Raw genomic sequence first — 144,179 nt, forward strand, 5'->3', positions numbered from 1 at the left:
ATCAGTTTATATAATCCTAATATTATAATATGTATCATCATTATCCTCCTAATATTTTGGGAGGATAATGAAGTATATACCTCCATTCAAACCCCATGTTGCCAGAAAGGTTACTCAAGAAACTCAAAGTATTCTATACATTTAGAGGTTGAGACCCTTGTATTACAAGGCAACATAACGCTTATACCTCCACTGTTCACCTCTTCATAATACATCCATGTTTGAACTTCACTTCAACTGAAATTAAACCTGATACCACTCTGAAAGTGATTGGCTGGTCTTTAAATATAAGCACTAACAAACCAAAGAAATCTGGCATCAGCAGCGTGTGCAGTATGTTGAATCATAATCAGTTGAAAAGCACACTATTTATTTATTTCGATGCAGATATCTGACTCAGGCTCTCCACTTATTTACATACTTTTAAATGTGCAAAAAATGCACTGACTGGGAATTTCAATTTAAATTCAAAACTTAAATAATAATCCTTTAAATCCTTTCCAGACCGGTTAGGGACTTGCAGACACCCTGCATATGGAAGAGATGAGGAGAGTAGGGGAACAAAAGTTGAGTATAAGACATTACTTTTACTCACAAACCACATGGCTTTGCAACAGGGTGATTATATCTCCAATGGATGCAGACTGAGGCTACCAAACTTGAGCGAAATCCATTAAAACATAAATAGGAAAGAAGAGTGGCAGTACACAGTGCACACAGTCTGCTTTTCTCATTACTGCCTTTTAGACCAACTTCTGTCAGCTTCAGTCTCTCTGCTGCATCTCCAGTTTCAGCTGCTGCAGACTAAAGCCAGTGGAACAGAGCCCATTGTCCCACATCATGCAGCAATGTGATATTATAGGCTGAGGCTCTGTCTGACTGTGTCAGCATTCTGACACACACACAAACATGCACACATGCACACACACTCACACATATGCACACATGCACACATGCACACACACACACACACACACACACACATACCCACACACAAGCACACACACACACACACACACACACACGCACGCACACATACCCACACACATGCACACACACACGCACACATACCCACACACACACACACACACATACCCACACAAACACACATACACATACACACACACACACACACACACACACACACACACACAAACACCTGCTCATGCTGAGTCAGATGCAAAAATGTAAGTTTTGTAAACATATTGTGGCCATGCAGACGCTCGCTTACTTTCTTGTTCCTTTTAAAAGACCATGCTACACTTTCCCTTTCCCCAGTGCAAACTCGACACAAACCCCGGAACCTTAACAACACAGATGACGGTAAATGGACAGTTCCCTCAAGATGACAACATTTATTCAATTATTTAGGCAACTGTAATTTGACATCTGGACAAAACAAAGACAATCTATTTATTAAGCTAATTTAATAAAAACCTACAATATAAAAATAATCTATCCACAATAAAAGAAGGAGGGGAATGGTGGGGAGATAAAAGCTATCCTGGGGCAGAGTACTCACCGAGCAACTTAAACACACACACACACACACTGCAAAGCAAATTAGAGGAAAGAAAAATTCTTGTGAAGGAAGTAAAAAAAAATACCACCAAACACATGTTGGGGGGGGGGCATGGGTGAGGGACTCTGCCACCAAAACCCTCCACCATCACAATGGCCATGCTCGTCATTTACAGCACTTGTGCAAAGACAGGAAATGTGTTAGAATATGTGCAACAAAGGACAACAATGATCCAGTTTTAAACTTCTTGGGGGAAGCAATGATTGCCACTACCAGCTAAAGAAACCACTAAGGAAACTAAAGAACTATATAATACAATAAGAAAGAAAACAACTATACCAATGAAATAGAACAAAAACAAACTAGCAGTGGCAATCAATGTCTATAAAGAAAAAAAAACAACAAATTAACATGTTGCCAAACAGATGTTTCATATAAATAAAAACATGTGCTGCACAATCAGCTCAACATATGTCCATAGAAGTCTGTAGCACCAGACCTGGGCATACACAACATAACTCTGATGAAGACGAGGAATAGCAGCGTGCCGGGGCTAATACGGTGTATATATGTCACACCATACAAACTGAAGTCAAGACTACGGCAGGTGAGGAGGGACACCTCACAGACATGAGCATGCTTGAAGTTGAGGAACAGGTGAAGAGCCACAGGTTGGTGAAACAGAGGTGACATATGCCTCTTAACAACCATTACAATACACCTTGCCTCAAGAAGCCTTGTCTGCACCAGTGCTTGATAATCTATGCAGGGCCATCTCTCAGCAAGCCGATGTCACAGAACACCTCGTAAAGAGTCGCAAAGCATCTTTACTGCCAGATCTCACCATTGAAACAAGGGTGACCATGTTGTAGATCCTTCACCAGAGCTATTGAACACAGAACTGAAGGCCGCACTGGTGACTGGTGAAATAATCCTTCGGCTTCTTTTACCAGATACTATTATTTATTTATTAGTTATTTTACATATGAGCTTAAACTAATTAGGCCAACATCAATAAACTGCATTTAGGCTCCTAAAGAGAGTTCTATCTCCCTCTCTGTAAATCTCTCGTTTGACCCACCTAGACAGAAACAAGATGAATGAAAACTATTTAATTCTTGAGAACACATGAGAAGCCTCGGCTGGACCTGACTCCAAATATTGGACAATTCATCCCTTTTTTTCATAGAGATAATCATGTAACGCTTTATTTAACTGATTTTTGAACAGGGTTCAGCAGGACACTCAGGGTGACTGGAACTGTCTTTACCCATCACAAACATCTTCACAGAGTGGACGGGATGATTTGACATAGTGAAATGATTTTACCCCAGAGAGCAGCTACTTCTAGAGACCGAAAAGTCTCCACAAATGCTTGCGATTGAATCAATGATATTTGAAGAATCTCAGTTGACTGAGGCGTCTCTGATGATGACTTGAATCTTCACTTTTCAGGGCTGAGCCCCAGAGAAAAATCTCCTCAACCACTTAAAATAATCTCATTCTGTAGTTTGTGGTTTAACTAATCAATCTTTTTCCTGTGAGTAAAAAAAACTGTTTGTTACATTTACATTTCCTCATATGTGCATGACTGCTCTACAATGGCCCTAACATGCTATGATAGAAAAGAGTGTTAACAAATGTTTTGGGGATGAAAAGCAAAGGGGCATAACACTGATTTCACCAACTGTATCTTTGACTAGTTTGTGTAAATGTTATACTCTTACTCTGACAAAGACTGGTAGAAGTCAGGTTAAATATTTTAAAACCAGAGCACAGGCATAAAACTAAGATAAAAGAACACACAGACACTCTCCACACACTCCACTCCTCTATAGCCTGCACAAATGGAGAGAGAATGAATTAATTCAGAGTCAGCTGGCACTTGAACAGAGAGCCAGCCAAAGATTTGCCTGTTAGACAATGTAGCATACAGCGCCAGTGTGACAAAGCATTCACTTAACCACATCACTGTCCTGGCATCAGTATAAACCAGTGTGTGTGTGTGTTTCAGTGCCCTGTGGTCCTGGTAGACAGACAGCAGAGTGTAAGAGATCTTGTGTTGTGTGTCTGTAGGGACTTGTCAGAGAGCTCCTTCAGGAAGAGAAAATCAACTCAGCTCTGCAGAACACATTAGCAAAGTAGTCTCAGCAGAGACAGAGGGAGAGAGGAATGGAAAAACCTCTAGCTGCCTGTTGAATGAATGGATACTGTGACACCCTCTGGTTTGTTCTCATATTCTATGTGTTTTGGTTCTATAATGCAGCAGGTACCTGGAGAGTGGAGTGCAGATCATCATAGATGGAAGCACCTGGGCCCAGTGATGTCAAACTATAACACCCTGCCCTCTGTTCTCCCCTACATGCACTCTCACCAATGGCTGACAATCACATCTCACTGCAGTCTTAGTTTATTTTGTGGTTACTAGAATACTGTTCATTCAAATATATATTCATGATTTGCCTCCAGTCTGTCTCCCTCCCTCTTATTTCAGAAACATATTGATCTTAGACCATTATATTGATTTGTCAGTATTGAAATCTTAAAACCTGGAACTGGATGAGTAGTGACTTTTTGGATGTTAAAATAGTAGACTGAGGTCCACAGAGAAGAGAAACTGGACTGGTCCGGTGACTGTCCCAGGGCAAGGTCTCCCTGGCTTGTGTGATTTGCATGAGGATGTCCTCCTTCTTGCCAAAATCAGCTCCCCACTGGTGAAGCACATGGAGGACATGAACTGGGCAACAATGTTGGCATAAACATACTGAACACCTCTCTGCAGGGCAAAGAGTGCCCTGTATTCTTGGCAACCAATCAAGTGTCTGGATTCGTGAAAAAGTTGGACCTGGGGTTTGCTTGTGTTGAACAGGGCTCGACGAAATGTTCCCAACCTTGGAAGATGTTGTGGGGAGGTCAGGGCTGCTAGTGGGCTCTGCGCAACCGCTGCTCAATGCGCATTTGAAGGGGTTGCGTGAGAAGTTTGGAGATGAGATCTTGGCAAATCAGCAGTTGAGAAATCCATTCTCTTTTCCATTGACATCTCGTGATAGACTAACCATGCAAGTGGAAGAAGCCTTAGTCCAGCTGAATTCGAATATGGACTGGAGACAAAAGATGAGTGGCTCCAAAAGTCCTCCTCCTCTCCTTTATATTTATTTATTTATTTTACGTTTCTCTTAGTAATTTCCAAATGCTTACACAGCCTATTTTTTGCATTCTTACAAGCAGACTGTTAATGTATATATTTGCATTAAAAGAAAATGAAAATATAGTTTTAAAAGTCACATAGAAACCTAGTTTTAAACAAAAGGTAGTAAGTGTGCAGTTTTAACAAGGGAAAAAAATGCTTGGACTGATCATCTATATTGATTAGTCATTTAACCAGTCAGTTGAATATTCAGCTTCTGACATCAACTGCTTCTCAGCATTGTTCCTCAGTTATATTTTCTGCATGTGCACAATTCTAATACTCTTCTATGTTATTTGTTGGCTACATATTCAAACCATTTGTTCCATTGTCTCAGATATTCAATTGTTGTTGTTTCCCTTTCTAAAATCATGTTTACAGTTAATATGCGTCACTTTAGGGTCCTTGACCTGAAAAAGTTTGAGAACCACTGGTGTAAACAGTCCAGGCGGCTCGCAGGGAATGAACTGTGGTGCCTCCCCTCCCTGAATATCAAAACATGCCTTGTTTCCCAATTTTCACCATATTTATATTTTCCAAATTAAAATGCTTCAGGGTCTGCGTAATGAAATTCATTTAAGCAGGAGGTGAAGGGTGGGGGGACACAAGCTGTGGATTTAATTCGAACCACTTGACTAAAACAAATCTGCCAGATTTTTCAGGGAAAAAAGATCTTGTCAATTATGTATGACTGTAACTGACTCTGTGATGCAAGACAAGCCCGTCCCGCCCGTTGCATTAACAGAAGTCTCATAGGAGGAGCTCTGCAGCCATTAGCAATCAGTGGACATGCTGGGTGTTATCAACTGGCAGCACAGCAGCAGGGGCATGACAAACAGGATACAGTTATTTGCAGGCTCTTTGAGGGCATGGCACATGACCAAAGATGCACACAGAGGCTATGAACCATTTGCCTCTTCTAACTTCTAAACACATATTTTGCTGCTACAATATCAGGCCAAAATACATTTATTTGTGTATTTGCATGGTTTGAAATCCACACCAACTTCTCATTTTCTATTACTGTCATTGCATTTTAATATCAGCGGACTATCAAGCATATTAAATTCACGTGAGACAGTAGCTCCACACTTTGAACTAAAAAACCTGAAAATAAGTGTTGTTTTTCTGAAGTCACAGCAAGTTAGATTAGATCTATGTATCTATCCTTTTTATACTAAATAAAGTGTAACAGAGTTTTAAGGCCACTGTTTGGAAAAAATTAAGATTGAGAATAAAATTGTAATATTTTGAGGTAGTAAAAACAAGACAGACAGACAGAGATTTCTCAATTTATTAGAAGGATATAGAGTATACCCAGCCAGGGGGCATAGCCACACCCACTGGAATTTACTATAAATGACGTATATTTCATTTAGATTTCTGTAAGAAATGGTTGTTTATTTGATTTGACTTGAGCTTTGAATGTGTGATCTTTGGTAGACCACACACACACTCTCTGCTGCTTCCACTAATATCAAGATTAACAATTAACAAAGGATTTCCCTTCTCTGGAGCCCAATGTTCTAACAGGAGGCAGCTTCTGCAATATATTGCATCCTGCCAGACAACAGTTATTCTTTAAAGCAATGAAATATAATGTCCATATCCAGATTGCAACACATTAGTTTATATAATTAATCACCATTGAATTGGGCCATTTGATTGGTCATGGTGCCAGCAGCGTCTCACAGCCTGACAGGAGGAGTTTCTGATCTTTCCTTCTCTATTTGTTCTTGCTGAGTGTTCTTTGCTTCTCTGCGTGCTCTACTATCTTCTCCTCCACATAGAGGCCTTTGCGCCGGCGGACAGCATTCATGTATTTCAGGACCTGGTTGGCGGAGTCTGCTTTCTCACCAAAGTGCAGGTATTCTTCTTCGGTGGTGGGAACCCAGTACGGATCACTGCTAATAACCTGGGACACAGAGAGGAGGAGAGGGACAGAAATGTGATGGTCAGTGATAGTGTAAGACCAACATAACATTCAACATCTGCGCATTGAATTCAGGTCCTTTTAGGTTAATTGTAGTCAAGTCAAGTCATAGCACTTGTGAGTATTCAGATCTAATTGATTGAGAGATTGAGCGTTTCTGAAAACTATATTTTTAATTTGTTCATAACCCTACTCCTTACTGATAAAAGCTTTGTCTGTACATCTTAAGGAAAGGAAACTCTTTGGATATGCTCTGATTGTACTGATTAATTGTTCAATGATTATTGTTCATTAAAAAATGTTTTAAATGTGAGAAAGTACTGAAAAATGCCCCTCACAGTTTCCCTGTGGTCAAGGTGACGTGAGATACACAGTTTCTAATGATGTAAAATAAAGAAAAGCAGCAGATCCTGAGCAGGTGAAAGCAGTTTTCAGTGACTTAATAAATAATCTAAATCTGTTGATCAACCAATAGATTGAACAACTGTTAGTTTAAGCAGCACTAGTAGATGCTACACACAATGACTCCTTTTGTTACTACAATGGATAAACTGAAGAAATGACTGTGGGGCTCTCTCTCTCTCAAACACACACACACACACACACACACACACACACACACACACACACACACGCACACGCACACACAATTCAGCTGTGTCACTTGGTACATGGCTGAATTCAAGACAAACACTCTCAGTGCTGCAAACTGGGTGACACCCGCACACACAAATAACAATTACAGTAGCAGCACACGCAGCAGGGTCCTGCACCTGTCTCTAGTTACACTGGGACAGATGGCAGAGAGCGAGCTACAACAATGGGCAGATTAGAGGAGACAACGTACACACACATACCACATGTGAGCAGCATATGCTGGAGGACAATGGGATCCAGTGGGGGTTGAGGAGGTACGTGGCATCCTGCAACAGTCAAGTGCTTGACTGACTTGGCAGACTGAATTAATGTTGGAGGAGTTCTGCTGCAGAGTTATTGGTGTATGTAACAGCCAGCGTCAAAAAGAGACGTGTGGACTGAGAAATGTGCTGCGGCTATACATCCAGGAAACCATATTTCATATAGAGCAGGTCTAGACCGTACTCTTTATCATAATCATTACAGAGACCCAACAATTCCCACCATGAACAGCACAACAGTAGCAAAGAAAAAAGAGGCAGAAACCTCGAGCTGAACCGAGCTGAGGGTGGGCGGCCGTCTGCCTCGACCGGTTGGGTCGAAGTCAGAAGAATCTCTAGGCTGAAAGATGGAGGCAGAGCGGATCAGATGCTGTTGGACTTTCTGACAAGCACTTCTGAAGAAGTATACCAGCTGCCTGTAGACAGCCTTAAACAATCTGAACGTAACTATGGAAAGCAGTTTTTAGAGCTGTAAATGGTATATCACAGTATGTATTACGAGCGGCGGGGAAAATGTAGCACAAAAGGAAAGTGCTTTTCTGACAGGAAGATAAAGATGAAAATATTCTACATCTGTACTGTTCAGCCTCATATCTCATTAGTTACTGAGCTTCCTTTGTTTTCTCCATCATCCAGCATTGTACCTGCTGCTTCATCATGCTACATCACATCTGATGTTTCTTCTTCTCATTTTTGCAACCATTTGTTAATCACTTACAAACATTTGTAGCTGGCAAAAAGGAGCCTTATTGTAAAGTGTAAAATACATCATCATTTATTAATGAGTTACAATAAGGCTCCTTTTACCATTTATAAATGGTAGTAACTCATTAGTAAGATTAATTATTATAAAGCATTAACTTTATCTTGCCAAATAGTGAGCCTGCATCAATATATGAAAACTGTGTTATAACCTGTTTATAATTGTTTATTTATAATTTATAAAGTGTTAACAACTGAATTAATAACCTAATTATAAACCATTTATAAATCCTTTATAAAAATTGTCTTATTGTAAAGTGGTAACCAACTTATATGTCGTAAATTTGCTTTTGAAAATAATCCATTAGATTTGTTCTTTAAAGAATTGTATTAAGGACATGCACTGTGCAGGGTTTTTATAAATGAATAAATAAATCAATATGTATTTTCTTTCATAAATAAATATTAAAACTGTTTCAAACTACCTCCAGGGTGTTGGCTATACTCATATATTGCTATGTCTCTACATATTAGCAACCCTACAACATCCAACAGAGTACACACAAGGATTTCTACCCACACACACGCACGCACACACGCACACACACACAGTAGTTGTACTGTTAGACAGATGCTTCACACAATAAAAGACTTTACACAGAATTCACACAATTCTCCAGTCTGCAGCTGAACAAAAGCTCCATTCTTGATGGAAATCTAATGTAAACGTCTCCTCGGGAGCCACTAACCCTCCAGTTACACAACAATGCAACGCTCAAAATCTGCTCTCTGTGCCTGTGCGCTCATTCAAATGTTAATCCAATATTCTGGCCATATCAAATCACTGTCAGGAGGACTGCTGACATCGGCACTAAGCAGCAGTCAAGTCCTGAAGCTGAGAGGGCTGGGGCACAGTGGGGGGTTCAGGACCAACTCTTTGTGAGGAAGCGTTTGCACATTAATGAAATGAGACAGATAACTTTTAATGAGCCAAAGACAATGGCTACAAGACAATGGGTAGGCCAGAGAAGATTATGGTGGTGCTGGTAGTGAGTTTTCAGATGCTGCAAGATGTTGAGGGTTAAAATGAGGGTGGGGAGTTGAGGGTGGGGAGTTGAGGGTCATGACAGGCACAAAAAAAGCCTATAGAGCTCTACAGCAGCTACATGTGGTTTTACTGTGTTTTTTTCTTTTTCTTCAGATTTTAGACAGACAACCTTACACATTCTAGATTAGGTGCACAATTTTGGCAGTGTAGAGTCTGTTACTGAATATGATTATGTTAATTTGTAAGAGACTGAGTTGTTCACACATGCATACTCAAAAGCAGGGAGAGCAGTAGGCTTCATTGTGATTGGGACCTGGCATTGCAGTCTAGTGCCGCCTGAGGAGCTACAGAGATTTAAGGTACCAAGTGACACTACAGGGGAAAGCTGAGAAAAGCTCAGCTTCATGCAAATGTCTTCTGGGAGCGTCAACAACACGAGAGCCAATCACTCACATTCTTTATGCCACTAGTAGAGTGGGGGTCAGTTCCAGTGCAGGACTACAATGCAGCTCAGACACTATATTAAAACAGTTTAAACAATGCATACTGAGTTAAAAAAGACCGCAAGCAAAGCTCTTCTGTACTTACTGTAAACAAACCACACAACAAGAAATTAACTCATTCCTCATGTGTAGCTCGGCGGCCACGTCAGAAAACAACTCTTCAGTATGTAAATTATGTGCTCTGTGCAAAACACACACAAAACTTCAGTTTTATGAGTGCAAAGAAGAAATGCAAAAAGGTTTGCTGGTACCTGGTCGTACAGTCCCTGACAAAAGTCTTGTCACTTATCCATTTTGTAGAAACAACAGCTTATAACCTGACTTTTAATGAATCCATTGGTTTTAGAAATGGCTCATATGAAAGCTAAAACCCTCCCAAATTATGTTTAATATATTAAAATAAATTTGCTTCACTGAAGAAAGATTGATCATTTAATGAACACAGAAAGGTCAGATTTTGGCAAGACAAAAGTTTTGTCGCCTACAGAGAGTAATGTGAAAATTGAACAAATAATTTACTTCAAATACAAAAATATTTGCATAACATCAGTGAATTAAGTAGTGGTTGCTGTGAGATCCATATTTAATATCTTGTATGACTTCCATGAGCTTGAAGGACTGCATCCATGCGGTTCGACAATGATTCATACAATTTATTGATGAAGTCATCAGGAATAGCAAAGAAAGCAGTCTTACATGCCTCCCAGAGTTCATCAAGATTCTTTGGTTTCGTCTTCCATGCTTCCTCTTTCATTCTACCCCAGACATGCTCAATGATGTTCATGTGACTGGGCTGGCCAGTCCTGGAGCACCATGATCTCCTTCGCCTTGAGGAACTTTGATGTAGAGATGGAAGTACACGATGGAGCACCATCCTGCTGCAAAAATGACCCCTTTTATGGTTGGGAATATAAGAGGTAGCTAATACTTCTTGATATTTTAGGCTATTGATATTGCCATCCACCCTGCAAATCTCTTGCACACCCCCATACTAGATGTAACCCCAGACCATGATTTTTCCGCCACCAAACTTAACTGTTTTCTGGGTGAATCTCGGATCCATGCGGGCTCCAGTAGGTCTCCTGCAATATTTGCGGCGGCTGTGATGTTATTCAACCAAGATTCATCTGAGAAATCCACCTTCTGCCACTTTTCCAGTGTCCATCCTTTTAGCAGGCTGTGGGCCTTGGCAAATGCCACACGTTTTTTTAATTGCCTTCCTGGTTGACACGGGGACTTGAGGTGACCAGGCCTGGTGGAGCTCTGCTGCAGTGGAAAAGGGGCTGGCCTTGGATTTTCGACCCAACAAACGGTCCTCCCGAGCAGTTGTCTTGCGGGGTATGCCGTACCTGGGCTTGTCAAAAACATCTCCAGTCTCTTCAAATCTTTTTCTTATTCTTTTTGCTTGATGCTGACACACATTGAAGGTGTCAGCCACCTCAGCAGTGGATCTGGTCTTCAGCCTCTTGATAATCAACGCTTTGGTCTCAGGGTGAATCTTAGGCATGTTGTCAGAGGTCAAGTTTCAGTTGATGTGAAGGTCTGGTGAGCTGGGGTTCTTTTTATACACACCCACTAATTGATTGATCAATTATTGATCACAGTTGAGGCTGTAATCTAGGATTGGGTGATCATATGACAAGGCGACAAGATTTTTGTCTTTGCAAAAACTGACTCAGTGGGCTTTACCAAGCTGTGAACGTTAGAATGCTTTTCAGCAGTTTCGTTTGGCACCAAAACATTATTTCAAAAGTTGTTGGGATTGAAATTAGCCATTTCTTGTAAAAAAAAAAATTGATTACAAATATATTTGAGGGGCACTTAAGACTTTTGTCAGGGACTGTAAACCAAAGCACTAGACAAATGGAAATTTTGACCTTATGATGAAGTGACTTTGATTCATCATGTGGGAAACATGAATGTGTGCACCAAATGTAATGGTAAACCATCCATTAGCGGTCGTGTGACACTCATGATGGCGCTAGAAGAAAAGTCCTGACCTTTCTGATGACCTTTCTGAACTGCAGGATGTTACAGGGACAGTGAGTTTGGTAATCTCTGGCAACATGGTTCCCAAGTGCTCTCCCTGATTGCCTTACAGAGAGTCCATTACATCTTGAAAAGTAGTGAGGCAAATTATTTGTTGTTTTGCTACATCCATATCACAATGCAGCATGAGTCTGGTTTCATGGAACTGCAGGATATTTTTGCAGTCGCCTATTCCGGTCACAAAATCTTGCATGTGTTCGATTGCAGAAGGACTAAATCAGCAATCCATGGATGCTGATGCTGTATCCATGATCAAAATACTGCTGTCGGTACATTGGCTCTGGTGTTTCAAAGCTGTGTGGTGGCACGCCTCAATATTCTTGACAGTGCGGCATTTTTCTTGGCCTTGGCACAGTTGGGCTCTCCAGGTTCAAGTCATGTGCTGCTGCAGTAGTATTTTCCCCAAATTCTTGGAATCCACCTTCACAAAAACACTTTATGTCTTCTCTGAGCGTGTCAACCATCTGTCTAGCTTTCTGTAGGTGCAACTGGCTCTTTTGGAGTGCTGCAGTGACTGTTTCAATGCAACAATATGAGCCAGTTGAGAATGTGAGCCAGTTAAAGTGATGACGAATTTACTGGCGATCTATAGCTGGGCATGATCAGCGTAGCAGTGGAAGTGGAAACCGTGACAATAGATAATGTTACCAAGGGGAAGCATGTACATGATGAACAGCAGAGGACCAAGCACTGAACCCTGAAGGATGCCTTGGGACAAAGTAGCAGTGGAGGAGGTGCTGTCGTTGATGCAGATGAACTTTTGTCTGTGGGATATTCCACCAGAATGTTGAGGGAAGATTTAAGGTGAGAGAGAATGGTGGTTGATGCTGTCGAAGAGTCAGAGTGTGTTTGCACTCGTTAGTGATCAGTTGGATAATTAGTCCAGTAGTTCAAAAAGAACACACATAAACACCCAAAATGCCAACCCATACACACACTGAGTGAGTGTGACAGTGAATATGGGAGTGTCTTATACAGAGGGTGAGGTAACAGGGGTCATGAGACAAGCAGAGAGCAGAGACGTGGAGGATGCCAAGGCTTAAAATATTCTATGATCACAGTTGGAGGTTTCAAACAAGCCCTCTTTCTCACATAGACAAAGGCTGCATTGACTCCATAACTGCTGAGTGTTGCTCTGTGCCCTGTTTAAAGAAGACTCTGTAGTTAAATTTTAACCTCGTGTCTGGATTATATTTCCTTCAACATTTCCCCAATGTATTTTGTAACTAATAACATTTTTTAAACATTTGCAAAATGTTTGCTGTTTAGGAGTCATGTGTTATTATAGCACACAGTGACTGTGGGCAAGAATACATTTGGTTTCGCATCACTGACAAAGATGCACTAATAGTGTCTGAACAAATGAGCTTACACAGTTCTTAGTACTGTAAACTACTCAAGCAGAGGTTAATGAAGGAAATGTACAGTATTTTTTATAGCACTGAACATATAGTAATTCTATTGATTATGACATTCCACTCACCACTCCACTTGCTGAGATCTGTGAGTGTGGCAAGAAACATGAGCAGTCAGACAATCAGACAGGTTATAAAAAAACCCCTGACTTAGTGAAACTTCCTTGTTAACTTTGACCTTCTGTACTTGGGACATTTCTCACAAAATCACTTTTAGTTTCCAAATAAAGTTGTAGTTATTCTGGTTAAATTGTTGGCTTGTTAATAACTTGTCTGATTGTCTGGCTGCTCATGTTTAGCTAGCTCTTAGCGCACCATTTAGTTTGACACAAGCACAGTTGTTTGTTGTTAATATTGGTATTTGTCGTTACCACTGGTTGTAACATGAAATGTCTGCACGAACCAGCTTTGTCTTCCACATGTACACTGTATGCATTGTATGCACTTGTGTATGGCAAAGTACATCCTGCATGAGAGGTTGGACTCTGGTAACAATAAAAACTATAAATTGAGACGGTTACAGAATGTACTTTAAATACATTGAATGAGTACTGCTGAAAATTGCTGATCATAAAAAGCATAAAAGAAAAATTGTAAAGCCTCTAACTTTAAGGAGTGAGGGTTAAATTTCAGTGTTTTCTTGTCATTAAACATAACTGAGATTTATAGATATCAGTACAGAGCAAGTTTATTCAGAAGGGGTTTCTGATTAGAGGCACTAAAGTTCATGTTTATGTCAGTACATTGTATGCACAGGGATATTACATTGTGGTTATTTTGGGCGTATGGGACAAGTAAAGGAAAAATATTAAAAAATACACCAAAACTCATCTGCATTATTGTTCTGAGATGACTGAAGCTTCGAAAGGTCTGAAATAATGACTATAGAGTTATGTAACACATGATTTTGAGTCTGACAGTGCACCCCTAGTTTTAGATCCTGCATCTTTCTTCCTTTTGATAAAAATGTAGGTGACAATTTATTATTTTATTCGTATTTTTTATATCTACATACTTCAATACTTATTGTACATATGCCTGGTCAACAATTGGTCCAATAAAATCAATATTTTATATATATACTGTATCTATATATAAGTTTCACAAAGGTAGGAACGGCTGTAGGGTAGTTGTACCGGACTGCATTTGATTGCACAGGGAATTCTTTTTCTGTGGTCAGTGAGTGTCAGGGTAGGTTAGTGGTGATTTTGGGACTCAGTGACCGACTTATTACGGTACATGTAGGTAAACATGCTAACTTATTTATACTGTATACTGATAGATATTTAACAATAAAACAGCCTGGTTTGTAGATTATATGGCAACCAATTATAAATCAAACTGACCATGGTGTTTATAAAACAGGTGGCACTCAGTTAGACAGTATCCTATCATGGTAGTCCATCCTTTATCAGCATGGCTAAATTCATCAAACAGTACAAGTGGGATCTGAAATGATCACTGTGAAACATTTAAGACATTCAATCACAGTAAGAAGATTCTGTCTGACACGTGGCTGGTTGGCAGTGAAGAGTCATTTCTCTCTCCTTAAGGAAAACTTGACCCATTACCCCAGCTGACAATGTCCATATGGCTCGCAGGACGTGTGTGTGTGTGTGTGCTGCAGCTCAAGCCAGCCAAGCGGCAGGTATAACGGTCTAACGCACATGTTGTCTGCTGCATCTCTGATCCCAACTCCCATGAGGAAACCAGACCATCTCATTAACCAGACGGCCTCATTGACCTACAGCCCTACAAAACAAGCTCAGTCACAGTCAAGCTGTGTGTGTATGTACAATGGCTTCAGAAACTGTTTGTTCTAGCACACTTTGTTTCCTTCATTTAAAATCGACATATTTATAATGAATATTTTTTTTCCCTGTAGATTGCATTATATTGAAAGGTGTTCATTCTTTTTATAATAAAATATAATTCAACAGCACCACAAACTACATCATTCAAAATGATCATTAAGTTACATCAACACTGTTCTGCAACAGTTTAGACAAAAACTGAACATTACAACCTTCAACCTACTAGACTGCTTCAGTTTTACATTAAGTGTACCTAATAAACTAGCAACTAACTGTCTTATGTCACATCTAGTCTTAAATTTACTGGCTTAATTTACATGCTAATTGTCTGTTAGAGCAGGTTTACAGTTGTATACTGTATATTTATAAAATATTTATATATTCATAAGTATGATCATATTTATAAATATGATAATATTTATGAAATCTCTACAATTTCTTATAAAAAAGTGGGCAAATATGTTGAGGAGGAGGAGGAGGAGAATATAACACAAAAAAGAGTTCAACAATATTAAACCCTTGAAGAGGAAAAAATACTGACACGTCAAGACGAGTATTGGAGCTTCTCTAAATAAAATCTCCCTAGGAAATTGATTGTTATGAGACGTGGATACTACTTCCATCTGGTATCGGCATACTGTCGCAATCTGGATATCTTAGTGGGATCAAGAAAAACATATATTAATACATAACCTATCACTGTGTGAACTATGCAAGGGATCCTAAGGAGATGTACAGTAGATTTGTTTTAAAGTTAAGTATTCAGATACTGATCACATGTTTAATACCAGTTATAAAAGGGCTCAGGTATATTAAAGCAGATGGATGCAGAATGTGCTGCTGTCATGTAGTGTAATTCAGGAATAATAATCACCTCCCAGTGGCTGAAGACCAACTGCGGACTGGCCAATCCGCTGGTCCTCTTGCGGATCTCGTCAGCAAATCCGAAGCTCTCAGCCACAGGCAGAACGGCCTTGATGCTGAACATGTCTGTCCCTTCCTTCATCTCTTCATGGAGAACACGACCCTCTCGCTTCCCCAGAACACCATACACTCGGCCTAATATAGGCAGAGACACAGGGTAAGGATAATGTGCACAGCAGAACACTGGTCATATTAGACTGTGTTTAAGAAATTATTTTCCAGCTGATGACATTTTAACAAACTGGTACCGCTCAAACTATATCCTAAGCCATACTAGATTTTTGAGACCAATAGAGATAACGATATTTGGGAGTTCAATAGATCTGATATGACAAAATATCAGCCAATAGTCTTTTTTAAAAACATAGACATATAACATAAATAAACAATCTTGATCCCTTAGATTTTTTGTTACCTATTGAACAAAAATATACATGATACAGATATATCAGTAATAAGCTATTATCAGCTGATATATCAGCCTTGCCGATTTATTACTGTAGCTTTAGTTTGGACTATACTTTCACACTGCAGCTCCACCCAAAGTTCCATTTCCACAGTAATCGACTTGCACTGTATTGGCCCAAATGTAAGACAACCCTAATGATGACTTTTTAAAGTATTCTGAATAAAACAGCTTAAATAAAATAGCTTATCCGATGAGTCTCATCCCTAGACATGTTAGGCTGTAGTTGATGAGTGCTAAAAAAAAATAATCATAACTTTATTTTCCGTAAAGTGCTCAGTTTTTATTGTCCAATGCAGCAGTAGACAGTAAGTTCCAAGTTGACATTTGTGCCAAATTTGAAGAGGTTCCGTCAAGCGTTACTGAGATATCATGTTCACGAGAATGGGATGGACGGACAACCTTAAAACAATATGCCTCCAGCTCTGGCTGTTGCTGGTGGATGCATAAAAAGACATCGACAGCAATGATATTCACTTCACCTGTCAGTGGTCATAATGTTATGGCTGATCGGTGTATATATATACACAGTATATATTAAGACTGTCAGACTTTAATCTTTTCTTATTATGGTGGAAGGTCATCAACAACGCTCTCTTACCTAGCACCTCAGCGGTGGCCATGATCTCACAGGTATACATAGCGGCCATGAGTCTCTGGGGTTGAGCCTGGAAAGCATGACGGCAGGCCTCCTTCATGGCAGCGATCAGCTGGCCGGAGACTGGCCCGTAGCAGTCTGCAGACGTAGCTTCTGGCCTGAATGTGGCCCAGGTTGTGACTGCTGCTGTGCCCTCAGCCTGTGTTGATGTCTCACTGCCACTTTCCAGTTTGCTTTCTGCTAAAGCTTGGTGTGATATTAAGTCCTGCAAGGAGTCCCGATTCTGAGGAGGGACTGAAGATTGGATGTCCCACCTCTCAATCGAGAAGCACACTCCCATTAGGGGCTCCTCACACATGGGCCCTGACAGAGTTGCTAGCTGGAAGCCGCTGATGATGCTGTTGTCAAAGTCTCGTCGAACTGTGGCCTGAGCTCGAGCCTCACCAACGCTGTCACTCCTGCCCAGACATTGCCACACTGAGGGCCGCTCGTAGCCCTCCACACTGTTCAGCAGAATGTTGGGACCATACCTGAAAACATAGACAGCAACATGGTGAACACTTTACAAGGTACCACAAACTCGTCTTTCAACAAACCCCAGCAATGTAGTGCACCAACCTGGCTGAGCACCAACCAGTGCAAGGACCCTGTTGAAAAATGAATTGCATTTTGAGGTACTAAAGGTGCCTGAAAACTCACAAAATGTTTTATGGGTCTTGCTCATGGGCAAAATGGCTCGATAGCACCCCTTATAAAATTTCAACAAAGTAGCCCTTGCAGTAAATTTCATCTAGTACCAAACGTGACGGTAACATATAACATCCCAAGACTTACACAAAAGACCCTTGGAGTCATACACTAAACCTAACGGAAAGTCAACCATTTTGAATTTACTGTGTAATTTTGGCACAGTTGTTGTCATTTACAGACATTTTACTTTAACAAACTCCTACAGAATTGATCAGATAGACTTCAGGTCTTGAAAGATGTTTGCACTGGTAAATTAAACTTCATTGAACACTGTGTCTGTGGTTCGTTAGCATCTTCTACAAAATTCCAATGAAGTTCCCCTTGCAGTACATTTCACCCACACTTAAGATTTTTGAGAGACATCTCAAGACTTAATAAAAAAAAGCCTCTTGGAGCCATAGCACAGTAGAACAGAAAACAGAAAGACTTCTAACTGACATACAATTTGATAAGTTAAGTAATCAAGCAAATTTAGAAGTTTAGAAGGTCCTTTCTACAATTGAGGTAAATAAAGGCCAGACCTTTAAAGGGGTCAGTCTACTATGTTCTATGTTCTTCTTATGTATTACTGTATGTTGCATGTTAACTATGCCCATGTCATGAAGGTCATGGACAGACCTGCGGGGACCAAAAGCCCAGATACGCTCCACAGTGGTCCTCCACTTCCTCCCCTGCAGTAGGCTTTCCAGCTGGGCCTTGAATTTGATGAGGGCCTCCAGAGTCCCAAGGCTGATGTCCAGGTTCTTCCCTTCCCTCAGGGACATGTTTACCTGCTCTAGAGTCCGAATCAACTCTGAGCTACTCTCCAACAGACAGGTCACCTCTGAAAGGATAAACAACACCATTGTAGGGAAAATTAGCTCAATTTGGGGAAATATAATGTCTATAATGCACAAATAAACTTTAAGAAAGAATTAACTTGAATTTAGGTCGAACAAGCAACAAAGGAATCGACTTCATTAAACAAAGATAATGACTTTATATTTAAAATATTTATGACTACATACTGCTACAAAGGATGACACAACAACAACAACACAACAAATGCTAACAACACAGATAACAATGCTACAGTAATGGAATAAATGAAAATATCACTGGAGCTTTACAGGTAAAATATGCAACTGGTGAATAAACCAAAATATGACCATCACTGGAAGGAGCTTCTAAAACGCTGATAAATTTAGGATCATGATTGGATAGAGTAACCAATCATAATTTCTCAATTTACCCGGTTAGTTCTTTTTGTTGAAGTTAGTTGGGGCAGGATGGAGACAGAATAGGACACGTAGCACTGGTAATAAAGGAAATCTGCAGTTGCATTCCTGTGATGGTTTTTCATAGAAAAAGTTTGGGACAGTGACCAATCTGTGGGCATGTTTGCCCTCCTAGGGGTGGTGTCATCACCTCCCTCTGGGCACATTGTCCATTAAAGACCAGATGTCACATGGTTAATCATCTTACTTTTACGACCAGTTCATAAAAAAAAACAATAAAATAACTCAAACAAAGATCTGGTGTCCAGACACCCAGGTGATCAATGCTCAATGTTCAGGAGGAAATTTTGGTCCAAACAAGCTGCTCCAGCTCAGACAGATTCTCAGGATGTCTGGTGTGAGCGGCTCTCTGAGGTCAGTCCACAGCATCTCTACTGGATTCAGGTCTGGTCTCTGACTGGACCACTCCAGAAGGTGGATTTACTTTGATGTTTAGGGTTGCTGTCCTGCTGCATCAGCAGCTTCTCCTCAGCTTCAGCAGGTGGACAGACATCCTGACATCCTGGAAGAGACCTTGATAAACTTGATGATGTGAAGCTGTAAAAGTCAAGAGGCAGCAGAGACCCAGACCAGGATGCTCAACACCACTCATTGGCCTTGTCCACATCACCTGATGTTGCCTGGCTGTTCTTCTCTTTATAGCCAGTGATGGTCCTCATCCCCTTCCACACCTCTCTGGTGTTGTTGTGCTGCAGCTTCCTTTCTACTTTCTTTTTATAGTCATCCTTCGCCTGCTTTAATCTCCTCTTCAGCTCATGTTGCACACACCTGAGCTTCTCCCTGTCTCCATCCCTGAAGGCCTCCTTTTTCTGCTTGAGGAGGGTCTTGATGTTACTGGTGATCCAGGGTTTGTTGTTTGGAAAGCATCGAACAGTCCTTGCCGGTATTACAGTGTCCATACAGAAGTTAATGTGGTCTGTGGTACATTCAACCATTCTATCAAGGTCAGGGTTCTTGTTATCATGTTCCTGTGACTCCAACAGGACATTTCAATCTGTGCACTCAAAACAGTCCTTTAGAGACTCACTGGCCTCCAGGGTCCAGTTCCTGAATGAGGTGGTTGCAGCCTGCCTCAGTACACAGGGCTTGTAGGAAGACTCAAGAAAAAACAGATTATGATCTGATCTGCCAAGTGGTGGTAGAGCTGAAGCAGTGTAGGCCTCCTTGACGTTTGCATACAACAGATGCAGATGACACAAGACCTTATAGATGTTTAGATAAATTAATTGTACAGCATGATTTACACCTTTCTTTTGAATCTTTAAGGCCCTAGTGCTGCTTGAAACAAAGTGCTCATGGGATTGTCTAACAGTGCCTAAACCTCCATAGAACTGTGGGGATGGGGGCCGGGCTACATTTCACATTTGTTATAACTTTCTGAAAAGGAAAACAGACAAGATTATTCAATTCACACAGTGACTGGCCAAGTTTGTTGAGGTGTGAAAGTTGGATTTGAGATTCTCTCTCTTTAGTTGTAATCAGTTGAGTACAAAACAATAGATGCCTGCAACTGTTTAAAGGTACAGTAGCACTAAGGTCTTTAATCATGTGTAACCTCTCTCTATGATAGCAGGGCCTTGCTGGATGGTCTTTCTGTATAGTTATCAACACTTTTGCCTTTAGATAACACATCACACAGCCTAGTTTGTTGAAGTATACTGACATCTTTAAACTGATTAGTGTGTGTTCAGGTCTTACCCTGAGGCAGAGGGATTGCCCGGACGCTGATGGTGGCCATTCTGTTGGGTGTGGTGAGGGTCACCAGACCACTGGGGTCCACATGTAGGGTGTCTGATGAACGACCTTGCAAGGCCTCTTCTTTTACCTAGTATCAGATACATACACACTGACATGTTTGAACACCAATCATTTGTATTGAGAGATGATTTCTCAGTGTTCCAAAAATCCAACAAATCTGCTCCTTGCTCCACTGCTATTCTAACTGTCCACTTCTCCTGTTCCACTCTGGTGATGTAAAAAATGTCACTTGAACACACCAGTTGTAACAGACATCCTCTCCTGTGTCCCAAGTCCCAGTAAAGACGTTGCAGGCACAAAATGATCAGTCATCAGCACAGGAAACTTTACATAACTGGTTGAAGCTGATGTTGACTATAGTTCAATTACTGTGCAGTTGACTCACCTGGTGAATGATTGCTACTTTCTGCTGCCTGCCCAGCTCTTCATTCACCATATCCACTTTTGGAGGACGTACCACGGTTTCTCTGAATGGAATAATGGGCTTTGATGCACTGATTTCAATTTTAGCAAACCTTTAAAAAGACAAGTGAAACTCGTGTTAGTGATACTGGTGACAGACAATTTGTTCTCCAACGTCCACAAAGGTTTGATGCTTTCCTTTGTCATATACTGTATCTATGGTAACCAGATACCTTTGGGTTTTGGCCTGTTGATTGAATAAAACATTTATTATTAAATTTTAATACATCACTTTAGCGCATGAGGAAAGTATGATGGGATGTTTCACTGTCTCAAAGATGATGAAGTGATTCATTGACCAAAAAAGTAATCAACAGATAATAAAAATAATAGTTTGCTGCAGCCGTCATCACGTTAGCATGGCTAAAACCAGGACATGCAAACCTAATTGTACCACCACTTATACTAAAACAATTTGAAATTGATTATTTATTTATGCCCTATGGGAAATTCAGGTGTCCAGTAGCTCGTTTAGTAATAATAAGAATAATAATAGTTAATAATAAACAATAATAGTTATATTAGTCCAGTTCATGAGCCATTGTCTTTGGCAGATGGGTTCTACAGCCTGATGGCAGTGGGGACAAAGGATCTCCTGAACCTCTCTGTTCTGCAGCGCAGTGCAGCAGTAACATACACCTAATCTATCACCAAGAAGAAAGTGCTCCTATTCCCTTTTTAAGTTCTTACTCTACAGATGACACTGCACTCTACTTCTGGTTTTGGTTACAAGACTAGGTCAGGGAACACCACAGGAAATGAAAGTGAACTGCTCCCAGATCAAAGCCTTGTCTGTGTATTAAATATTCTCTAAATCTTTTCAAGTGTTTCTGAGATATCTTTCTGACAGAGAGACTAATGGGGTTAAAGACAACACCTCCTTCACAGGTAATAAGACGCCATTTCGGAACTTGTCTTTTTTATATCACAAATCAAAAAAATTCACGTCATTGTTCATTGTCAATATGAACAATAACACATTGTAGAGGAGGGCTTTAAATCTGTGTGCTGCTCAATCTGTTCACAGACACAACATATTCAGGCTTGATTAGTGCCCACGTTATTACGCCAGCTTATAGGTAAGTGTTTTTTTAAACATGGACAAATGTAGAACTGAAATGATGACTTCACTAATTGATTAGTCAATCAAAAGAAAGGTATTTCTCAAGCAGAAATGTCAAACATTGACTAACTGCAGGTTCTCAAATGTGACAATTTGCTGCTTTTCTGGTCTTTTATAGAACAGAATATTTTGGGGTTTGGACTTTGATTATGACATCTTGTGCTCAAGAACACTGAGATTTATGTTTTATAGGCAAAACCATTAATTCATTTATTGGGAAAAAATAACCTCACATTAATCAATAATGACAATAATTGTTAGTTGAAGCACAAGACATATATGTCCATTTTCAATAATGTGCTCTATTAAACTATTTCAGGTCAGTTGGCTAGGGTGATGCTTCAACATATATAGTTACTTAACCTGCAGGTCAATCTACTTTTCTACAAATCAAGTATTTTAATGGTGTTTTATGTACTTGAATAATGTTTTTTCCTGATGCTATTATATTTATGATATATGTGTCAATCCAAAGTCTGATGTATCATATTCCCCTGTGCCACAGAGCGCCATTGTTTACAAAAACGATTAAAACATATCAGTGAGCCGCATTGTTGTACACCCAGTACAACAATGTGACATGTTCCTTCATTACCATCAACACACACACTGTATTTTATTAAAGCCAACCCCACAAACAACTGTCCTGTTAATGAAAATACTCACTAGAACAACAAATGTGGATTAATCCAACACCAAAAATAGTCCCCAAAAGTATACTCTTCCCTCCTGTTTGAGTAACATTGATGCTTTAAACTAGTGCCCAGCTGTTTAATGAAATTACTGAGCCCTATATATATATAAATGATACTATCTATTTGTGAGATATTTTTTTAATTTACATCCTCAGTAGGAAGCAATGGGCTGGAGGCACGAGTAGGGATGTCACAAAGTATTGAGAGACAAACTCTAATACATCACTGGTTTTGTTCATTTCATAGGATTTGTTGAATAAAAGCATACAAATATAATATTGCCAAACTTTTCCTTTAAATGCAAGCATAGTATTAACAGAAATGATTTGTGTAACAGCATTTCAAATGTCATTGTTATTAACTGTCTATTAACTGCAGTCAGTGTGACTTGGTTTATAACTGCAATACAAAAGGTCCATGTCGGCCTCCCAGATGGGCTGGAACATCCACAGTGATTAGGCTGTCTGTCTAACTGCTGCTGTCTGCTGTTACAGGCTTTACTAAACAACACCAAAGATTCTTGGCTGACCCAGGGTTCACTGGGTCATTCCTAAAAAGATGTCTGTGTTTATATTTGTGTTAAGGGTTGAGATGGCATTACTTACAAACACAGACACAAAGACACAGACAGTCACATGCTCGTCTAATCCAGTTAGACACAGCAACAGAAAACAGGACAGAAAACAGGTAATCCCAGCTGCTCATTGACCCTGACGCTGATACGTTCTCTCCCTCTGTCACTCAGCTAAGGGTGATTTGAAATTAGCCAAAACCACTATTAGGTCCCATGAAGATGTCTGCAGCCACTTTAAAACCTTTCTTATGAAATGCGATAATGCAAATGTGGGTACAGACAGATGTACAAGCAACAGGTGAGTTCAGGAAAAATGTTGTCTGAGATAATTCAAATAAAACAACCAAAAAGCTTTTTCAGCAATCCAACCCTTACAGCACACCTGTCAAACAAGACTGCTTCCCATTGGATGAGAGAGAGAGAGAGAGAGAGAGAGAGAGAGAGAGAGAGAGAGAGAGAGAGAGAGAGAGAGAGAGAGAGAGATAATCCCACCAGAGTGCTGGAGCTGTGATGTCACAGTCGCGTGCACGCTCGGTGGCTGAGCGCTGACCTCATTCTAATGCACTGCAGGTCAGGCTGCGTGCCAGCGATGTCACAAAGGGCTCAGACTGCCATCTGCCAGCCAACGTGACTCCATGTCAGAGAGGTGTGGATAAAACACTGTGGTCATTCTGGAGGCTGGAGTGTGTGCAGCTGCATTTTATTGCCTGGTGGTTTTCATGTTTTTGTGCATAGTGAAAATATCAGAAACAAACCTTTTGTATAATTCATGCCAACACAAAGTACGGCCGCCAAATATGCAACAGAACTGAGTCAAAACAAAAATAACTTTGGTAGCACCCTAAACAGTTATTATGTTTGCATTAGATTACATCATACAAGTGTTTCTACTTCGCTGTTAAATTAGTGTACGTTTAACTTTTTTTTACTGATTTTAGGGTTTACAAACTAATGTGTCTGTGTGTCCTTGCTGTTGCACACAGGGGAAATGCCCAGTAAATATGTATCCAAGAAACAGTATTCACTTCATCTTTTAATTTTGGATTATTACAATATATTTCACTGAAAGATTATCACCTGTTTATAATGGAATAACAACCACAAAGCGTATTAAATTAAATTAAATTAGCGTTAAACAGCGCTCTCCACCACCAGTATCAAAACACCACATGAGGGAATATGTTTATGAAGAACTTCCCTGTAAGGGACAATAAAGTTACTTTGAATTTTTGAACTCTAAACTTTCAGAATGGAATTCATCGTCCAGTAGAGTTCAGTGACTTGGAGAATCAATACTAAGGAGCACTGAGGCTGTTCTGGCAGTACGTGGTGGCCCAACACCTTACTAATACCCTTTTTATATCAAAATCAACAGGTATAAGTAGATTTTTTAAGTGAATGTAAACATGCTAAAAAAGGTGTTGACTCCTTTTACACTGCCAGCTGAGTTTGCCTGAGAGGACACACACAACTGCAGGGAGCAATGTCATCACATGCAGTTATGGAGTACACACACACGCAGGGGAGAAAGAGTGAGCTGCTAGCCGTGCAGACGGGTAAAGCCGATAATGTCTCATCCTCAGGTTGGTGCTGATGTAAGTGTTGCAGCCTCTGTGTGTGACCATTCGGTGATGTTATGTTTTGTTTGTACAAATTTTGCTTTCACTCTTTCATTCCCGAGTGCAATGTAGCCGCATCATACTGGACAGGTGTGTTTGAAGTGTTTGTGCTCTGAGAGACGTCACAGCAGGAAAAGTAACCCTAACCCTAACCCTGGTGTATTATTCTCGAGCCTTTCCAAGACCAAAATCACAACAGCAAAAGTGGAAGAAATTCAAAAAAAGTAGCCTTCCCTCCAAGGCTAAGAAACATTTCATTAGCTAACTAAATTATCTTGTGGGGACACAGGTTACATTAAAAAAGCCCCATTCAGAACAAACACATCCACTGTGTTGTATTTCCCCACTGTGGAAGTTCTGGATGGTAGTAAGAGGACCAGATGGGACTGGAACCTATTTGATTGGATCTGGTATCTCATTTGTCACTCTCAGAATCTGTAAATACACTTTGGGTAATATCTAATGTCTGATCTGTCATTCTTTTTTCCTGATTGAAGTTACTTTTAAATCACTTGTTCGCCTATTTTGGGGAGAGAGAGACGTCAATAACTCAGGTCATGCAGTGGAGCACTGCTGCTGGTGTTGCATAGTGATTAAATAGAGCAGAGATTGATTGACAAACAGACAGAACAAGTCACTTAGGTTTCTCTTTGGTTTCTTAACCCAATTTCATTTTACCCTGACTGGAGCTACTCACAGACACAACAGAAATAACAGGTAAGAGACGGGACAGTCACACACAGAGAGAGAGAGAGAGAGAGAGAGAGAGAGAGAGAGAGAGAGAGAGAGAGAGCGCAAGTTGCAACTGTTTCTACGTGTCTCCCCCTGCTGATTTTGAGTGATAATTGTGAATGCTCTGACTATTAAATGTAAATAATAAATGTTTTTTGTACTTTTTATGGGCCCTGCCAATGTCTTTACCGTGCCTCTCTGTGTGCCTGACACCCCCCACCCCCCTCAAAATGGTGAAATATGCGACTGTGTTGACATCACTGATCTTTTTCTGTTAATGTGGAAAGAGTAAAGGAGATACTCTTGTGCATTCATTTGTGAGTAAATATTTTCTCTTCTGACAGTGAACAAGAGGAGACAGAGGTTCGAGATCACTGACTGTCATCTCTGTGACCTACTTCCAAACTCCACAGACTTACTCCTGAACTGACAGCTATTCTTTTGTCAAAGCCCTGTCATCACTGGTGACTGCAATTTAGTAACAATACGATCATATTTAAATTCAAATGAAGCTACAAAGTGCTTCATTCAACTTCAAAAGTTTGGACACCTCTGTTTTACACAAAGCAGCCAAACTGTTTGATTGTACATTTTTCCTTGTCATACTTACAATATCAAAACTAACTCTACCTAAATCTACTACTCTGCAGTAGAAGAGCATTGCTGTACCCTTGTCTTCTACATGAACCATCAGCTAGTGAGGATGATGATGATTTGCCTGGGAAAGGCAGATTAGATTTTATGTATACGGCCATCAAGAGTGTACTTAAGAACCCTTTTACAAGATTCTCAATTGAAGTTTGTAATGGAAAACATACAAAATTCACCAGAGACAGCTTTTTCAATTAAATCAAGCGGCTAGTTAGCTTAATTAGCTAGCTAATTATGATAAAATGTGTCAGAAACAGTTGTCATTTCAACCAACAAGATCAACAGTTGCCAGATAGAAATGAGAAGCCGCTTTTGTTTATTTGTGTTTGACACCAGGAATGCGTAATTTCAAAAATGACCAAGAACATTATCACTACAAACTGCATATGTGGCTGTGAGAATGGAAATCTTGGGAAACATAGCAACAGTGGGTAATAGTCAATTTGACTTGACTGAAAATCATCTTTAATTTTAAATGTAATAGATTTACATATCAGTAGCAGACAGACACAGTCTGAGACTTTATATACTGTAAGTGTGATTTTTAGAAGCGTGTGCAGCCACATGTAGAGAAATGTGTACGGCCTTGCTCTGTCTATACTTGTCTGTCTCTTTTCATCCACTCTCCTCCTCTACACTTCTGGTCTTTAAACTGTTTCTTTGAGGTTGATTTTTCGACTCGTAAATGTACTTGAGTTCACCCAATGAAATTTGTTCCACTTCAGGGTTGTCTGCCTCCAACACTCAGACTACTTTCAGATTACATCACTGTTTATCCAGAATCATATAAAATATGAACCATTTGTGTGAAATTTTGTCACAATTGCTGTTAGAAGTCTTGGGTTACAGCTAAAAACGTACGGCTGGCTTTAACACCGAATTTAATAATGGACACAACACCAGAAAGAAGTTTACTACTTTAAAGTTTATTGAAAGTAGATGGGTTATCCTGAAATGAAAACAGATATCTTGCACCACAAAGGTGCTGCTGCAACAGGAGGGAGAGAGAGAGAGAGAGCTGAAAAAAAGGGCTGGCCTAAATTGACTCAGCCCACTAGTCAGCACAGGTGTGTGTCAATCAAGCGATCCACCTAGAGGGATCAGCAACAGGATCAACAGGAAACACCAAAATAAAAGAATCCAACACTATATAACTATGTGTTTTGTGTGGTCACAGTGACATTGACCTTTGACCATCAAAATAATAACCAAATTACCAAAGAAATTCCCTGAAGGCGTTACTGAGATATCGCGTTTACAAGGCCAAAACTTTGTTTTGTGAAGTGATCTTGACTCTGCATCGATCACAATACGGCTACAAATCAAGTAAGCAATCAGAATACAGCTACAAACCGACCAATTACAATACAGCTATAAATCAACCAATCAGAATGCAGCTATAAATCAACCAATCAGAATACGGCTACAAACCAACTACCGAATCAGCATACAGCTACAAACCAACCAATAATAATAATACAGCAGCAAACCAACTAACCAATCAGAATATGGCTACAAATCAACCAATCAGAATACAGCTACAAACCAACAAACCAATCAGAATACAGCTGCAAACCAACTAACCAATCACAATAGAGCTACAAAAACATGAAACGCTACTTTTGCTGAACAGAAAGTCAAAAGAGAGGACTGAATGTGACTCTTGTTGCAAAGAAACCTTCATACCTGCAAGCATGGAGGCCTGTGTCAGCACATCTGATCAGATAATGAGAACACATCACAGTGTTATAGTGTCACTTTATTGTTCAGTTATGCTGATAACTGACAGTCAGGATATAACATGACCTGTACCCCAGAGGAAGAGAAGCTGGACTAGTAATCACAGTCAGGTTGTGGGTTGACCCACGCATCACTATTTCAGATGCCGCCAGGATTTAATGAACTGATGGAAATTTTCTCTGCCGATTTTGGTTGGAGAGTGTTTAATTGAAATGAATTATTTATATTTTAACTATTCATTGGTTATTGCCGCACATATTCAGTAGTCAGTAATTTGTTTGAAATAAGGTATTTTTCATATAATAATCATATAAACAGTTTGACCACATCATTATTATAGTACGACCTGTCCAGGGTGTTCCCTACCTCAGCTGGATTGGCTTAAGCACCCCCACAACCTTATAAGGATAAGTGGTATGGATAATGGGATTATTACAGTAACTACCTGATGGAAAAAAAACAAACATACATACACACATAAAGCTAGATAAATTATGGAACCATATAAAACAACAATCGTGTATCATGCTAGACTGCTGAGGTCCATGTTTAGATAAACAGCTGGTTTTCTTGGTTCTTCTTGGTTTGAGAGTTTAGATGAAGAGTCACACGTGCATGTGAGCGTGCAGTCACAGGATGCGCATACAGACTTAAGCACACTTGTGCATACACACAGTGTTGAGGAGTAACTAGTTACATGTAACAGGATTACATAATCAAATTACAAAATAAATGTAATTATAATCTGTTACAGTTATTAATAAGATATTGTAATCAAATTACAGTTAATAATCAAAATGTTGTTGATTATAAAGGGCTCCCATCTCATTCTATCTATGCATGAAAAAGCTGATAACATTCAGTCTGTTGCTTTGCATCTTTGGCCGAGCAGGAACACCTTCTGCTGGCATGTTTACATTACTTATTACTTTTTTAACAGGGTAATTAGTCATCTGATAACTATTACATTTTGAAAGAAAACTTCCCAACACTGTACACGCATGTGTCACACGCATGTGACCAACATGTGGGTGTACACATGTGGGCCTTTAAGTAAATAATCACACAAGTATATGTACGTGTGTCTCGTCCTCCGTGGCTGCCACTTGTTGCACAGCTGCAGCTCTACACACACTGCATCACAATCTTAGTCCTGACAATCTGCTCACTTAGCAGAGTGACAGTGTTTATGGTGGGGACATAGTACTTTTAAAGGGGATGAAAGGCATGGATGTAATTGGCCACAGTCTTCACCAGCAGAATTGGTGACTGTTTTACACTTCCACAATATTTTGTCTAAAGATAACTAAAGAAACAGCAGAGACACAGGTGATTGACAGATCATTCACTTTACGTGATGGTCAAATAAAAAATTTACAGAACACAAAATACTTTGTCCCAGTACTACACAATGCAATTCATAAATTTAAGTGTAACAAAAAATGAATAATAAATGCCTATACATTAAAATTACTGTTGGGACTCATCATTCATCAGACCAGATGTTTCTTTGCTCCACTTGACAAAGGAACTCACACTCCACAGTTCCTCACTGTTCACACCTGGGGACGACCCTTCCCCCCACGGACCTTACTGGCCAGCCAGTGTGGGTCAGCGTGTGACATGTGACCCCCAAGGGTGTCACCAAACAAAACCAGATGTCCTTCTTCTCTTCTCTCTCTTCTCTTCTTGGCTTGCTCTGTAGAGCAGCTCCAGCTCTCTCCTCTCGGTTCTTCAAAGGGCAACAAGGCCCCAGCCCAGGTCAGCTCTGCTACCTGAGAAACCAGCTCTCTCACCGGCCTGCTACCAGCAGCCTGCAAACGTTCTTCTCCTCAACAGCAGTGACCTGCTTCGGATTAACTCAGAGTAAACCAAGTTCTCTTCAGAATCAGCAGCTACGACACAAGGCCATCTGATTTTCCAAGCAGCAGGAGTCATAGCAGAGTTAGCATGGAACAGCTAACTCTGTGAGGAGAACAAAGGAAATAACAGCAAAGCAACACAGCCAGACAGGACTTTACTCCACCAGGAAGCCTCCCAACTCAGTGGACTTTACACCAACACTGGAAAGGACCTCTTTGTTTGTTCAGAAGTCTTAACTTTGTTAATGTACTTGTTGATTGATGTCTTGTTGTTGCAATGTTTGCTTAGCTTGTGGTCAGTCATACAGTTAATCGGGTACTCGTATGTTCACACACATAGTAGTATGTCTCAGTTCTAGAACCTGCATGAAGCTAACCATTTAGATTACATGAGCTAGGCTAACAAAGAAACTCACACCTTCCCTCACAGACACACACACACATACACACACCTGTATATACTAGATTAGACAGTGTGTTTTACTCTGCTCCATTGTAAATAAATGCCTTTAAGTATAACTACTGGTGTGTTTAATGTTGCACAAGCGTGAATATTGCCAACCTCTACTTTGTAGAATTCCAATCCTTCAACTTTAACTTACTGTTGATTTGGTAATTTGGTTATAGTTAGTAAACTCTAATTGTTAATCAGAGTTCCAGATTAATGGTAATAAACTGAGACTGAAACCATATTGGCTATTTTGCCTATTAGTTTAGGCTGGTGCCCCGAGGACTTTAATTAATTTTAAAGTTATTATTTAATATAAATATTTTTAATACTAATATTTTCTTAATTTATGATCCAATAAATTGATAAACAACCGAAATCCAACATATTTGGTGTCCAGCTCATGAGGTAGAGCTCAGAGCCAACATTACAATACCAAAACATAACAGTTAATGCAGACTCGTTACACTTTAATGTTACTTAAACTCTTGCCGAAGCCAGCCACTCCACACTGCTGACATGCCATGCCCTGCACATGGTGCATGGCACCCTTGACTGCTCTTTGAGCCCTGTGCTTCACTCAATGAGTTGTCTTGAAACAGAATTTTTTTTCCCAGTATCTGGGCAAAAGCAAACACGTTATTAAAATGCAGAGCTCCGACTGGATCTGATACACCATAACAGCCGCAGCTTGTTGCATTGCAAATGGCATAAGTACAAGATGCACCATTATCAGTAACGTCATCAAGAAGCCAGTAAACACTCCACCAACATGAGGGTTTTGCTGCAGGGGTAGGACAACCTGCCAGGAGGACATCCATCTCTGTGGCTCTCAGCAGTTAGGCTTGTCTGGTAGAGTGGCTAGTTGGAAGTCACTGAGTAAAAGTCGTATTACAGGCCAACGGGAGTTTGCCAAACACCTCTGAAAGCAGTCTGAGAGCCGTCGGAAGAAACTCTCTTAAGTGATGGAGACAAAAGCTCAGCTCCTTATCCTGAATACAGGGCACTAAGTGGTGAAAACAAGGCAACACTCATCACTGCAGCAATGACATCCCTCTGATGAAGCATGGTGAGGCAGGACCTGGGCGACAAGCCAGTGAGAAAGAGAGCCTTGAGAAAAACCCGCTCCACTGAATCATCTGCCCTTAGCTAATGTTTGTTGCTGTATTTCTATTCATTTCCACTCCTGTTTTGGTTGAATCGATGTCCACTGCTCTTCACTTAATTTTCAAGTGGATTTTTTGTGGTTTTGGTCAATAAGCACATTCAGTCAAATCCAGTCATTCTAGTTGCAGGATAACGTCAGGAGGAAGAAGTGTCTGAGGTATGGGGCAATGTTATCGCAACAAAATCTGTCAGTTTCTACATTGCATATTGATACATTAATTTTTAGTAATTGTCCTCGAAAAAACATGATCTTAATAGGAAAATACTGTAAATATACAAGGCGATTTCTTTTTAGTTATTGTTTAATATTTTATTTGGGTTGTCAAGCCTGATTGATTTTTTTATGTTATTTGGTTTGTTTGGTGAGACTTAGTGTGTTAACTTTGATCTGTCTTTAATGTTTGGTCTGCTGATTATTTATGTCAAGTTTTTGTCCAATTAAAAAAAGGAAAAAAGAAAAAAAATGCTATACTCAACTCTCAGTACAACAGCAATACAATCACACATTTAGATATTTTTAAATTAATATCTATGTGCAGAACAGAAGGACTGACTGTACTAAAGATCAGGTCAAACACTAGCACTAGCACACCCTCTGACTTTGACTTTCTGAATTGACTAATTTCTGTTCTCCTGCTGTGCTGGCAACAGCTGTGATGAATGAACACAGGCACATCTTTCTGAAGCCACTGTCTTCATGAATAAATGGTAGATGGCATCAATAAACTGATGACTATATGTTTTCCACGATGCCAACATCTAGCTACAGCTACATGTTATCACACACTGTATGAGATATACAAAAGCTGATGATACCTCAAAGTCATTAAAGAGGATAACGTTAGTTGCATAAAAGATGAGCCACAGTACTCTGATGGATTATATAAATGACAGATGCATTCTCTTTACTCATTACTCTGGGTTTTACAATACTAACATTACTGTATGTAGAGCAGGTTTGGAAGAAGGTCACTCTGAAGGGTAAAGGAGGTCATCCATCTTTAAGGGGAATTAATATTGCCTGTTTACACCCACCACTGCAACCAGTGGCCTTTTATAATGTTGGCTGAAAACAGGGCCATGACAAGTAATAATCTGTCTCTGATTTTCCCACCTGTGCATTATTATACAGTATGCCCTTTTTGTATGTTGTTTGAAATTAGGAAAGCTGTATCTTTGCTGTATTGTGTGTAGAGTGTGATTGACTAGAGGGTTGATTTATCCAGGTAGCTGCTTTGTGGTTGCCGTCTGCATTCTTCTATCTGGCTGCTTTTTGACAGGCTTTACATTTTATCTGCCTGAAGAAGACTTGTTGCTCAACTATAACAAAGATTTCATTCTAGTAAAGCCTTTCTTTGATACTGTTCATGTCCAACACTTTTCAGCAATAACAATTCAAGGTATTTACATTCTGCAAATGCACATCTGTATACAGCAGTACTTTTCATTTTAACTGACAGGGTGTGTCTTTCAGATTGTATACCCTAACACAAGGGATTAAAACACTGCATTCAAGACATAGATGTGACAAAAGCTGGCACATGCACATTTCACACGTGGAAGAAAATATCTGATCATGAGTTTAGGGTAACAGCCTTCATACTTTTGTTCCATATGAGCTAGTTCCTACAAAGTGTCAGTGAACCACATCCAAAGACAAAAGTGTTTGTAGCTCTTCCTAATAGCAATTCTTAAAGGGATATTTTGCAAAATGCTTATTCATTTTCTTGCCAAGAGGTGATGACAGCATTAACACCACTCTCAGGTCAGTACGTTAAATACACAGAAAAATATTAAATGCCTTTAGCAGCTTAGCTAAGTGCAGAAACAGAAAAGATAATGTAAGAATGGAAAGAGGGAAACAACTATCCTTACTCTGTCCTTGAGCGGCTGGGAGCCACATGGCCACGTGTCTTTATGTAGCACCAACACCGCGCCACTTGTCATTCAATCATCTCTCCTCACTTCAGGAACCAAGCTTACCTTTCCTGTATCTACGCTCACTAGCTTAAGTGAGTGAACACCTCTGTCGCTGGGCGCTAGTAGCTAGTGGTGCCAATCTGACTGCCTTTACCAAAGGGTTTGCTCCTGTTATATTGATGAGTCTTGGCAACTGAGTCTTATGACATATGTCCGACAATACGGCTACTACATTACACGTCCTATTCTGGCCTGTACCCAAATGGCTCCGGTTTCCGACTTCTACCAGCTAGCTGGCACATTAGTTTTGGGTAGTCCAAGCACGCTAATGGCAACACGGATCAAGCTGCCTTGCTGCTCACCCTCAGTGAGAACTAGCTAACGAGGATTACCACTTAGATTAGCACTTAGATCCGATAATTCCCTTTCTCCCTTTAGCATACCAGCTAAATTAATTGAGCTGCCAAGCTGCCTCCCACCACACAGCAAGGTCATTCTGGAGCCTGAGCATCAGTGGAGGTACAAATACCTGAATAGTGCACTTAACACAGTCAAAACGTTGAGTATAAAACAATGGACCCTTCTCACCCTCAACAGTCACTGCCTTATGCTATGTAGTGGAAGGGGAGGGACCCCCAACGTATTTACAAAATTGTGAAAACGACGAGGAAGGACACCTTGTTGGCACCAATGGCAGCTCAATGTCGCTAGACACAGGGGGCACACACAGGAGAATACAGTGTTTATATTCAAGTCAAGTGAGCAAAGCAGCTGGCAGACGTGCAACAATTGTGGTCACATGTTGCGATCGTGTTTGATCTGCAGTGTTTGATTAGGGACAACACTATCCTATTCCCGCACTATACTAGTGAGTATACTGTGCACACAGTGTACACAACACAGTGCAGGTCTGCTCAGCGTGCCTTGAGCTGGAATACGCTTGGTCCACCATCAACAACCCTGGCTCATGCACTCTCTGGCCTGGGGTCATGGAAGTGAAGCAGCTCCTCTGCTGTTGCCCATGGCCCCTCTTGCTTCTCTTTAAGGAGCATGACGAGATATTTCACCTCCACCTGGTGTGAATCGCCCTGTGGACTTGGACCTGTGAGTGGTTTAACTACTGAGCTCTTACAGAGGGTTATTCACTAGGTCTCTTTATGACTGTAAGTGTAAGTTATTTAAAGAATGGGTGCAAGGGCACAGGAAATTCCCTTTCAATGCTCAGTTACTGCAATTTTGTCCTTTCTGCAGGACTTGTTTTGAAAGGAAAAATACATTTTCTACTGTTAAGGTGTATTTGGCTTCTATTTCTGCTTACCACATTGAATTTGATGGCAATTCGGTATGGCTACATCACCTGGTTTGTCAGTTAATGAAGGAGGCGTGGAGATAATTACCTATCTCCAAACCAATTTCACCTTGTTGGGATTTGGCTTTGGTTTGTCCCTCCATTCGAACCACTTGATCATGCACACATGGAAATACTGTCTCTTAAAGTTGCTTTACTGTTGGCCTTGGGCACAGCTAAGCATGTCAGTGATACTCATACTTTGGGAATCGATGAGTGACCCTAAAGCCTAAAGGTTTTATTCTGAAGGTGCTCAATCCATTTTCACCAGTGGACTTGGAGGTTTTTCACCTGCCACCTTACTGCTCTATGAAGCAGCACTGGATGCGCGTGTTGTGCCCAGTTCATGCTTTGCATGCTTATGTTGCGAGGCTTTCAGGAAAGGGACCAGTTGTTGGTGTCTTTGGCTAAGCCCATCACCAAGCAAAGGCTTTGTCATTGAATAGTGGATGTTTTTACTTGGCTCACTCCAGCGTGGGCCTTCAGGCTCCAGCTGGTTTCTGGGCTCATTCTACCACGGGTCTTGCGACTATGTCTAAGGGGGTCTTTATCCAGGATATCTGCTCTGCAGGTAGCTGGTCATTGTCCTCAGCCTACAAATCTCATTTCTAATGGATTAAACCTCAAATATTTTGACTACATTGACTGGAGAACATGTCCGACGCTAAAGAGAATACAAATCCACGAGCTGTTCCCGCATCGCACGTACCTGTACGAACTCGTCAAGAAGCAAAAAGGCTGCTCGTGGCTAACACAGAAGCTAGCATGGATGATGGCGACAGCACGTCGTTTGAGGAAAACGTGGCCAACACAGTTTCTAAGACTGTTACTGAAAAGATTGGCGCTCTTATGGAGCGGAGGTTTACAGATCTGCATTCAACTCTGGACAAACTAAGCAGCCGCGTCGGGGAGAACACAAAACGAATTACTGAGACTGAAACCGGCATCTCTGATGGCGAGGACTGCACATCCTCTCTGGAGATCAAGCTAGCTGAACTCGAAAAAAAAGTGAAGATATTAACCGACCGACTTTAGTGACAAACAACGGATCCTTGCTGCTGTCCGAGAGAAAGGCGAGGTCACCCACCAGGGAGACAAGATCTACATCCGTCAGGACCTATCACCCCAGGTGAGGGAAGCCCGGCGTCAGGACTGCGGTTCCAGATGCGCTACCCGGCCAGTTTATACTTCACCTTGAACGGGGAGGATCACTCCTTCAAAAACCCACGTGAAGCGGAGGATTTTCTGAGTAGGAACGGTTAATTTCGAGCACGGAATATTGATTACATTTAAGTGTTTTTTTACACGGTTTACACAGCAGACAGAAATTAAACTTTTGTCGAATGGAAGATGAGGAATAGATAACTGCAGTCCGTGTGTGATGCGGGGAAAGCACCTCAGGAGATGAATACCGGACGATTATTTTCCATAATATAACTGGACTGATAACCCGACCACTTGGTGTACGGACCTCATCTCTCGGAGTTTACTTTCAGAGCAACAAGATTTGAGTGAGACCCTCTCCCCTGAGTTGATACAGGTATCTGTTGTTAATTATAAACGTGTAAACGTCTTAATTTTCCCCAAATATTATTTTTATTTAAATATTCTGGATTTACACTGTACTGTATATTGATGTTTTGGCTCTGATCGACACCTACTATAGCTGCCAGTACGATTCTTGCTACCTTTTTTATTATTATTCTTATTAATCGCTATTTAATTACCTAGAGACTATGGTTTGATCACAGGATGCGATTCATGTCAGTTGTTGGCTGGGGGGCGGGAGGGTTGCGGGGATCAGGCATCGGTAGTGAGATGCGTGTGGACACTCCTGCGGCTGGTATGCTCTTTCCTCCCACAGGTGGGAGGATACCTCTCTGCCTCAGCTGCTAAGACTCTTAACACCTTTTTAAGGAGGTTCTTTGTTCTTGTTTTCTCATTTGGAAGACCCTATTTTGTTCAGGGTTCTGAGCCACCGTTTGGGAAGGGGTTTTTATAGACAGCCATTGTGTTGTTGCACATTGTGTTATTTTTACTCTTGCAGTGTATGTTTAGCTCCAGTCCTTTATTGATTACCAGATCAGACGCTGACTTTTTTTTTCTTCTCGGTTTCATTAGTAGCTGCATAGAATACCTCCAACTGTATGAAGGGCTTAACTCTGTATGAGTGATCTTAAGATTGTTTCACATAATGTGAAGGTCATTAACCATGTCATCAAACGCCAGAAAATCTTGTCCTTCCTTAAAAAAGAGAGATGCCAAATAGCCTTCCTCCAAGAAACCCATTTTTCAGACCTAGAACATATAAAACTGAGGAGAAGCTGGGTGGGCCAGGTGTTCTACTCTTCATATAACTCTAAAAGTAGAGGAGTTGCAATTCTCCTACATCGCTCCATGCCTTTTACTCTTGACAAAACAATATCAGATAAAGAGGGATGTTATGTACTTCTGTCTGGTTATCTCTATGGAGAACATGTAGTTTTTGCCCCAACAATATATGAAGCCTTCCACAGCTTATTTCAGATTTGGCAACATTTTCTTCTCCATATCTACTTCAAAAATTTGTGAATTTTGTAAAGATTTACATCTATATGATGCTTTGACCCCCTAGATGCACCCCCTAGATAAAGACTACACATTCTTCTCAATCCCCCACCAGGTCTTTTCCAGAATAGACTACTCATAGACAGAAATGGGGTGAGGTGCCTCAAATCATCTGATATAAATTAAGTAATGAAACTGTTTTATAAAGACCTCTATAGCTCCGAATGCACATGCTCTTGTGGGGCTAGAGCAAAATTTCTTAACAAGATAAAATTACCGTCTCTTTCAGACGTACAGACAGCAGATTTATGCAAGCCAATTAGTAAGGAAGAAGTCTTACAAGCCATACGCACTCTTAAGGGAGGCAAAGCTCCGGGACCAGACAGTTTTGGCCCTGAATTTGACAAAACATTCAGTCAGGAACTAGTTGGTCCCCTAATAGACATGTATTTGGACTCCTTTGATAGGGGTTGTCTCCCCCCTACATTAAACACCGCTAATATCTCCGGTTACCCGGAAGAGGGATAAGCCATCTGACATTTGTGGTTCCTATAGACCGATAAGCCTGATTTCTCTTGACAGCAAATTGCTGTCAAAACTTTTAGCCAGATGCCTGGAGAAATTACTCCCCACACTTATAAATTCAGATCAGACGGGCTTTGTTTATGGACGCTATTCATCCAGCAATGTGAGAAGGCTCTTGAATATTATACAATTTACCTCACAATGCAAACGGAAAGCACTGGCCGTCTCTCTAGATGCAGAAAAGGCCTTCAGTAGGTTTGAGTGGGGCTATCTGTTTGATGTCTTGGGGAGATTTGGCCTCGGGGGGGACTTCCTTAAATGGATCCAAACCATATATCACTCACCTACAGCTGTTGTCATAATCAATAGGCGGCGCTCCGAACCCTTCTCAATAGCAAGGGGTGTCCGCCAGGGGTGCCCTCTCAGCCCGCTCCTCTTTGCCTTAGCATTGGAACCATTAGCTGAAACTATTCGACTGCACACTGATATAAAGGGAATAACAATAGGACATAAGGAACACAAAATTCCCTTCTACGCAGACGATATCCTTGTGTTTTTGTCCTCTCCTCAGCTATCAATTTCGGCAATTATGGATATTTTCAATAGATTTAGTAATATATCTGGCTATAAAATAAATTTTAAGAAATCTGAAGCTATGCCACTGGGAACCCTAAATACTACAGATGTTCAGGAGAATTTCCGTTTCAGATGGTCGAGATTTGGCTTTACTTATTTGGGGATAAAGGTGTCTTCAGAACTGAGAGATCTGCAAAAAGTAAATTTTGCCCCTATCTGTACTTCAGTCAAGAGAGACCTGGAGCGTTGGCAGAACTTACCCCTGTCCCTGTTTGGTCGAATCAGTCTCATTAAGATGAATGTGCTCCCTCGACTTTTATACCGTTTGCAAATGCTCCCATTATATCTATCCAAGAAAATCAACCTAGACTTAGAGAAGGCATTTTCCAAATTTATCTGGCAAGGTAAAAAACCTAGACAAAGGCTTAAGATAATTAGACAATTACCTACAGACATGGGCGGTCTTTCTATGCTTAATGTGTTGTTCTATAACTGGGCCTGTCATGCACGCCACCTCTGACTGTGGTTACATTCATATATTAAGAGAGAGACCTGTATTGATTCCTGGGCCTGTCACCCTCACTCCCCATGGAGCTTAATCACATGTGAGGCAAACAAGATAAATCCAGAAATAAAATGTAATCCTATCATTTACAACAGTATCAGGATATGGAATGATATTTCTAAATACCTGGGAAGAAGGAATGTGAAATCCTTACTGTCTCCCATAACCCAAAATCCTGACTTTCCTGCAGGTGTTAGCTCACCTATGTTCCTCTCTTGGAGGGACAAAGGAATTCACGTAATTGGCAATCTATTTAGAGACAATACATTACTATCCTTCCAGCAGTTACAAGAAACATTCAATATTCCCAAGCACCATTTTTTTGGATACTTACAGATTAGGCATTTTGTGTCTTCACAGACCACTTCTTTCTCTACTAACATCTCTTACAGTGATGTTGAGAGATTTCTTCAAGAGCGCAAAAACAGCAACATTTTATAGCTTCATTTTGCTCACTTCTGGGTTCTTCTGTCACATACCATTTACTAGACATCTCTCATAGATGGGAAAAAGACTTGAACAATGAATATATAGAGGATGACTGGCAGACAACTATACGCCTGATCAAGTCCACATCTTGTAACCGGCTGAGAGAAACTCAGTACAAGATACTTCACAGACTGCATATTACTCCTGTTGTTTTGAACAAAATTGACCACACCATTTCTCCTCTGTGTACCAAGTGCAACTTAGAAAGGGGGATGTATTTCCATTACTTTTGGGAATGTAAACTGATTTCCAGATTTTGGACACTTATTTCAAAGGTAATCAGTGGGATATTTAAAATAAAAATTAAGAAAGACCCTGGGGTTTTCCTCCTAGGCCTCCCCTCTGGGGACCTACATCTCACTGCATCACATTATAAGCTCTTTGAAAAACTCCTTCTAGCTGCTCGAAAGTGTATACTGCAAAACTGGATCAAAACTCTTCCACCTAGTGTCACCCTTTGGTACAGAGAGATCTTTAATATCCTCCCTCATGAAAAGTTGGAAGCTGTTGTGAAGGGTAAATATGAGTTATTTTTAAAAGTTTGCACACCCTTCCTAGATTACATACCTGCAGATCTGAAAAATCTACTAATGATGGGCATGCAGTTTTCTGAATGGAATAAGGCCTCCCCTATGCACGGACATAGAGTGCAATAGGCTGCTGATGACTAGTTACCCTTACCTCATAGTTACATACTGCGGACTGGAAACAAACTAGAACTGTAATTATTATCTTTTATTTTTTTACTTTTATTTTATTAATTAATTAATTTATTTATTTTGATAATTATTTATTTGAATTTTAATTACTATTATCTTTCATCTTTATGTCATTAATATCATAGTCTTGTTCAATTTAATTATTTTGCATTTCTTGTTTAACTGTATAACGTGCTGTCTGACGGGTTGTGGTGGGGGGTTCTGTTCTGTGTTTTGTATTATTTGTGTTTAAAAAACAATAAAATGTGTTTTAAAAAAAAGAAGTAACTTCAAATTTTCTATGTTGTTTATTTATTTTTTATTTTTTTGCTGCAGTCTGTTGGGGCAGTAGCCTGTCCAACATGAGCACAAAGACACTGGACAAGCTGGTCAAAAAGGCTGGGTCTGTGCTTGACAGGAGTCTGGACTCACTCCGGACTGTTGTGGAGAGACGCATGTAAGATGGAGGCCATCTTGGACAATACCAACCATCCTCTCCACAACATTCTGGCAGGACAGAGAAGCAGCTACAGCTGTAGCAAACATCTCATCTCACTGTGCTGCAGAACAGAGAGGTTCAGGAGATCCTTTGTCATCACCTCAGCCACTTTGTCAACACCTCAGCCACAGGTAGTGGATCATGACCTGGAGTAATTGAACTATTATTGTTTATCATTTATTATTAACTATTATTATTGTTATCATTATTATTACTAATTAGCTGGACACCTGAATTTCCCCTAGGAATACATAAAGTAAGTATCTATCTATCTATCTATCTATCTATCTATCTATCTATCTATCTATGTATCTATCTATCTATCTATCAGGCATAATATTTTTCTATCAGCACTGTCTTTTGTGAAGCTGTCCCATACTTTAGAGCTCTTGCTGTAGTCCACCATATTGCAACTCCACATGTATAAGTGAAGAAATATACAGAGGTACAATGGCTCAAAAATTTGTCATTGTAAAGTCATTATCAGAGATCAAAAAGGCATATTTCTTAAATCAACAGTTGTTTACAACTTTTTTCTTGGTACCCAGTGTTCATTGTATATACTGAGCAGTATATGCCATTAAAATTACATTGCGCACTAAAAATAAAGGGCACAAATGAAGCTCCCATGTTGTTCTTGAAATAGGAAGAAAGTTTTCTCTCAACTTAGTCTAAGCTGAATTTGTATGGTATGTATTTGTGTATGTATTTGTATTTGTATGTATTTGTATGGTATGAGAAAAGCAGCAATCCTATGCCAACACCAAATTTTCCCTTGTGAAAATTCTCTTAAGAATCGATCTGCCCATCAGTGAGCTTGTGTTGCTCCTCTGAAGGGGCCAGCAGTGTCCAGACGGGGGGAGGGAGACAGCAGTCAATATGTAATGAGCGGCAGTTAATGATGGCATTGAAATTGGAAACAGATCTGGAGATTGAAAACAAACACTGTATTCAACCTGCAGTATATAACCAAACACAGGTACACAGTCACTACAGAGGAGGCCAGAAAAGAGACAATCAATCTGACTTAGACGGAAAAAGAAAAGTTTGTAGAGGTTTGAAAATCTAATATGAGGAAAGCAGATACCATGTTCAGAAGCACAGTTATGAATACTGACACATCAGGTGAGACTCTCTGTAAAAATGAACTAGACAAGACTTTACTTTTTGAAGACTATGGTGGAATGGAAAAAGCACACAGGCAGAAACACACATTTTTGGAGATGTCAAACACAGACTGACCGCTCTCGGAGGTCGTCCAGGCAGCGTTGTAGATGTACCTCACCAGCAGTGACCAAAACATGTTCTCCCGTTTCCTGGATCAGTACCTCAGCACAGGGATCTGCCTGGTTCAACAAACGCATCCCACGCACCAACTTTGGCATCTCACCTGATAGCCAAACAAATAAAGTGGAAACCAATTTATTAATCTTTTTTTATATTAGCATTTTATTGGCCATAACATGTGACACGTGACAGAAAATGGTACCAGTGTACTTCTAGTACAATGGCTCTGTGACTGTGAATCAGTTTCACCTGCTTTGGCACAAATGAAAGTGACAACAGGTGCAATGCAGAGGCAAAAGGGAATGGTTTTACATGTGGTGGCCACAGACAGTTGCTCTCTCCTGATCCTTCCTGACTGATTCTTCTCTAGTTTTGTATTTTGCTAGTGTCCTTCTCACTACTGATAGCTAGCGTTGTCATGATACCAAAATTATGACTTCGATAAGATACCTGCCTAAATATCTTGATACCGATACTGAAATGATAACACAGCAAAAACTAGCAAATTATTGTAAATAATTAGATTAAGGTCAGTCTTATTATAACTTTTTACAAGGTTTGCAGCAATCTGATGCCCCCTGAGTTTATGTGACACCCTGATCCAGGTCTGGGAGGAGATCCCCCAGGACACCATCTGCTGACTCATCAGGAGCATGCCCAGATGTTGTCAGGAGTGTGTACAGGCACAAGGGGGCCATACAACCTACTGAGACACATATTGAGATGCCGTGATGAAATTCACACAAGTTGGATCAGCCTGTGGTTTCAATTTTTAACTTTGATTTTGGGTGCGATTGTGAATCCAGCCCTCAGTGGGTTGATGATTTTGGTTTCCATTGGCCGTTGTTACATTATTTTGTTTTCAACAAATTATACAATGTACATCAGTAAAGATTTTCAACTTGTATAATTCGTTCACCAAGATCCAATGTGTGATTTAAGTGTTCCCTTAATTTTTTTGAGCAGTGTATATAGACACGTATATATACATAGGAGCATACCAGTTGGCATGGGTACTGACCCTTCGTCATCATGGTATCAACTGTCACGGTTTGGTTCGGTATGGGCACAAAAACTTCTTGGTTAGGTTCAGTAAAAAGTTTGTGATTTGTGTTAAAATAAATGTTTACTTAAGGTTTGAGGCCTTCATCATTATGGTTACAATATTAAAAATGCAGTTAAGGTTATGGAATAGTCATGGATAAAAGAATCAGCGTTAACGCTCAGTTTCACATGTGAAACGAACAGAAGCCCCCAGAGTGAAAGTCCTGTGTTTTGCCGACAAATCCATCCACCTCGACCTCCTCCTAACAGAGACTTTAACCCTCTATATATGTAACCTAACTTCCTTTGCCCTGTCACAATTACTAAGGCTACTAAGGGTGGCCTAACAGTAAACCTAAGTACTGGTGGAGTTAAAGACTGAAAAGGACCCTACGAATGAGGACAGTCTTGTTAGTCACTATGGTTTTAATATTATTTTGGATTTAAGCAGAGTGAATTAAATTCAGCAAATTAAATCCAACAAGACCAAGGGTTCTATTTTAAATGTTGCAAGCACAATGAGCATCACAGTGTAGCAGATTTCAGGCATACATTTTCTACCCACTTGGTGTTCATTATGCATTATCCCATTACTATTGTACATTTACTTCAAGCATTTAGTTTGATGTGTAAATAAAATGGTAAAAGTGGCAGTAGAATGGCACTGCACCATACACAAAACCAATATCTAACACAGCATTCACGCGCACAGATACAAGTGATAGGTGGTCTACGGCCTCTCATGAAGTTGTAGCTTTGTGTGTATTGTGCTGAATACATAATTTACATACTCTGCTCCTATTCAACAGTTTTCTGATGTAGCCATGGAATTGTTGTGCAGAATGTTTTTCGCTGCCTTTTGTTGTTGAATTGTTTTAATGCAATAGCACCAAAGCTAGCAAGACTGACTAGCATTGCCAGTCTTCAATATCTTCACTATCACGCTTTCTAATTGCCACATGCCATAGTAATACACCAGCTCCTCTAGTAGAGTTGGGGATTGCTTCCAGTTGAGATGCAGGATGACAATCCAGTCTCTTCAAGAGCCTAGACTTGCAGGGTGCAGTTTTAAACAGACATGTGATGTCGTCCATGTAGTTACTTAAAGGGGGACAAGCCCCGCCAGCCAAACTGCCTTGCCCCGACCAAGATCACTTCAAATGCTGCGATGAAGAGGATGGGGGAAATGGAACATCCCATCACAATTCCCACTCCCACTGGCTGCCAGATGGTGGAAGACTCTTGCAGTGTGAAGCACATGTGCAAATCCTGGAGTAACTCATCACCAAGTACAATAAAACTTAATGTTGAAACATTACTGTACCACAGGAGACCATAATAAGCATCATATGGAGATGATGCTTATGTTCTCTATACATGTTCCTGAGTCAATAAATTATGTGAAAACTAAAATTCAATAACAAGCCATTGGTGTGCTTTCTCAGACTTACTTGGATGTTTGGGTTCTATTGCAACACGTACTATGGGCGTGGCCTCAAAGTTGAGCGGGGTGAAGGGTGGGCAGGCGGGGGAGGTTGACAGAGTGGCTGACTTCAAGACGCACTCCTCCAGACCTCCAATACCTGGAATAGCAAAGAAGAAGAACATCAGCAGATAACAAAAAAAATATGACGGTATGGTTAGGGTAAGACAAGTGTAAGAAAACTTAGAGAAAAGAGTCAGTTAGTTAGTTAGTTACTTGCTAAGTCAGTTAGACTTTATTCTCCCAGGGGAATTTCTTTTCACAGCACTGTACATCATTTGAAACATAAGTATGAAACAACATGAAAAACAGAGCACATGACAGCGACAGGTCAGACAACACAGGGACAAGGAGGGCAGTTCGTGCAGCGAATAATGTGCAGAGAAAAAGTAGTTTTTGTCTTTTTGGGATGGAGGAGCTCTCAGCTCTTTGATGCATTTGTCTATAAAATCCTGAATGTCAAAGCAAGAGAAGAATGACCTCATTTTTTATTTTGGTGCAACCATCATAGGTTAACACACTTGTTCATACACATAACCGTTAGTTTCCACTGCTTCTGTGGCCTGCACAGCTCCTACACCTCAACTTCATCAAGCATCTCTGCATGAGGTAGATTGGGTTGTTTGCAGCAAGACTGCAGCCACTCACTTTGCAGTAACTGCACAACATAATGATCTCTGCATGGTGCAATGTTCTTACCCCACTAAGCCAACATACTGTAGAATCAAATCCTAGCAAACTCATGTTGTTCTGAAGGCAAGAAGAAGTGCAATATGTTTCTACATATCGTACAGTATGCGCAGTCTTAAATAAATAAATAAAATAAATCATTGATCCTTTCAATTCACAGTTTAATCTAAAGCATCTAAAACATAAAATATAACAATGTTAGAGAAAAGTTGAACCATGGAAAGGTTAGGCAGTGGCAAATCTATAGCGTTCCAACAATATACAATTGTTATTGCTGAAGGATTTCTTGCTACATACATATCTCTCTTGCCATGCCATTCTCTGACTAATGTTAATGCTGTATGTACCCCACAGCTGTTGTTTTATTCTGACTATGGTGCAGCCTGAATTCAGCTGGATTGCAGGGATTGGTCTGTTTCATAAATCAACTAATTAACCAACAGGTAATGCAGCACCAATCTTCTTTTGGCAAAAATGATTTCTTCAAATAAGATTCTGAGTATTACGCAGTAATATTTGCTGCTGGGTAAAAGGGACCCTGCTGTGAGTTTTTAAGGTCTGACATGCCAAAAAAAAGACAATGTAACAGCAAGATACAGGCAGAGCTTGAACATCCTGAGATTTTCTTGGAAAGGGATAAAAGCTATCAACAAAAAAATGACTGAGGCTTCTGTTCGCGGATTCTTCTCCAGCTTTAAACACCATGCTGCTCCGCATTGTTACAGCTAAGCTCCTCTCGTATCTCATGCTAAAACGGAATATGGCAGAGTACTGGAATTGTTTATTTACAGATCTCAATGTGTTTCTGCTGTTCTTTTCACAGCTTTCTACATTAAGATCATAGAACAAAAAACAAGAGTAAGTGCATATCATTTATATTTTTGGACCTCATATAGCCGTACAACCATTGCATTTTTGTCTGGACTTTACATTTCAATGAAGCGACTGGTTTTACCAGCTGCCCAGCCAGGATTGTCAGTTTAGCTTCTGCTGAAAGACTTACAATGCCAGCTTCACTGGGGCAGTGTGTCGATTCAGATCTCCAAATTGTAAGTTTGTCACTAAAACATTTTTTCTTTGTAGCATATTGCCAAAAGGAGTTGCAGTGATGCAGGCTCATCAGCAGGAGGAGGCAGAAAGGGGCGTAAAGGCCGTCACTCAGGCAACGCAAGGGCAATAGATGAGATGGGAGGGAGTGGAGAAGAGCTATGGGAGATGGAGACATTCAGAGTGAGCTTCAGCATCAAGACTGTCTATGATGCCCTGCCATCTCCCATGAATCTCAGCCAGTGGTACAGTGTTGATTTTTTGAAAGCAAACTCAGGACCTACCTTTTAAGTCTGGCTTTAGTTTTTTTTTAGTTTTATTTCAACATACAACATAAATCATACAACTTGGAGGAGATGCTTATATAATTACACTTGTTTTAACTCTTGTCTTATATGTCTGTTCCAAACCTTATTAGATGTTTTTTTTTTTTCTTCTTCAATGTTCATAACAGAACAGAATGTCTCATTTTCACCTTCCAATCGAACTCCCTCCATGTTGGGCTGCTGGTTAGCTTATGTCCTGCTTTGAATGTTATAATATGTATTTTCCAGTTCCCATTTTCATTTGACATCAAAACTAGAGTCATGTCGTAGTGCTTTTTTTCTCTCTTCCCCTGTAAATGAAATTAACAATTCTTCCAGTTTGGGTGCTTATTTCCAAATCTTTTCCATTCCTTATGTTTCTGAAGTAGTGTAGTTTCTTAGTTGTAAGAATTTATAAGTCATGAACTAGAAGATTGAATTTCTGTTTAAATTGTGTAAATGATTTCCTGATTTGCCCATTAAACTAAAATCCTGCGTCCATCCTTGATGGAACAAACTCTGGGTTTATAGCTATTATAGTGGAATTACACAGCTTTCATTTCTTCCTTATTGCTGGCCATATTTTCATTGTTCACCTGAGCCAGTCATTACCAACCCTTAGTTTCTTCTGTGCTAGTTCATTCAGGAATGGAAGTCCAAGGAATTCCAACAGTACATTTTGGCATGCTATGTGCTCCATTCCTACCCACACTGCCTCTGTCTCTTTAGTTATTCACATAATTACAGCTCTAAGTTGTGGTGCCCAATAATACTTTTTTAATTTAAGTAAATTCAACCCTCCTTTATCCATCAGGGTTATTTTTATTTATCTGTCTATTTCTTTATATATTTTTAGCTGTTTTACCAGTTTTTCCTTTTATTCCAAGATTATTTTCTGGATTATTTTCCATTTAAAATACCCTACTTTTATTTCTGGCTATTTATTTTATTTCTATTTTTATTTCTGGTTTTACCCACTTTAATACATTTCCTCTGTCTTAGTATTTTAATATTTTATCTTTATCACTCTATTGTTATCTTTGCCTTCCAGTCTTCCCCGTTCCTGTAATTATTGTTTTATTTCTATTGTTTTTATTTATTGGTCATTTATTGTTCTGTGTGTAAATGGGTGTGTGTGTGTGTTCACCTAGCAGCACAACCAGGTGCTACAGCGTCTTGCAGTAGTGCTGGAAAATCGCCAGATGAGCATCAACAGCCTTCCTCCCCCCTCATCCCACTTGCCAGCAACAGCATTTGGCTGGGAAGACGAGGTTCAAGCCAGACTCACCACATTATTCCCCAGCTCCTCCAAAGTCTGTGACAAACTGTCCTTTAGCAATACACCATCATTATGGTACCATCATACCAATCATCCTGCAGAATATAGGCAGAATGTCCCACATGTGCAGTTAAGGAATATTGACTTCTAGTCTTACATAACAGATCTGAAAAGCCTGAACACGACAATTTCAGTGAGCAACTGGGAGGGTGATTTTGCATTTACAGTGAACTGTGCCTGTAGAGATGACAGCTTGATAGGAATGTCATAAGCAGTGATACTTTAGTACCAAAACAATAATTAATCAACTTTAAAAAATTTGCCGGTCCTTGTTTTTCTACAGTACAGGTGTAGGTACCAAGCATACGGTAGATGTTGTAGGAACTTGAGATGTGAATCTCCTGGAACTGACAAGGGCAGTATAATAACCCTACAAGTGTTCTAGTCTGACATTAAAGAAGAAAAGAGGAAGGCAGGGACTGTAAACAATAACAACAACACATGGAATGGCAGTGGCAAGTGTGTGTGCAGCAAAATTTCTGCCATGACTTGTGAAAAAAAGAAAAAAAAAAACACAAAAAGACTGGTGCATTGAGATATTTTGTATATGCTGCAAATCAGGGACAACTTATAGCCAAAAGCCAGAACATAATGGTGTCTCCACCTCACCATGTGTTTAAGCAGGAAGAGTTTGGTTCACAACACACAGAGCTTGGATTCACTTGCCATTTCAGGTACCCTTGTACTGCAGCAATTTCTTGTACTTTCTTTCACTAGCAACACATCTTATGGACAAGGTGTTTCCTCCTTCTTGCTGGTACACACTATGTAATGATTTTGGTTGTAAAATCTAGCAAGGATCATCAGTGATTCCAGACATATACAAGAGGCGCACATCCCCATTAGTTGCTCAAGAACAAGGCCAGCAGATAAAAATGTGGAAAACGCTTCACAAATTTGCATGTGATCCTTGCGCCTCCAGGGGCGATGCTAATCTTCTCTGTATTGATTCCAATTCATCACATGTGCTGCCTGAGCAGACACACTGGTCTTGTGCTATGGCTGCATTTTATTCCCCCTTGGAAGGTTGACACCTTTACAGCGGTGCAGACTCAAGTGATCCTATACCTAATAGCACCCTTTGGCATCACAAAGGTATGGAAGTAGTTCTTTCTCCATTTATCAATTATACATCACATTTGCAACAGTGACATGCTGTCAGCTTATTCTGTTTGCATGTTTACGAAATTCACCAACAGAGTAAGACCAAAAATACCTTGACACTGAAAAGGGGGTGGTGCTGCCTCGAAGCTGAAGTTCAGCCTCAAACAAAAGCATCTGCTCCTCCGATACTTCCCAGGACATGACTAAGTCTGAGCATCTGTCTGCTGAATCTGCTGGAGGGTGAAGTTGGTCCTGCAGTTAGTTTTGCTTAAGGCCATGGTTTTGTTAATGGCTTTTTTGGGATTAGGCTCAGCCATCAACTGCCATGTTACACAAAAATACTGGCCGTCTGTGTGTAGTTTCACAGTGGGCTGTGCCTTCACTGGACACTACAGGGAGAGCATAGTTGTTATTTTCAAGCCAGTCGAAGTCAACAAACTAACCAGACATCAGACAAGTAATTTATTTTGTCCTTTAGGCATTGAATGGAATTAACAAAATCAAATGGAAACTATTTGTATTTTGACTGTCAATATCAACGGTAACTAGTTAAAATGACAGAGTTAACAACAGTGGAAAAGGGGAAATTCAAACAGCACTTTTTATTTCATTGTTGTAAAAATAAGCACTTTATTCTAAGCTGCGCATTTTTGAATTTTGAAAAGCTCTTAATTTTGAACACCCACTCCCCACCCCCCTTCTCTTACACTCTCTCACATGCACGGTCTTGGTTTTGAACTTTGTATCCAGACTGTAGACACAGGCACTCATATTTTAGAGCTGGCTGACTGTTATAGCAGATGCAGGACATTATTGGCCGCCTCTCGTGAAACTTGATACTAATAATTACTCTAAGGTGATTCAATCCCTAGAGGCTTTCCGATCCAACAAAAAACAATAGAGCTGAAAGAAGAAAAATTAACTCAAAGGACCCAGAACAACCCACAACTGCTGCACACGGACATACAACAGACTTGATTTGAAATGAAAGTCATAGCAGCAGAGCTGAAGCTTGGGTAACTCTCAGCAGGTATTAACAAAACATCTTTTGAATGTGTTTCTATGGAAAACAAGCATGCACTCTAACTTGCTCTTGCACACATCTGGCTGACCTGGAGAAAAGCATGGTAGGAGACAGAACTGCAATAACTGTGCTAAAGGAATATTTCAATCAACAAAGAGTTTAGTTTTTTCAGAGATCATCTCAACTGTATGAACATAGGCCTCGCTGTCTAAATCTCAAGTCCAAAAAACCCCAGCCCCATTAAATGGGCTTCATTCACAAATGTTTTGTTATTTTTCTCTTAAATTGGTTCTGGAAAACTCAATCAGAGAGAAAAAAACCCACATCCACGAAACAGTCAGCAAAAACTGATTTGTGAAGATGCGAAGAACATGTTGGTGAACTTGCATTGTTCTTAAAGGTCACATATTATCTAAAATGCACTTTACCATGGTTTTCTAACAGTAATATGTGTGGCCTGTCTACAAACCCCCCAAAGATGAGAAAAGTCCATCCCCTCTGTCTTTTGCTTGCTCCACCTTTCAGAAAATGTGTGCTCACACAGACCTTGGAGATTTTCCCTTGATGTCGTCACAAAGGGAAATAACACCTCCCCCTGATGGGTGACACTCCCCGAGCTAGGTGTGTGTTCCGCCCACTGAGTCCGCCTTGCAGCCGCTACCTTTTCTTCCCATGCAAACACAGGCTTCGGTAAAACTATGTTGAAGGTACGAGTAAAGAACGCTAGTTGCTCTGTTGTTGACTGCACAAACCAATACAGAAGTCTTTTTTACCCCCTACGTCTGAGGATCCCAGTGGATTAATTTTATATTTGGATTGGAAATGTACCTGCTACAACTCCAAAAGTGTTGTAGCGGGCTAACCATTTCACTTCAGACTGCTTTCTCCAGGAGGGCCAGTACAATGCAGGATTCGCGACAATTCTGAAGATAAAGCTTGGCTCAGTGCCGATTGTCCGTGACCCAACTTCAAACTTGGGAGCTGTGAGTTTTAACATTTTATGTTCCTTTACTGTATATACACGAGAGCCTGTTACATGTGTTGCTAGAATGCCAGCTAAAGTGGCTAACGTTTTGCCTCGTCTACACGCAGCCGGGTACAGATTGTATGCAATTCTGCTGCTTGGTATCGCTGTGTGACGATGATTAGAGCCACTCTGCTACCTTTATCATACTTGAAAGGCGTTTTAGCTGTCTGTAAAGTCAAGCCGGTAAAATTCAGACTAAACATAGGCTTTTCAGTGATTAGCCTAGGTGTCTGGGCTTGTTTATTAGTGCTATGAAAGTTATAATTGAGAGTCGTGCCTTATCATGTCCGTTTTAACGTTGATCATGTTTACACCTACAGTGCCTGTAGGGAATATCTAAAGATAATAGGAATATGTAAAGTGATAGGCTATATTACACATTTTTTGCATTTTGCGCATGTAGTAGGCTATTTACTGCATTTAGAAACTTTTGACAACCCAATTTATACACAGTTGAGAGCATTTGTTGTTATCATTATTGCACTGCTTGCAGCTGTTGCCATAACACCACATTTGAGAAGATGTCGGTGTAACCTCTGTTTCCTTTGTTCAGGCCAGCACATCAAGTGCATTTGTACATCAGTATGCAAGTATTGGACATATACCTGTGCTGGAAAGCAGGTACTTTAACTGGTAATTCAATCAATTCATTTTATTGTTCCGTCTTACTGTATTATGTGCTTAATAAGATGTGTGGTCGTGTTGATGTCATGTGTGTTAATGTCACATCAGTGTTATTTACTGTTTGGCACCATATGACAGGCCTCTGCAGTGTGGCAGGAGTGTGTTTCCAGCTTTACTGTTCTGTGTGCAAGAGCTGCTTATACTGGAAACAATGCAGCAGATAGAACAGTAATAATAAAGAAACACATCTCACAAACTGAATCTTTTTTCCAACTGAACATAGCTATTGAGCTAGAGCCATAATGAGCGGGCTCCTGCTGCCAGATGAATGGCAGCAGGAAACTGATATATGATACTGTATATTGTAGTACTACTACACAAAGAAATCTGTGTGGAGAAACTGCAAGACTTATATATTTAAGATGGTGTGATACCTTAAAGCTTAAAGGCTACAAATCAAGGCAATTTAGTTTAAGAGTTTACAAGAGTTTTGAAAGAACTTGGAAGCAGATGTGTAACTGGTGTCTAACTAAAGGCAGATTACCAACCACTGACTGAACTGCTTGAATGCACACAAGTACTTGCACACACAAAGACATGCACACACACCCCGGGGACCAAGCCTGGTTATGTCCAACTGCAGAGCTAAGCATGACTCAAGCCTGAAGACATTTCCTCTAACCACAAGTACAGTTGGCTGTGACTCTGGTTATATAAAGATGATGTTTTTCCCCATCCTCCTTCTGTCCCCCTTTCTCCCTCTACCTCTATTAAAACTGGTTCCCTACACACAGAAAAGAATAAGGGAGGGACAAGGTAATGAAAATGGAGAGGAGGTTTGAAGGGGGGAGAGAGACTCATGGACATGTTGTAGAAGACTTGCATGTATTCACTAATAGTGTACCTCAGGATGATTAGGAGCACTCTCACAGCACTTATGTTGACTTGTCATGTTTTCCACAAAAAATCGAATTAATTGGAGGGCTGTGCCTTCATCACACAAATGAGCTGAGGTATAATTTCTCATAAATTTTTTGCTCATATGTTGAAAAGTGTAGGAGTGCATTAAGAAGTTTAGGGGCACAATGAAGATTTATCAAACAAAGTGTTTTTCCTCAATAAAGGGATATAAGGAGACATTAACAAGCCAAATGATTTAATTCGTTCAAATTCAAAAAGTACACTAGGTTTTTATTATTTCTTTCTGGATTTATTCAATAATTATGTAATTATGACAGGTCATGTTCAAAAATCCAAAGTCTATAAGCTTAAACTAGCTACTAGTATGATAGGAAATAAAGTTCAGTTGGTAAACTGAAAGACAAAAATGACACTCAGCAGTCAGCTAAGATGAAAAGCTGCAGCTGATATTTTCTACACTGCTTTGCTAACGACTATTGGCGTACTCAGTGAACATGTTAGTCAGTTGCCGCTGCACCCAATGAATATTTCACTGTCACCTGCCACCTTTCCCCGGTTTATACTGTTGGATAGTATGGAAAGCCGATTTAACCAGGCAGTTTGTCTGGCCAGCTTTGAGCTCAATCAGCGGTTGGCAACAGGGCCGCACCTCTGCAAAGTCCTGTAATTGTGACTTTATGACATTTCATAATATTCTGAAGCAGCGGCAACAATAATTTTGTAGTAGTGGCCCATCAGTTCAAAGTGTTAATAGCTGAAACACTGTTTATACCAGTTGTTCTGAGGAAAAGTTATAACATAAGTGGAACAATTTACAAAGCAACACTAGTTTTCATGACTCAACACTGGCCAACAAAGTGCCATATTTACTATAACAGGTGATGGCTCAGCTGTTTAATGCTTTCATACAACATCCCGACACGACCAAGAGTCATTGCTAGTAGCTCCATAAGGCTATAGCTACTTAGGCACAGCTGTGCTTTGAGCTCAGTGCTAACACTAACATGCTAATATGCTCACAAAGGCAATGTTAGCATGGTGATGTTTAGTAGGTGTAATGTTTACAATCATCACCACATAAGCAAGCTAACATTTTATAATTAGCACTAAACACAAAGTAAAGCTGAGGCTGATGGGAATGTCATTAGTTTTGCAGGTATTTAAATTTGACATGAGGGTGGCACTAGATGAAAATTCAGGGGATTACTGAAGTATTTTAGTAATCGATCATTATGAATGTCTGTACTTAAGTTCTCTGAAATCCATCCAATAGTTCTGACGAAATTTCACTTCCAAACTAAAAATTTCAACCTCATAGTGGCACTAGAGGAAAAGTCAGGGGATAACAAAGGTCATTAGAATTCATCCTCTGGGGATCATGAATGTCTTGGCAAAATTTCATGCAAGCCAAACTACCAACCTTTAAGTTCTTGGAGCCACAACAGATTTCCACTTACAAATCACACAGAATTAGGAAGACTGTTATGGTAAAATTACAATACAACCATGAACATTATGTTACATTACCCTATGAGCGATGTGTTTAGATGCAGTTACGAAATGTATTGCTTTCTTTATATTAACACTTATTATCTATTTATTAGTGATTTTTGTAACAGAACTCAAGTTCAAACATGAATTTCCCCTAGGGGATAAATAAAGTATCTATCTATCTATCTATCTATCTATCTATCTATCTATCTATCTATCTATCTATCTATCTATCTATCAGTGATGAATATTCAGTTATACTGGCAGTAACAAAAATATTAAAACACTGAAGGGGGTGAGTGGAGTGTTTATCAGTATGTATGAAAGGAAGCACTGTTCCAAAACTAATCTCTATACATTGTTTCCACTGAATCAACTTATTTTCCTCATTAGTGCTTGATAGAGATTCAGGATAGGACTGGGACAAACACGGACATTGGACTGGCTTTGTGCCTCATACATGTAATAGAGGAAGTCTGACTGTCATTCTCAGGAAACACAGAGCAAATGTATGGCATGAATTATACTTTTAAAATTTAAACATCTCAAGGAGTGGTGTAGCGGTGGAAAAACAGCAGACGGAAAAGCAATAAATACAATGTGGGGCTGGAAATTATTAAATGTTCTTTTTTGGATCGTGTTTTATTAAGTACAAGGCCAGAGCTTTGGAAATCTGCTCCCTTTTAACATCCTATGGAATTTCCCTTGCACTGGAAAGTCCCACTTAAGCCTTAGAGAGCCAAGTGTGTGTGAGTGAGTGTGTGTATGTGTATATGAGAGAGAGAGAGAACGAGAGTGCGTGTGTGTGTGAGAGAGAGAGAGTGAGTGAGTGAGTGCATGTGTGTGAGTGTGTGTGTATGTGAGAGAGAGAGAGAGAGAGGGAGAGAGAGAGTGCGTGCCTGTGTGTGTGAGTGAGTGAGTGAGTGAGTGAGTGAATGAATGAGTGTGTGCGTGAGAGTGAGTGAGTGAGTATGTGTGTGTGTGTGTGTGTGTGTGTGTGTGTTGTGTGTGTGTGTGTGTGTGTGTGTGTGTGTGTGACAACAGGAGATAGAGCGGCTGATCAAGGATAGAAGGCAACTAGGTAAAGTCCAGGCAAAGGGGCAGAAGAGGAGAAGGAGGGAATTAAAGTGCTACAAGCAGAGATCAAGAACCGACCCTTATCCTTAAGGAGAGCAGAGAACCTGAGAAAGAGGTGCAGAAAGAAGGATCGGACCAGATCTGACTTCTTCAATGACCCCTTCTGGTTTGACCCCCACAGAGGTGGCAAACTTGCATCACCAAAGGACGATCTTGAGGCTCACCTAAAAGAAGTTTACACGGACAGCGCCAGTGTGAGCAGATCACCCTCCCACCTGACATGCCACCATTACCTTCACCTGAACACCAACTAGACGTCAGCCCTCCCAAGTGGAAGGGTTGTTTGCCTTACAACCAATGGATACACCACAACATGGCAGCATCTGGAAATAGGCATTATGGCAGGATCTCCCCATTACCCTTCACCATGACCATGGAGGTCATCACCCGAGCCTCACGGTGGGTTTTGAGAGGAGAGCAGCTCAGACCCAGTCTGACCGGCTTCGTCATTAGAGCCACCTATGACTTCCTGCCATTGCCAATCCAAGGTCTTCTCCGTACCGCTCTGTCCATCTCCAGCTCTGATACCGCTCTGTCCATCTCCAGCCAGCCTGAAGCACATTCTTGTGGGCTGCAAGACAAGCCTGACACGAGGCTGTTACACCTGGCAGCACAATCATGTGCTGAAGTGTCTTGCAGCTACCCTAGAGACCAGGCGGACATCCACCAACGCCCTACCTCCTCTCACATCCTATCCCACAGCTGCAATGGCGTTGATCAGTGCAGGTGCGATGCATACCAAAGCTTTCATAATCCAAGACACAGATCGGCCAGCTAGGTGGGGCACGAGAGTGGAAGTTATCAGTGGATCTGAACCAGTGGAGGAGGCCTATGAACGCCTCAAGTACACCGAGCTGGCTGTAAAGTTAGGGTCTGTACAATTGAGATCAGCTGCAGAGGTTTTGTGGGCGAGTCTACCATCAGGCTACTTAAGGACATGGGAATTCGAGGACAAGCCCTTCGGCAAGCCATCAAAGCCCTCTCCTTTGCTGTAGAACAGGGTCGTTGGCTCTGGATCAAGAGGAGTGACATCACCTGGACCCTAAAACAATAGCCACAGCAACAGGGTGAGTAGAGGGAATTAAAGCAGAGGGGGGCACACCTGGGATGCCAGATGTTGCCGATGAGCCTTCTGGAGGTGTTGTGGGTCATTGAAACACCTGTGAAGGAGGGTGCCCACCTGATGACCCCAATGAAGCTTTGACACCCTCTCTACACCCCGCCTCAATATCCACCGTGGCACCCTCCTGAAAACCCACAGTCGTGGTCATCCCCACTCACGTTATCTTAGGTAAAGGCAGGCCACAAGGGAGTTTATCATCTAGTCCTAAAACAGAACTGTCACTAAGCAGAGGCTTCAACTGGACACTCTGCCATAAAGCCCAGATCAGTGGAGAGCTGCAGTGAGGGTTGTCCCTCTGGAAGTTTCTCCACACAGGATATCTGGAGTTCAGTCACCATCAAGTTCTTAATCAGCTTTCTCACAAGGACCCTTCTCCCTGATGTCTCAGTCAGTCCAGGTCCAGCTCTAGAAGAGTCCTGGTTGTCCGAGACTTCATGTCAGAATGATGGAGACCACTGTTCTTCTCAGGAACCTTAAACGCAGAAGAAATCCTGTCTCTGAGCTCTGCAGCAGCTCCTTCCTCCTCATGGTTTCTGCTCTGATCTGCATTGTCAGCCGTAACCTGATATAGACAGGTGTGTGTCTTTCCATATCACGCCCAATCCGCTCAGTTTACCACAGGTGGAGTCCAGTCAAGGTGTAGAAACATCTCCAATACCCTTTATACACCAAAATGTGTGTGTAAAAGCAGTTAAAAAAAAAACAACAAAAAAAACACACAGCACCATATAACATGTTTTAACCCTCCCCTTCCCCCTTTTTAAATGTAATGCATAAACACATTTTAACTGACTCACTTTATACTTTTATCTGAGAACATTTTTACACAGTGATTTTACTAATACTGTGGTAAAATGTCATTTCAGTAACAGTAATTATTGACTGTTCATGTGCTGACGTGTCAGTGTAATGTCTCATCTCCAGTCTCTGGAGTTTATGTTACTGGTTTATAGTTTATTGCTGCTCTGTCTGAACACACTTAATGTTGCTGTTGTCTTCATCACAGTGTCTAACTACCTGCTGTTTATTTAAACTTACACTAGTTCTGCTCCAGCACTCAGAGCTCTCTGCTCCTTTTGGTGACTTTCACTAATTCAGGAGTTGTTTACGTGTGCTGCTAGTTACCTTCGCTTCGCAGTTAGTACTAGCTTCTCTCACTCTCGTCTTGGTCCACTTGTTCATCAGAGTGTGTTGTTGTAACTTCAGTGTAGAGGATTGTGATGTTTATTACATCCTCAGTGATGTCTGCTGTCTTTAAGCACAGCTCCACTCGTTAACCGGAGCTGCTCTAGTCTGTCACTGTCTACGTACACAGCAGCCTTCGGCCGGATAGGCTGTTACTCGTGACGTGTAACCAATCAGCCGGACATGCATCCTGAGTGGTGACTAAAGACCATACACAGGCCGCTGCATCAGAGCCAAAGCAGCACATTTTCAAATCAATTTATTTTATCGGTTATTGGTTAAAAAAAAACAAAAAAAACGATACCATTAATCGGAAAATAGATTTCACCACCGATAACTGGCCAGGCCAATGATCGGTCGATCCCTAATTGAAACTATGGGGATGGACAACTCATCTGACCACATCACTTTTTTCCACTTCTTTGTAGACAAGTGACTGGTTTTTGCACCACTGAACTCTAAAATGTGCATTCATCTTTGTAATGAGGGGTTTATGCACTGCAGCCCAACTATAATATACTTCTCTATGTAATTGTCAACAGACTGTTCTTGCTGACACAGCCATTCTCTGTCACCTGAGAAAGAGATGCTCTTCTGTTTTTCACATTTTCACCTGATCATGGCTCTAGATAAAAAGTCAAAGGTTATTACAATTCATCCAGAGGGGGACATGAGTGTCTGTACGTCATTTCACAGCTATTCATTTAACTGCTGTTGACAAAAGCCTTCAATATAATTATTCTTCAGGAGACTATGAATGTATGTACAAAATTCTATGTTAATTGGTCTGATAGTTGCTGAGATATTTGCACCAAAGTGGTGGACCGTCTGATTGACATTGCCATGCTTATAACCATGAAGCTGTAGATGCAGCTAAAATGTGGAAGCAACACAATACTCATGGCAAAGTATAAGCTATTATTCCAACAGTCTAGTCTTTCTGCCAAGAATATGTGGTGAGATGTCAGTGAATGAACAACATAAACAACTGTGTGGAACATTTGTTCCTAAGAATCAGGTTTAAAAGTACAAAATACCTAAATTAGTACCTTCTGGATGAGATGACTCAATACATCAGAAATGAAACAAAAAAATCTCATCTTTGTGTAAACACTGTTAACTGCTTTAACATGTGTGGGTCTAGGCAAGGTAAAGGACAGAGATGGAGAGCTGATTCAGCCTGCTGGAGAAACTTCCTGTTTTTCTGTATGAAAGATACATGGAGCCAATTCCATTAATCTCAATGCCTGTACTTTCCACTTAAGCTCAGCTATCAGACTCTTTTTGATCTCTTTGCTATTATACCAAAGGGAATCGGGGCCCTGGCTATTTTAAGTCTAAGAAAAAAGCCATGCCACAGAGATCTTGGCCTTTTCTCATTTTACAGGCAGACTACATATTTCTTTTCAGTCCTGGGAAGACAGATCTATGAAATGTGAGGGTAACTACTAGCTTCATAAAGTCAAATCTTACGTTTGTAATAGCACTGAAATTAAAACTTAAAATGGTTGGTGGAGACAAATCAAGACAAATATATTTTCTCACTTAGCTCTAGTGGTGTGTAGACATACACACAATTTCTATTGATTTAAATGATGTGCTGGCAACAAGTGACAGCAAGTCCACATAGCTCGTAGTTTTTGCTATATATTAGTATATATTAGTATATTTTTTATCGATTGATTTTTTTTTAATTCTACGTCGTTGTGTCATCTGACGATGGACAAAATAATGTACACAAAGGAAGAACTGCCGGCTTTAAAGTTTACCAGATATGAAGTTAAACATCCCATAATGGCTGAGCTGAAGGAGCTGTTCCACGGATGCAGAGCCGGGGCTAAGCTAAAGGCTAGGAGATGGAGATATAAGCCTTTTCTACCATCGATCCTCATGGTAAATGTCAACTCCCTAGCAAGTGTGATGAACTGGAGGCACTTGTGAAGAACCAGCGAGCATATTGTGAGTGTAGTCTCATGTGTTTCACAGAGACCTGGTTAAACGACAACACTCCCGACCGTTGTGTGGATTTACCCGGCTTCACTGTAGTATGAGTAGGGTTGGGCACCGAAAACCGGTTCCAAATAGGAACCGGTTCCTAATGTCCGGTTCCGGAATCGTTAAGAAGATGTTTGAATTTTAATTCTTTTGTTCGGTTCCTAAATGCCCGTACTAGTTTGTTTTCAGGGTTTGTTTTACTCCGCCCGGCGTGCTGCCGTGCTCCGTTTGTTTTCGGGGTTTGTATCACTCCGCCCGGCGTGCTCCGCTAAACATCACTTGTTGAAGACGGACCGCAAACGCCGCTCGAAAGTCTGGCTTCATTTTAATTTAAAAAAGGACGTATTCGCACAGTGCAACACCTGTGGTAAACTTATTTCTGCCAAAGGAGGATGCACAACGAACATGACAAAACACCTTCGCGTGCTGCATGGTATAAAACTTAACGAGTGCACTGTGTTTGACACGTTGCGCTGCTCTCCCGCTCCCATCGCTTCCTCCACTTTGCTTACTGCCCGAGAAGGCAGACATGATAATCTTCCTGAACAAGAACTGTTTTTGATTTGTCACGACTGCGCCAGGGTTTGAGTTTGTTTTATTTTGTTTCATATACATCCACCTGGGCTGCAGCTCTTTGCTTTTTGGACTGCTGCCAACTTGTAGTGTTATTTCAGCAGAATTCAGTTTTACAGTTACTGTTCACCCTGTAAATGGTGGACTTTAAATACAACACTGAGTCCTGCCACATCCAGAAATACTCAGATAACACAGCTATTGTGGCACGTATCAGGAATGGACAGGAAAAGGAGTACAGGGATCTGACGATGGTCTTAAGCGAATGGAGCGACAAGAACTGCCTCTTTCTGAACACTTCCAAGACCAAGGAGATGGTCATGGACTTTCGGAGGTCTAGGTCCAACCTTCAGCCAGTCAACATTCGAGGGAAAGACATTGAGGTGGTGCACACTTATAAATACCTAGGTGTGCACCTGGGCATGGAAACTGGACTGGTCCCTGAACATGGATAAAATCTACATGAAGGGGCAGAGCCGGCTCTTTTTCCTCAGGAGGCTCAGGTTCTTTGACGTCTGCAGTGAAATGCTGCACATGTTTTATCAGTCAGTGGTGGACAGTGTACTTTTTTATACTGCAGTCTGCTGGGGCAGCAGCATGTCAGACATGAACACAAGGAGACTGGATAAGCTGGTCAAAAAGGCTGGGTCTGTGCTTGGCAGGAGTCTGGACTCACTCAGGGCTGTTGTGGAGAGACGCATGCAATGTAAGATGGAGGCCATCTTAGACATTACCAACCATCCTCTCCACAACATTCTGGCAGGACAGAGAAGCAGCTACAGCTGCAACAACCATCTCATCGCACTGCGCTGCAGAACAGAGAGGTTCAGGAGATCCTTTGTTCCCACTGCCATCAGGCTATACAACACCTCAGCCAAAGGAAGTGGACTAATCTAATTATTATTGTTCATTTGTTATTAACTGTTTTTTTATTATTATTATTATCAAAAATGAGCTAATGGACACATGAATTTCCATTAGGGGATAAATAAAGCATCTATCTATCTATCTATCTATCTATCTATCTATCTATCTACATTTCTCCTTACTGGAACCTAGCAGCTGCTCAGATTACCATACAGAGAGCTAGACTGATACAAGGCTTTTAATCTGTACAGAACAACAAAAAAATATTAATATAAAATGTTTCTGTTACTGCTGAAAATAACACTTTTCTATGCAATGGGCACACATGCACAGACACTGAATTGATTTAGATTATAAATTCGCCATTTTCCAAGTATGTCTTAAAACAATATGCAGGTACCCACATGAACACTTGCTTGCTTGCTGATTGCTATAATCATTCTTCCTGTTCATTTCGAAAGAAAGATGTCCTCCTAATGTAATTTGAAGTTAAGTGATCTGGGATAAAATCTACAGTCCTCGTTCTGTGCAAAAATGCATTCACAAGTTTATGTGACCTTAATTTGAGGTTTTAACAGTCTGAGACAAATCAAGTGTAGATCAGTCTATTTAATATAAAACTTCCCCTTTTTGTTTCCCTGGATAGCATTTATCTGCTGAGCAGCAGAGGAGGGAGAGCAAGAAATATCTGAAATTTGTAATAAGAAAACAGTAGATATTATTTTTCACAAAACATTACAAACTGTTGAAACAGGGATTTCAAGATCTTTGGCAAGCCTTGTAACCTCTGGAACTGTTCTGATGCTCTCGGACAGCTCTCTTGTCTTAGCCTCTGTTATGAAAACTGGACCCAATCGGCCTCTTTTTATGCAGTAAAACCACCATTCATTGGTTAATTCAGGTCATGTGTACACTGAGAATTAGACACAGGTTAATTTTTTTTATTTTATTTTGTTTGATAATAATTGTGTGCGGGTGTATATTGTATATTATTTCACTATTATGCAAATTTTGTTTTTTTCTTGTGTTCAGTTACCTTGGACAGTTTATTAAAATATTCTGGTCCTTTTGCATTTATTTCTGAAGATATTGTGAATTAAGTATTTGAAATTTAGGGATGAATAAAATTTACCTTCTATCTTACTCAAAATCATAAGTGTAACCGCCAATTAAGATTTTCCCAATTTCCTATTACAGAAGCAAATCCTAACTCAAGATAGGAAAAATTAGCTGCACAAGCCTCCTAACTTTCCAAAATCTTAAATAAACAGTCCTAACTTTAGGCTGACGTTAAGCTTTCAGACCGATTTCACAATCTGATTTGGTTTTAACGGGATCAGATTTTATTTTACCAAGATTTTTTTGTGAGTGTTGAAAATTTTGAATGTAAAAGCAATAAAATTAATTTGTGGTCATCAATGTTAGGTCCTACATTACTGGCTGGACAGCTACAGCCTACAATCTGGAATGTCCCTGACTGACTGACTGACTGACTGACTGACTGACTGACTGACTATTTCCACAACTTGTCAGCCGAGTGCCTTGTCACTGACTTGGAGTTTCTGGAACCAGAAGGTTCTATTAGGGAGGTGCTTACAGCTGCAGCTCATTGTTACTAGATTTATAGACTTTGTTTCAACCAGACTGCATATAAATCTGGTTCAGGTCTGGACCTTGTATGGATGCAGAGCAGGGCTTCGGACTGCCCCTCTAGTTACAGGCAGTCTACCGAGCAGTTCTGGTTTCCCGACTGCGTACTTCCAATACACTGAGCCTCGCCTCCATTACAACAAATAAACTACTTTCACTCCATGTATCATTATTACTAAAGGAGGCAGAGGAATAACTAAACATAAGACACACCGAGTAGAGAGAGCGGGATAGAGGGAGGGAGAGAGAGAATTTATCGTCTCTGCATGTAGTTTGAACATGAATATGATGTTGAAGTTATTCTGTGCAATGCTCATTGAATGTCGCAAATAGAAGGCTGGCAGGTGTTCACCACCTATACACAACTATACATTATAAAAAGCCTGAGGGAGGAGTTTCTCTCTATTATAATTTTAACTGGGATAGTTAGTAATGATTAAGTACGACACAGTTAGCTTGTTTCCCCTGGACTCTCAGTGCCTTACACTCCGAAACCTGATGACTAAGCAGAAAGTTGAACTACAGGCAGGCATTGTGGAAACAATTTGTGCCCTGCACAGATCCACAAAATCACGCCCCATCTCTTTATGTCTGGGCCATGTGGGAGCCATCATTCCTGTCCTGTTAGTGGACTGCGGGCAGGGAGGAAGTGTGTAAACCCCACCAGGCTTGGCCTTGATTAGACCCCCATTATTATCTGACGGCTAGAGCAAGTAATTGGAGGGGGAACGAGCAGCACACTCACACACCCCATTCTCACACAAATGTACACACAAAGCAGCATATGATGTGGGAAACATCATTTTCCAGTTAGCCACATGACAGCACACAGCACAGACAAAGTGCTATGTTTGTCTTTGTGTGTTAGTGTGTCATGAGAGTGCATACAGGACTGAGACCCCCTCCATTATGGTGGTTTTAAATGAATAATAGAAGACATGCATGCATACACACACACAGAGGCAGACAGACAAAGGAAAGGCAGCTGCTGTACTGTAAGTACAATGTTGTGCTGCCTTCCCTCTGTTTTCTGCCAGCTACTGGAAACAGCACCTCAAGAAATGAAGGCCTCCCATCAGCTCTGGCTATCTGACAGCTTTGAATCCAACCTGGAGCCCCAATCCTCCACTGGACATTTTCCACTCCAGGTAAGTGCCACGTTTCACTGGACCTCAACAAGAGGTGTGTTGGTTAGAACGAGCTGTCATAAAGACTTTTCAGTGGTCATTTAATCCAGCTAGAACGTTTGATTTTTCTTAACAAGCATACTCATAGATATAACTGGCTCAAAACTCTTGTCTGTACCTTTAAAGTGTTTTATTAAATAAATTATATGACGTATTTCATAGGACCTTTGGGATAGCGACATGTATTGCTGTCGACCACCACCAGATGACACCAAAGTACTTTAAAGCTGCACAAAACAATTTTTATGGATCAAAAGATAAAGAGACTTGTGTAATATTAAAGAAGTTGCTCACAAAGACAAACCCACATAGACTTATTACCCAACATCACAGTTGTCCATATCTTTTTAGCCAGTCTAGCTAATTCAGCTAAACTAACTAGCTAACTAGCTAACTGTTTTGGTTTTCCAGCCTGCAACTCTGGTCTCATCAGCGAAAAGGCTGATGAACCCACTGTGTCAACTGCCAGCACCAAACAGTACAATTAAAGTAAAATCCTGGTGGATGGAGAAGTTGAAAATTTAGTTTTTCTACATGTTTAAATCTGAGAGCTACGACTGTAGTTGTTTTCAGCTCCAGTAAAAAGTTCACTCCTCACCGGTCTCCACCCGCCAATGTGTGTGTGTGTGTGTGTGTGTGTGTGTGTGTGTGTGAGAGGCTGCAGCCCGAAACCAAAACGTGGTTGTTTTTTCTGGTTCTTTTGACTCAGGTTCTTTGCCTTGAACCTGTGTGCATGGTGTGTGTAAATAAAAAGATTTTTGCTAATTCATTGCATTTCAGTCAGTTTTTCGCGATGTGTTTATTGCACATGTTCATATCGCAATGACAGTTATATTCTGTTAATTATAACCAACAGGTGAAGGGCAGTATTTTACAGGTGTTTCACTTTTTTCACTCTCTCCAGTTCCCTCTGCTCCAGATACTAACACACACACACACATCTCCTCACCTACGTCACACATGCAGACAGCAAATCCCTGCAGCCAGGTTCAACATGGGAAAGACCAAAACCAGAGGAGTGAAGGCTGATGGAACACCACCCATGGAAGGAATTACATCTTCAACTCAAACGAATACAACTGTGATGTCAAGGTGTCCACATACTATTGGCCACATATTGTATAATACAAGGATATTAAATGGCATTACGGACGGAAGTGCGACAGTAAGAACCACCTCTGCAATGTAAGTGCTTGTAGACCAGATGTGTATCTTCAGATATCTCTATCATGTCTCTTTGCTGATAATGAAATGCTCAGTAGATTGGCAGATCTTTCAACAGTTTGGTGTAGTATTTTCCCATAAGAGGCAGAATGGCATGTGTTTGGGCTCACACACTCTCTGAGAAACTCAACAGACGTCTTTTGTTTAGTTCTGTTCAGTGTTTTCGATGAGTACCGTACACCCAGTCAGTGCTGGGATTTATCTGTGATTGCAGCAAAGGGGAAATAGACAGTCAGCTCAGTGGTGTTTGATGGTGAACACAGTAAGGCCAACAGTTTGTCACAGGGGTTAAAGACGTGGGCAACATCAAACTCTCATCATTGAGACCTAATGCGAAGCAGCTGTCTGAGGAGACGCAGCCATAGCCGGAGTCAACCAAGTCAGTCCTCAGAGAGTAAAAAAAAAGAAAAAAGGAGTCTGAGTGAAATGAATGATGCTGATTCAACACTGGGCGACTTCATGAAAACATTTGTTTTGCATTAGGCTTCTCTCGGCATGCCAGCAGTGACTAGCGACCCAGATCTTTAGCAGAACACATCAAATGAATGATTTTACTGATGTCAACCACACTAGGGTGACGGCAAAGGCCAGCTGGGTTCATTTCAGTGCAGAGCAGATCATGAATAATGACACTGGTTCTTGTAGTGTTCCACTTCAGAAAGTAGAACGTCTGTATAAAACACACACCCTCCTCTATCACAGTTAAATATCCACAAATTGAATTATATATATGTTGTATCTAACACATGAAACATCGAACTTCAAAGTTCATTCTCTTCTTTGGAAATACCAGTCTCAACTGAAGCACCACTCACTGGACAAGTTTTTGACCACGTCACAAATCTCTTTGTATCAACAGATGGAGTTTACTCAGTTGTTGTGGGACAGTAGATGTTCAAGCTTTCTATCATCGACTGGTCCCTCTTGGATGAAATCATCAATGAATCATCAAGCAAAAGCCAAATTAAGTTAAAAATAAAGATGAAAATGGAAATAATGATGAAGATCAGCCTGGCTGAGGTCTGCAAGAAGGGAAAGTGGACAAACGTGGATACTGTAAAGTTTCAGTCATGATTTTTTGAATTATTAAAGGATACTTGGCAAAGAGAAGCAAGAGTCCATCGTGTTAGTTGAGTAAAATGCTGCTACTGATAAACATTTTACCAGTTATGACTCCACTGTGATTTGAACAGAAAGTGAAATGAGCCACTGCTGCTACACACACAGCCTCCTTGTGCGTGTGTGCATTTGTGCGTGTGTGTGTGTGTGTGTGTGTGTGTGTGTGTGTGTGTGTGTGTTGAAGTGATGCTCCTGACTCATCTGTCTCTTTCTCAGTCGTCCTTGACACAGTTTCCAGTCCCAGCCGAGGCCTGCTGGGATCCCACAGCCATGAAGCATTCTCCACCTCATCAGTCCTCCGCTCTCCCCTCGGAAATTTATTGACCACCTCCTCCCTCATGTCCCTTCCTCTCGTCTCCTTTTATTCTCCTCCTCTGCTCTGTTCTTTGCTATCTATGTCTAGGCCTCCCTCCAACTGTCTCTCTCATTCTGACTGATCTAGATTTTTCTACACTCTACAACTGTTACATGTACTTTAAGTAAAAGCTGATCTTATATAGATGATCCTGAGCTTTTCCATAACTGTCAGAGTGGATAAATCTGAACATGGTTACATATTGCTTTAATGTGGAGGAGGAATACTGAGCTTCTGGAAAACATGAGCATAATACTTGCCCTGTGTGGTAGTAAAACTGAGAAGGCAACTTTCAGCTGCTTCCACCATTTTCTACGATCACTCATTTGAAACTCAGTCACACTGCTCTCATTAAGTTTGATTTAGGTTTAGGTTTTCATAATCATAAAACGTGATCATAAAACGATCAATGTCTAGCCAAGACGATATTGATGATCACAACTGTGCTGCTGGACTTTTAACAAGATCAAGGAAAAGAGATCATATTACCCCGGTTTGAGCTACACTCCACTGGCTCCCAGTGTTTCTTAAAATAGATTTTAAAGTCCTTTACTTGTTTTTAAAGCTCTTAAAGGTTTGGGACTGGCCTACTTTGCAGATTATCTGTCGTTTTAAAATCCTTCACAAGCTCTCAGATCTTCTACTGCCAAGCTTTTAAATATGCACAATTTTACACACAAGAAAATAGGCAGTGCAGCTTTTTAAACTATGCTCCAAAACTTGGAAAACCCTGCCGAAAGCTAGAAGAGATGCTCAATGAAGATTTTTGAAATGACAGCTGAAAACCTATTTATTTGACTTGGCTTATTTATTTATTTTATTGTTTATTTATTTTGACGTTGGGGTTCTGTGTTGTGAGTGTGCAGCAGGAGGACACCGCGCCATTAACACCAGCTACATTTGATCTACCATTTAAGCTAAAGGATGCTCCTATGCTTCTCTTGTCTTATGACATAGCCACACAGAGCTGGTTGTTGACCATATGACATGAGATATGTAGAAAGTTTAGCTAAGAGATATCAAAAACATTATCCGCTCAGATACAAATACTCAAAGCTGATGTTGCTCAAAGACTTTTCTGTTGATGTATCTATTAGTTCACTGTTGGTGAAGACATATATTATTCAGGGGGAAAGTTGAAGAAACGGACCCATCATAAAGCAAGTTCTGCACATGCCCTTAAACTATATTATAATAAGCAGAACAATCATTTATTTTGTACTGATATATCAAATATACTGTATTCTTTGGCAATTACGTTTACGTTCAGTACTTGCCATAGTAGTGCAAACGTTTTTCATGTGCCATACAGAATTATTAGTGAGATCTCAGGTGCATTCACTTTCATTTACTTTCAAATTAAGTGTTTAGATGTGTTGCTGGTCCCATAAGGGATAACCATCCACGTATTTGATTTGATGCCATTGCTGATTCAGTCTTGGTTTGGGGGAGCCGGGGATCAAACCACCAACCCAGGTATCAGCTGCCAGCCTACACCAAGCTCCCTGATTTCATTAGTGTGATTGCTGCAGCAATACTACCAGTCCTGCAATATTTGTGCGACAAAAACAATTCAACTATCAAAACATTCAGCATCTTTAGGACATTCCTGCTTGTATTTTCCAGTTTCCAAGTTTATAATGGGTGTGTATTAAATGAGAATATAGTGGGTGTTATCACAGCTAAAGTGGTTTGAAGCGCTTCAACTGTTCTAGAAAGGTCTGTTTAACTTGTCCTCAAGGCCACAAATTTCACTTTTAACTCGTCATTTCTTCCCAGAACGTTGCAAAATGTGTCTTCTTTCAGACAATGTGTGAAAGAACACATAATTTGTATTGTGACATAGATCACAATACAAATTCAGAGAAAAACAGGATAACCCTTTTCTTTAACTTGCTCCTGTTTCCACATTTTTGGCTCTGTAAACACTAATGTCTCTATTTTAACGATCCAAAGCTCATGGTCTGAGGTGCGTGACGCAAAAAACTGTTGCTGCTCCATGGGAGTGTTTTGGGCATAACATCCAATAAACCAATCACAGTGCATCTCCCATTCCTTTTAAAAGCAAGGTGCGCTGCAACTCTGTGTACTGCTATTATAATGGACCAGTGTTTCACACAGAGTTAGATTCTATTTGCAGTCAGCTGATCACATATTGTGACTGACCAGTGAGTGAGTCCAGTCCTGACAACGAAAGCAGCTCTGTGACTCTGAGGGACAAAAAAAAGAGTGAATCAACGCTCTGCTCACAGCTCTACAGAGAAGTAACAGCACAAATCACAACGTTAGAAATATTTGATGTGATATAAGAAGTGTGAATGAATCTTCGGTTCATTATGAAACTGTGGACAAATGTAGGTGATGGATGTGGAACACTGTGGAGGAGTTACCAGGTAGTAAAAAGAAGCTTCTCTGCAGAGTCTCATGCAAGAGACGTCCATGACACATGACAACGTTATCCAACACACAACATGTCACAAAGAAGCTCCTTCTGAGGCTGCACTGTAATGTTCACCTGACTCATCCAACATCTAAGAGCATCTTCAGCTCACTCTGCTTGTGTGTAACAGGCAGAGTGTGTGAGCTGTGTGTGCCTGTGTATGTTGGTCCATGTTACTCTCTTGATAATGAGCCTTAAAATAACAGTGAAATACTGCACCACTGACTTCAGTCCAGGTTTTTGTTGGTCAGTCCTTTTCCACAGATATCAATGCACCAGCAATGGGCCTGACCACACCTCATTTTAAGACCAACACGCCCATAGGTGCTCAGATAGGTGCAAGTGTATTTGCTATTTCAACAACATGGGCACTGGACGGGAAAATGACAACTGTGTCGGTCTGTAAGAAAAAGAAATGTGTATATATATATATATATATATATATACACACATTTGTTTTTCTGGGGGTGTATATATATATATATATATATATATATATTTTTTTTTTTTTTTTTCTTCTGACATGTTGATGTCCCTTTCTTTGACCACAATAACGTCTTTTCGATGCATCACTCGCTAGCAGCGATGGCAGCAGATTGCAGAAATCACACACATTTTCTTCAGCTACTTTTTTTTTTTAAGTATATTTTTTGGGCTTTTTATGCCTTTATTGATAGCACAGTAGAGAGAGACAGGAAATGGGGAGGCAGAGAGAGGGGGAATGACATTTAGTAAAGGTCCGATGCGGGATTCAAACCGGGGCCGACTGCAGCGAAGACTGTAGCCTCTACACATGGGGCGCCTGCTCAACCCCCTTCTTCACCTACTTTAACCAACAGAAATAATGGCTAAAACTACAAAAATAACGATTGCAACTTGAAAAAAAAAAAAAAAAAAAAACATCTGGTTTGTGCTGTTTATACATAAGTCAAGGTCTCACCCACATCCTGCAACAGCTGTGGAAGTATTTGTGATACTAATAGTACTTGTAGTAATAACAGTACTTTGTGGTAGTGAGTGAGAGGGATTGTACTAGTCTTCTCTGTCACAAAGTGCTCCTGTGTTCACATCTGCTCATCAGGAGGGGAGAACTCCAGCAGAAGGCTGTAGGTGGGTCAGCTCTGAGCAGTGTAAAGTTAGAAAGTCACTGGCCTATATAGACATCCAGAAGAAACAGAGAGAGAGAGAGACAGAGGGACGGAGAGAGAGAGAGAGAGAGAGAGCTGTGTGTGTGTGTGTGTGTGTGTGTGTTTGAGACTCTTCAACACTCACAATCCATTATCAACCAAGCGGTACAGACGAACAATGAAAACAGTCACAACAGTCCATAAATCCAGTTAATCCAGTTAGTTGTCGTGACGCAGCGATGACACTTGAATGCCAGCCATCAAATTAAGGGTTCCCAAAAATATAAATATTTATTAGCACATAAAAATAAGAGCCAGTTCTAAACAGTTTCTACCTTTGAACTTGGACTCAACATGCCTAACTGTATTAAACAGTGCCTCAGCTACATTTTTGACTTTCCAGAAAATGGTTCATAAAAACTATATATAACGTCACAGAAAATTCATCTACACAGCTGCTAGCTATGGAGGCTGGAGCCTTTGGGGTGTATAAATAATGCTTAATTAGCTGTAATGTGTGTCTAAATGTGTAGAATAATGAAAGAGGTCATTTATGTATAGGTTTCTGAGAAAAAAAAAAGCATTGACTGTGGAATATGAAGCCAGCCTACCGAGCCATCTACAGCGACGAGTCATATCAAGAATGCAAGTAGGAAACGTTTTGTGTGATTTTCAGAGAAAGACTGCAAATATGTGTACATTTATTAAGCCTCAACTCATATTTCTTCTTGCTTCATCTTCTTCTAGGGACGATGGTGAAAAGATGTGGAGGTCAGAGGCTTAAAGTGATGACATGAGAATCTAGGAAGGATCCAGTTCAGTTCAGACAACTCTGTTTATCCCCCATGGGCAATTCATTTGTAGCTTCCCAGTCCACACATTCAGATCTGGGTTTGAGTCAAAATTTGGGTCACAGCTTTTAAGAGTGAAGTATACAGAAGAGAAACGTGCTGGATAGGAGTAGTGCTATGAATCAGTACTAACTGTGGGACACAGTGTATACACCAAGAGCGACATGCTGGTGAAAATGAAAGCTGCAGAAGTCGGGATATTCTGACTTTTACTTCACAGTGTGACTCAACCTCCAACAATGCTGGATCCTACATTCTCCATGATGCAATCAATACAATCTTTTTATCACAACCTCCCTGTCTGTGAGCCCTCATCTGTCAAACTCCAAACCTTCAATTTGCAATGCTGGTTTTACGTTTAGGTCAAAGGGTGGAAAACATATGCAATATATTCTATGCCGCGGCATATCATGCATCGCTATATAGCCTAAAATGATCACGATATTACTTGTAGACCATATCGCCCAGCTCTAATTTAGGTAAATTATCTGAGATAATCCCAATAACATCATCAGAGTTATTTTCTATGACATGATAAACTCCCCCAGAGCCACACAAGTCATTACACAACTTTTCTCGTAGGCTGAGACGAGTGAATTGACTTTTATTTGTGGAAGGTAAGAACTGTACCTGATGCAATGTAATGGTGTCACTGTTTCGACATTATCTCAGACATGTCTTTGGCATTTCTGTGCTGCAATTTCTTCAACAATGGATACTGACCTTGGGTCTAACCACAACTCACACATCAAAAACCAACAATGATTTCCTTCCTTTCCCATTATAGAGGGGTGCTAAATCTCTAAAGCTCCTGTCTACAACAGAAGTGTTGAAGTCATTCGTCAGAAAGGAACAGATGCACCTACAGTAAGTGGTGTCAAACTAGGTAACACATTACTTTGGTATGGTGATGATTAGCCTGGGTCAAGTCCTCTGAATTGGCACCCATATCGCTGATTTATCCAGTGATTCAAATATTGCGCTCACTGATGGCAGTTTCCCCAGTTGGAGAAACAATTTACCAATCAGAGCATTGTAGGACTTGGTGGGACTAAAGATTTTTTCATACTTCCACATGGATCCACATGCTCTTCTATACATACTACAATTGGGGGTCTGTGTATGCAGACGTGTTCCACATGTGCCTAAAAAAACAAGGTAGCGAAGACGGTCTCCCCTCTACTCTGCTGTATTTGTTATTTGTCGTGTAACACCATTTTTGTCTGTGTACATCCTTAAAGGTGAATTATACGAATGTAAATGGACCGCATTTATAGCATTTAGAGCTTTTTTAGTCTTAATGACAACAAAGCGTTTTACACTGCGAGTCACATTCACCCATTCACACACACATTCATACAGCGCCTGCTCTATACACAGCACATCTCTATCACACTCAGTCATAAACCAAAGATACATCAGGGGCAATTTGGGGTTCAGTGTCCTGCCCAACGACACTTAAACATGCGGACTGTAGCAGCTGGGGATTGAACGACCAACCCGCTCTACCTCCAGAGCCACAGCCACCCATGTACATAGCAGGTGAACTTACAACTCTTAAATCTGCATATCTCTTTGATCATCATGAAACTAAGCTAGGTTCCCTGCTCCTAGAAACACAGCTGCTGTCTCCACTGAGCTGTAGTCATCTCAGAAAGCTTCAATGTTGCAAATACATTCAAACCACAACATCATATTTGCTGAATTTATCCATAATTGACATAGAATCCAAGGGTCAAGTGATCTGAACTGCTAAATGTTTTTATCAGATTTCTATTTAATATTAAGCTTCACATAAAGAATTTTAAGCTTGGTAACTGGATGTGTGTTTTCTATCTTTGACTTTTTTTTCTTTTTTTTTTTTTAATCAAAGAACCAAACACACATGGGGACAAATGGAAAACTAGCACCACCTCCTCGTGGTTATCTGCCTCCTCCACTCAGGCTAGTTCCAAATTACATCCCTGTTTATCCAGAGTCATAGAAAATATGAACCATTTGTCTGAAATATTATCATTATAGCTGTGTGGATTCTTGAGTAATGACTAAAAAGTTTTGTGAGGTCACACTGACGTTCACCTTTGATCACCAAAGTCTAATCAGTTTCTCCTTGAGTCCAGGTGAATGTTTTTACCAAATCTGTAGAACTTCCCTCATGGCGTTACGGAACTATTGTGTTCACAATGCCAAAACTTGACCTTTCACCAGCAAAATCTAATCAGTTCATACTTGAGTCCAAGTGAACATTTGTGCCAAATTTGAAGAAGTTCCTTCAAGGCGTTACTAAGATATCGTGTCCACGAGAATGGGACAGGCAGACGTACATACGGACAGACGGACAACCCAAAAACAATGTATAATATACAGTATAGATAGATAGATAGATAGATAGATAGATAGATAGATAGATAGATAGATAGATAGATAGATAGATAGATAGATAGATAGATAGATAGATACTTTATTTATCCCCTAGGGGAAATTCAAGATATGAATATGCTTCCGGCTCTGGCTATCGCTGGCACAGAGGCATACAAACAGAAAAAAGGAAAAACCTAGATTAATTAGTTTTTATTCCCTAAATGAAGATGCCTCCACACGCCATCATCAAAACACCAAATTGTGTGCATCCTCCAGTAGTGTTCCAGAGAGTTGTTGAATCAATGCCCAAGTGCACTGAGGCTGGTGTGGTAGCACATGGTTGTCGAACACCTTACAAAGACACATCATGTTGCTTTTTCTGTAATTCATCACCTGTCGGTATTTTCTAACGAAGTTGCTCATCTTTTGTACACAGGCGTGTTTCATGCCCTTCCAAGTCTCACAAGTGTTCCAAATGCCAGTAACATAACATTGTCTATGACACAACTCAAGAAGTTTTGACTTTCTCCTCCTACTTAACAAATCCATACAACACTGACCACACACTCATTAATCACACACTACTGAAGCTCCAAAACTAGAATCAAATCTGTTTTGACTGCTCACCTGATTCCAGAATCTCTAAGATTACAAGTGACCCAAACTCTGTCCAACAAAGCAGGGAACAAAAGCTGCAGTAAGCAGAGAGAAGAAACAGATGTACCTACCCAGGACATTTCCTGCAGGCACCTCCTCCAGCTCCTCTAGCTCTCTGCCCATCAACAGGTAAATGCTTTCCATGGAACAACAGGAGAGATGAGGCACCTCGGGCACACAATCTGAGGCACTGCAACCCTCCGACAGCTGGCAGAGATGAGAGAATGGAAACAGTAAATTGAATGATTTGTCTTATGTCACTGCTGTAGCTGATAGGTGGCTCAGATGTTCTGTATTATGAGTCCTCCTATGTCCTCCTATGAAGTATCTGCAATCACTCCTAGTAGGGATGCCCCAAATTTTTTGCAGCCAATACCAATCATTTATAAGTGAGATCAGCCGATCCATGTCTGTTACCAATCATTTTTTGCGTTTTGTTATAGCAGCTGGTTTAGCAGTTGGTGAGCCTGCTTAGCTTTGTATGGAACTGGGATCTCCACCACACAGCAGCGTAACCTGATAAAAGGACCATAATAAGTCGTCCTTATTCAGTCAACAACCTGCTTTTACTTTGTGCAAAGTAACATAGCCTACAATAAGGAGAAATGAATTACACAATGTAATAGTTAATTAATTACATATGTTAATTTACGTGAATTAACACAATTATTAACAGATATTACACATTATAAAATACTAAGCCTGTTCAATACGCTAAACAATGCAAATAGCCTAATAAATAAAAGGCAATATGTCTCAGAACATTAACTCAGTTGCATTATGCAAACTGAAGAATAATAAGATTTGAAGTCAGATACAGGCTGCATTCAAATTGTAGGTATTTTATTGTGGCATGCATTGCAGATGGCATACGTTATATCAGTCTCACACACTTTATAAAAGTTCCACATGGTTAACCACAGCTGATCGGTTTGAAGGTTGAGACTAGAAGTATTAATTCCCATCTACCAATCATGTATTTTTAATGCCAATCGGCCAATAATGATCAGCGGCTAGTCAATCGGGGCATCCCTAATTGCTATAGCTTCATTAGTTGGTACATAAAAATATTACATGCATTATCAAGTCAAACTCATCATCATCTGTGTGCCCTCCCGAAAGCTTGCAAACAATTGATACAGTACAGTTTGCTTAAGTAACAGAGAACTGCAGTGTTTCAGTTCTTTGAGGTCTAGCAGCTTTGGTAGTAAGCACTACGGGTCATGCTTTGTTGGTTTACTGTGTGAGCTTGATGTAGCTACACTTCCATCGTGGGAAGATGTGGTGACTTGTAAGCCTCTGTTTTGCTATTAGAAATATAGCATTTTGTGGTAATTCTAGTATTGTGAATACTTGACAGTTGGAAGTTTTTGAAGGCAGATCATTTTAGGTGAGGTAGTAGTGATTTGAACCATCCACTCTTATCCCAGTACATCACACACACACACACACACACACACACACGCGTAATCTCTCATATTGTTTCCAGACTGATGTACAGATATCTGTCTCTGGATTACTTTGATAGTGAGGAAAACCTAGATGATTGTTAGAAGAAGCATCTTTTTTATTTATTTTCCCTTCAACTCTCCTACACTTCTCCATTCTGCTAGGATGTTCTTTTTTTTTTTTTTTTAAGTATATTTTTTGGGGCTTTTGTGCCTTTATTGGACAGGACAGTAGAGAGACAGGAAATGGGGAGGCAGAGAGAGGGGGAATGACATGCAGCAAAGGCCGTCCGATGCAGGACTTGAACCGGGGCTAACTGCAGCGAGGACTATAGCCTCTACACATGGGGCGCCTGCTTAGAGCACTACGCCACACGACGCCCCCCTGCTAGGCTGCTCATGAAATTCGGTGGGATCATTGCCCATTCATTAAGGACATAATACATATTTTAATAATATCTTTCACTGGACAGGAAGTCAGCATTTTTGGATTTTGTGTGTCAATTTTAATTTAATGATCACATTTGTTAAAGTCTTTCGGATGCGTAAAAACTCACCAAACTAACACTAACCCTGCAGCCATGTTCAAACTAGTGAGTAGGCTATTTTGATTTGATATTGCAATTTAGCAAGGGGTGTGGGACATTGTGCCCCCTAATGACTTTTACAATTTTGGAGGTCATAGGGTTTTGATTTTATGCTCTAAAACTCACAAAACTTAAAAAAAAAAAAAAATTCAACTAATTAGCACTTTTTAGCACTCACCTAGATGTATGGAAACTGGTTGGCATGTGTATCATCTTTATATCTACAAAAACTCTTGGAGACTCTTGGTGCCATACCCTAAACCCAAAGGAAGCAAATACTCACACCTGAAAAACTACAACCTGTAAATGTTTGGCAATTTCAAAATTAGGGAAATGATCTATCAAAACAGTCGGCAATTGCATTTCTTTTGATCACTTGACCATCACAACTCTAATAATGCTCATAAACAGTGCTTCTCTGTGAGCTCTAGTGACACCAGAGAAGATAATTAAACACATAAGGTTCAGTAAACTTGCTGTGAGTCATTGGAATTTGATTTCCCCTGTGGGTCCACTATCAGTTACAGACCTATCAGTCTGCAACAGAATCTGTATAGCTCTTGGTTTTAATGAGTGAGTGTTTTCGATTCTATTTTACTGTGCCTAAAAAAATAAAAACACTTGTATATGCAACCTAATATTTCAATGGCAAAAAGCTGTAAATTCATGACAGATCTGTGCATTACACACAAGTTTGAAGCAGGTACTGTAAAAGGTGATTGATAGGTGTGGGTTTACCATGCGCAGGCCCTGGGTGGGGTCATACTTTGGTCCCAGCACAAATACTCTCTGTCCTTTCTTGACCACCCCACTGTAGACACGGGCAAATGCTATGAAGGTCTCCCTCTGTTCCTCTTCTTTCAATGTAAGACTCTCCATTTTAGCTGGCAAAAAAAATACAGACATATAAATGGAAAGTGTTCCTTTAAGAGTCAAAACCAGGGAACCATCTAACGTTTTCTTTTTTTATTTGGCAGAGTCTGAAACATTTAACAATTTAAGCATCCAAAAATGTATCAAGGTCGATACCTGCTTTTCACATAACATCCATGTAATTATTAGTGATCATTTATTTGATTTCATTAGCTTACCTATGCTGAGTCCTGCAGGTTGGCCTTCCTGTAGCATACTCCCTGAGTGAGTGAGGTCTTTGTGGCTCTCTGCTGCTGTCTGATCAGCTGCCATTCTGTCAGCATGTCTCTGTCTAGCAAGCTCTCTGCGCTGGGCAATCTCTTCCTGGGTCAAAGGCCTAAACACACACACACACACACACACACACACACACACACAAACACACACACACACAAACACACACACACAAACACACACACACAAACACAAACACAAACACACACACACACACACACACACACACACACACACACACACACACACACACACACACACACACACACACACACACACACACACACACACACACACACACACAATTCCATCAGACTACCAGATAACAACTGTTTCCTTGAGATCAGAGATGAGCAATGAGCAATGTGTGATGAGCAGGGTGTCAGCTGAGGCCATAGAGAGAGTTGGAAAACATGAAGTGAAGGCTGTGGTCTTGATGATTATTTTATTGGGGCCAGAGCACCGAGTGTGCCAGGGACCGTTGGGACCTTTTGTTTTTGCTGAGATTATAATTATTCGGCTGGAAAAATAGATTTTTGAGGGCTTTAGCATGATTGAAAACTCAATCACTTGCACACACTTTAAGGCTGCCAAAAATCGCTCAGTAGTGATTTGGCTCGGGCGTGGCCATTAGGCTCTATAGCACATAGTGCAGGAGCATAAGGCTGAATGAGTCAGGTAAGACCCGATTTTTCTGATATTGTATAGAGCAAAGAGACACGACCAAGAGATGGATGCAACATGGTCTGAGAAGGAGAGCTGGTCATCAAACATGACACCCAGGTTTCTTATGACCTTGGTTGGGGTCAGAGATGAAGAGGTGATTTTGTTATTGATATCATGATGAAGAGACAGATTGGCCAGGATGACTAAGAGTTCAGTCTTAGAGAGGTCTAGCTGAATGTGGGGATGTCTGGCAGGAACAACAGGTAGAGTTGTGTGTTGTCTGCATAGCAGTGATATAGGAAGCCATGTGAGTGGATAGCTGGCCCTAAGGAGGTGGTGTATGTTGCAAAAACAAGGGTAACAAGACCAGTTGATAGTTCTCGACTTCAGCGGGGTTGAGTGAAGGTTTTTTGAGAAGCAGTGGTACCTGAGCCTGTTTGAATGTGGTTGGAAATGTTTCTGAAAAAAGTGAAGCATTTTTCAAGGGTGATTGCTGGCACAATGGTGGGAGATCTGGGTTGGAGGAGGTTGGTGGGAGTGGGGTATAGTGCACATGCACTGGGATGGCTACCAGTCAGTTATTCTGAAACATCATCCTCAGCGACAGGGGTGTTCAGTTTAGTGTTCAGTTCCTGAATGAGCGGGTGGTTGCAGCCTGCCTCAGTACACAGGGTTTGTAGGAAGGCTGAAGAAAAGACAGATTATGATCTGATCTGCCAAGTGGTGGTAGAGCTGCAGCAGTGTAGGTCTCCTTGACATTGGCATACAACAGATCAAGTGTCTTTTCCCTTGTGGGACAGTCAACATAATGAGTGGTTAAAATCCACCAATATTGCAATGAATGCATCAGGGTCTCGCGAATGACATCACACGTGACCGCAGGCTCCGCTCGTGGTTGAATGTAAACAACAATGGCGTCGATGTGATAGAACTCCCACAGTACATATTACGGTCTAAGACCAACTGCCAACAGTTCAATATAATACTCATGTTCATACTGCTAATATAATGTGGCTATATGTGGTCCAGACCACCCCTGAATGTAGCAAATCGTCTTGGGTGCATTCACACCTGAACTAAGAGCCGTCCACTTGTGATCAGATCACCTGAGACAAATGTTAGTACCAGGTCTGAACAGGGCCTTAAACTAAGTACTGCCTTCACTAGGTGACATGTTCATAAACCAACAAAATTAATTTTTGTGGCATGGTCATTTGCTGACTCTGACTTTAAAAGTCAAAAACAGCCTGATTATGTTCAAATGATTTGACGTAATGAAAGCGAGTGACACATGCATATTCTTCTTCTTCCCTTTCCTTCTCTGTCCCCTTCTCTTTTATCATGGCCACCCATTCATTAAATGAAATGTGATTCATTAATTAAAATGAGCCACCAAGTAAGTATTTTAAAAAGTTTACAAACTACAATTCTATATTCCACTGTGTGACCAAACTGTATGTATGTATATGCGGCCCTGTACTGGACAATGGGAGAGTGGGACTTCTGTCAACATCTGAAATGTTGTGCTTGCTTCTCTGACCTGAAACCATGTCTCAAACACCAACTTTGTTCAGTAAACATTCTTGAAGTGGCAAACTTTTGATTCCTCAGATATGTACCTCAGGGGCAAGCTGTAAAAACAGCTTTGCAACAGGACCTGTGAGTCTGTGTGTATGCAATGTGGTCTGTGTGTGCATGTGCAGTGTGGTCAAAGTGTTGGCGTATATGTGTGAGTGTGCATACCCTCTTCAAAAAGACCACAGTGACTATAGCAACACAGCTGCTCACAATAGGCCTGACCGACGGCATCCAACAAGGAGTTCAGTTCCATGATGACAATCTACTTAAAACAGCCCATAATTTGCCCCTGACAACAGCAGCAGGCCTGCCGATTCACTTGGACTGACTGCACCTCTCTTTTGCATAAATTGGATATAAATGGAGCCACAGCGTGAATTCAGGATTCTAACAGGAAACCACAAAAGAGCAAACCCTGCTGGATGATGGCCTGGTCTTAAGAACAAATAACTTCTGACTTACAGCTTCAGTCAAAGTCAGCTCACTCAGTAAGGCTCACTTCGCTCACATTGTTTCCTCCAAAACCAAGAAGACAAACAAACTAAAAGCAGACAGATGTTTAAGTGATGGTTATCAATATAATGTAATATTTATTTGAGCCTAGGGCTGCTCAAACATCTACATAAACACTCTGCTGTGTGGTACTTCATGCTTTCTATCAGACCGTAACAAAGTCACTGCTTTTTTCCTCAGGAGGTCAAATCAGTCTCTCAGTGGTAATAATGGAAATGCCAGGACTTGGTTTCTGGCTTCGCCCACTGTGGTTATGAAGTAATGGCTCCCAAACACTGGAGCTGGACGATCGCAACCCCAATGAGACCTTGTTGAGACTTTTTTTTTTTACCAATAGAGGATTTAGATGGAAGATGTTTCCATTCTGGTAGTGTATGCAACTGTAACTGAGCAGCTGAGAGAATATTTTTTATGACATTTGCATGAATGCCCTGCAGTGGGATATCATCAGTTAGAGGTTACATTCATAAAGTTCTCAGCCAGCTGTTTAGCTGTCTTGATGGAAAAGAATTGCCTTATACAAATTCTCATTTAAACACTGGAAGTCTTGCTGGTCTTGAAGAGTATGTTGTACGCTTTATCCTGCAGTATTCTGAAGGCTGTGGTGTTCATGTTGTGCATTTAGGAGTATCTAAGTACAAATGCAGAAGGGACCTTAGCTGCAGGTCACAGTCTCTGTATATCTATATCATGTCTGCCTCTCTCCTTTTCATCAATCTAAAAGATGCTACCCAGTGCAGATTTTTTAGACCTTCACATCTTTCCTTCCTCCTACCAGGGATTCTGTCTGTTTGCACCTCTGCTTTCAGGTTCTGGCTGCCACTCTCACACCACACAAACAAATCACATGCCAAATTCAAGGAATCAACAAAGGCTTCCCTGGATAATAAAATATGGCTCTATGTGTTATATAAGCTACTTCAGCACACAGGGCAACACTTCAATGTCAGTATTTGTTCATAAGCATTACAAAGGGACCCAAGGCTACAACTGGCTTTAGTTGACAAAGGAACATACAAAAGAAATCACAAAAGATTTTATGAATCTATAGTTTTGTGTTAGAAAGTTTGTGCAAGTTAAATATTTATGAAAATGCAACCTGCCCCCGCCAGAGGGCACAGAGTCCCATCGTCTTCAAATGTGCCAATCAGCTACAGGTCAATATTCGCTACAAAAAGGCTTTGTGATAATAGCAACTACCATTATGGATTTTGAGCTAATTAGCATAACATTAAAAACAGTAAAATGAATAGAAGTTTTTGAATTTTTACTTTATCAATACCAGATTTGATATACAGCCTTGGTTGATTGAGAGGCACATTTCTATTAAAAATGAGCGAGATCGGTTGAAAAACATGGCCGCGGTCGAATGGAATGTCTTTCCAAAGGGCGGGGCCTAGCTAATATTGGCCATAACTTATGAACCATTTGTCTGATCATCATAAAACTTAGATATCTTCAGGTTGTTACAGCGAGTAGGTCTACCAAAGCATTAAGTAGCTCAAATTTGGCTGCTTCCCTCAGTGGTGTGGAAAACGGTTAGAACCCACGAATTGCCACTTGCGGCTATAATCTTTTTTTGGTTTTACAATTAAGGCCGTTGTCGTGTACATACTTGGCCTGGAATCAGTCACAAGCCATTAAAGAAGTGCATTGTAAGGACATGAAGAGTTATGGACCCAAAATTGACACTTTGTGACTCTTCCCACCATCAAATTATAAAATTGATAGGAAACAGAGCAAAGGACTCTTCTCTCACAAACAGTTCATGCTTTTAGCATGTCAGAGGGATGCGCAACCAGACCAAAGGTCAAAGGGTCAGCTCCTCGGGGCGTCGTGTAGCGTAGTGGTCTAAGCAGGCGCCCCATGTGTAGAGGCTACAGTCCTCGCTGCAGTTGGCCCCGGTTCGAATCCCGCATCGGACGGCCCTTCGCTGCATGTCATTCCCCCTCTCTCTGCCTCCCCGATTCCTGTCTCTCTCCACTATACTATCAAATAAAGGCATAAAAAGCCCAAAAAATATACTTAAAAAAAAAAAAAAAGGGGTCAGCTCCAGAGGATCAACCAATGGACACCAGGCAACTGGAGAATATAAGCAAAATCTCCAGTTTGTAACAATAAGACTCTGTCTAATGATATTTGATTGTTTCTTATATAGGACAAGTAACAACAAAAGAAGGAGCCTCTCTGTGCCATGCATGAACACACACACACACACACACACACACACACACACACACACACACACACACACCAACCTCCCTTCCTCTGTCCCTTTCTAGATAAGAGTCATAAACTACAACCCACATTCCAATCCTGGGTAGTGACCAGCAGAACTCTCTTCACAGACACAGATCTGAGGAAGAATGTAAAATTAAATATCTAACTGTTCTGTAAATCATGAGATGTTCCTATGTAATAGTTAAATCCCAAACTTTTACCATATAGAATGGTTGAAATGTAAATGTAGACTTTAAGACAATGTCCTTCATGTGACCATACTGTCAGCATCCTTCACACAAGGTAACACACTACATGACATCCAGCATGTCCATATCATTATTATTACAGTCAAAGAACTGCTGTGAAATCCACATTTATAGACTATATGCTAAGACGAGAGAAGATGCTAGAAGAAGCTAGAGTAAGTAAGTAAGTAAGTAGAGTAACATTCTTTTTGTCTACATGCGCGATCTTTTATTTTTATAAGCCAAGTCAAGACCAATTGAACCAAAACAACACAAGTGCCTCAGAGTAATTTTGTAACTTTAAATCATCATCAAGTTTTCCTTTGTGAAGATTTTGACAACTTTAGAGTCATCTGGTCAACGCTAGTCTCCTCTAAAGTTATCCAGCCAAAGTGAAGAGCATTAGAGTTTATTTAGCATCAACCCGCAAGAGACGCCAGCAGAGAACATCTGCACGACCTCCTGCAGAGAAGCCGAGCAGAAATCAAGAGTTCCCGAGACAGAAAGTCTCCTGGCAAACTCCACCAGAGCTGAACCGCTGAGACACCGGCAGAATCCGTCATCGTGATAACGGGACACGGCCTCCAGGAGAATCCACCTAGATCCCACGTCTCCAGGGTTACCACGGCAACCACAGCCACCTGGGTTCCAGCCAAGGGCCTCCAGCTACAGCGCAACTCACAGTAGGCCGGTCTTAACACTCATGATGGGGTTGATGTCGAAATATAGCAATATTTAATCATCAAACCTAATTCGTAGATGTAGTATCATTAGCTGTATAGCCATAGTGTATAGCCATAACATATTCTCTCCCACCATTGCCAACTCATCACACTGCTCATTTCATTATTATTTTCATCTTTATGATTATTACACCTTGCATTTACTCTGTAGATAGTAGTTTAGTTAATAAACTCCTTTATTTACACCCAGCTGTTGTCCTGTTGTATTCTTTTGACGTAGAGACTGGAGATCCATTGAATCGAGAAGTCATGGCTTCTGATATGAGATTGATAAATTTGGCAATGAAGTAATTCATTGCTGTCCTCCTAGAGGACTGGTGCCCCATTTCAACGAGAGTAAATTCTAAATTATGGCGTTAACGCAACACCGTGTAGAAGGTGAGGTTTTCTTTCATTGTTGGGTTTCTTTTAGAAAGCTGCAACTCTTGGTTTTGTTCATAAACATCTATCTTTTTATGTTGCTTCCTTTTATGTTGCTTCCATTTTCCCCAAATCAGCTGGATCGTAGCAAACATGGTCCTCTCCATGTCTTGAACCTTGCAACCGTGAGACAATTCCCCCAGATTTCACTGATTAGATCCATTTCTTGAAGTGAAGGAGTCAAAGAGTTAAACCAACTGTTGACTGCACTCTGTCAGGCCATGGTGGCATACAGTATGTTTATGACGCATTCCTCTGTAGGCAGCTGTAACCAGGGCTGCCACATAAGTGTGTTAAGTGTAAGTGTATAAATGTGCATGCCGTGGGAAATGGGCAAAAAAGAATGGAAGCTCATGCAGGCTCATTAGCCAAGGTTTTGGACAGGCTTTTTCCTTCCTGCTTCACAATCTGAAATGACCTCTCTTTCACATTTCTGTATCTCCTCTCCCCATCATCTAACCCATCTCTGACAGCTTGTCTCTACCTCCTCTGCTCTGCCTGCCACTCTGTTTCCCTCAGAGTGCATAAGCAGTCTGCAATTAGGATCCAGAACTGTCACAAGAGGGAGAAGGAGTGCAGAGATGACTCCAGTCAGAGGCCTGAAGTAGGAGCTTTCTTCTGTGCATCAGATATGCTTGGACATCAAGAAGCTCAAAACAGGGGATGGCATGGAAGGGGAGTACAGGGTGCTAAGAGCTACATGCTAAGCTAAGCTCTGTTTTTAAACATGTTTCACAATGTTTGTGAAAAAAACTGTCTGACAACACTGCAATGTCTGAACTGATAAATCAGCATTTTCAGGTTAGATAAGACCTCATTAACACCATTACAAAAAACACAAAAGCCAAGAATGAAATAAACCTGAAGACAAGCGCTGTCTGTGTATCCAAAGCCTGATGTATTTTGTACAGCTGACAGGTCCACTGTTGTCCAACAACAGTGAGATGTTCCTTCATTATCATGAACACACACACTGCAGTTTATTTTGAGTCAGTCCCACAAAATTAACAAATCAAATCCAGCAACAAGTTTGCTTTCAAATCTGAAAAATCTGAATCTTTTCAAATCAAATCAAATTCAATAATGTTTTTATGTTTGTCTTTCAACTTCATCACAAGTTATGAATGACTAAAACTGACTGACTGATTCCCCTAGATCTACAATTGTGTTTTTTTTATATATTTAATGTTCCCATCTTTAAGTCTTCAGGAGCTGTATTATTAAATTATTTTTGAGTCATTCATGTGTGCCGGGAGTCAGCAGGACATTAGCTTTGCTCAGTCTCAGGACTCCTATGCTCATACTCTATGGGCCCAAAACCATGAATGCCTGAGGAAGACTGGCATGAAAAACGTTTTACATGCCAGTTATCATGGCATGTATGGAGCACCAAAACCAACAAAACGCAAACAAGAGTCTCTCGGCTAGTCTAGTAATGACACACAGCTAATGATCCGTCTATTCACTATTTCCTCTTTCATGGCAAAACATCAAAATTCAAAGTTCGGACACAACGTTCGGCAACAACTCAAAAGCTTCGCAATTTAGCATCACAAAGGTCTTTAGACTGCATGACCATATATAGAGTGAATATGGTTAATTATCTAGGAGGAAGTTGGTTACAGTACGACGCCTGTAAATCCTGTTGGATTTATAGTATGGTTCCAAGAGGCTTTTCTACACGTCTGCCTTCCAAATTTGTATATGTATGACTAGCGCCGCACCTCGTACAAAACCCATAAAATATATAGAATTTCACCACATCTGATGCATGTATAAAGTAGTGTGAGTTTCTCAGCACATTCAGCCCCTCAAACATGTGATTCATTTTTGTGGAATAATAAACAGAAGTTTCGATAGGGTCGATAAAGGTCGACATAAATTCCTTCCTTTATTCAGTGCTGATCATTTAGTGCCATTTACATAAACAACCCACAGCTAACTTTAGTTTTGTTTTTTTGGATGTTTAACCAGTTTACATCTTAATGTTTTTGAGTGAAAATTAACTCTCAACCAAATCTGTGCAGGTTCCATTTGCTGAAGAAGACTATTGGATACAGGAAAGCTCCAGGAATATCTAAGTAAATGGTCTTTGTTTTTAGAACATTTATCACAGAACTTTATGTCTATATGACAATATTGTTCTGTGTGACCACTTGCTGATTAGAACTGCCGGTCACACAGTCCAGCAGCCAATCATCAAAAAGCTGATGCATGCAGTTGATACTGTTGGAGTCCGCAATGTTTTTTTTTTTTTTGTTTTTTTAAATTGTGAGAGGTCTATGCACCAGTGGTAACCTGAACTGTGGAGGTTTGCATGTGAGCATGTGAAAAACCAGGCAGCAGCCCTTCACACCAGCTGTGTTACGTAGCATCTCAACATTCAACAACCATAGCACACACCAAATGCACCATACAGGCAGAAACTAGAATCACCACCTTGTGGCTGATTCCTCCACCAAACAACCTGAGGCAGGAAATATGGTCCACTCCTGAGTTACAGCATTGAATAATGGCCAGATGTGTTTTTGCAGAACATGATGATGTCACAGTGAAGTTGACCTTTGACCTTTTGAATATGAAATGTCATTACTTCATTTTAGACTATTCGACATTTGTGTTAAATTGTGTCACAATTAGTGTGTGGATTTTTGTGTTTGAATTTTTGTGAGGTCACAGTGACAGTTACCTTTCACCACTAAAATTTAATAAGTTCATCCTTCAGTCCAAGTGAAAATCTTTTTTCAAGATGTTCCTGAAATATCTCATTCATAAGAATGATAAGGACGAACAACCCAAAAACTTGTTTAGGTGTTCAGGCTTTAAAAAAGGTCAAATACAGTTGTTGAATGTACCTGGTTGAGAGAGGGTGAGTGGAACTAAGGGAACTAAGGCCCCACGAAGACTGACAGTGGTGCATCCTGATAAGCTGACGTGCATTAAATGGTGTCCATGTGTGAAAACAGTGGGTGTCAGTGTTATGACATGCATCATGTTCTGTCTTATGGATGATTCATAGACTTTACTATCAGCAGTTTTTCATTGGAACTACTTTCAACCACAGAAGTGAAGACATTTCTGTAGATTGTTTGGGCAGCATTTCTTAAGAGACATCTTGCTGTTGAAATCTTTGTTAATATCATTCCTTAATGCTCTGTGCACCACAAACAAAAGTCTATTAACCTCCTGTTTTGGGGTACAGGCAGAAATCAGAGACTTAAGCCCTGTTCAGAACTGTATTAACACCCGTCTGATCACAAGTGGACAGCTCTAAATTCAGTGTGAACATACCCAAGACACATTGAGGACACACGTGGCCACTTCCATGGTGAACATGAATGTGTCCTGGTCCACATTGAAAGACCACCTACTCTACTGAAGTCATCTGACACAGTCTGATTAGTCCCAACATAGTTTTTTTAATGAACTCAAAATATTTTACTATTTCTGATGGATAAAACCTGTTTTCATCCCACAGCTGAGATTCACTCAGCCCCTCCCTGCCCCGCTCTCTCTCTCTCCAAAAACCAAAACTATAAGCATGGAGAGATGGCACTACAGGGCAGTGAAAAAATATCTGTTTCCTCTGTAATCTGGGTAAATCTACCATTTAACTAATGATCTGTGTGTGCTGCTATCAAAGCAGTGAGTTCACACTAAACAGTAAAAAAGAATTTCCGTGGCGGTGCTGTAAGTGGTATAATGCTAAAGCCTGTACCTCAGCCCTGGGTAACTTCAGAGTAACATTGAGCCAACTCTTCCCCTTTATCCATAACAGACATATTAAGCATGTCCACAGCCACGGGGCATGAGGGAAGAACAGGAAAGCAGCACCATCTACTGACACACAGACACACATTTACCTCTGTCTGTTGTGAGGCAAGGCCTTGGTGTCCACAGCAAACATCTTGGACACAAAGACGATAACTGGAGCATTTTCCTCGCTGGAACACTGGAGGAACGCTGGAAAACACACATCTGAGGTCACTACACAGGAGCCAGATAAAAAGCCAGTCGTGTTCCAACATTTTTAGCTGCTTACAGAAAGCAAGAAGAAATTATTTGAGACACACAACACACACATAGTCTGGCATTTAAAGTGAATGGTGATCAGTCATTTTGATTTTCCTTCTCGCAGTGATGATGAATCAGAGTGCAAACCAGAACATTAAATGCTGCTTTAAACATTTTAAAAAACTAAAAAACGTGAAAAAAGTTGATTGAAATCATTTGCTGACTAAACATTAATTTAATCCCAGTACAGATGAATCACTTCTTATTTTCTAATTACCATTTAATATATACATCTTTTCAAAATATTTGTTTCTTTTTGAATTTTTTTTTTCATTTTTTTGTTTTCCATTATCTGAGACCTTTTTAATCATTAGATCTGCACTTGCTACATCATCTATTAATTACTTTTTCATAAGCAAGACAATTTTGAATTTTATTTTAAATATTGCCCAAGATATGCAAAGTTCATTATCGATGTATCTGACACACTGAAATGATTAACTGATTGTTACTTATTAAATCTGACAAGTTATTTTTCTCACCATAGGTCTTGGTTAAAACTATTCAAATGACAAATGTCAACGATTGATGTGACTGACAGTTTCACTGGGAGAATGCAACTGAGGAAATTTAGGATTAGGGTTATCAGCTGATAATTTTGCTGGAGAAGACCTCTGTTTAGGGTTAGTGTTGGTTGTCTCACAGGATATAGCGATTTCCTTCGAGACAATCTGGATTTAATCAGACCCGAGACAAGTTTAATATTTAATATTTTCGCCTGTTCTTAATTCATTCACACAATTAATGTTAATCAGTTACAGCGAGGTAGATATGATTTAAACAGAGAGAGCAACAGTCAGCGCCTGAAGACATGAGAAGCTATTCACTGAATGTTTTCTACACTACATAATCAGAGTCTGAGCTCAGTGAATCTCTTATACCTACATTTGAAGTTACAGATATTGTGTTATAGATTTTGTCATTTGTGATTTTGGGCCACTTGCATAAAACTGAAAATAAATTACACTTTTTTTTTTTTTCTTAAATACAACACATTGAATCAATATGGTGTATGTGGTACGGTGTGGTACAATGTACTTCCATTACATCATTTGTAAAAGGATCAAATATTTCTATAATTACATGAGAATAAACTTTACAGAAGATGAACACAACATAATTGAATTTGAGGTTTGTAGGTAGTTGTCTGTGTCGCTTCATATTTTACACACTGATCAACAGCATATAAAGTGCTGCAGCTCACACTGACTGTAATTCATTCAGAAAGCGCTGTTCATCTGTCAAATGTCTGATGTCACAGAAAGGAAGGAAGGACACACACACACACACACACACACACACACAGACACACACAGACACACACAGACACACACACACACACACTCTGCTGGCAGGCTGACCAGACAGTAAACTGGGCAAGCAGCAGGTTTTGTAAATGAGTTGGAAGGAAATATACAGAATTCTGGAGAGTGTGAGTTTCTATTTCTGTGCTGTGTGCACCTGTGAAAATTTGACCATTGACCGAAGCTGCCACAGAGAAATCCATGTTTAGCTGCTAAGTTCTCCTGCTGTTTTTATAAAAGTCTCCGTTTTTATGCTATAAAATGTATATATGTAATGTATATAAATGTATTCAGTGATCCTCCAATAAAAGCCTGACTGGAAATCAAAAGTAAAAACAGATATTAGCAGAAAAACAGTCCACACTCCATTGAGGCAGATTTGAAAATTTGAGTTGTGTATAAAATGGGAGGGGGCTCAGATGAAGGGTAAGTTGGTCTGAATGTTACAAAATAAGAAAGCTATTGACAAAAAATGTGCCACAATAGCTAATGTGGCTATACTGCATAATTTCTGAGGAGACTGCAATGCAAGGACATCAAAATTAAAATCAAAATTTGAAAAATCACTCTTGGCCCATTACTATGCGGGGTTTTTCCTGCATAGAGAAATGCGAGGCAGCCGCCTGCGTCAAATTTCATGCCGCCTCCCGACAAAATTGTTTTTTGAAAGTAGTCCTAGTTCTCAGCCACAAGTGGAAGGTGCCGGTGGAGAACAGGATCAGAGCGCGAGAGAGGAGTCAAGGCGAGAGTACCAAGTCTTATATTAGAGTGTATTAACAAGTGTAATAAAGCCGGCTTTTACATGATTTTAACATCACTTTTTATTGATTTTTCCAGATGTTCTCAAAAGCATAGAGTCAGTGGCTTTGACTCGCAATGGCTGGAGAGATAATGATAAAAGAATAGAAGGCGGCGACCTGATTTTCGGCCCTTCAAACAGGTGAATAGGGTTGCCACCCGGCCCGTATAATACGGGATCGTTCCGTATTTGAAAATAAAAAGATTCTAGGACTTGAGTCTCAGTACACATGATTTTGAATCAATACTGGATGCAATTTGTACCGTATTTTCGTTCATGTTATGTCCTCAAAGTGCTGTGAATAATGTAATGTCAAGTAAAACTAAACCAGTTGACACCTTCTTTCACATAAGAGGTGGCAACCCTACAGATGTATATTATCTATAACAATATTAAAATAATATTATAATAAAAAATGATATCTCTTTTACATCCAAGCACACCCAGCTTCTTGAAAAGATTCCCTAAATTAATGTTACATTCCATCCTGTATGTTTTGGGTTTTTTTGCAGAAATGTCTCAAATCACAGATTATTTTAGAAAGAGTTTGTGAGGAGGAGAATCTCGAGGACAGGTGAAACAGTGCAGAGCGCAGACATCATTAGTTCTTCTAATATGGGGGGAAAAAAAGTAAATTCATGTTACTGATGAGATACGGTTAATGCGTCAGTAGACTTAGTTCTCAGCCACAAGTGGAAGGTGACGGTGGAGGAGAGGATCAGGGCGCGAGAGAGGAGTCAAGGCGAGAGTACCAAGTCTTTACAAGTGTATTAAAGCAGATGTTTATTTATTCATTTTATTTTACTTCATTTCTGCTGCTGTTGACAGGTGATGGTAGCAACACTTTTAAGAACAGAATTTATAAATATTAATGTGATTAAGTGATGGATCATCGCTAGCACTGTCACCACCACCACCACAGGTGAAAGTATTTACCAATTAATTAATGAATTAATGTTTTTTGATGTTTCATTGTCATTGTTGTCAGACAGCAACATTCAAACATTTCTAGTATTTATGTTGTTGATTAAAGCTAACATAGAAATAGTCACACACTGCTGTACGTGTTACTATAGTGAAAATTCATAACAGATGTGTTCTATAAAAACCATCAACAAAGTTAAAGCAAGAGCTTCATAAATAACTTTATTGAGCATTATAAACTCTATTAATCCAAACAATTTACAACACTGGAAACATGTATAAAAGAATAATAAATGGATTAATTAAATACTGTAGTGTACAATTTACAGTCAACTGTAACTATTTAAAATTAAAAATTAAAAAAATACAGCTGTGGATGAAGTTAAAGCTGAATTTCACTGTCATATGTAAGTTTGCTAACTAAAAAGAGGAAGTTGAATCCGGTGCAGGCGGATGTGAATAGCGTCCTCTGTTCTCGGGGTCAGATGCACCCCTCACTCCTCCCCAGCTCCACCCTCTCCTCCAAATATGGTTCTTTCCAGTTATAAAAAAACAAAATGGCGACGGCCAAAACGCAAACTCCTGGCTTCAAAACGGCAATTCACCAACCAATGGGTGACGTCACAGTGGGTCGCTACTTGGTACATCTTTGTTTACATTTCTGCATCCTGGAAAGCAGCTGCTGTTCACATCATCGCTCAGATACAAGACTACAAGCTCATGTCCTTATTTACCATCAACTGGTAGGAAGAAGACGTCAGCTGGAGATAGCGTTAGCTTACTTGCCTCATGTTTAATGCTGCTCTCTGTACCTTTACTGTCAGTACATACATTGCTCACACATTTTACTGGAAAATGTAGCGAGGCTTCAGGAGAGGGAGGGTCTCTCTCTCTCTCACACACACACACACACACACACACACACACACACACACACACACACACACACACACACACACACAGGAGTGAAAGCTATGTGAATTAATCTGTGGTTGTGTGCTGATTTAGCTAAATCTCTGACTCTTGCACTGGTTCACCTTTACATCCCTGAGTAGCACAGTATGTTTGTCAGTTGGTTCAGCTATGAGCTATCCCTCAGTGTACCTACAGTTACTTGTGCAGTTAGTAGGTGTGAATATTTAACAACATCTATTTAGTTTAGTGTAACCTCGTGCAGACCGAATAGTTTATTAAATGCACAAGTTATAAAAAATTGATGCACCAGAGCTCGAGATATCTTGACTTTTATGTCCTGATCTGAGATCCTACAGTCCAAGCCATAAGTATTGGGACAGTTACACATTATTTTTATTCTTCAGGCCCTGAGCTTCAGCACATTCAATTTGAAATTAAATAACAGAGACTACATTAAAGTGCAAGTCTCAGCTTTAACTTGTGTCAGACTGTAGGGGAGATGTAGCCCCTTTCACAGTGCTAGTGCTAGTGCCCAAAGTTAAGGAAGTCACACAAAATCATCATATTTACAGTCAAAGTTTTTACCCATAGACATCACCAGATGCTTTGTATCTTCATGGTGATGCTCTCCCAGGCCTCACTGCAGCCTCTTTTAGTTCTTGCTTGTTGTTGGGTCTCTCTACCTTCAGTCTGATCTTCAGTGAGTGGAATTCGTGGTCAGTCAGATTGAGATCAGGTGATTGACTCAGACAGTCAAGAATATTCCACCTATCCACCCTGAAAAGCTCTTTTGCTGCTTTGGCTGTATGTTCAGGATCATTGTCCTGCTGAATTTGCTGAGTTTTGAATCTGAGCACAGAATGCTCAACTAGACCTCTACTTTTATCCTGGTGCTTCCATCAGCAGTGAAATCATCAATAAATGGCAGTGAGCCAGTTCAACTGGCAGCCAAACATGCACCATGACTGACACATAAGGTGGTGGCTTTGGGTCATGAGCTGTTTTCTCTTTCCATCACTTTAATCGCACTGGATTTTTGTTTGATCAGTCCACAGAACTTTATTCTACAACTCCACTGATTTCTTTGTGTATGTTTTTGTTAACTGCAGCCTGGTCTTTCTGTCTCTGAGGTTTAACTGGTGTTTACATCTTGTGGTGAATCTTCTGAAGTTTGAAGTCTTCTTTTGATTGTTGACAGCATATACACCAACATCCTGGTGAGCATTCTTGACTTGCTGTGCAGTCACAAAGGTGTTTCCTTCACCATGTAAATTATTTTTTACACATCCACAATATTTGAGCTCCTCTGTTGACCAGCTCATTTGCCATTTTCTAGTTTTCCTGAGAACACCTGCTTTTTTAGATAGTATCTAACTGCTGGTTTTAAATCAGTTATCTTTAGCATCTCTAATTAATTCCTGAGTCTCATTATTATCTTCTTCAATTGCGACCTATCTAAATGATAACTCTCAATCAACTCTGAGCCATATGTGAGCTCTTTTGTGCATGAACTAACACATTAATGACACACAGCTGCGCAAAAAACATTCAATTGTCACATGTCCAATTACTTGGGCTGTTGATGAACCCTTGCAATTTTGGCAATGTGCTTTAAGAGATCAAGATCAAGAGGCTCATTCATGTCAGATGCTGTGTGGTTAGTACAGAGAGGTGTGTCTGCAGAGGGAAAGCCTGACTTTGCAGTCACGAGGCCATACTGGCAACTGTCGTCTACAGAAAGTAGCTAAGTTTTGTCCAAAAGTTGCTAAATTTGTCGCTAGGTGCTGTTTTGAAAAGAAGAAAAAAAAAAGGCTCTGAAATGTCAGTAAATGTAGTAACAAAGGCGCCAAGTTGTGAACACTGCTTGTTTGCGTTGAATTATTTTGTAAGAGCAACAGCCAATGGGGACCCTCCAACACTCAGCCAGTCCACAAGTCATATAGCCAACCAATGGTATAACTTCATCCCTCAGTCAGTCAGCGTCATTCACGTTTATAACGTGCTGTTGCGGTCCAGCCAAAAATGTGTAACTGTCCCAATACTTATGTTCTGGAAAGCACATTTCCTAGGAAGCAACTATAACGTTGCGCGTGTGTGTGTGTGTGTGTGTGTGTGTGTGTGTGTGTGTGTGTGTGTGTGTACCTTTGTTCAGCTCCTGAGTCTGTTCGGGCAATGAGTCAAATCGTCGCACTCCAACACTCATCAGTTTCTCCACGCGCTCTGCTGCCATGTCTAAAGGACTGGGAAGCTTCTCGCACACCATCACTACAGTCTCCATTAAAGAAAACTACAAACCAAATGTACAAACATCACCGAACAATGCTGAACTGAGTCAGCCAAACTAAAGGCAGGAATGAAAATGGACCCTGCGGGTTCTGTTCCAGGATACAGAGGACAGCTTGGGATACAGGTAGCCACTGGCTACAGATGGCAGTCAGGAGGACTTTGGGGTCGGAGTGACGAGAGTCCCTGGCCATCACCTTCACACCAAGTGATGTCACTACCTTCTCCACCTTCTCCTTGTCCCTGGATAAAAAAAAACATGATAGACATCTTTACAGAGAGCAAGACATGGATGCCCACAGGTCACCTCAGCACAATATTGAGAGATAGATGGTGCTGTAAACTTGGTAGTAGTTGTTACTAGTTGGTGAAGTACTGTAGCTGGTGACCTAGCAAATAATACAAGTCAAATGGGTATGTTCTTGCGCTGATCAGTCCCAAAAGCTCTCAACGGTAGGCAGCTTGTCTACAACCACATCACAGTACTAGAACAAAAGAACACGGTAATATAAAAGTGGATGGTACATATAACAACAGGCTATAATAACTTCCTTTGCTAGCTTTTCCTGTCCTGGAATCTAAATTTATTGCTAGATCTTTTACACGCTATTCCTCATTCCAACATCTATCCATTGTCTATAATCATCATTATCATAGTTATCATTATCATCTATCATTTAGTGGATATTGAACATCCATACCTTTCCTGAACTACCAGTATGTTAGTAGTTACCTCATTAAAGCAGGTGAAGGAGGACTACAAAAAGAAAGTGGAGAGGAAGATGCAGCACAACAACACCAGAGTGGTGTGGAAGGGGATGAGGACCATCACTGGCTATAAAGACAAGAACAGCCAGGCAACATCAGGTGATGTGGACAAGGCCAATGAGTTCAACCTGTTCTACAACAGGTGTGACACAGCCTCACCTGTTCTCTCCCACTGCTTCAGCTGCAGCTTCTCCTACAGCATCTCCTCCACAACCTGACACTGCAGCTGCAACTCCCTCCACACTGGGGTCAAGTCTCCTGTCCTTTACAGCGGAGGAGGTGAGGTCGGAGCCCAAGAGGCTACGTCCTGGAAAGGCAACATGCCAGGATGGTGTGTCCAAGGCTTTTAAAAGACTGTGCAGCCCAGCTCGCTGAGCCTCTCCAGAGGATCTTTAACTTAAGCCTACAAACAGGGAGGGTCCCAGTCCTGTGGAAAACATCAGGTCTTGTTCCAGTCCCTAAAGTAGGATGAGATAAATGACTACAGACCGGTGGCCCTCACATCACACATCATGAAGACCCTGGAGCAGCTGCTTCTCGACCTTCTGATGCCACAGGTTGAACTCCCTACAGCTCGCCTACAAGGAACATGTTGGAGTGGATGATGCCGTCCTTTACATGCTCCACCAGCCCATTCTTACTTGGATGAGCCAGGTGGTTACATGACGATTATGATATTTGATTTTTCATCATCCAACCACCCATTTTTAAAGACAAGCTGGAAGGATGGGGGTGGGTCCCTTCTTTAGGTCCTGGATTGTGGATTACCTGACAAGACGACTACAGTACGTCAGGCTGGGTAACTGTGTCTCAGGGGCAATGATGAGCAACACTGGGGCTCCACAGGGGACTGTTCTGGCTCCGTTCCTGTTCACCCTGTATATGGTGGACTTTACAGGTGCTGGTCAATAAATTAGAATATCATCAAAAAGTTGACTTATTTCAGTAATTCCATTCAAAAAGTGAAACTTGTATACTGTATACATCCATTCCACACAGACTGATATATTTCAAGTGTTTATTTCTTTTAATTTTGATGATTATAACTGACAACTAATGAAAACCCCAAATTCAGTATCTCAGAAAATTAGAATATTGTGAAAAGGTTCAATATTGAAGACACCTGGTGCCACACTCTAATCAGCTAATTAACTCAAAACACCTGCAAAGGCCTTTAAATGGTCTCTCAGTCTAGTTCCGTAGGCTTCACAATCATGGGGAAGACTGCTGACTTGACAGTTGTCCAAAAGACGACCATGGACACCTTGCACAAGGAGGGCAAGACACAAAAGGTCATTGCTAAAGAGGCTGGCTGTTCACAGAGCTCTGTATCCAAGCACATTAATAGAGAGGCAAAGGGAAGGAAAAGATGTGGTAGAAAAAAGTGTACAAGCAATAGGGATAAATGCACCCTGGAGAGGATTGTGAAACAAAACCCATTCAAAAATGTGGGGGGAGATTCACAAAGAGTGGACTGCAGCTGGAGTCAGTGCTTCAAGAACCACCACACACAGACGTATGCAAGACTGTCGCATTCCTTGTGTCAAGCCACTCTTGAACAAGAGACAGCGTCAGAAGTGTCTCGCCTGGGCTAAAGACAAAAAGGACTGGACTGCTGCTGAGTGGTCCAAAGTTATGTTCTCTGATGAAAGTAAATTTTGCATTTCCTTTGGAAATCAAGGTCCCAGAGTCTGGAGGAAGAGAGGAGAGGCACAAAATCCACATTGCTTGAGGTCCAGTGTAAAGTTTCCACAGTCAGTGATGGTTTGGGGTGCCATGTCATCTGCCAGTGTTGGTCCTTTGTGTTTTCTGAGGTCCAAGGTCAACGCAGCCGTCTACCAGGAAGTTTTAGAGCACTTCATGCTTCCTGCTGCTGACCAACTTTATGGAGATGCAGATTTCATTTTCCAACAGGACTTGGCACCTGCACACAGTGCCAAAGCTACCAGTACCTGGTTTAAGGACCATGGTATCCCTGTTCTTAATTGGCCAGCAAACTCGCCTGACCTTAAACCCATAGATTTTCTATGGGGTTAAGGTCAGGTGAAGAGGAAGATGCGATACGCCAGACCCAACAATGCAGAAGAGCTGAAGGCCACTGATCGACTCCATGCCACGCCGCATTGCTGCAGTAATTCAGGCAAAAGGAGCCCTGACTAAGTATTGAATGCTGTACATGCTCATTTATTGACCAGCACATGTATATACAACTCTGAGTCCTGCCACATCCAGAATCACTCGGATGACACAGCTATTGTGGCGCATATCAGGAATGGGCAGGAAGAGGAATATAGGGATCTGACACTGGCCTTCAGTGAATGAAGTGACAAGAACTGCCTCCTTCTGAATACCTCCAAGACCAAGGAGGTCTTTCGGAGGTCTAGGCCCACCCTTCAGCCAGTCAACATTCAAGAGAAGGACATTGAGGTGGTGCACCTATAAATACCTAGGTGTGCACCTGGGCAGTAAACTGGACTGGTTCCTGAACACAGATGCCATCTACCTGAAGGGGCAGAGCAGGCTCTTTTTCCTCAGGAGGATCAGGTGCTTTGACATTTGCAGTGAAATGCTGCACGTTTGCTCAGTCAGTGTACTCTTTAATGCTGCAGTCTGCTGGGGCAGCAGCATGTCAGACATGAACACAAAGAGACTGGACAAGCCGGTAAAAAAAGCTGGGTCTGTGCTTTGCAGGAGTCTGGACTCACACAGGACTGTTGTGGAGAGATGCATGCAATGTAAGATGGAGGCCATCGTAGACAATACCAACCATTCTCTCCACAACATTCTGGCAGGACAGAGAAGCAGCTACAGCTGCAGTAAACGTCTCATCTCTGCGCTGCAGAACAGAGAGGTTCAGGAGATCCTTTGTTCCCACTGCCATTGGGCTATATAACAACTCAGCCAAAGGAAGTGGACTAATTTATTTATTATTGTTTATTCATTATTAACTATTATTATTATCAACAATGACCTAATGGACACATGAATTTCCCCTATGGCACAAATAAAGTATCTATCTATCTATCTATTATACATGAGTAGGTGTAAATAAAAATTTGAACCAATAATGTACTCTTAATTCTCTATACATACCATCAAATAAAACTGATATTGGGTTTGATTCTAACATTCCCTCTCCTTGTACAGAATGTCATAACATCCCATAACAACAGGGAATTCGTTCAATCAAGAAAACAACACTGCTTGTGAATTTAACATTTAAGAAGGTAGTATCTTTCACTCACCTCCTTGTGACAACTGCATCATATAAACTCCAAATGTTATCCAGCACAAGCTGCACAAACAGTGGCTTCTTTCCTTTGGCCTGCAGCAAAGAGGGAGACAAAAGGAACACATCAGAATGAATGCAAGAGATAAGGAGTTTGACAGGGCATTTGGTTCCAAGTTCAGCTCAAAGAGTCCAGTTTCATCAGTCCAGAGAATCTTTGTCCTCATACTCTAAGTCCTCCATGTTGTTTGTCAAACTCATAGCGAGAGTGTAGGTATATGCCTTTTACTCAAAGTGTCTTGCATCTAACCACTCTACCATGAAGGCCTGATTGATGGAGTTCTTCTGAGATGGCCATCCTTGTGGCAGGTTCTCCGCAGAGGACATATGGAGCTCTGTTAGAGTGACTGTTGGGTTGTTAGTCCCTGACCAAGGCCCTTCTTGTCCGGAGTCCTAGTGGTTGTAAACTTTTTTACCTTTTCATACTGTGCCCCTGGGAACATTCCAAGCTTTCAAAATGGTTTTATAACATTGCCCTAATCTATGCCTCGCCAAGGCCTGTCTAAAGCTGCTTAATCATGCAATTATCTAATCAGTCAATAGTGTGACCGCAGTGCACTCAATGTTGCAGATCCAGGTCAGGAGCTTCAGTTAATGTTCACATCAAACATCAGAATGAGGAAAAATGTGATCTCAGTGATGGCTGGTGTCAGACACTGGTTTGAGATTCTCAAACTGCTGATCTCCTGGATTTTCACACACAACAGTCCCTAAAGACAGACTCGTTGGAGCTGACAGAAAGGCTACAGTCACTCAGATAACCACTCTTTACAACTGTGGCTAAAGGAGAAACTTCAGAGTGACCAATACGTCCAACCTTGAGGTAAATGGAATACAAAAGCAGACGACCACATCAGGTTAGACTTCCTGTCACCAAGAACAGAAAGCTGAGGCTGCAGTGGAAACAGACTCACAAGACCTGGTCTGATGGATCTGGATTTGTGCTGAGGCAGCAGAAGGTAAGGTCAGAATTTGAATCCATGGGACCAACCTGCCTTGTGTCAACAGTCCAGGCTGGTGGTGGGGTATTGGTGTGACAAATGTTTTCTTCTGGATGCCAATCAATCACAGTTTGAATGCCACAGTCTATCTAGACTAAAACCAGCTGATACTAGACTGAAGCCAGCTGACACTAGACTGACACCAGCTGACACTCGGCTGAACCCTGTTGACACTAGTCTATAGAACTCCTTTACAGTCTGAATATTGTTTACAATGACTCAAAAAATGATTTAGATGTGTGAAATCAGTTGAGTTCCCCTTTAAGCGGAATGGAGACCATGGCCAGGCCTCAGGAGACCATTAATGTTTGTACATAATTGAATAGCAATGCATCCAATAGTTTTTGAGATTTTCCAGTTTGGAACAAATTGGCTGACCGACTGACGGACCTTTCCATCTGAAGAGCAACACTAGCAGCGTGGATAAGAAGACAGACCAAACATAGCAACCTTGTCTCTTTTAGATGTGACAAATCCACCTTCAGAGATATCATTCCATTAATTTGAACCAGAGTTTTCAATCATGATCTATAACAATCTTGGGGGCTTCCAGTACACAAGAAGTTAAAAATAAATTATCCATCAGCTATACTGATTATCTTTTTGGCAATTGCAGGAGGGCTGGAGTCAATCTGTCACTGGCATGTTTGGTATAAAAGCCTGGTTATCAGCCATAAAATAATATCAAAAACTATAAAACAAACCAACAGCAAACAGACATACACACTGTCAATAGTGTCTGTCTAGGCCTGTTTAGACTGATTTTTGCTCAGAAAGAATGTTCTTAGTTTAGCAGAGAGTCCAAATACACAGTACTGACTGACAGCAGTGTTTGCCTATTGAAATGGTTAAACAGTCATAGTGTCAGAGAGGCTCAACATTCAAGACCCCTTTAAGTGAGGGTTGTAACAGGGCCGGGTGTGATCAACCTGTTCCTTTACACCCCTTTGTTCACAAATAAATACACTGGGGAGCCAATCAATAAACAGTCACAGTCAAACACCTTTCTTTATTTATTCAGGGTTCCTAATCTTTTCTAGAGATCATTTTCCAGGACTTTTCCAGGACATTTTCAGTGATGATGTAGCTCATATGAAGGACATGAATCACATCATATACCAATGTGTTGTATATTAGTATGTATCTGGGCATCTGACCTGAATTATGTGCAGTTTATACTTGGCTCTATTTATGAAATGATCTCTTATATGCTTAATCAAATATGAAATTATGCCAAATTGATAGCAATTGTCAATAAAAAGTATCCTTATTAATTTATAACCTGACTCACCTTTTTTCTTATGCCTGACATACATTGCTGCCTGATCACCAATAACTACACAGTAGCCTACTGACAACCTACCAACAGTGACTTAAGTGTGTGTGTGTTTGCCAAACAAAACCAATAGCATCCTGTTCAAAATACTGTCATCTACACACTAGCCTACCATTTGAACGTCAACATGAACATAACTTTCCCCTAAATAGGAGAATGTTAAAATAATTTTCCAGGATAACAAAATATTTTCCAGGACATTTTACTTTTTCTTTCACTTTCCATGACTGGTAAATTGGTCAATTGTTTTCCAGGTTTTCCAGGACACATGGGAACCCCGTTTGTTGCTGTAAATTGGAAGACTTGATTTTTTGCATGGACAGTATTGGAGTTAAATCCATCAATAACTTCCTGAGGTTGAGAGTTTTAAGAATTAGGATTGGTGTGTAATTATTTATGAGGTCACACGTTAGCAAATAAAATGAATGCTAAAAGTTGCAAACAAAAGAGCACAGCACTGCTACTGGTGATGTTAACACCCACAACTTTCAGTCATACAAGGCTATGTAAAAACCTTCATGCATAAAGTGATTTGCATGATTTTAAACATATTTTCAGCTCAGCTCACAGCTCATGTGCATATAGTACATCAGATTTATTGACAGTAGACTATATTAGCACAGTGTGGTGGTCAAACAAAATTAATTTAGGGCAATCAAAGATAATTACAGCAGAACCAAAATAGCGGAGTTGGGCAAAGTTCAGATGAAATCAGTGTTCACAAAATAGAAGAAAGGCAAGGCAGAGAAGCCACGAACATTCCCATATTCTTCTCCTGAATCTCTTATTTTTTTTTCAATGAGGTTTGCTTCTATCAGTGCTCCAAGTCAGATTCAGCAAACTCTCTTAACTCTCTTCAGCCTGATGAATACCATGAGGTCATGAGGAGGTGGGTGTTCCTGAGATCATTAGCATAATCTCCATCCTTAAATCACTATAGAGCTCTACCTGTCTACCTCTGTTTGTGGGCAAGTTTCATTCACAAAAATGTTAAAGCAATGTTAAATGTAAATGATGTTAGAGCAAAAAACTGGTCTCAGTAACAGGACGTACTCAGTAGTGTCAGAAATTATATTAGACCAGATATTATATATCTTATATGTATATTATATTGGACCAGAGGAACAATCACGCAGTATTAAGAAGATGCCTCATCATCAGTGCAGCAATGTACTGTGACAGAAATCAGGTGGAAATGATTTGACATGAAGTTAGACACACTTTAATAACAAAGTGATCAATGACTGAAATGGGATATGCTCAAGGGGAGGTGTCATTCATTGAGAGACTGTTATACAGCATGTTACATGTTATAACAGAAAATGTAAAGATCTATGAGTAGCTGCTGGACTGAGGCAATGTTTCTAAAAACTACTGAAATGTAGCCTATCAAAATATGATGATAAAATTATAATATCCAGAAGACCCCTTAAACCTCCCTGTAAATTGGCAAGCCATGATGATAGAATGAACAGAATATTAATTTTGCATGACATTTATTTTCTTTATGTATTTTTTTGATTTGAGTTGATTTTGGTATTATATTTTAATGCCTGCCGTCCTGTTGTGGCAGGCAGACTACCTGTACATGAGTTCTTTGACATGTCGTAGTCTGAACTACTACTAATTTCATTTGTACGTAAAAGAAAATTGAAAGAAATTGGTGAACGCAACAAGTGATTTTAATCATTCATACATGTCAATAAATAAGGATTTTTATGACGTACAAGTGGTTCTTGCTTAAACTGAACTGGCTAATGATTAAAAAAAAAATACAACATGGTAGATGAACAGATAATATTGCTCAAGCTAAACATGATGAGTAACTCATAGATAGATTATGAGCAGTTGGTCGGAGCAGGGGAGGGCAATTTAAGATCACAGCTGTGACATCCTCATCTTTACAGTGTGAGATCAGCCCTTTCCGCAATGTTTTAGAGCTACAGGTGTTCACTCTCTCAACAGTCACCACAGAAAGGATGTTTTTTGGAAATACATCAACCCAAACGTTTGGTGCTGTAAGAAATCCCATACTGAAAACACATATTAAAAGAGATCTACAATTATAGTTACATTACCTGAGCTCCTTTCATGATCTTCTTTGCCTTTGCATTGAGGTAGAAATCTCCCCACAGGGTTCTGAGCAGCACCTCTGCTTTAATACCCATCCTCTGGCTGTAGATGTGGGCAAACTGCTGGATGCTAGAAAAAACAAAATCATAAATGTAAATACATTTTTATGCAGGTTACTGACAACAGAAAAGCATACTCCATGAATTAGTTTTTTTGTTTTAACTGGCCTTATTAGCAGCTTTGAGTTCAGTGGAGCTGAACAGAATAAACATCACTCTGCTCTAGTCTGGACCTCGGCTTCCTCCCCATCGGCTTCACACAAGTGCGAGTTCAGAGGTGGGGAAGACTTGCTGTCACCGCTGGGACTTAATTGGTTTATTTATAGCAAAGAATGATCACAAGGACACAGCTCACCTCAGAACTGGGTCTTCATGTTCTCATAATTGACTGCCATACATCAAACTACCAGTGCAGCAAGGAGATTCATGTAACTGTGTTAGCATGTAGAACACATGTTGTGAAGTGGCTTCCTCAGTTACAAGTAATGAAAGGTTAAGGAGAAGCATTTTATTTTAAAAGTTCTTTACTGGACAAAAGAATGAGGTCCTATCGAACAGGTTGAAGTTCCTCTGATGGTTCTGTAATCATGTTGAGGGTCATATGGTGTCACAGATATTTAATCCAAGTTGACAGCACCATCTAGGGGACATCTGAACATCTGTTCGGCTGGGTCTATAGGTGGTTTAGATGTATACAGTTAAATGTATTTTGAGTATTAGTTAAGTTACTAGGTCAGGGTACAATTCCAGAAGCATGTTAATCATATTTTTGGCCTTGGGTTAAAAATAGCGGTGGGATACCTTCAATAAATGACCCATTTTCTGGAATACTAACCCACCAAGGTTTCATGTCTGTAGACAAGACTGAGTTAATTTCTTTAAACTCACATTTTTTCAAGAATATAAATAATGTAAGCATGAAACATTATGGCCCAGGGCCCCTCCACAAGGCCTCAAGAACAGATATAAATACATGGGCCACATGAACGCCCACTCACTGCAGTTTATAAAATGCTTTAGTGCTTCTTATTATTAGATAAACTAGAATGTAATCAAATTAACACAGATGAATTTTTCCTTTTATTTGAAGTGACTTCAATTTTGTTTTTTGTTTTTTATTTGCTTCCATATGTGCTGACAAGTAAAGAGACAACATAATATTGAGAAGCACAGTTCTACTGACTGCTAATTCAGTGTTTACACACTTAAAGCAGGAAACATCCAAACACTAGCTACATTTAAAATAAGCTTAAAACATTTTGATATAATTTAGCTTTTTATTAGTTTTGTGCATATTATATGGTTGTTAATGTGCATGGGTCTATTTTGTAACTTATTCTCTACAATATTGTGCTACACAAATAAACGTCAACTTGATTTTGTTGGGACTGGACTGGACTAACATTCAGATATTGTTCACACACTCTCAATGGAACTGTGATGATATAATACTTTGTTGTTGCTCTCCAAAATTCTTTTTGATTTCAAGCAAATCGCAAACAAAAACTGATCAAAATAATTTATGTGTTTTTCTGACTACTTTGTTGGTTTACAATCTGAACAGCAAACACTCAAATGCCCTAATCTATATTTCTGACCAGTGAGATAAATGGGGCAAAATAAGTAAATCACTTTCCTCTGAATGATGAGGAGAGTAAACTCAGTGATGCTTGTTAATGAATAAATCTGCTTCATTTAGAACTTTATTGGAAAGAGCTCATATCATGACTGAAACTGAAACAGTTCCTGACTGAACCATCAGCAGCTTCCAGTGAAATTGCCTTTGAAGTATTGAAGCTCTCTAAATCTAAAGACCTTTTCTCCCTCCGAGCCTCGCACACCACTGATGTCATCAACGCAGGTTCAGAGGAGAGCAGCCTCACCTGAAGCCCCATCCATCTATGGCGCTGGCAAAGACTACATTCCCTTGGTCAGGAGAGAAGTAGAGGTGGGAGTCGTCTGCCTCCTCCAGCCCAGCACTCCAGTCATAAACCTGATCACCAGTCAACGTCTCGCCCTCTTTCTCCTCCTCCTTCTCCTTCTCTGCTCGCTCCTCCAGCACTTTGGATGTGAACAAAGTTCCTGTCACTGCGTTCACCTACAGGGAGCAACATGCACACGAATGCTTAGTTACAGTGGTCTACAAAAGAACAAGTACAACAAAGTACATCTTCACTAACAGTGGGCTTTGCAACACAACAGTGGCTGAGAGTGTTGGAGAAGACTGTGGCCTGTGTCAGGTGAGACTTGGACCTCTCACCTGTTCCAGGATTTTCTGCAGGTGGGTATAAGCTTCCTGAGACGTGAGTTTCAGCTCTGTTATGAGTCGGTCTATCTTATTGATGACCAGAACAGGCCTGATGTTCTCCAGCCACGCCTGACGCAACACAGCCTGGGTCTACACAAAATGCAAACATGATAATAAATAATAAATATGATACAGTTAGAAAGAATCCACTAAAAATAGAGGTTTTATATAGCTGATCAAAACTGTGCAATTCCTTTATCTAATATATCAATAGTTTTTCTTTTTTTTTATATATATATACAATTTAAGTATTCATGGTAAAACAATGTGATGATAGATCAACTCCAAGCATTTTATAATATTCACAAGATTTTTAAAGGTTACTTTAAATTGTTTCAAGTTTGGAAAATGATTCTTTTAATTTTAAATGGATAAAATTGCTGTTTTTACCCATCAATTATGACACCCATGAGGACAAAGTGAAAACATGTTCAAATTCATTAAAAATCTAAAACTGAAAACTCTCAGGGTGAGGTTTGGAAACCAGTTTTAAAGCTCAGAGCTTTCCCAGGAAAACAGTGGCCTCAATCACAGTGAAATGGAAGAAGTTTGAAAACCACCAGGACTGATGCTGCTGCTTCTCGCCAGCAGGGACAGAGAGACTGATCACAATTGAAGGAAGAATGAATGCAGCCAAATGCAGATGTCCTTGAAGAAAACCTGCTCCAGAGTGCACATGACCTCAGACTGGGGCAATGGTTCGTCTTTTAGCTCCACAATGACCTGAAGCAAACAACACTGAGTGTCTTCAGGACCAGTCTCTCACTGTCCTTGAGTGTTCCAGCTTAAGTCCAGACTTAAACCCAATAGGACATTTGTGGAAAGACATGAAGATGGCCGTTCAGACATTTCCCATCCAACCTGACTGAGCCTGAGAGGATCTGCCCTGATCCAGGTGTGTAATGCTTGTAGAGACTCACCAAGAAGACTTGAAGCTGCCAAAGGGATTTCTACAAAGTCAGTGAGTTCAGGGTCTGAAGACTTTTGTAACAGATTTAATAAATTTGCAAAACATGTTTTCACTTTGTCATAATGGGATATTGAGTGGGGACTGATTTTTATTTTCTATTAACAATTGAATCCACAACACAGTGTGTAAAAGTGAAGGGGCCTGAAGGGGTCTTAACCTCATACTGCCATACAGACTGCAGACTTGGCATCTTCATGAAAGAATGTGGATCTACGGTAAATAAAATGACTCTTCCTTATATACCAACAGCTTACAGAATGATACAGTAAGTCAACACATATTTACCTGTGGACACACTCCCTCCACAGCATCAACAACTACAATGGCACCGTCACACAACCTGACTGCAGTGGAAACCTCAGAGGAGAAGTCGACATGACCAGGAGAGTCTATCAGATTGAGTAAGTACTCCTGATCTCCTGAGGAGATGAGAAGCACAAAACAAGTTTGAGTCCTTTCATCAAATATGTTTTATTTTGACTGCAGAGAATTGATCTGCTTTAAATTGACAGTAAAGTCAAACTCCAGAGGTCTATTCCAGACAGCAGATTTAACAAAAGTTGAGGAACCCTGAGGTGGGAAACTGAGTTTTCGGTTCCCGAACAGCTGATCTGGGTTAGTTCAATCAACTCTGGGTATGTTCACTCACAGTTAGACACGTGCATGAGGAGTATAAAAAGCCATCAATGGAGCTCTGAATCAACAGGTAAAGAAAGAGCAGAGCCTCCATTTTCATCCAGCGGAGCCAGAAACATTAATGTGACTATCTTTAAAAAACAACAGCAGCAGTGAAAGAGTCTGAGCTGGAGAAAAGAGTCAGTTGGTTCAAACGAACATTTTTTACTCAGCATCATCCACATTATTTAAAAAAAACGTATTTTCTTAAGGGATGCAAAGGGCTGGAATCTACTGTTTGTTAGATTAAATGTTTAAATATATTTATTCACCTGTGAAGTGAGGGGGACAAAGTGAAAATAAAATATACATTGAACAGATCAGACATATCAGATCAGAAGTTTATTGATTGTAACCTCAGATTCTGACCAAACAGCTTCATGATTTTGGTGATTTTCAGTTGAAAAAGCATCAAGGTTAAAGTTGAGTGTAAATTCCGATATCTACATTTAAAAATCTTGCTTAATAGCATCAATGATTATATTTCCACATGTAGTACATTTATATACAGTAACTGAAATGCTGTTAAACAGCTTTAGACTATATTCAAAAACTCACTTTTAAACTACATTTAGTCCAGTTTTTAAATGTTAGTCTTTTCAGCTGCACTACTGTCATCCTCACTCAGAAATATCACATCATCTACAGCATGATATGACAGCTATGATCATCATCAGTGTGACCAATCACAACATGAGAAATAATTCTTCATTGATCAGAGTCTGTGTCTAAAGCTTCACACAATTTTTTTTTTTTAAATTTACAGTAATGAATGCATCGTAAATGTTTCATTGCAGAGGAAATGATTGACAATCTGACAGACATTAGTTACCCAAAAATGTCTTTTTAACATTAGGTCTTTTATGATCAATCAGTCAGTGGAAGGCCAGACACAGATCTCTGATATTCAAATATTAGGCTACACATGGAGGCTTCATCTTCAGCTCGGATTATAACAGACTCTGGACACTAATAATCTTCTTCCAACATAAACTTCATTAAATGAATGTCTCCGATCTTCACTTTAATACAGACAGTATGAAAGAGGAAATGACGTGTTTTGTCAGAAGCTTCTTAAATCGCAGTAGGAGGGGCGGAGAAAGACAGAAACTCAGGGTTTGTTGAAGAAAACCTGCCAGTGAGCAGGTCAGCTCCCACAATTTCCCTCATCTCAGGGTTAAGAAATTCAGAGTTTTAACTAAACCCACTTTCTGGAATAGACCCCAGCTCAGTAACAATGGAGCTCAGATGAGGCAACTAATTATTTTCATGAATCTGTTTTTGTTGGTTCAATTTTTGATATATGTATTCCAAAAATAAACAGTAGCACGCAAAGCTTTGTAGATAAAGAACAATGTGGACTACTATGCATATTAAAGGACAGCCATCAACCAAGGTTCATAGGTGATTCACAGATGCTGTAATATAAACAACATTTAATTCACCATTAAACAATCAAATGTCCTTTTTTGTTTTACAGTATGGAATATTTTTTCTTATTTCTGTGAAGATGACTTGACATCATGTCCAGATATTCCAATGAACCTATGATAGAGACTGAAACGACCAAGAGCGGTTAATCTCAGGATCCGTTGTAAGTTAAGAGCCTTCATGTTACTCTGCATTCACACTGAGAGAAATCCAACATTTAAAAGTAAGAACACTTGTTTGTTGGTTTATTTTTATTTGTTTGTTTTAGACTGGAAATATTGATATCTTACATTTCCTGTGTTACCACAATCACTACTGCTCTCTGCGCCAAAATAACAAATACACATCTAAAAGTCACAATACAAAACCAGAACACAAGAGCAAATCACCACAGAATTAGTCCTGGAGTCTAGTTAAGAGTATAGAGTGACAACAGTGAGAAATATTAGTGGCTTTTACTTCAGACCAAAGTGGCCTTACCATTTCTGTAGTGCAGAGAGATGGCACTGGACTTCATGGTGATCCCTCTGATCTGTTCATCCTCTCTGCTGTCAAGGTACCTCAGCTGGAAGAGTAACAAATCAACTGAAACTGGAATCCAGCACGTGAAGCATGTGAAGGTCTTACAGTATGATGGGGTAGAAAAAGTCACTTACCTTCCCAGCCAGTCGACTGGATATGATACCATTACTTGCCACTAAGCAGTCAGCCAAAGTAGTTTTGCCTGTAAAGATGCAGGTGGTTCAGCTTACAACACGAACGTTTTGACGGACACGAAAACCAAAAGATGTTACCATGGATATTTAATTTTTTCTTTATTCAAATTGAGCTATTTCTGCACACAAGCTGGTAAAAATCATGTAGACTAAATTCTACTTGGAATTTGGTTTGCAACATCTGCACAATAAAGATGTTTAATATTGGCATGTGAACTCACCATGGTCAACGTGTGCCAGGATGCACAGGTTTCTTATGTTTGAGGGGTTTCTCTGCAGTTCAATGATCTTATCCAGGCTGGTGTGTCCCATGGCGAACACTTTCAACTAATGACGACACTAAACGTGCGAATGATCGCTAACGGGACCTGCTTTAAAAGAGTGGTTTGTCTCTGCTAATGGTGTAGCAGGTGAAGTGTGGCTGTAACTGTGAGCTAGCGTTGGCACAGCACTGTAAATGCAGCGGTTTTAAAACGTGAACATTGTAAACTACACAGTGAGCGCAAAGAGTGAAACTAGACTGGAGCTGAGGAATACTACTGACCCTGGTTTGTTTGAATATTGAGTGGTGATATGTGCTAACACTGTGGCTAGCTTAACTTGACTCCTCACAGAAAGAGGCCGACCTCGCCCGTGAAGTCTCTACACAACACCGCCGACACCTACTACACGGTTGTGTGGCGTTAAATACAACCGTACTGTGAGAATAAAGTCATATATCGAAGACATGTGGACATTCTCGTCTCACGTTGTTGTTCCCGGAAGTTAATAAGGCATGTTAACCACGCCCGTTTGCTAACATTGGTGCTGCATTCAGGGAACATGCTAAAAATTACTTTTATCCTGGGACTTCATATTTTACCATGTACCTGTCAGTTTAGTGGAGTATATTTATGAATATTTCATTAAAAATACCGCCTAATTCAGCTTTAGTAGAACACAGCAATAACTCGATTCAATATCAACAAAAATTTGAGACTTTCTACTTTTAACAAATTGTGCAAGTATTTACAAAAGGTCCTTTTTATATACATAACACGGAATTCAGTATACTCCCAGTAGAGGGTGACACAGGAGTAGACGTCCCCTCCTGTCCCATAAACATTCCTGTCCCAATCCCATGACAAAATAATAATCATTTAAAAAGAAAACAGTGACCCACAGGATTCCCCAAAAATTGTCAGCCTCTAGTTCCCAGTGATGTGACTTTGTCTGGATAGAGAATATTTTCATGAACTAGAAAAACTAATTTCTGCATTAATATTATACATGAACTTAAAATTGATCTTGGCAGTATGGAAGCATAATGCATTAACTTGAGAAAAAAATTCTGTTTTTCTGAATTGACGAGATTATTGTAGCAATTGAAAATAAAGGATGAACAGGTGAACAAATTATATATACATATCTTTATAAATATTTTATGTTTTAGGTTTATTTGACTCCGTAAAAGCATCAACCTATGAGACATTCTTATAGTTTTTCTATTTTTACATATTGACTTCATTCATGATCAAGACTCAAAAAAGCAGATTCTACCTAACTGTATTAAGTTCACATTATAATTATACATGTGAACTCATACATGAAAAAAAAAATCATAGTCACAGGCACACAATGTAACTTGCAACCTAAATATAGACACTTTTTTATTCATATATGATTTTGCCTTCACATCAAATGTTGGATATTCAAAGATGGCATAGATTTTTCTGGAGTTCTGTTTCCAGTAATGGGAGCCTTGGGAGTCATTTACTTCTGTATTTAAAGTCAACATTTACATTAATTAGAAACAAATAATTACCAAGTTCCTTATCATACACCTTACCACTGTTAAAAAGAAAAATAGAAGCACAGAAACACTGACATCTATAATGTGATGCAATTTATTTTCAGCAAAAAAAAAATATATATATATATTAGAAACATCAATTTCAGTGTGTCGTGTGGCGTAGTGCTGTAAGCAGGCGCCCCATGTGTAGAGGCTACAGTCCTCGCTGCAGTTGCCCCAGTTCGAGTCCTGCATCGGACGGCCTTTGCCGTCATTCCCCCTCTCTGCCTCCTCATTTCCTGTCTCTCTACTGTCCTGTCCAATAAAGGCACAAAAGCCCCCAAAAAAGAAACATCAATTTCAGGATGAACCCGGGCCCACACAACAAACAAAAGGAAAGCTACGTATCTCCCCAGAAAGTGCTGAATAACCCTAGGTGAAAACAAATGGTACAAAAGACATTGACTTAACCTGGCTCCCTATGGTGAGGCCAAAAAAGGAGAAGACTGTTAAGAAATTGGCAGCTCACCCCTGTAGCATCAGTGTGTCAATAAAGTGTGTCAATCCTTCAACTTTGCTGTTATTCATTCAACAGTTGCATTGCCATCTAAAAAGCAAATAATCACTGTCCTAGAAGTACTGAGCTTGTCATTCACTATTTCAGCCATATGGATTGAACTGGTGATAAATCAGTTTAAATTTACTTCTATAGGCCTATATTTATATAATAGGACGAGATCTTAGCAGCAGAGATCATTTCTACATTTAACAAGTAACCTTTGGGAAAGATCTTGCTGGGTACAGGCTGCTAGCTGGTGGAGTTACCGGTAGAGAACGTGGTGCTTTAGTGGAAGCAAAAGTTCAGGGTCAGCACAGGAAGGCAGAAGAAACACCAGCAGTGGGTAGTGCTCTGTTTGCAGGATGTTGACTTTGGTCTGGTTCTCCGTCAACCTCATAATGACCGCAATGTAAAAGATTTGGGGTACAAAAATGTCCCATAGGCTCAGGCTATACTGCGGTGTTCGCATCATCATAATCAGGTTTATTATCAAATAGGTTTTCACACACAACAATTTGCTTTGGTGTTTTGGTGCATAAAAATAAAACATAGTGAGAATAAAAAATATAGAAATAAAGCAAAAGGAAGTACTGCAGTCCTAAACATCTGTGGATGTGGGTGGGGGGCAACTGCAGTCAGGAGGTTTTGGTCCTGATGGACAGCAGCCTCCTTCCAGAGGGGACTGAATCAAAACATTTGCCAGACTAGAAAGACGCATCACTTGCTACACTATTAATAATCAGTTCATGCTTATTACATAAATATGCTTGATAAATAAAAAAAATAAACCAAGTGGCCCAGGAGGTTAAAATTCAAAATTGAACCAAACATTAGTATTGCTCATCACTGGAGTAATAATATACAGACGTGATAATAACTGTGAAATTTAGACTTTTGGGTGGTTGATGTCTTTAATGTCTTTAATCTTAAATTTTTCCTAAATACTGCATAATGTATTACGGAAATTAAGTCTTAGACTCAATGCTCTATGTTGTGAAAGATAATGCTACAGTAGATAGTGTTATCAAATTTTATTTCCCCTTTGGCCCGCCACTTTTCAAATTCAAGCTGGTCAACCGCAAAAACCTGGCTTACCTGCCTATGTCCGCCCAACTAAACACAAGAGGAAGTCGAATTCTGGCGGAACACAACATTAACCCACATAAACTTGGTGTCTGTCATAAATTCATGTTTGATAATAGAGTAAATGTTTATGCTTCTATAATGGTCATTGAAGAACTGGAGGCTTTACTCACTAATATGTTGATGGAGGTAAGAAAATATGACCATTAAAGATTACATTCAGTTAATAAACTTTTTCCCCAATAAAAAAAGTAGGTCCTAAATTTATTTATCGTTGATTAATTACATACTCTGACCATTTTCAAGCTTAAGTAAAACATTGCCATATAATTACAGTACAATTTGTGAAAAGTATAATGACCACTCTCCTTTAATATTCTTGCAATATTTTGGATTGATTTCTACAGCTTAATGCTTCAGTGTTCATCAACACTAAATGATGAACAGATATAGAGGAACACAGCAACTTTTTCTCCCCTCAGAAGCACAGACTGTGCAAGGAGGTGCGTTTGTTTTACAGTTTGCGCAGTTTGCATTTATTAATATAGTCATTTCAACATATTATATATTGAATAACATTTATACTGAAAAGTTACGTAGATTATTTAATTGATGGTTGACACACTAATTGGTCTTTCTAGAGTCTATAAACTTGATGGCTGCATTAGAGAACAGCAGCAATGGTGAGGAGTGGTCCTGAAATATCATAATTGTTTACATATACATAACACATATTGTGTTATTAGTTTGGCAGGCCTCCAGTAATGGAACCTGTAACATTTTTTTACAGACTGCAGATGGCAGGGTTTTCCCAACCATTATAAGGTTTAGGCGCAGCGCACCACCTAAGCCGAATGAATGTGAAATCATTGTGGAGAGCATTAGAAGAAACGTGTAACTTTTCACAGATGTAATAGCTTTAGTCACCAGTGGACTTATTTAGCAGGTTTTGTCTTTACTTGTTCACACTTGCACATGCTTTTGTATTCTCATGTGTTGTTGTATTCTCTCTCTACTTAGGTGAGTGACATTGTTGCTCTGTGACAGAACCTGCTAGACCACGACATATTACTTCTGCCAGAAACAGGAAATTAAAATATGAGAACAGAATTAAATTAAATTAAAATCATGTGGCTGTATATTTTGTTTATGTATAAGAAATGTGACTGCTGTTTATTGTGACGGTTTCTGCCTAAATGTAGTTGTTATGGACAGATACTGTGCTGTCGTGTCTTCAAAGGTAACAGAGGGTGGTGATCACAGGAGCCAGATTTGGAGCACCTGGGCTGCCCACTCCCAGGGCAGGAGGGCAGAGGTCACATCACTCTTCCCTCTCTGTCTCTCACCTGGACTCATCCCTGCCATCATCAGCACAGCACAGCTTTTGTTTTCATTCTGCTTCACAACATCCTTCAACTCCTACTCATTGATCTTAGTCACTGATATTAGTGACTGACACACTCCATATTTGTATGTATTTTCCATATTTATTCATTTTATTATGATAAATATTCAAATCAGTCGTCATCAGTTGTGTCCATTCACTAATTTGTCATGGCCAAGGAGCCGGGTTATGACATTATTAACTTCAGTGTCCAGAGCATGAGCACCATAATCTCTACTGTTCTCTGCTGAGATTTTAGTTGCACTAGAAGAAATGATTTTCATTATGTAAAATAAGACCTTAAAGTATTATGTGGTTGGTGAATTCAAAGGCTCTGTTTTTGTCTGACACCAACAATCATGTCACAGTCACAGTCACTGAGATTCTGATGTTTGATGTGAAAGTTTACTGAAGCTCCTCCCCTGTTCCTGCACATGTTGCACTACTGCCTCATGATTTGGCTGTTTGGATAACTGCAAGAATAAGCAGGTGTACAGGTGTTCCTAATAAGTGCACTGACTATATTTTTCACTTCTGCAGCAGCTAGTCAAACAGCTTAAATAGTCAAAATAACAAACAAGTATATTTCCCAAAATATCAGTATTCACGTATAAATATCCCATAACATTGTAAACATGTAAAAATGCTCTATAATGAATAAATAAAATAATTTGTCCAGTATTGCTTTTTCACTAAAATGTTCAATAAAGTACTGAAAAGGAGTTACAAAACACATCTACTCCATATTCCAGAATACATGTGCATGCACACATTTTAAATGTGTGCAAGTTTATTCTGAATTTGGAAACAGTAGTTTCACCAGAATAAAATAAAATTCAAAAAATCCTAACTCAAGGTCCACTTTCTAGAGGAGCTGTGACAAGCTCAATCTGATGAGGAACACAGTGAATGAAAGCCTACGTTTTTTTTTCTTTTGCAATATACAGATATATTCAGTTTTCAAAACTTTAAGCACCGGACAATAGATATAAACTTCACTCAGTGATGACTGGTAAAAACAAAAACTAGATCCACATTTATTAAGTGATCAATCTGTCTTTAATCCTTTGCATTGTTATCTAAAGCACTTAGATGATTTGTTGTACTACTTCATGTTCCCTCAGTCAAGCTGCAAATCCACAAGCATCATAATGTCACTACGTCAGATAGACTGTATGAAGTCATCAGGGAGAAACACTGAAGAATGTACTTTACTGAATGGCATTTCACAATGGAGATAGAAAACATTGGAGATTGACCTTAAACATGCAAATGAAACCAGCTGAGTGGGAGCAAACACACCACCCATTATACAAGTGCTTTATATTCTAAGATCTTAAACAGGAGTTAAAAAGACACTTTAACCATGAATAAGTAAGAAAATAGAAGTCTCACACAATCTACATTGCTCAATATATGATATTGCACTTAGAACACAGCATATACAAGACATTTTTACAATGCAGCACATCGGTATAAGAACCAACACAAAAGTAACATGAACAGACCCATCAGTCAAAAACATCGTTGTGCTGGTGCCTCAATGATCTGACTTTTCTTCTCTTGTAATATTGAAATTATTTCACAAACTGTCAGAGATTCAGAGTGTGGTGTTGATGAATCTGTGGATATGAATTCATGCTTCTCTTCTCTCTTCAGTGACATGTGACAATCACGAGCCAGTACCTTCACACAGGTGAATGGTTTTTGAGGACTAAATTCCTCTTTATGTACATAGGTGACTTGACGATGCTATTTTAAATCACACACAGGACTTCCACTGCTCGATTTTGTCTACAGGGTTTCACCAGTCCTGTAACCCCACGAATAATGTTTCATTCTGGATGCCGCCACTGTACATAGACCTTTAGCTTGTGACCCTAACATCAAACCAACATTTTACCTTTGATTTACCATCTTCCTCTCAATGTCTAATCCAAATTTGGACCATTTTAAATTCTATCCACTCAGCCAACAATTCATTCTAATCTCAATCATTTTCCTCTTGAAATATCTTTGCACATTTGGATCTCTGACACTCTCTCTGGCCTGGACTTTAATCCCTCGTCAACTGGTCTGCCTTAACCCCAACCATCCAATCCCATCCAGGTCTGCCTGATTGTTTCCTGGATTCTCCTTATCCCATCACTCACTCATCACACTTCTCTACTCCCCTGCCACGTTGAGGCTGAATGGGGGTCCACATGGTGTGTGGACTCTTGAGTGACATAAGTCAACCTGTGCCTTAGGTCCCTATTCCAAAGTCGATTGCCTTGGTTGGGGGGAGCCATTGAGAATCACTACTCCAACCCTTACCGTGACATCTGACATATCTGACATGATCTTTCCCAAACCTCAAGAACTGAAGTTGTCTAACCTTTAACCATATGTTAACCACATTTTAGTTGCCATAATCACTATCTTTCCCCACCCATAGCCATCCCATGAATGCCACACAGATAGTAAGAACAGCTCATCTTAAAAAATGACGGCACTGAACATCAAAAAATGTTGACATTAGGAAAATGTGGGGATGTGGGGTTCTGAATGACAACACAACATTTTAGACTGAAGTCACTAATATTTGGTTTTGTATTGATGTATTTGTTTCAGTATCTTTATTTACAATTTCCAATGAAGAAAAAGGAGTCAGTGTGTCTACCAAACTTTGAAGCTTGTCAGGATAGAAAAGCCTTTGAAACAGCATCATGGGACTCTGCACCCACACTGAAGAAAATCTATTAGGATTAGCAGCTCTTTAAAGCAAGGTGACAGACAATACCCATTTAATGGTGTGGATAGTCAGGGATAGATTAAAGGATGGTTTTGGTTTATTACAATCACAAACTATTGTGGGTCCAAGTTTTCCAGTTTTGGCCATCAATTCAATCAGTAGTAAAAACTGTAGATATTTATTTTTATTCAGTTTCAACTTCAGCAGTTTGGATGACACGGCTGAAGTGATTATAACCTCGATCATTGTCTCACTTCTTGTGTCTCTTGGTTGTATCAGTAATGCTGTTTCCAGATGTCGGTAATTACTTCATTGAGTAGAAAAGATGGTCAAAACTATAACAATTAGACCGATGTTGTAATAAACCAGAATTTCTCTTTAATGATCTCAGATGAATCATTTTACAAAAACACCTTTGAATAATACAAATAAATAAAGAACAGTTTAAAGGCAGAAAATGTATGACTGCAATTTTTCTAGGCTGTTTTTGTGTTGCTGTTGAATGGTGAATCTTACATATCAGCTGGGGTTTACACCACTGCCTGATATTTCATAGCTAACAAAGGGCAAACCAATACATCAGTGTAAGTTTGAGGGCAGCGATACAGGTTCTACAATAAGCAATATATTCCTTTGTGGCTGGGCCACCTTTATAGAACGTCACTGGCAACAAAATATTCTGTTTTCGAGGAAAGTCCAAAACTTCCATTTGATCCACATCGTGAACGTGGATTGGATCCAGATCAGAAAATGAAGCCCCCTCATCCTTCCAGCATTTTGAGATGCTGTTGAGTTTCCTTTTAGGAAGCCAAAGAACTGGACCACAGCTTGTCCAGTTTACATATGTGCAGGTCTCGAAGCATCCACTCACAGATGTCGTCCTCCCAGTCATTGCTCAGTTGTTGATCTCGTGTCCATCTGTGGTTATAACTGCTCACTGTCACTAGGTGGAGTCAGCATCCTGTGAACATGACCCACAGCATCTCTGTTTATACATATCCAGGTAGCACAGCTTTAGTCTCTTCACCACATTGCAGTACTGGGTGGTGTCCTTGCATTCACCTGCATGGGAATAAAACACCTCATTTATTCACTTAAGAACAACGTAAAATGTCAACAAAAAAATAATTGAAGACGAGCAAACACATTTTCCACAGTGCAAAACAGGCTCGGGAGAAGGTAAAAAAAAACTGAAACAGGACTTCAGAAAATAAAAGACCACTACAACCGGCGTGGCAAGGGTTGCCACCCATCATGTATAATACGGGATCGTCCTGTATTTGAAATTAAATGCTGCGTCCTGTATTGAATGAATATGGGACGCAATTTGTCCCATATGTTCATGTTATGTCCTCAAAGTGCTGTGAATAATGTAATGTCAAGTAATAATTTTGCATAATCTTTCCGGGACTTCAGGCCGTGATGGAAACGCAGACAACAATGGGCCACAGGATCTTTTAGTTCCTGAAGAAAAGTACCCAGAACTTTAAGTCCCGGGTACTTTTTGGTAGAAACTTGGCCATACACTACAAAACACAACATCAAAAAGTAAAGAAAGTTTGTTCAAAATAAAATTAGTATTGAATTTAAATGGGTTTATTTAAAAGTTAATTTCAATGACTGCTTATAAAATAAAACATACAACTGTTTAAGTGGTGCATCATTTCTTTAAAAAAGTTTCTTGATTATAATGTCAGATTTCTAAATGTAAAGGAGCGATAAAACTGCCTGCTGGTTTTAACAAAGGTCACACACACACTTACTCCCACAGGTGGTGGTGTTGCAGTGCTGCCAGGTGGAGGGCCGTTGGAGCCAGGCACAGTGCTGGTCAGCCAGTATCCTGCCACTCTTGCGGTGAACACAGTCCACCCTGCGTGACTGAAAGCCACTCCCACAGACTACGGTGCATGCCCGCCACACACCAGGACGCCACTGGACATCACAGAGGTCTGAGGAGCAGTTACGTACTGAAAAAGGCCTGAAAGAGAGTTGTTGTTTGTCTTCAGTGTTACACATTTATTGCTGTAGCTGTTTTGCACAGGGACCTGTTTCACACAGCAGATTTATTCAGGTTTAACTATAGTAACCACCATGGTATATGCTAGCTTTCTATGGAATGGGTTAATTTAAGAGGGTCAGATAAGAACAAAAAAACAGCTTGCCTACAAATTGATCAGATCACTGGGAAAATGGAGTCATCACTCTGACTGCAGCCTGACATGGAAAGAAAGACCACCAAGCCACATCGGGTTTCTTTCCTGGTCATACCAGAAATACAGGTGGGACATGGATGTGCATGTGGATACATGACTGGGTCCACATAGCTCCAAAATGTCAGGGCTCATGGGGTAATGCCAATCAGCAGTGATATGTACCATCTGACTGTGTTCCAAGACAGACAAACTGTGCAACAGCAACTGACTATTGTGGGATGTGCTGGATGATCTGCAGAGGCTTCACCTCACAACTTGCAAGATGCAATGTCTTAAAGGAACCGTCACATTTTTTCAAGTTTGTCTAATACTAATACTCACATGCTCATATGTATAAGGAAACAGTCTCACCAGGAGGAGGAACAATTACAGCAATCAAAACCTGATTCAATGTGTATATGGGCATGTTAGCACTCTTTTAAGAGACTTGAGTAAAACCTAGCCTTTAATTCAGGGGTCTCCAACAGGTTGCTCGTGAGCTACCAGTAGCTGGTATTTCTCTTGGTTCTTATGTGGTCTATTCCAGATGTTACTTTTAGAATTCTTACAGTTTTTAACTATTGCAAAAAAACAGTTCCTGAAACTAGGACCCTGTTTGTCAAAACTCCACACACACAAACCAACACCATATACACAAAATACAAAACCTCTTATATCTCTTGGAAAAGCAAGCACTACATCGAAAACTAAATAAACTCTTCTAAAACCATGCTTTAGCTTCCAAACTTTACTCACAAACACCAAACATCCGTCCTCTCGCCACTCCCTGTCCTCTGTGTCTTCTTGCTCCTCCTCCTCCTTCACCTCTTCCTTCTCTAGGCTGCCTCTTTCTCCTCTTCCTATTTCTCCTCTTGCTCCTTCTCCTCTTCCTATTTCTCCTCTTGCTCCTTCTCCTCTTCCTATTTCTCCTCTTGCTCTTCCTCCTCTTACTCGACCACCTCTTCCTCTATTTCTTTCTCCCAAATTTTCCTCCGTTGTTGTGCACACCAAAAAGCAAACCTGACTCCTATTTATGTTGATCAAGCTGTGATTTCTGTGTGATCTGACTGGTTACATGTGTCTTCACACATGCATCCTGAGTTCAGGTGATTGCTACCTGAGCGTGGTGTTTCAGTGGCAATGTTTAGCAATTAACACACAAAGGCTTTCAGTTTTGAATGATGTGTCTAATGTACAGAAGTTAATTTGGTGTCTTGCAAAACACTGTGTGTAGTGTTTTGCAAAAAGTGTGAGGCCGAGAATGTGCGTATAGTTGTACAAGTCTGGGCTGACATTTTGCTCCTTGAGTATCGAGTTTCAAAATCTGTGCATTTTTGATTTTTGTGTGTAAGCAATCATGAAAAACTGTAATATTATACATAATCTAACATGTTGATGTTACATGTGATGTAACCCCCATCCTCTCATGTGAATGCACTCACAGCTCAGACAGTAAACCTTAGCTGTAAAAGGAGTAAATGGAGCCATTTAACAACCAGCTTTGTGAGAACATAGAGAGAGTACTGTGATGTATACAGTGAGTTGCATTTGAGTGTGTGTACCTCTCCCTGAGATCACAGTCTGTGTATGAGGAGCCATTGGCATGTTGGCAGATGACAGATCTCTTCTGAACAGTGGTGGTGGGTCCTAAACACCTCCCTGAACACTGAAATTGGGGAACAGAATTTACACTTAATACATTTCATTTTCAACAGCGTGTAACACTCACACGTTAGATTCTGTGTATGAATGTACCTTTCCCCATGGACTGGTGACCCAGGTGGGACAGTTATCGGCAGTGCACGGCTCTGTGTCTGTGGGCCGGCTTATACTCTCACAGGCAGCTGCTGACTGGGTCCTCACTTCACCTCTGGCGTCCAGCTGCTGACAGGAGACCTGCCTCTGTTTCCAGCCACTGCCACATGAGGCTGAACACTTTGACCACTCTGATACCAGCCATCTGATATGATGACATCAAACAACAAATACAGACATTCACAACAGGGGATAACTGTGTATGCATTGCTTTGTAAGATATAATGCATATGCATTAAACATGAATCTGTCAATCACAACATCAGATGATCAGACAGCTTGTAAATAAACCTCTAGATTAGCCAAACGGTAAAATTATTACTTAATGTGTCTGATATACACATCACTCGTCACACACATCTCACACAGACCCCTGCTTCAACTCTCACCCATCCTACTGCCATAGCTGTGCTTACAGTCTTGCTGTGCAATGAGTGATTATTACCAACATTTGAGGTTTGCTCACTTTCATTTTTACTGCCAAATAAAGTAGTTTAGATCATCTGAATTGCAGTACCTTGGCTTGTTTATGACCTGTTTGATAGGCTGACCCCTCATGTTTCTTGCCTAGTCTGATTTCATTGCGCTAATGTTGCTTTGTTCCCAGATCTCAGCAATAACTTTGGTAAGTAAAATGTTAAAGGAGCTATTTGTAAGTTTTTTGACATAAGCCGCGTTTTGAAGATTGTGAAAAATTATTACTTGACATTACATTATTCACAGCACTTTGATGACAAAACATGAACGAAAATACGGGACAAATAGTGTCACGTATTCATTCAATACAGGACGCATCATTTTATTTTTAAATACAGGACGATCCTGTATTATACATGACAGGTGCCAACCTTAACCACTCTGGTTGTTGTGGTCCTTTATCTTTTTTAAGCCCTGTTTAAGTTTTTTTTTTACCTTCTCCCGGGCCTGTTTTGCAGTGTGTAAAAAAGGTGTTTGCTCGCTCCCTGCGGACTTTTAAACGTGGCGGGTGAAATAAAATGCAGTGAGTACTCGACCAGTCAGAAATGTTCAGCACTGCAGACCACAAAGTACTGCCCCCTGACCCTGGTTCCTGCCGTCGACACATGCATAGTTCCTCAAACGATCCCTGGTTCCTGGGGAAAGTTCCTGCAGTGGAAATGTGGCTATAGCATTAGCATTAACAGCTGTTAACTTGGCAGTCTAAAAGAAACGTTGCGAGTTCAGCATCAGACTTCATTCCTTTCCTCATCCAACAGTTGCCTCCAGAGGTATAAACACCAATGTTAACTTTTGTTTGGCTTCTATTTCTATCACTTCTTTTCTTTCGCATGCTAACTAGCTAACTCCGCCCTGGCTGGACTGTGTCACTTTCCTACATATTATAACCTCTTGTGCTGTAAAAGCAACAATGGCTGAAGCTCTTGGCAAGACTGACAAGTGAACAGCTGAGAGAAAACATGCAAACTCCATACAGAAAGGCCCCAGGCTCAGGGTTCGAACCCAGAACCTTCTCGCTGTAAGGCGACATTGCTAACCACTGCTTATCCACTGGATTATCCTTTAAGCATTTGCCAAAAAATATCTTTGTACTTGTAGCTGGCCATGCAAATCATTTATTTATGATATTGGGAAAACCAGTTACATTTTAGTTCTTTGTATATGATAATGCTGTGTTTATGTCCATGTGATTTAGTAAGGAAAGAAGCCAACACTGGTTATATACTGTATGTAACTTGTATTTTACTAAACCACACAAAAGTATGAGATATAATTTTTATAACAGTCCCTCACTGGCAGTCTGCCATTGCCTGCCTTATTTTAATATGGAAATAACTTCCTCTCAAAAGGTTTCAATGTCTATGATGTCTTTCAGCCTGCAATGCCAGAGCCCTGGCTTTGAGCTAATAGGGGGTCATTTGTGTTACATTAGAGAGTGAAGCTGGTTTAGTGTGTGGTAGCCAGGTGGGGAGCTGACTAATGGGCTATATGATGGGTAAAGGCCGGTTGGCAGAGCTGGAAACAGCAGGGGGCTGAGGGTGAAGGGATTCTGCTGAGTTACACTTCTTCTGGGATCTGGCTGCTCTTCATGAATTCATTAGCAGGCTACCCTCCTTGTGTTTCTCCCTCATCAAAGTCAGTGTGTGAAAGAGTCTGCACTGGATATGCACATTTACACTAGAAATTAAATATCAATCAGTCATGTAATGCAATTTGTTTGATTGCATGTTTCTGAATATCCTGTCAATATAAAACGGGTTGTCCATTAGAAACTTCTGTTCTGCATTTCCATGGAGACCTTCTGGCCTTGTGATCGAAAGGAATTTGTAGAAGCTTCACCTCAGGAAGTAATATAGCTGAAGTTGCTGAAGAGCCACAGTGCACATAGACTGTATACATGCTGGTTTTAGCCTAGGTGGCACCATTGGCCAGACTGCAGCATCACAAATATTAATACCCCAAATAATGTGTGTTTCATATGTGTATTTACTCAATGAACATATACATGGGCAGAATAATACCACCATCGCTTTTGTCCATTAAGATAATATAGTCCTCACAAAAGTCATTGTTGAGATCTGGGAACTCAAAAGTATTACAAAAAATAGATACTATGTGTTAAGAGAGGTTGATTGTCACATGATCAGACATGTTGTAAGAGACAGTTTTGCCAGATAAGGTGCCACTTTGTTTGCAGCTAAAAACTTACAGTGAATGCTCTCATAATCCCTGATTGTACAGGGATACATTTGCCACAGCACGACAGACAGTCGGTCAGTGAACAATGATGGATCTGACAGATGCTTAAATAGTCTGGATAAGGTCTGACTAACCTTGAAGTTTGTATCAAACGTTTTGAGTTGATACAAACCTGTTGGACCTATTATTAGAGGTGATGCCAAGTTCATTAATCTCATTCATTACCTTCTTAGTTAATAGAACCAAAGGCCAAACTGACATAAATAAAACACAAGTTGCAATAAATTGTCGTTTTCCTTCAAAATATATCAAAGTGAAAGAGGCAAAACTCAAACTGCAAAATACCAACAGGCCACAGAAACGTATTCACCTGAACATCAGTGAAAATATTCCACTGACAGCATGGCAGGCTATTCTGTCTCTTCATAGGCATACCACTCCATTGTTCTTTATTTATTTTATCTTGATCATTTCTTACTCTCCCTCTGGCTCCTTATATGAGCCAATTGGACAATCTGCTTCCTGAACAGCAGGACATCCTGACATCTACATGTGTAGATATGTACAGTGTACCTGGGAGGGCAGTCCTGTCTGTTGCAGGGAACTGGGGAGGTGATGGGTTTTGGTATGTGCTGACACATGGTGGGCTCAACGTCCTTTCCATCCAGAGTGGCACAGTGAATCCTCCGCAGCCAAGTCCCTCTGTTCCCACAGGAAGCACTGCATGTGATCCAATCCCCAAAACGCCAGCCAAACTCTGTGGACCCACATGTAAAACACAACCAACAAAAAACACACTTTAGAACAAACAGCTTTAATTGCCATCCAAAATTAGCTAATCTCAGTGTACATGAGTGTTCTGCACAGATTCTCACTTTTTAATTTCAGATTTTGAAATGCCCGACGTAGAGGCAACAGACTGCCTGAGGCAAAGGGGAGGCAGCAGACAGAGGCACTATATAATGAATAATAGTAAACCTGAATACAATGATGCACTGAGTTACTCTGTGGAACAGTTCAACATGACATACTCATGGAAATCACTATATTTATCCGTCCATTCATTCATCCATCCATCTCTTAATAAGACCGGCACTTACATCCATATGATGCTGATGGAAATACCTGAATGTATTAAATCTCTGAAGAGCGTATTTATGTGTATTGATTATGTAGAATATTTGAGATTGGTGCAGAATTAGAATTGAGTTTAAATTACCCAATTCATTTCTGTTGTTTTTTTTGTTTTTTTTTTCTTTGCTCAAACTCAAAGATATTTTACTTTGAAAATACAGGCTGGAACTAATTATTATTAGCATTTTTCCTTTGTCTTGCTAAATTACACAAATATATATATAAACTGAATAAAAAAGTTAAACTTTAACCTGATGATTGTGCTAAAAGTAACAGGATGACCAAATTTATTTCAGATAATCCTGTGGAGAACATGAGTGTCTGAACCAAATATCATGACCACCCTTCAAACGGAATGATCTGATTTTGCCATGCTGCCTCAGATGAGCAAATCAGGACTGCACTACTCTGGCGAATTGAGCATCAAAAGGCAGATCAGAAATAACACCTAGGTTGTGAGCCTCTTGTCAAATGTTACTAGACAAGGTCCCCAGACTAGCGAGGATATTATTGATGCTGCTTGTGCTGGGGCTTCAAGGGCTAATGAGAATCACCTCTGACTTGGAGTCCTTCAGTTGCAAGAAATTATTGGACATCCATATTTTAATATCTGCAAGGCAGGACAAGATGCAGGGTGCCTCCTTGGAACCAGACTTTATTGAGAAATACAACTGTGTCATCCACAGAGCAGTTAAATTAATATTGTGTCTACTGATGATTTGCCCCAGTTGTAGCATGTAAATGGTAAACAAGAAGGGGGCCATAATAGACCCCTGGGGGACCCCACAAAACAGAGAAGCACAAGAATAGGAGGCATCTCCAAGCATAACAGAGAAGGACCTGTTCGACAGATAAGATATGAACCAATCCAGCACCTCATCACTGATACCAACACAGTTTTTCAAATGGCTGATAGAGACATTGTGGTCGACTGTGTCAAAAGCTGAGCTAAGGTTTGGGAGAGTTAAAACTGAGTAAAGGCCATTGTCGGCTGCAAGCAGCAAGTCATTGGTGACTGGACCAGAGTACTGTGGAGGGAGCGGAAATCAGACTGAAATTTCTCAAAGATTTCATTATTATTCATAAAAGAAATGATGTGTAGATACAATCTTTTCTAAAATCTTTGATAAAAATGGCGGCTTCAAGATGGGTATGAAATTACTTAAAACTGAGAGGTTTAGTGAGGGCTTATTTAAAAGAGGGGAAACAGTTGCAGTTGCAAATGAAGGGGAAAATACCAGTCCACACAGAGCAGTTGATAATGACTATAATGTCTGGACCAACCATCTCAAATACAACTTTTAAAAACCATGTAGGAATGCAGTCTGAAAGGTTGGTAGATGATTCTAAAAGTTTAACATTGCATTCCAGGGTTGGTAGACAGCAGTGGCGATTGCTCTAAGACTGCAAGGGAAGCTCAGCTTCCCCTAAAATGTCAACAAAATAAGTGGTCAAATATGTGCTGTTGTGTGAACATTTCATTGACTAAATATGCGCTAGAACACGTTCATCTTTTGTTCAGAATCAGCTACTTATCACTGGTAACTGACACGACTTCTTCTCATTCATCCCCGCAGCGCCACAGAGCTTTACACAGTGTAGACGCCGAGCGTCTACTGACTTCAATGGGGAAGCAGAGAGTGGGTTGTTCCACTGCAGCGAAACTAGACGGTCATTGGATAAATGCTGGGCTTTGTCCCGCCCATCGGACGCTCAGCGTCTCTGGGGGTCTATGGGGCAGTGGGCTGGCCCGGACGCTCAGCTTCTGCATGATGATTGGATGATCTGTCTGAGGCTGAGTCCCTTTTTGATTGACAGTGAAATGAGCGAATCAGCGATCTTGAAGTATAAGCATCCACCGGAGCCGTTTTCAAGTTTTTCATTCCGGAGTTGACCTGGAGACGTTACTGATCCTCAGCGACTTTGTCTTTGTTAAAAACGACTAGCGTTGTGTTTGGCAACTCTCTTCTGTCACTCTGCGAATTTACATATAAATAAACGGACACATTTTATGATGTAGGTTGAAAATTATCTTCCCCTCCTTATAAGACCAGCAACCGCCACTGGTAGACAGATTGTGCTAAAGTGTGTTAGTGGGCAGTAGTCAACATCAGGCTCCACAAGTTCAGCGTCAAAGCGCTGTCTAATATCGACTATTTTATTGTAGAAGTAGCTAAGAAATTCCTCACATCTCTCAGGGGTTGATTCAGCTGGCTGGCAAGATGGGGGACAAATAAGAGTACTGGCATTAAGCCAGCTAGCAATAGCAACAAATTCATAATAATGGTAACAGCAAGTTAGCTAAAATTATCATGTCTACAGCCGGTCACTAATAAAAACAGTCTTATAACATTATAAACCATCACGTTATTGACACATGGAGGAGAAGTCCAAGTTGGACCTTTTAGCAGTTTGTAATGCTCTCCATCTTGATAAAGTCAGACTTGTATTTGCTCTGATCCACAGTCGGACTGGGAAAAAAATTCAGCCTTGGACTTATCTGCTGGGACCGGCCACAGAAATGACACTGACAGAGCTGATAAGGCACTAACAGAGCCAGTAAAAACGTATAAAAGTTTATGGATGTTTTGACCATTCACTGGCTGACTGGAATTTGAGCTGGCAGTCCCCATGGCCAGTCCGCTGACCTGGTCATATCTTATTTCTTTGTCGGAGGCCATTTTAGCTGAAAAACATGCGTTTTTCAGTGTAGGTATGAGCCTGCCATTGATCACCTATTATAGGCAGCAATCTCCTCCCTTTCTGCTTCACCTGCCAGTAATGTTTCTTTTGTTGTAGGAAACAACAACAACCTACACGCTGAAAGTTTTGGTGCAATCACACAGTTGACATACCTTTGTGCTGTTTTCTTTGTGGGTAATCAGCCATTTAATGACAGTGCTTGCCTCCCCATGAACAAATGATCCACCAAGTCGTGTTATTTTGAAGAGGCACCATCACTGTATCCTGGGCTTGACGCTGCTCAGGATTAATTGTGATTGGTTTAAAGCAGCCTTTATCAAAGTATGGTTGGTAGACCACACGTGGTCTGCAAGTGATCCCTGGTGGTCCCAGAGTAAATTTGTTAATATAATGTTTTAAATTTTGTGTTTCTCAAACTGTCTGAGTGACCATAAAGCCTATAGCAGTGAGTAATGTATATGTGTTGTTTTCAATTTTAAATCAACTCACATGTAAATTCAAACATTATTTTAATTGGTTGTTTTACAGTGCAGTTGGAATTGACTGTAACTGACAACAACACTGTCTACTCACGTAGCTTCGCCAGTTCACAGTTCATGTTTTAGGATAGCCTACACCTCCTAAATGATTAATGTGACATTTGAAAGGAAATGGGGATGAATCTTACGATTAACCTGCCCTGGGATTGAGCCAAATTTCACCAAACACTGATAAAACACAAGATCATGGACATATATAGAGATATGTTCTTACATATCTTACTTATGCACCGTACAGCCAAGTGATTACTATTTAACTCTGCATTTACTTTAAATAAGTACTCTAACTTAATATTTAAAACAGCTTTTGGTACAGTTTGATCATTGTACTCACACACTCAACAACCTTGCCACCCACACAGACATTTGGAGCTGTGTCTTTACATTTAACGCACCACTGACTCACTATCAGATATGACTTCTTTTAATGACTTTCACTCTTCTTTTCCTGCTTACCTTAAATGTGCTTTTTGTTTTTGAATGTATTTTTTATATTTGTGACTGTAAGTAGTGACTGTAGGCTCAGTACTATTAACATCACATCATTTCATTTGGTCTGGTAGCTGTTAATTTACTTTATATCTTGTTAGTTTTTTGATGTTGCATGATACTTCTAACAGATGTGGTGTAGTTGTGTTGATGTTATGATACTGTTTCTGCTGATTATTATCATTTTATTTTGGCTTCACTGCCTATACATTTCTATGGGTTCGTGTCTGAGGACCCGTTGAAAACAAGGTATAAAGGGGCTTATGCTCAAATGTAAAAAATTCTAAATAAATAAATGTAATGTCAAGACAAAAAAAAAAATCATCTTATGTATGGTGAGTTCAGCATGGACAAAACTATGAAATTAAAAACATTTCCAAAATAAACAATTTTCATTTAAGTTTAAGCTTTGGGAACAGTCTGTGTAGCATAGTACTTATATAGGGTCCATCAAAGGTCCACCTACTAGTGGACTAGAACCTTTTATTTTTTCACACTGCATCATTGTACGCTGCATAAACTATCATATGTATTTCATATGATAGTAACATTTATTTAGTATTCTGTCATAAAAAAAGCTGGTATCTGAACAGGTTTATATAAACACACTCCACACGGCATGCAGGTCAACTTAACTCTCACCTTTGGTGTGAATTTGTATCCAGGCATACAGCATTTGTCTCATACTGTTGATGAGGGCCTGGCACTGGTAGCGGCCTGAGAACTTCACCTGGAGTGTGTTGACCTCAAGGACACGACCCCCCACCAGCATCCTGTACTGCAGACCCGGACCAGGACCCTGGGTCTGGGCTGGACGTGAGACCACCTTCAGGGTCTGGTTGTTGTAGTCCCAGCGCACTGGTAGTATGTGGTCAGGAACTACTGGACAACCTTTTTAAAGACACAAGCAGACTGAATGTACATATGAAAGTGCTTGAAGGAGGACTGCTTTTACACATAACAGTCTGTCTGCAGGGGCCGAGTAGAACTACTGCAGGTGAAAAGGTTTGTGCGTGTACCTATTCGTAGAATGTCTCCAGGTTTGATAAAAACATGTGTTCCACGGGTTGATGCCATGAGGACCCGTTTCCTGTTCAGCTCTTGTGAGACTGGAACAACCCTGCCTCCTCCAGCTGGATATGGAGCTGTGCACACACACACACACACACACACATACAAAAAAGTGGACACACCCATAACGTTATTCCAGATTTTATTATCTGAGCATGTGCAAGTATGATTGTACAAAGTTGTATATGATGAGAAGTTATGTACAGTTAGTGTGTGAACCCACCGTAGACCTGCAGGAGCGTAGAGGCAGTGGACTTTCCTATGGTGTTGGTGGCAGTGCAGGAGTAGGTGCCTTGGCTGTGCAGAGAAACATTTGTGATCCACAGTGAACCAGGGGGAAGGGAGACAACACTGGAATCTAAAGGTCCATTCTTCCTGTGCCACGTCACAGTGGGCTGAGGAACACCTGACACACAGAGACCAGAGGGACCAATGATAAAGACTGGGAAACACTTGAGATTATAACTTACAATTCAATTATTTTATATGTAGTGTCTATTGTGTATCAATAAAGCACTTACTGGGTACCTATACTGATACTCGACTTTCTTAGTTCTTCCCTGTACTTACTATATCAGTGGGCAAGACAAATGTTTAGGGAGTAAAGGGGCAATTTAAAAATAAATTACATGAAGTATTTTTAAAGTATTAAGTACCTATTAAGAATTACAAAGTACAGTAATATCATTACGGCGTAACAAGGTGGGGACAACAGGGAACATGCACGTGCAGAGATGGAGCTCAAAGGATGCTTGAGCACCTGCCATTTGGCCTCCTAGGGAGAAATTGGCCTTTATTCTGGGCTTCTTTTTTTTTTTTTTTTTTTTTTTTTTTTACTTTTTTTTATAAATAAATAAACTCCTGTTTTCGTGCAGCCTGCCCTGACGAACAGATATACTGATTGAATCCAAATATCAGGTTGGCAGTTTGGCAATGCCCTCTACCCTCCCTCCCTCCTGGTTTCCTGCAGCAGTGGCAGGCAGTGTGGACACAAAGCCTTTCTATGGTGAAAGAGCGCAATCACGCATACGCATACGCATACGCATACACATACACATGAATAGGCACTCAACAGTCACTGTGTGTTTGTCTGTGTGTGTCATCATGACAAAATGTAGTCACTAACTATAGCAGTAACTACCACAGAAGTGGTTTTGAGCACTTAGGCATATAAACCCCTGCCAATCTGTGGGCAGAGTTTATCACAACCTGCAAGAAGCAGTCACAACACTTTACAGGTTTGTAATGGAGATCAAGATGAAGGCCCAGTTGGAAGATAGTGTGGTCCGACGTAAAGACGTCAACATGTTGACAGGTGTTGCTTTAAGTTTTAAGTTTTCAGGGAAGAAATGGAGAATAGGATAAACAGAATGAACTTGAGACTCACATCATTAAGGTGTGTGATAACATTCAGTCAGTGACCAGCCTCCGTGTCCAGGCTTTCTTTGACTGATATGACTTGTGTGTTTCCTCCCTGCAATCCTGCAGCCTCTCCAGCAGCAGAGTACATGATACCGTGTGATGACCTACCAGTGACGGGGCAGTGCAGAGTGAGGTTGGTGCCTAGGCGTACACTGACTCGTCCTCCAACAGTGGCCCTCAAGCTTTGGCCCAACACCGCCCCATGGTCTGAGACATTCCCCCATGACACTGCTATGGCCGGTGGCTCTGAAGGTTGACACACAGAGAGAGAGAATCAGTCAGTCATGCAGGAATGAAGGTGAAAGTTACTGATGCTAATCCTTGTTAGAATGAATATACAAGGAAACACTGTCATGAATCAGTGGAAGATCAACGTCAGTCAGTCTCAAACTGACATGAAACATATTCATGGTCATCAGAGGATGAATCCTCGTCACTGTGGTGATCTTCTAACTTTTCACCCAGCCTCATCATCAGATCAAAATTTTTATTTGACCAATACTTTGGTTTTACCAGTTACCTAAAAGGTAAAGACAGTTTGTGCTTAAGTTTAGTTCTTATTAATGAGTTTTATCATGATAAGATGCTAAAATAAGACAGTGAACATTATACCTGCTTTTATGAATTCATTGACTTACTGTACTAATATATTCTAATATATTCTATAATATTTGGTACCAAGCAGGACAACCTCACAAAGAAAGTGAAAGTGCCACTGAACTGTTGGCCTGTTTAATCCACATTTACTTTCTCACTGCTGTCGTCAGAAGCAGCTGCTCTGTCAGCAGCTGGACAAACTATCTTCATCAGGCTGATTGACATCAAAACATGTTTTCATATACATGAGGCATATACAGGGAGAGAATGACAGCTTTTATTTTGTAATTCATTGTTTTACATCCTGCCTCTGTGACAGCCATCACATGAACATCTCTAGGAGTCTGTGCATTTTGACAGCAATGTTAAATTATAATAGAAAATCTGTTTCAACCTCACTGACTGTCACTACAGCCTAAATAAACTGATAACCTTCAATCCGCCTGCTTTCGAGACCATACGTATGTAAACAAAGTCATGCCCATGACCTGGGCGCAAAACTTCCCACACCATAAAAGCAGGGCTAACTTCCAGTTCGTCCTTTGGCCTCAGAGACCAGGTACAGGTGAGAGATTGAGTTGTTTTGTTATCCAACCATTCAATTCATCACACATAGGGTGCAGGTGCCTTGTGTCCCTGTGAATTTTGGTAGTTTCCTTGCATATATTGCATAGTGGCGATTTGATGAGTAATGTGCCCTACATCACTATTCGCAGTTGGTAGGGTTAGTGTGGGCCTGCTAGGTACGTTCGCGTACTGATGTGAACCATCTCTTTGTGTGGGCTTGATTTTTCCCCTTACTGCTGTTCGCAGTCAGTGGGGATGTGTTGGGGCCTCATCCTGTTTTGCCAGGGCCATTATGGTATCACATTGCTGACGATTTTGTCAGTCAGCGATGGATCCTCGTAATGGGCATTGGGAATGCCTCTCAGATTTCTCATCTGAGGGAGAATGTGGATAATCCATGAAGTGCAGCTTGTGACCTGTCAAGAGAGGAGCTACTTCCCCGTGCTACCAGAGTTTGCAGCTCTGTACCTGAGAAGGCGACACTAAGAAGGAATGCTCTTCCAGACAGGCCAACTCATAAGCGCTCTCGCAAGCGGGACTGCCATCACGATTCCCCTCATAGATCAAGCCATGAGGAGGTTTCTGGGTCTACTAAGCGCCAAGCCCCTGCTCAGCCAGCAGAGGGAAACAGTTCAGACATGCTGAAGATTCTGACTGCTGGAATTTAGATGGACAAACTTGAGGCTCATCCTCATCTTTATTACTGACCCCCCCACCCCCCCCACCAAGAAGGCGTTCCCCCACCCAGGCGTCAGTGCCATACTGGGGAGGATGCCACAGAGGATGCTGTCTCTTTTCGTTCCTCACACTCGTTGCCAGAGTACTCAGTGCAGCAAAAATTGTTCGATTGCAGTCTCTCATGCCTAATCCTGTCCGTGGGGGAGCTGTCTGGGAAGGCATAGCTCAGGCCAATCCCCCACCCAGCATTCCAGTGGCAGATGATTATGCTTTGATGCTAGGGACGGCTTGCAAGAAATCATCTCAAAAGCCTCAGTTTAATGCAGGCTGTAGGCAGTTGGCTAATGCCCCTTACCCAGTGGAAACTGGATTAGGAGACATGCCCCTGGTAGAACAGGCAATAGTATCATGGACATCTCTAGGGCCAGCCCGTGTTTTAACTAATCCTCGCTGCCCCAGGATGGAGTGTGCTAAGATCAACCGCCCGATTTCATGCTCGTTTAACGCAGCTGCTCCTGCGGCTCGAATGGGCAATGCATAGGCTATCATCCTGGCAGCCTTGTGAAAAACGATGAGCACAGAGGATCAGGATTCCAAGGCTCTCTCTTGTCAGCTCACTCGCAATTGACACATGACATAGGAGAGGCAATGTCATCGGCAGTCTTGTGTCGGAGACAAATATGGCTGACACAGACTTCTTTGCCAGATGCCATAAGAACTGAACTGATGAGATTGGGCCAAGTTTTCCAGTTTCAGGTTCTGCCATTCGGCCTGTCAGTGGCATCGAGGACCTTTACTCAGGTCGTGTCGGCTGGCCTAGCCCCCCTTCAGTTAAAGGGCCTCAAGATCCTGCCATATCTAGATGACGTTAATCTGTGCTCCCTCCCAAGAGCAGGTGGTCTAGACACAGAGACAATGCTGGCTTATGTCGAGCCCCTTGGGTTCACAGTGAACTGGAAGAAAAGCAAGCTGCAGCATCAACAACAGGTGAGCTCTTGGTCTCCACTTCAGTTCTGTCAGAATTAATGCACATTTCACTCCCCAGAGGGTAGACAGTTTGAGGACAGCATTAAGTTGTTTCAACTAGGGAAGACAGTGAGTGCTCACAGTGTTCAGAAACTGATGGGATTGATGGCAGCAGCATCAGTGGTGATTCCGTTGGGCCTGCTGAGGGCACGTCCCATGTAGCGGTGGTTCAATTCTTTTCTCCTCCATCCGAAGAAACACAGGAGGATGAGGCTACATTTGATGCAGTACTGCATGCAAACCCTACTCCCCTGGAGAGACAGAGATTTCCTTTTCAGTGGAACCCCACTGGGGAACCTTCCTCAAAGAAGACAAGTGATCAAAACAGATGCATCACTGACAGGCTGGGAGCTGTGGTGGTCATCAGAACACATACATGTACTTGAACTGAGGGCCTTTCATCTGGCCCTCAAGGGTTTTTTGCCATATGTGAAGCACAAGCATGTACTGGTGAGGATGGACAACACCTCTGAAGTGTACCATATAAATCATCAAGGTGGAATGAAGTCACTGCGCTGTCTTCAAGTAGCAGAGAAGCTACTGACATGGGCATGGCCTCACCTAGCCTCTCTAAGGGCAATCCATATCCTAGGTGTCAAAAGCAAGGCAGCCAACATTTGTCCAGGATAGGGCCTCTCCCAGGAGAGTGGCGGTTACACCCAGAGGTAGTGGCACAAATTGGGGTGGCCCATGTCAATCTTTTTGCATCCCCATAGACGACCCATTCCCTGGAATGGTACTCCCTGAGGGATCAGGGGGCAGTTTGAGCATTGATGCTCTGTCACAAGAGTGGCCAAAACGCTTGTTGTACACTTTTCCCCCTCTCCCTCTAATTCCTCAAGTTCTCCAGAGGGTCAGGGAGGCTCATTATACAGTTCCACGCTGGCCAGGGCACCCTTGGTTTCTGGACCTGATTCAGCAATTAAAGGGTCACCTGTGGCAACTGCCATCCCTAGTGGATCTTCTGTCACCAGTATAAGGCCAAATTTAGCATCTGAACCCAACTGCCCTTCGTCTGTGGATATGGCCTCTTGCAAATCCGTCTCTCAACAGCCTGACGAGGATGTCCGTGAGACGTTGAACAATGCCAGGGCCCCATCTACACTGGCTAATTACTCCCTTAGGTGGAGAATATTTTCGAAGTGGTATTTGGGCCTGGATGTTGACCCTGAAGTTTGTCCTGTGCTATTTGTCCTTTGCTTTCTGCAGTCTCAGTTGGACCAAGGCAAGGCAGCCAGTACAGTTAGGCTTTATGCTCATGCCATTTCAGCATTTCATGGAGAGACCAATGGCCTGCCATTGCGTTGGCTTCCTTTAGTGTGTCTGAAGGGCGCTCAGCGCTTTTGTCCGGGCCGTAGCCTGCGAGCACCAAGCTGGGATTTGCCTATGGTACTGAAGTCTCTCATGAAGGCCCCATGTGAGCCTATTGATGATGCAGACATGAAAGCTCTATCTCTCAAGACAGCTATACTTTTGGCTCTCTGCTCTGCGAAACGGGTATGACTTTGTTTGCATATGGTCTAAAAAGTAGGCAGAATGAAGGTTATCATTTTATTTAGACCGGAGAGACAGTCATCCTTCAGTCTCACAGATCCATAGTTACATTCATAACTTACAATGTGCATGACAATGACAACTGAAACTTGAGAACAGTTTATCTAACGACAAACCTGCCAACAGTAGCTGAGATGTCTCTGAGTCAGAACCGTGCATGTTGGCAGCTGTGCATTTGTACTGGCCTCTGTCAGATGCTCTGGGCTGAAGGATGTGAAGTCCTCCAGAGTCATACCATGATACCCTGCAGACAGACAGGGAAATTATACAGTTTGTCATATAGATTAGAACCTAGGAAGCTGCTCACGTTGCTTTCTGACAGACACAGCCTGAACAGAGGAAATGGCTCTGTACAGGGATAGGACATGAGCTTCAATGTTGAGCTACAAATTAAGAGACAGAGAAAGAACAGACAAAAAAGACAGATGATTATGTAATTGATCTCATTCTGCAACTTTCTTGCATTAATAGTTGACCATGAAGACCTCAGCTCTCTACTAGATGATGTCTTTTAAACATGGGGATAGATTTGGGTATGGACAGTAGGCACTTGTCCCCACCAATATATTTGTGAATATGACATCAACAGGTTTTTCCTCTGTCTGTTTTTGCTGGGACACGCACCCATAGAGCAGATATTCAGTCAATATAATCCATTAGAGACCCAACTGCAAACTCCTCTTCATAATTATTCTGGCATTCATAGGAACACTACCACCATCATAATACTGATGTGTTTTGTCCTTGAATAAAAAGAACACATCCCACTAAATCTGATAAAACTTATTTTAAAAAGGTCAAACTAAACACTGTGTGTTGCAGAAAGCCAGTTAACACACTCAGTTCACTCCACAGCTACACTGCAGTGGTGTCAAGGGCAATTGCAGAACATAGTGTTTTACTCCACAGCCCACAGGTCCTGTAAATAACCATCATGTGTCTGTCTCACTAGTAGATTCTCTCTCTTGTGGTCTGATTAAAAGAGCAGTCTGGCATTTTGGAAAATATGTTTGTTTTCCATCTTACCCACCATCAAATCAGAAGATCAATACCAGATTAATCTCAGTGGGTCCAGTGCAAATAAGTCCAAGACATGTGTAGGCCAGCAGAGCACCAGAGCACAGGAAACTGAGGCTAGCTCCATCAACAGTGAAAAAAATTATTTTACATTACAACTCCAAAACAAAATACAACACCAAAGCGACTTGTATTGGATGTATTGTTGAGAACTAGCAAGCTGGCAATTTGCAGTATGTAAATAAGACAGCATTTAGGTGTATTTTTTTACAAGGATGGAACTAAAAGAGCAGTTTCCTCATGCGACTAGTCTTTGTGCTAAGACAGGCCAAACATGTCATGGATTTACGGAATACACAAAGATGAAAGTGATATAGAACTTTTTATCTGACTCTGGTTCATGTGATTGGTGTTTGTTTCTACCTCTGGAGACCTGAACACACAAAGTTTCCTCTAGATTGGTAAGTAAACAGCTGCTAATGCCATCATTACAAATAACTCCTTTAGGTTTTAAAAATGATATTTAGATTTCAAAATTATTAGACTTAGAGCAAGAGCATGGAAAAAGCTGGAGTCTAAATTCACAGAGAAATTGCTCATTTTAGACAATGAGTATTTTAATTGGAAAAAAATAAAATGACATTTGATTTGTCAGATTTTCAAAAGAAGACTTAATATTGAATAAATTGAACTATAAGGTGACAAAAAGTCTTGACACATGATCCACTTAGTAATTTTCTCTGGAGCTTTCAACCACATCTCACAGTCTTCCTGACATCATATATATATACTGTACAGAATAAATATTGTATATGATGTACAGGTATGCACAAAATGTTAAGAGAAGTTATAGAAATATAAAAAACATGTTTGTGGAATAGATTCCTGAACCCAGCTTTAATGTATGTTATATGATTATGTTCATCTCATGATTAGCTGTCTATCTTGATTAGTGCAAGTGACATCTGACTCGTACTTCAGAGTAATACTACACTGGGCCAGCCTGCCAGCAGCAGTCTTGCAAACCACGGTGAGCCCAGATCAGTTTGAATCTGTGACACAGTGACAGCACACAGAGCAGAGAGACTGTCAGTGGCTGTTAGAGGGCATGTTTCTACAGCAGTCTTTCTACAGCAGTCAGTCATGGTGTGATTGACAAGCAAAGTAGTGATGGTTTCCATATGCAGCTTCCTGCCCCCACATGAGAAAGTGGCAGCTCTTACAATCTGCATCTCAAAAATGGGACATGAGCGAATAAGATGTACTATGAACATAGTTATCAGCTGACTCAGTTAACCCTGGTTTTACCTGTCCAGGTACAACTGTGTTCATGTGAAAGAGCAACATCGTCTAATATGATATGAGAAGAAAAAAGCTGATACCAGCAGATATATTCAGTTATAGTGACTTCAGAAAGTGATATTCAGCAAGGGGAAATGTAAACAATATGGTCACAGGATTAGAATAAAAACATATTTCTAAATATTTCTAAATATAAATAAATCAGATTAAAGATATATTGTAAATAACTGGATGAATTATCATTAAGTTCTCCTACTCAGTATTTTTCTCTTTTGTCTTATGATGAACAAACTGTTATGAATGAGATGCAGATCTGACTGGTCAGTAGTTTGGCTGTTGACAGGTTTTGATCTGATCCTCTGCAGTTAACCTGTACTGAAGCTGGTTAGGTGTTCAGCATCAGTTACCATGGTAATTTATCGCTGTAACTACCAGAGGTAGAAACTGAAAACCCAGAGTGAAACCTGAAGTTACCTCAATAACCAAAATCCTGCTTCAAATACAGAGATGAGATGAGATTGTCATAAGAAAAAAAGCAGGAGCATTATTATAACATTACATTGTTATGTTGCCGTCTTATGTGTAATATTTTCCCTCATCAGTCTACACTCAATGTCACATAATAACAAAGCCAAGACAGAATCTTAGAAACCTTTGCTACTTTAATAAAAAGGTACTTAGTTGAAGCTGTTAGGATCAGGTCCTGTTGGCCCTGTTTTCCTTGTGTTCCTTGTGTGTGGCACTTGTCTCCAGACAGCATAAGGCAATTATTCACCTTATATGCATGAACAATCACATCCACAACCCAATGGGACAGGCGCTGCTTGGAAAAAGCGTGATCATGTCTGGGGCCATCATAACAAACAAAGAGCTGTTTGGCCATACACTCGCAGTAGCATCAACATAGGCTCTAAGGATCCTTACTGGGCATTACAACCTTGACTTCTCCCTGAGAAGTCTGATGATCGGATGGGGGATCAAACTCTGCCAACTGAATAGGCTGGTTGGTTGAGTAGGCTGGACACTGCATAAAGCCATATAGCCATAAAGCCCAGATCAGTGGAGAGCTGCAGTGAGGATTGTCCTTCTGGAAGTTTCTCCATCTCCACACAGCATCTCTGGAACTCAGTCACCATAAGGTTCTTAATCAGCTCTGTCACCAAGAACCTTCTCCCTGATGTCTCAGTCAGTCCAGGTCCAGTTCTAGAAGAGTCCTGGTTGTTCGAGACTTCTTCATGTCAGAATGATGGAGACCACTGTTCTTCTCATGGTTTCTGCTCTGATCTGCATTGTCAGCTGTGACCTTATATAGACAGGTGTGTGTCTTTCCATATCATGTCAAATCAAGATGTAGCCACATCTCGGAAATGATCAAGAGACATGGAAAAACGTATCACAAAGGGTACAGAGCATTCAGAAAGTGTTGACTATTATCTCATTTTGTCATGTTATGTTGTTTGTGCTAAAATTCTTTAAATTCATATTTTTCCCCTCATTAATCTACACTACATTTCCCATAATGACGAAGCGAAAACTGAATTTTTGAAAATAGATTAACTAGAATCACCACCTTCTGGTTGTCTGCTTCCTCCACTCAGACTAGTTTCAGGTTACATCCCTGTTTATCCAGAGTCAAATAAAATATGAACCATTTGTGTGAAATTTTGTCATAATTGCTGTGAAGTCTTGAGTAATGGCTAAAAAGTGTTTTGTGAGGTCACACTGATCTTGACCTTTGACCACCAAAGTCTAGTAGGTTTGTCCTTGAGTCCAAGTGAAGATTTTAGAAATTCCCTCGAGGCGTTACTGATTTATTACATTCACAAGGCCAAACCGCGTTTTGTGAGGTCACCTTGACCAAGTTCCGTCAAGGCGACAAAGACAGCCTGAAAACAACATGGCTCTGGCTGTCACCGGCACGGAGAAATAAAAAGGAAAAATTTAAATATATACTGAAACATGACTAGGGTGCTGAAAATGCTGAAATGGGATGAGGGGGGTGATGATGTAATTTTTCCTTTTTGACATTGTAGAGCAAAATTCTCAACATCATGTGAGTGATGCAGTGGCTGCTTTATCTTAAGTATTTCACACAAATCCACCAATATACTGTAGGTGCCCAAGTTCATTCAACCATGCGTTCATTCCATATACTGCATATTGTTTTGATTTTGAGTTCACTAATAGTATTTTTGCTGTCTAGACCTTTTTGGGATATGATATCATGTAGGAAAGTACCTCGATGAAGTTTGCACGGTCCTAGAACTTTGTAAAATACTTCTTTAACTAGTCAGCACTATCTCCCGTATGTTACCTGTCACTGTGCCGCAGTACAGTTCCATCTTTGGTCCAGCTGATTTTTGGGGGCGGGAAGCCCTCTGCAGGACAGAGGATGGTCAGTGACCGGGTGGCGTTGGTTATGAGGGCGTTATGTCCGATGCTGACATTGATGTTCCTCTGAAAAGCCAGTGGAAGGGTCTGCTGCTGTCTGATGATCACTGCTCTGTTCACAACCATGTCCAGTGAAGAGTGCTCTGACCAGTTGTGTAGTTTGTCTGTGAGAAATATCACATACAAACATCACATAAGGAACAAGAGTGATAGGACTGAAATTAGACCAGTATACTGGACATTATCCTTTTATGAAAAGTTATCCTTTTACCTGTAAACAACAGATTTGATGTCTTTATAAACTCCACTAGAATTTATATTCAATTATTTGGGTTTGAACTGGTCTTGGCTGCACAGCATGTTTGTGCCATTGCAGGTGGGACAGTGGGGCTGAAGAGGCTAACCTACACTTTAAAACTGGATGACTGTTTTAAAAACAGAATTCTATCACTGTTAAATTTCATCACGTATTCTAAAATCCAGTTTCCGAAATGTTTCTGTCCTGACATGAATTTGCAGTTGATGACATAAACATTCATCACTGTATACATTAATTAGATGGAAGACACAGACGTGGTGGTGTATAAAAGAATGAGAATAGCATCTCATGGTATTTCACCACAGCAATACACTGCAGAGCTGGGTTTAGAATTACCTTCAGCATAAACTCCTTCCTCTGTAATCTGGGTCCAGAGCTGGGCAGCAGACATGTGGCTCAGCAGTGAAGAAATGAGCTCTGAGGCTTGCTCCTGCTGGATCTCTCCTCTGTCAGCCTGCAGGGTGATATTAATCAGCCTCTCCTTCAACCGTGGCTGCAGTGAGGCCTCCTCGACACCAGGGGGCAACAGAGACACACTAACTTCAGGCCAGATCGACCTCAGGCCTGAGAAGTGACTGTGGCAACTAGGCAGCATCTCCTCCCAGTTTGGACCAGGACTGGTAGTAGACAGTCTATCAGTTGACCCGACGTCACTACCTATCAGTTGGAGGGTGAAGATATCTGAGGCGGATCCAGCGACACATTTGTACACCCCAATGTCCTCTGCTGCCACAAAGTGAATCTTTAGAGAGCCAGATTTGGTGATGCCCAGGCGTTTGGAGCTGAGTATGGGGCGTCCGTCTTTGAGCCAGTGGATGTGGGCTTTGGGGAACCTTCTGACGGGGCATTTGATGACCAAAGAGGTATTTGGTAGGAGGTAGGCGTGGCCACCGATGGTCAAGTGGAGGCGTTTCTCCTCGCGGGTCTGGATATAGATGCGGTGCATACTCATTAGCTGCGGACACCGTTTCACCCCCTCCTCAAAGTCCCGGGCTTTTGCTGGACGTCTCCCTGTGTGCTTGACCAGGTTCTTCACCAGACCCTTCTGGGTGTCTTTGGGTCTCATTTCTTTGTTGTGTTCTGTTGTAGGAAATAAATAGAGTGAGAGGGTAGTTTTTTCTGGAGACAGAAGAAAGTCGACAACAACGGAAAAACAGGCTTCCTTGATACTGTGAGTTACCTAAACTAGTACATATAACCTGTTAAATTTGTTCATTCATTGTTGTTAAGTAAAACATGGTGGGCCAACTTGACTGACCAGTTCACACACTAGTTGAACAGGTATACCTAGTAAAGTGGCCGGTGAGTGTATGTACATATATACTGTATATAGTATGAATTTACTGTACTATAATTAGTGCTATGTTCTAGTTTGATTGCATATATTATAAATGAAATGACATGTACAAAAATACAGCACGATCCTATATATATGGGACAATTCTGTATTATATGGGAAGGGTGGCAACACTATCCCCCATATAAGCCTATCTTATGCTAAACTAGACTAACCACATCCTGACTAGAGTAAGCAGTAGGGATGAACAAGTTAAGTTACAAGAACCAAACTTCTCATTATAAGTCCTGAAATGGTTCTGAAGGTGACAGTTGAAGGTGACTGGCGTCTGTACTACTTGCAGCACATTTGTCTATTTGGTTGTGTTGTGAGTATTTGCAGAGCATGTGTTGTCAAATTGATTAAGATGTTTTCTAGATTTGTTCGTGTTTTGTCTGTTTCCTTAAGCGTGTTAAGCTCTCAGGGCCACCATAGTAAAACAGATTCAGGTCTGTGGTTATTTTTACTGATCACTGAAGTTCAGATTCTAGTTTAATGAACACAAACTACAAAAACCTGTCCATTGTGCTGTTATACAATAGATTTCGGTAATTGGTTATAGGCCTATGTTTCTATTACACTATTAATTAGTAAGCTGGATAAGTGCAGCTCTCTTGTGGTCTTCTCTCACCATAACATTGATTTTGACTATTGCAGTTTCCATTTTCACTATGTTTACACAGAGACTTTTCTCCACAAAACTGAGTTGAGGAAAAGTAACATTCAATAAAAAAGAGTTGCTATGAGATTTACAGTGAAGACTAACCCTAACCCTAACAATGCTGAGGTGGAATACACTTGTCTTACACTGTGTCAACAAGGAGGCCTTCTGTGTTTATTACAATATAGCGAGCACTATATTTAACTTCTGACTGTGTCGTTCGATTTTCTCCACAACTGCTCCTCTCATCAGTTTCTTTGCAGGTGTGTTGCTGAGGAAGTGTAGTATTAACTGTGAAGTTTTTAGGATGAGTGGTCCTTTCTTTCTCTCTGGGAACTACTGGGCTAAAGGGGTGTGGTGTGTCACATCTCATCACAGGTCTATGTCTGGACAATAAACAGCATCTGTCAGTGTTTCCCTTTTCTGTCATGGATTTGAGGTCTCAGCAAAAAGAAGGCAAGGTGAAGGGAAGAAAGTTTTTATACTTGTGCTCTGTGGTCTTTTAACTTCAGGCTGAATGTTTGGGGTGTTTTACAGATCAGATTCATAGGCAGAGGGTTAATGACAAAAACCAGTGACTCAATTTTTTTTTTTTTTGGGGGGGGGGGGGGGGCTACATCCTGGACAGGTCGTCAGTCTAGCACTTTAGACTCGCCAATCAACCTAATGCAAACTCCACACAAAAAGGCCACAGGCCCCGGGTTCAAAGAACCTTCTCACTGTGAAGCAACAGTGCTAACCACTGTCTCAAATATCACATGTGGAATTTTATTTCCAGCAACAAACCTGCATGTGAGGACATATCCTGAGGACTAGAAAATACAAAAGGTGCATTTTGTACTTAAAAGTACTTACATGTTGGAAGATACCCATCCCATCTGACTAACTCTAACTAACTCAGACGGCCTAAGTCCAGAAGATCATTGAACTCTGTTTGTTCCTGCTGGTGTTCCTGCATTCTCAAAGAGTGATTTGAAAATTAACCTGTCTACCTCCCTCCACCTGGAATGTGCTATGTTTGTTAACAAATGAGCTAGCCATGCCCATTACAAGTAACATTATTATTACTACGTTATTGAGATCAGGATCAATATAACAAGAATGGGTGTAAATGCAAAGGCCCATGTATCTGATGTAAATATCCAGCACATCACAGGCCAATGCAGGAGCCTGTTTCAGAAAAGTGATTTGCAATCACTGCTGACATGTTGCAGCATCATGTCTCATGTCTCTCTGTAATGATTGTCACTTGCAAATTGTACTGAATTTTGCAAGATGATTTGATTAGTGAAATGTGATAAAATGAACACAAAAGGAAACAATTTCCTCTTGCAGTTTGAAAGATTTGGTGAAACAGACCTCAGGCGTAAATGGGGTCTAAAACACCAGATACACATAAAGACCAAAATAGAGTCATGAAACCTGTAGGGGTTTATGTTAGAATAGAATTAGTTTAGTGACGAGTTTCAAACAGCCACACTGGAAGGTGGAATGAGAACTTGCTGTCATAGGGAGACATATTTAAATATGGGGATAACAACACATTTAGACAGTCTGTCCTGGAGGACGTTCACAGTGGGTTCGACTGGTAAGATTTTTTTCAGGGCCCATTCTGATGCCGATTATTAGTAATCAAGGAGAGCAATAATTGTATTGGTATTTGGAACTGATATGCCAATACAAACTTACTGCTAAAACAAATCTATGGCCACAGGTGTTTCACCACCTGTACCACCACACACACTACATCCTCCACAATGATCATACAGTTGAATCAACAACCATCTAAAACAATTTTAATACAAACTGAACATTATAACCTTCATGAAGGAGAATTTACTGCAGGACTGTTGTATCAGTTTCAGTTAGGTGTTCCTGACCAGAATTTATTGGTTGCTCTCTGTGCTGTTCTTGCCTGAGAACAATATTCAATATGCATTTTTAGTTAGATGCCCATTAGTCACTGTGCTATAACAATGGCTACTCTTCCTGGGGTCCACTTAAATTTATAAACAATACTTCAATAACAATAGATCTTATATGTTATCACCATATAACATTTTTTTATCCCTCCCCATCCCCCTGTTAAAAATGTGACACAATAAAACTTTGATCTGAGGACATTTTTACACAAGTAATTAACATGCTGACGAGCTGCAGTCAGTGTAGTGACTCATCTCCAGTATCTGGAGTTTCTGTTATTGGTAAAGTTTATTGCTGCTTCGTCTGAACACAGTTAATGTTGCTGTTTTCTTCATCACAGTGTTTAACTATCTGCTGTACAGTCAAACTTACACTAGTTCTGCTCCAGCACCCAGAACTCTC

At 40.6% G+C, this 144,179-nt stretch overlaps 1 protein-coding gene and 1 non-coding gene across 2 annotated transcripts; both read right to left on the reverse strand.

The window, feature by feature from the left end:
• Nucleotides 1-5,989: 5,989 nt before the first annotated feature.
• On the reverse strand, nt 5,990-109,610 carry efl1 (elongation factor like GTPase 1). The gene is made up of 22 exons (XM_056381327.1): nt 109,056-109,610; nt 108,775-108,842; nt 108,599-108,683; nt 106,298-106,431; nt 104,995-105,132; nt 104,618-104,832; nt 102,681-102,804; nt 98,222-98,301; nt 94,315-94,451; nt 94,068-94,190; nt 87,773-87,872; nt 77,467-77,624; nt 77,114-77,259; nt 74,412-74,547; nt 44,886-45,017; nt 42,346-42,493; nt 21,249-21,378; nt 20,804-20,930; nt 18,447-18,651; nt 17,082-17,608; nt 15,965-16,149; nt 5,990-6,624 (listed from the first exon to the last, which is right to left on the reverse strand). Exons 1-22 carry the CDS (start codon nt 109,144-109,146, stop codon nt 6,436-6,438), a joined length of 3,378 nt encoding a protein of 1,125 aa, XP_056237302.1. The 5' UTR covers nt 109,147-109,610; the 3' UTR covers nt 5,990-6,435.
• LOC130174789 (U6 spliceosomal RNA) lies at nt 49,170-49,280 on the reverse strand. The gene has a single exon (XR_008828634.1). It is a non-coding gene; the product is annotated as a U6 spliceosomal RNA (small nuclear RNA).
• Nucleotides 109,611-144,179: the final 34,569 nt, after the last annotated feature.

This window comes from Seriola aureovittata, chromosome 1 (assembly GCF_021018895.1).
Source record: "Seriola aureovittata isolate HTS-2021-v1 ecotype China chromosome 1, ASM2101889v1, whole genome shotgun sequence".
NCBI classification, from domain to species: Eukaryota; Metazoa; Chordata; class Actinopteri; order Carangiformes; family Carangidae; genus Seriola; species Seriola aureovittata.

Coding starts and splice junctions, on each gene's coding strand:
- efl1 (XM_056381327.1), bottom strand. CDS start 109,146: ATGGGACACACCAGCCTGGATAAGATCATTGAACTGCAGAGAAACCCC. Junction 108,684..108,774: donor CCAGTCGACTGGCTGGGAAG/GTAAGTGACTTT, acceptor TTACTCTTCCAG/CTGAGGTACCTTGACAGCAG. Junction 20,931..21,248: donor AAGTAGCAATCATTCACCAG/GTGAGTCAACTG, acceptor ATCTGATACTAG/GTAAAAGAAGAGGCCTTGCA.